Source organism: Microchirus variegatus, assembly GCF_963457635.1.
Source record: "Microchirus variegatus genome assembly, chromosome: 2".
NCBI lineage: Eukaryota > Metazoa > Chordata > Actinopteri > Pleuronectiformes > Soleidae > Microchirus > Microchirus variegatus.
The window spans coordinates 10,225,228-10,369,406 of NC_139803.1; the positions used below are offsets into that span (position 1 = coordinate 10,225,228).

At 41.4% G+C, this 144,179-nt stretch overlaps 3 protein-coding genes across 3 annotated transcripts; all 3 read right to left on the reverse strand.

Moving 5' to 3' along the window:
• Positions 1-13,002: 13,002 nt before the first annotated feature.
• alcama (activated leukocyte cell adhesion molecule a) lies at positions 13,003-99,105 on the reverse strand. The gene is made up of 16 exons (XM_083910462.1): positions 98,862-99,105; positions 51,054-51,160; positions 47,970-48,189; positions 46,593-46,657; positions 42,059-42,146; positions 41,030-41,200; positions 33,854-33,978; positions 32,839-32,971; positions 27,238-27,350; positions 26,361-26,484; positions 25,662-25,783; positions 22,660-22,789; positions 20,562-20,588; positions 17,146-17,260; positions 16,598-16,717; positions 13,003-15,448 (listed from the first exon to the last, which is right to left on the reverse strand). The coding sequence occupies exons 1-15, from the start codon at positions 98,917-98,919 to the stop codon at positions 16,633-16,635; spliced, it is 1,683 nt and encodes a 560-aa protein (XP_083766588.1). The 5' UTR covers positions 98,920-99,105; the 3' UTR covers positions 13,003-15,448; positions 16,598-16,632.
• Positions 99,106-113,273: 14,168 nt separating this feature from the next.
• On the reverse strand, positions 113,274-117,107 carry LOC310944716 (zona pellucida-like domain-containing protein 1; the record flags this gene model as incomplete). The annotated part of the gene is made up of 10 exons (XM_083910524.1): positions 113,274-113,398; positions 113,493-113,513; positions 114,520-114,640; positions 114,739-114,904; positions 114,988-115,068; positions 115,186-115,283; positions 115,570-115,642; positions 115,975-116,159; positions 116,250-116,467; positions 116,909-117,107. 10 exons carry the CDS (start codon positions 117,105-117,107, stop codon positions 113,274-113,276), a joined length of 1,287 nt encoding a protein of 428 aa, XP_083766650.1.
• Positions 117,108-123,621: 6,514 nt separating this feature from the next.
• zpld1a (zona pellucida-like domain containing 1a) lies at positions 123,622-133,718 on the reverse strand (the record flags this gene model as incomplete). Its single annotated transcript, XM_083910525.1, has 10 exons — positions 123,622-123,800; positions 125,997-126,026; positions 126,352-126,454; positions 127,361-127,532; positions 127,636-127,716; positions 129,833-129,930; positions 130,347-130,419; positions 131,682-131,863; positions 133,248-133,468; positions 133,613-133,718. 10 exons carry the CDS (start codon positions 133,716-133,718, stop codon positions 123,622-123,624), a joined length of 1,245 nt encoding a protein of 414 aa, XP_083766651.1.
• Positions 133,719-144,179: the final 10,461 nt, after the last annotated feature.

The following is a 144,179-nucleotide window of genomic DNA, read 5'->3' on the forward strand; positions in this document are numbered from 1 at the left end:
AATAGCCGTGGATTTAGAGCATTTAATTGTTTCAAGGAAAGCACTTCCTGCTTTGCAAGATATTCGCGTTGATTGTAGAAATGTACCAAAGCGACTTGAGTAAAACCCCCACCCTGCCCCTGCTGCTACTGCTCTTTTCAACATCCCCTCCCTAAGCTGTGGACTTTCCTCTGAAGGGCTTATCAACGAATTTCCATCTCATTTCAGCCTTTCACATGCTCATGCAGTTCCATGGGTTCATTTGAACATACAGCCAGTAGGGGGAGCCAGACTCCACCGTTTCCTTTCCCTCCACAGTCGTCTTCTTTGTCAAAGGGTTGTCTCCTCGTTCTTCTTTGCCTTGTGTGTGTATGTGTGTGTGTGTGTGTGTGTGAGTGTGTGTGTGTGTGTGTGTGTGTGTGTTGCCCATTAGAGAATCCTCCAGTGTTTGCACAGAGTCTGGCTGACTCGTAGGTCTTAACAAGGTCTGGTGTGTTGAGAGCAGTTAGACAGAGCCAGAGGATGCCTTATTGATTCACTCGTTTCCCCCGGACCTTGAGAAAACTGCACGACAGCTCCAGAGGAGCGTTCTTGTTAGACTTTGTATCTTATTTTTTGACACGAGGTGTGAAGCCAAAAAAAACATGTGGAGGAGGAGGAGTGTTTTGTTTGTGTTCACAGAGCAGGGGATGAATCAGCAGAGGCCTTTTTTTTTTTTTTTTTTTTTAATTACATCCTTCATCTGAGGATGGCGAGCCTATGAATGTATTTGTTCTGCATGAGCGAGCTATACCTCTGTACTCTTGCGAGCTCCTCTGAGGTTCAGCCTTACCCTAAAGCAGTTAAGTGGTTTAAATAGTTCAGAAATTGTTGAAAGTGTTCAGTTCCTCCTCAGTTGCCAGTTGACGATGGTGCCTGCATTTCCGGGTTGCATATTCTGGTTGTCAGCTGTCAATCATATTCATATTTGCTGTGGTTTAATGAGATTTCAAAGTTGACATTATGGAGAATAGCTGAAACTAGCGTTTTAGGCCATTACATCTTCAGGAAAATTCAAATTCTTCTTGCATCCTGCAGACTTGCTCTCCTGTATCTCACTGCTACTTCATCCTCGGCTTCACTTTTCAAACCCAGAAGACCGGGCTCGTACAGCCTGTGATTTTATTTCTGGGATTTAAATGACAGCGAGCCCCAGCTCTGAGAGAATCGTGCTCAGGAGACGTCACGCTCCGGCCTCCTGTCTCTGCTTCGATTACATCAGTACGCATCATCTGCTGAGAGTGGCCACTGTGTTTTGAGGACTCACTCCCCGGGTCTGATGTGCACAGGGGAAGTCACTTAAAAATGACGCTGCAATTCTTTTTATTTATGCAAAAAAATCCTTATGTAAACAACAGTAGAGCTGAAGAGACTCGGTGCAGAGCCAGAGCGGCAATGAAGCCTCGCACATGCACCTTCATATCATCTTAATGGAGACGTCTCACCTATGCATCTACTGGATGTGGTTAAACGGGGGGAATGGACTGCTTTCATGGAGCTTTTATAGTTTTAACGACTACTCGAAGCACTTCTCATTACGGCTAAGATTCACACACATACACACACACACACATATCCATGCAGCACTTGTATATCTACTCCTTTTTGTCTATTACTCTCACATCCCGTTCAGACACCGCCGTCAGGAGCAATTTGGAGTTCAGTGTGTTGCTAGTGATGCTTGTGGAATAGAGAAATCAGGAATCAAACCAGTGACCTTCTGATTAGTGAACAACTTGGACTTTCTTCTGAACTACAAGGTTTTTTTTTGTGTGTCACTGCTTTATTTTTAAAAGCTTTTCGGGAGGCAGTGCATCTGCTTTTATTATCCGTTACTTTCATATTTCTCTTTTATTCGCGACTAGATGTTATTCTTACTTACTTTTTTGGTCGTGATAAAGTGGGGAATAAGGTAGCAACAAGGTCTTAAAAGAATATTTTTAGGTTGTGTGTGAAGTTATTGTTGTTTGAGTTTACCGACACATCAGTCAGCACGGTGTTGAGAAAACAGCCCGAGACACGGATGGTCTCTCTCTGAGAAAACTAAAAAATATTTCCTAAAGAATAATGTTGAGGTTACGAGGTCACGTAGAAAATCAAAGCACACGGCAGCTTTTAATCCACTCAGTAAGTTTGAACGTGTCATTTTGGGTCTTGAATGTTTTGAAATCGTTCTTTTAAATTTTAGCAAACACAGCAGCAGCAGCAGGGTCAACTTTTCGACTGCCTTTTTTCCCAAAAGGAGAAGATTTTTTTTTTTTTTTTAATCAGATGAGCTTTTTGTGAAGCGGCCAAAAATTGTTTCTCATTGTTGCCATGTTTTCACTGCACCAAGGTTCTAATAGTTAGGGATTTTTCAATAGTTTCTACTTTTTGTTTTTGTAATTAGTTCCGTTTTATTTCGTTTTTAGAGCGGGTTTGCTAGTTTTTATTGGTTTATTTTTAAGTTTGTATTACTTTTTGCCAGGTGCAAGGTCATAATAATAAGTATTGTGTCTCAAATACAACCTTAAACAAGGCAATCGGAAATGGTAGACTTCACCTCATTCATGTAACAAGGCTCTGGCAGCCTCTGTTGGTCATATTGGCAAGTGCAAGTGCGGAAGCACAGACAGACAGAGCCACTTCACTCTCTGTGGGGTGAAGTGAAAATTTTACAGATGAAAACTAAGCACATTTTGCGACAATTTAGTTAGTTTTAGTTAACGAAAGCCTTTTTTCAATCTTTGCTTTCGTTATTTCGTGAGTCAACTATAATAACCTTGCTCAGGGAGCTGTACACTCTTAGAAATAAGGGTTCTTGGTCGCACTAATGGTTCCAGTAAGAACCATTTTGATCCAGAGAACCCTTTAAAACCCTTTTCCTGAATAAAGGGTTTTAAAAGGGTTCTTGGTGGAACCCTCCAAAAGGGTTATACTGAGCACTTTTATTTCTAAGAGTGTATGTAAGACACTGACTGATGTGTCAGTATACCTTGTACTCGTTCCCTCTTTCTTCCCTGACATTAACACGTATAATATAACGTGATGTTTTTCCGCAACAAACAAAGAAATCAGAGGTTACAGCAGCGTTAAGTAAGGAGGCGATTTCTTACTTAAACTTTAAACTATATCATCCCAACTGCTGTGTGTCAGGGCTGTTTATTTTCTATAGTGACAGGTGATTCAGCCGACCGAAACCGTGAGACTGTGCAGCATCTGGAGCTGTGCTTTTCCTTTTTTGTTGTTGTTGTTTTCCAAAATGAACAAACAAAGTAGAATCAGAGTGGACCTGCTCTCTGTTCGCTCTCTCCTGTGCCGTGACTTAGTCCAAAGCAGGGCCAGAGAAGGAGCTGAATAAACATACAGGAAGGAGGAAACACACACACAGCACTGACCCATTTCCACCTCCACGCACTCACTTTCTCCCGCCCGAAGGCGCTCGTCAGCTATCAAAATATATTTGGAAGATGTGTTGTCGTCTCTCTTCGGAGGGCGGCTTTAAACTGTTGATTGATTCCAGTCCCTGGTGTTTGCGTTTTCCTCGCGGCGCAGATAACAGTGTTTCTGGTCAAATATTGAATCGTCTGGCTGCCCCGAGATGGAAATGAAAAGGGTTCATTTGGGACATGTTTGATAATACAGCGTGAGGAGGTGGTGGTGTTAGTGGTGGTGGTGATGATGATCCCAGGTCTAATAACGCAGCTCACTGACTCCCACTTTTTCCCACGTTTGAGTGTTTTATGTGCAAGTGTGAACTGGAACATGAAAGCTTTGTTTACCTGTGTGGTGCACTCGTGTGTGTGTGTGGGGGAATCTAAGCTCTCATCATTACTGTGTGTGTTTTATATGAGGCTCTCTTGTCCCCTATTTCCCATTTTACTCTTACTTTCTCTGTGTGTGTGTGTGTGTGTGTGTGTGCTATGTTAACATCGGCGATGTGCTTCAGAGAGCCATACCATGTGGAGGCCATTAGTGGATGTGCTGTTAAAGGGTGTGGAACGCAGCATGAATTGTTTTTGTGCTCTGATTATTTTAGTGCATAGACTGTACATCTATATATATATGTGTGTGTGTGTGTGTGTATATATCATTTTCTATTGCAGCAAGCAATTGAGACCATCAGCTCTTCATGAAAATGTTTATTCATGATAATAACTTCAGTTTACCATTTAAATTAATATATATGTATATATATACATACATATATATGTGTATATATGTATGTATATATATGTATATGAATATATATATGTGTGTATATATATATATATACATACATGTATATGTACACATATATATGTATGTATATATATATATATATATATATATATAATGTCTGTGTATATGTACACTACCGTTCAAAAGTTTGGGGTCACCTATCCAATTTTTATGTTTAAAAGTCACACTTTTATTCATCAAAAAAAGCTGCAAAATGAATAGAAAATATAGTTAAGACACTGACAAGATTAGAAATAATTATTTCTTTTCAAACTTTCATCAAAGAACCAGCAAAACTCTTTTCATCTTATGCATCATCATTGCATAAAAGGGTTTTCAAGGGTTTTCCAATCATCCAATAGCCTTCTGGCACAATGTACCATTAGAACACTGGAAATTGGCCTCTATATACACCTATGTACATATTCCATTAAAAACCAGACTTTTACAGCTAGAATAGTCGTTTACCACGTTATATATATCAGTATTACTGATTAATTTAATTTCATATATTATATTCATCGAAAAAAAAGTGCTTTTCCTTAAAAAATAAGGAAATTTCTAAGTGAGCCCAAGCTTTTGAACGGAAGTGTATATGTATACAGTCTGTGTTTTAATGATGTGGTCAGTGTGACAGAAAAACATCACAGCGGCTTCTCGTGAGACACATCGCGCCACGCCTTCACCCCACTTGTCATCTCTTTCCTCGGCAGCACTTTAAACGGGGGAGCTGCGGGTTTTTAAACATGTACATGTACATATATGTTAATATTAGGGCTCTCACGACAAAGTCCAGACAGAGTCGGTGATAATGAGCAAAGCTGTGTACGAGGAGGAGGAGGAGGAGGAGGTAAATCCATGCCTCTTTAATCTCTTGTTGCCACCGTTTCCAGAATTGCACCATGCATTTATGCAGCACAGCCTTAAAAAGTATGTCAGCCAAACACAAACACACACACACACACATGCGTAAATGTATCACAAAGCACTTGGATAATGCCGAGTCATCAGCGAAGCAGCTTTATCTCCTTCTCCTGAAAATGGTGGACTTGATTTACATTCACTCATGCATTGTTTATATTGTGGTGGTGCTTTTTGTACCAGGAAAAGTGTTTTCTTGCTTGTCAGAAACTATTCTGCCAGACTGCTCTCTTCTCTTCTTTCCTTTTCCCCCCCAGATGAAAGCAAGCATTGTCTGATTTCTGTTTCCTGCAGACTGACCTGCCACACACATAGGAAGAGATGGGCTTAAGATGTGAACACCCAGTGGTGTTTCCCCGTCTCCTCTCCCGCGCTTTAACGTGAATCTTACTCGTTGCACTGGTTATTTCGTTCCTTTCATTTATTCAAACTTGAATAACGAACGCTCTGATTTGTCTGTTTCCATTGGACTCCCTGTGTTCCGGGGGGGGTTAAGTGGCCTTAGGTTGCAAAAAGGGCAGTTTTTAATTCTCTAAATGCATAATTATTTGTAGTCATGTGCTCTAGTGACAAAAAAAAGTGTAATATGTAAAGCATAAAGTAACGTGCAATTAATTTATAGATTGTTTTTTTTCCTAGTCTTGATGATGCATTTTCATGGACAAGTAAATAAAATGTCACAATATCTTTGTTTTATGTAATGTTTTTGTGTGTTTATGTGCCTGCTGCTTGTACAGTAGAGGGGGGGGGTTTATTCCTAGGACGGAACTATGTGCCGTATATATTTTCTGAGCTGATTTTAAAGATTTATGTCCAACAGGTTTGTGGCTGAACGTCACAGTGCAGGGAGAGGATTGACAGGCGGACACATTGCTGGTTTTTGCTTCATGGAGTTAGTATATAAGGTGCCATTTTCTAGAATAAACCCTGATGTTCTTTTGCTGTACACGCCGAGTCCAGCCCACAGCAGTGATGACCCAAATCATACAATTAAAAAGACGTTTTTAGACACTGAAATAGTAGAAAACATTGGAACATTTGAACACCTAGGCTTCATGATGAGTATATCCAGATTTCCTGTTTACGAGTTGCCATTTACACAACAGGTAGCCACAACTACACATGGTACACTGGTCACCATGGTAAGAAAGTGGGTATATTTTGGACAGCATCGCAGACAGGAAGTTGTCTAAAAGTAATGCAGATTCTGTCTCTGTACATAAAACTTTTAGTGTCACACAGCTCGGCAAACTTGAGTCTGTTCCAGTGGATGCAGACCATGGCGTCAGTCGATCAAAAAAAAAACGCTGGCATGGTTTTTCACGTCGTCGTTATGTGAGGAAAAGTTTAATTTGGAGTTGGAAAAAAACAGCAGGCCATTTTCAAAATAAGAGTCAGGTCAATAAGGCAGGGATGAAATCTTCAAACACTGACAAATGAGTCATTATTAAGTTTTAATTTAAAAAATAAATAAATAGGTTTTGAAAAACATATTAATATTATTAATATAATAATACTTATAACAATAATAATAATAATAACACCATTAATATTGTTATTATTATAATAATTCGTAATATATATAATATATAATAATAATATTATTATATTAAATATATTATTATCGTAAAAAACAAAATACATTTAAAAAAAAGATATCATTTATGTATTTTATAATACAGGCAGAAACATGAATGAACACATGGAGTTTAAGTTGGGGAAATGTGAATATTGTTGTAGGTACAGCATGTAAATGAAGACACTGAGTGAGTGATTGGTGACACACAGCACACCTGCTCATCATCATCATCATCATCATTCTCACACAGGTGTTTTTCATCAGCTGATCACCAGCTTCTTCTCTCTCTCTTCCTCCAGTCAGCGTCATTTCATACGGCGCTGTTACTTCGAACGAGCCGCAAACCGAGGGAGAAAAAAAAAGACAGCTGAAACTGTCTGGAACTTCCACTGCGTGACGTCAGACCTACCACTGTAATCATGTTGGTCGCGTGCAGCAGCTCCTGCATAAAAATCAGCAAGTCACGTTTTTCCACATATGCAGTTACCGCATATGACCACTAGGACACACCAAAGCACCTTTCTCATGCCTCAAACCATTATTATTTTTAAAAGATTGATTTAAATGAAAATAAATATAATTGTCCAAAGATGGAGGGTTCGACCTGGTCCAGATTGATGACCTGTTCAGAATGGTGAGTAACTTTGATCTTAAATGTGAATTATATCATCATTTTGACATATTTATATAGTTTTTATATTAGTATTATTATTATTATAATAGTAGTTGGCTCAATGTTACCAAGCTGTGACTTATTGCTTAATTCTGGCTTAATGTTTGCATATTTGCTAAATTTCAGCCTTCGCTCATTGTTGGAAAGATTTGTTTGTTTGTTTGTTTGTTTTGACAGTTTTGTCGACATCATGGCCTGAGGTGCAAAACACAAATGCAAATCAGAAACACAAATGCAAATCAAAAACACAAACACAAATCAAAAACACAAACGCAAATAAAAAACGCAAACACAAAAGCAGAAAACACAAAAACATTAACTCAAAACAGAAACGCAAATTACACAACAGAAACACAAAAGCAGAAAACACGAAAAACATTAACTCACAACGCAAACACAAATCACACAAAAGGAGAAAACACAAAAACATTAACTCACTGTTTCTGTTTTGGGTTAATGTTTTTGTGTTTTTTGATTTTCGTTTGTGTTTGTGTTTTTGATTTGTGTTGTGTTTTGTGATTTGCGTTCGTGTTTTGCACCTCCGGGCCACCGTAATATCACAATACAAACGTCTTCTTTTTTGTTTAAAGGAACAAACTTCTGTTCTCGGAGACCTGTCCAGCTTCACAAAGACCATTTAAAAGAAGACAAAAAGGTGAGTGACACTTTGGAGTTTTTATTTTACAGGTTGATCTTCATGAAGATCTTCAAAGAGTAGGTGTCATGTGTTTTTTAAATTCTGGGTGGGCCGCTGTGTCCCCATCGCTATTTTTTTTACTTGGCCGCCGTGCCTTTATCTATCTGTTCTATCCATAACTGCTCATATGTCCATGTGTCAAATAGCTGAAGTGATATTGTCCACTTTTTTTGGGGCGGTCTGACTGTTTAAGGTGTTAATGCGGTGCTTTATCTTTGTGGAACTGCTGAGCAAGTGACTCGGAAGAATGAGGTGTTGTTGGAAGAATGCAGTGGATTTAAGGTCGTTTGGCAGCTTCGTCTTTGAAAGATCAGGTTGTTGAATGGTTTGTGTGTGTGTGTGTGAGATGTCTGGATTGATTGTTGAGATGCACTGAGAATAGGATTCCGCTGAGCACTTCATATTGAAGAAGACATGTTGTGAAGATGCCAAGTCCTCAAAAAAAATTGCACCAACATTTCCTTTTATAGCTCTATCTACAAAGGAAGTCCATATTCTTCTTCTTTGGGTGGGGCTAGAGTCGGGGAATAAACCATCTAAATCCTTTTAGACCTTTAAATGTGAAGGTCATTATTGTCTAAACCTCTGGGGGAAACCATGTGAAAGATTGCACGCTCTTTGCATGACCCAACAGAATCAATGTTTGAGCTCGGTTTCTGAATCAGTCAGGATTCGATGAGCTGGTTCTTCCTCACGCGACAGAACAAGGTAAATGGAGTCGATTCATAAGATGGCAAGGCCCTTTTGTACTTTGGCATACCGTGACAGTGCCGTTTCCAAAATGAGACAAAGATCCATCTGTGACTCAGTTAATCATGGTATCCATTCATCTTCCTCCAAAGCAAACAGTTGGAATCAACGTGAAACATTTTGGTCAAATTCGGTGAAGTAATTTTCAGCCGTCTGCTTTGTCGATAGTCGAGTGCCACATTTTTGCTAAACACATGACAAGCTCTGAGCTGTGAAACATCTGCGTCTTGCAGATGTTACGATGGCAGTCGGTGTGTTGTCAGGCTGCAGGGAGGGAAAATGAGATTCGAGGACGAGGAAAGTGGAAATGTTTTCATGCTTAACAAAACGAGGGTTGATGCAGAAACTTTATGGCTACGAGGCAGTGTTTTTGTCTGGGCACCTGGGAGATTTGCAGTTTTTGCAAAGAAACCTTGGTGTCTTGATGTTGAATTGTGTTTGGAACAAACCGTCTGTGTCGAACAGGAAAGGTGGGTAGAGATTGTCGAGGGCGAGGTGAGCGACTCCTTCTACGATGACGCCCTTTTGCCACCATGCCCAACAGGACATGGATCCAGCTCTTTACCACATAAAGCAGGGGTTTCAAACTCATTTTTCACTGAGGGCCAGATCAGCATAATGGTCACCCTCAAAGGGCCAGATGCAACTGTCATACAGAATAAATGTAACTAAATGTAACCAAATATAATGTAAACTAAAGGTAACTACTCTATTGCTAAATAACTTTCTGTATTTATTACTTATTCAATTATTTAACTTAACTTAACACAGACCAATTAATCACTCACGGGCCGCATAAAATGACGTGGCGGGCCACATCTGGCCCCTGGGCCATGAGTTTTAAAGCGAGAGATTCATCCAACCCAGTACCCACTGACCCAGAACCACACATCACAAAACACTGTTGACTACTTTCCGCCTGTAATTGAGATAGAAAAGATGTATTTATTGCCCTGTTTATGTAAAAAAAAACCCAGTGAATTTCTGCTCGTCACACAGTAAAATAGGACTAATTCCAAACACCGCTGTGTGCAATCAGCAGCTGAAAACCTGTGTTTGTTTCAGAAGAGAGGGAGTGAATAAGCAGGTTTAATTCTTTTGTTGTTACTGTAAATCGATATAAAAAGATGTAGAAAAACGTGAAGTGTCTCTGGACAATACGCAGTAATTCTATAAAGGGTAAAGATCTGCTCTTGAGATACGGATTTATTTGAAAAAGAAGAAACTCGAAACGCTGTCTTTTGTCATGCTCCGTCCGTGTTGGTGTTTTGTAGTTGTGCAGTTGTGTGTTCTTCCTGAGTGAGACGTGTTGCCAGTGTTGTGGATGAGTGATGTGTTTTTGTCTGCGAGGAAAGGTTTTGGAGGTGAGATGAATTTATAAAGCTGATGTCGGTAAGACGTGTGTGTGTGTGTGACGATTTTTGAGCTTCGGTATCGACCGATGCGACGCAATACAGTCTGACTGAATACTGTTTGACCACAGGCTGAAATAGGATGCTTGGACGAAAAAAATAATTTATTTTATACTTTACCGAAACTTCTCGTCACATATTTTATTGGGCTTTTATCGAGAGTGTTTTGACATGTGACGTCTGCTGGTTTGGAAATGGTTTCTGAAGTCCTGAAAAAGGAAGACATCCAGCAAACTGTTAAACCACAAGCTGAAAGTTTTTCTTTCATACAGTGGAGGAGGATGTTCACTTAACCTGGACCAACTTGTCCGAATTGCGATGTAAATGCCTGGAGACTGCTGCTCTGCTGCAAACCAATGACCCTGCGGGGACAAATAAAGTATCTGTCCATCCATCACTTTCTGAACCGTCCAGTGATTGGTTTACGTCTCCAATCACGAGCCAGATTTCCCCCAAGGCTGGAAACTCCGAGTCCAGAGGAGGAGCAGAAGTCCAGGTCCCCTCGCAGATGAATTGATTTACATTTGGCTGAAAGGTAAATTATTGATCGATAATGACAAATGTTACCCCGAGCTTAAACGCTTGTGTATGCACTGCTCCTACCTGCATGGATAGACAGATGCATAGATTGACCTTTCATTGCTCCCCTTTAGTTTTCAGTTCATATTTAGAGATTTTTGTGGGGGGAAAAAAAACGCAGCACAACACGAGCTGAATTTCCCAAAATACCTTAACCAACCACTGCTGTTCTCCCCGAATACCAGGACTGGATCTCCCTCTCCTGCACTGACGCCGCCATATTTTATTTATTCATGGCATCATTAAGGATTTGTCCCACAACACATTATTAGCTGAGGCAAATGCCTTGGACAGCTTGTTTGGTTTGAAATGCCAAAACCAAAGGGTTGAAGGAGGAAACGATTTATTTTCTCCCCTACAAGGAGTGAAACCAGAATCATCCAGAGACTGTCTGATCAAAAATATCCAACCCCCCCCCTGGGGGCTGCTGAGTTTCCACGTCTATATTTTTACTCGGCATCTTAAGCATCACATGCAAAAGATTGCAAGGACTTGGGCACCGCGCTCCCTTGAGAAATCAGCGAGTCTGAGGAAGCAGGAACAACAGCGATGTCACTTATATCCTCCTACACCAGTTTCAGTTGTCCTCCTATACAGTAGTAGCTCGCGTCGCCCACGGCTGGCACGGCCCCCGTTTGGCACATTCTCATCACGCACAGCAGGACGCCCGCTAATTAGCCCACAGAAGAGATTACGCCACCGTGTACCATCAGAACGGTGTTTCTGCTGTGTCATTTGTTTTTAAGTTATTGTTGTGGTTTGAGGCCAGCAAAAAAAAGAAAAGGTGGAGACGGATCACTGGACTTTAAAGATGTCTCAGATGGACCATAGTCGTGGCTTGAGTGTGCTAAACTCTTTCATAATGACGACTCAGCTGGATTCTTGGATGGCAAGGAGTCACTGTGGTGTTCCTGCTGTGATGTGGTTAAAAATGTAGTTTGGTTACTACAACTGCAGGAGTGAAATCACTTTATGTCTTTGGACGTAAATCTTTAATGAGTAAATGTGTGGAGATGCCACATAGTGAGAAAGAAGACCCGGGTTCCCGATCCGGTTGGAACAAGGGCCTCTGTGCATGGAGTTTGCATGTTCTGGGCAAATTGGACAATTGACCAGGGTTATTATGGTTGACAAATCTAAGTCTAAAACTAGCAGTGAAAAAATCATCTAGTTAAAGGTGCCATATGTAAGAATGTGGCCAAAAACAGTTACTAGATTCAAATTCAAAATACAGAGGTCTTTTAGGTTTCGTTTTCTGACGTAACTGGCAACCCGTGGTTGCTTGGCAGCTGAGACTCTACTGACTGCAATGACTGGTAGCCAGCGGTAGGTGGCGCTACATGCCAAAACATGATTTCAAAACATAAACATGATTTGCAGTCTGCAAAAAATAAATATATGCAAATATTTTGGCTGTACTGTTGTTGTTGGTGACTTCAGTTTGTTATATGAACATTATTCCTGAGTCTCTGTGACATATTAGGAGGATGTTATGGCCAGTTGCTTTAGATGTATTACATTGTGATTGTCTGAAATGAGTCAATTCCTCAAAATAACTAAAAACTTTCAAAACTATCACAACTTTGCCATTGACGGTAGCTGCGAGTGTGAGAGTGAATGGTTGTTTTATCCTATATCGGCTGGGATTGGCACCAGCGTCCCCTGTGACCCTCATGTGGAGAATAACGCAGTAGAAGATGAATGCATGGATGGATGATTGAAGTAGCAAGACACAAACTTTGGCGGTTCCTGTGTGCAGCAGTAGCAAGAAGTTGGTAGGTGCCGTGATAATGTGCAGCCCTATATGAAAAACACACACTATTTACTCCATTGTTTTTCGATATGAAATATCACAGTTCATTTGTGCCGTAAATCGAGTCATCATTCCTCCATGAAAAACTCATCTCGGCGGCCGACGTTAACAACGTAGTGAACGCAAAAGGGCTTATCGTGGAACAGCATAAATGCATATGGTGTTGTTTTCTGTCACAGCTGTGCAATCAGTTTGAAAATCATTATAAAAACGTCCAAGAAGATGTCTATTTCTGCTCCACCCCCAGCAAGGAGCTGGAGCCATTGTCATGACAACCATGTTCAGTTATAAAGGCTATTTATTGGCAAAAACTTGGATGTAACACATTTAGTTTTTTTCTCAAAATGTACACTTTATTGTCAACAACAGTACAAAAAACAAAAGTGTGTATTTACAACACTGCTATGGCCTTCTCATCTTACCCTCTTTGGTTTCACTGCTGACCTGATCGTTTGAGAAACAAAAGGCAATGAAGTGGAGGGGCGGAGGGGGGGGGGGAACAAAAAAAGATTGACTTGATGCATAAAAATGTTGACCCACTGCTTTTCATGTCATTGAGTTTTGCAACAATCTCCCATTCAAATGCTGGGGGCGTGGACGTGTGCTACATTGGTTCTACTTTAACTACCGTTCAAAAGTTTGGGCTCACTTAGAAATGTCCTTATTTTTGAAGGAAAAGCACTTTCTTTTTCAATGAATATAACATTAAATGAATCAGAAATACACTCTATACATTGTTAATGTGGTAAACGACTATTCTAGCTGTAAACGTATGGTTTTTAATGGAATATGTACATAGTATATGTGTATAGAGGCCCATTTCCAGTGTTCTAATGGTACATTGTGTTTGCTGATTGATTAGAAAACCCTTGTGCAATGATGTTCGCACAGCTGAAAACAGTCTTGACTATATTTTCTATTCATTTTGCAACTCCTTTCATGAATAAAAGTGTGAGTTTTAATGGAAAACACAAAAAAAATTGTATAGGTGACCCCAAACTTTTGAACGGTAGTGTAGTATTTCCAAAAAAGTCTAAGTGAATGGTATGTCCCATGTGTTCACTCAAGGTTTTTCACCAGATTATAACTAATCCACTCGTGTTCTCAACAGAATATAAATAGTTGAATATGGAGAATTTGCACTAAGCTTTAATGCCTAAATGTATCAACTAAACAAACTCTTTTTTAACGAGATTCTTGATATTGTCAACTGTTTCTTTGGTCACCGGGATGTCGCTTTGTACAATGAACCACAGCAGATCGACGTAAACCCAGGGAGCCGACCATCTTTTATGCACCTCGTCTCATCTGCCTGTTGCTCTGTCTTCAGTTTGGGTTATCCTTCGCGCCACTGAGCTAAACAAAATGACCTGGTAACGACGACATTACAGCAGAGAATGAGCCGAGATACTGTGCACGTGCACGTTCGCGCGCGCGCTCACACCGCTCTCCGACTACACCGCAGTGTCTTTAGCAAAAAACTTGATGCCTTTCACGGAGGCTTAGGAAAAAACTAAGAAAAACTAAAAAATCATTGTGCACGCTGCAGCACAACCATTCTGGTTAGGTTACATGCAGAATATAAATACACCAAAAAAGAAAACACAAAAGAGAAAACAAATACAACAGAACATTCAGACCTGGCATCAGTAAAGCTCTTTCAAAACAACAACAATGTGAAAAAATAAGAGGTGTCAGCCTGGACATGATGGCACACGGAACACAGGTGAAGACGACGATGTAGTGTGTTAAACAAAATCACAGCATGAACTAACAAAATAATAATAATAATAATAATAATAATAATAATAATATAAAAAAAGAAAGATAAGGCAGAGCAGAAGCTGTACTTTTCTGATGACTTATTGCCTTTTTTTTTTCTTACATTTTGCCTTTTCAGATAAAAATTATTCACAACATGGCTGAATTAAAACTCCCTCTTGAGACCCAACAGAGAGTGAAAAGAGCTGAAGAGGGGAAAACTACTGTCAGTAAATTAAAATACAAAAAAAACAACTAATTAGCGGCTGGGTGTGTCACAATGCTCCACTGGCTGGTGTCCAATTTGCTTTCACACTCATGATTTTGTTTCTTTTGGATCACCGTTTACATCCACTCCCTTATTTACTATTATGACTGTAACTCCTTGTTGTTGTGGGATCTGTGAGTTAAATATCCAGTTTCCAGTGTTTAAAACCCAGTGACCATAAGTCAGGAGGTGGAGATGTTTGAGGTTATTTTCTGAAAAGTTAATGGACCATTTCTTCGGGGGGGGGGGGGGGGATATACTGTACAGCAGTGAAGTGTCGTCTCCTCTCAGCACAGCCATAGGCTTTTTTTTTTTACCACACACAGCGCACAAAGAATTAAAAGGAGAAAACTAAAAATAAACATTGGCATGCTCAGCCAGGGCACACACATTTTTCTGATTTTTGTTATACAGGCCTTTAAAAAGTGTACAATTTACATTCTTTGAAGAGGAAGAGGAAGAGGAAGGGAGGGAGGGGGGGGAAACTTAAGTGGCAAAACCAAAAACCCACCACACAGCCTCACAGAATAGTTTTCAACAAAAGAGGGGGGGAGAGCATTCACCAGGAACACGGAGGAAACAAAATGACACAGTAACACGAGGCAGCCTCGACGCGGACTTCAAACAGCGAGGTGGGACAGCAGGCTCTGAGCAGGACGTCGGTGGAAAAAAAAAAAAGAACGACTCGGACCGTTGCTGCGTATGTGGAGCCGGATGAAGCACATCAGCAGCCAACTGGGAGTCTGTAGTTTGATGTCGCGAGACTGCTTCCAACTGCTTCCTCCCCCCAGAGAAACACACAGATTAAAAAAAAAAAAACACACATATTTTAACACCCACACATAAAACACAATCTCAAAGGCACTTTATTATCTCTCGTTTTCCTTAGTATCAGGGTGCTCCTTTTAATAAAAGTAACACCCTTCTGACAAATACTGTGACTGATTTGTATCTAACGATTATTTTTATAATCTGTCGATTATTTTCACAATTAATCGAGTTATCGGTTAAAAATGTTGATATAAGAACCTAAAACGGTCAGAAATCTTGTTTTAATCATGATAAATGCCTCAAACCTATTTATTTAGTAATAAGGAATCCATTAGATCCATTATTGCTGGATGGCTGGTTGCTACTATTTTAGCTTGGGCTACACTACAGAGAGCTAATGCTATGCTGATAGTTTTTGATTGTGTTTCGAGTAAAGCAGCTGTGGTAACAATAAACCAGTTATGTTTAGATTATCAGGAAAGTGGTGAGATGTTGGAGCTTCTGGAGTGAGAATGAAGATGCTAAAACGATCAGAAATCTTGATTTAATCGTGAAAAAACTGATTAATCGATTATCAAAATAGATGACGATTAATTTAGTCATCAATTGATGGCTCTACGCCAAATAGTCCGGACACCGTTTGTGACAATAGCCAAAAATCGCAGAAAAAACGAGACATCGACATCTGCCACTGTATGAGTACAATTCTGTGTCATACACTGATATGACTATGACTAACAAGTGTATTGATATGCACTTAATTTATGTTTGTATGGTTGCATATCACAGGAAATTGTACAACGACACTTAAACCGCCGCAGGAATGGCGGCTTGGTTACTTCCAATTCTTTTGGCACATTCACCGACATGATGCATATTTACAGCACTGAGCACTGCGATGTGTCGTCCGGCCCTAGAGGACACCCTTGTCTTGCACAACTCAAAAGTGCAGCAGAGGCTGATGGTGGAATTTCGTTCGTTACACGAGCACATAAACCAAGACAATAAGGCCTCGCTTATAAAAGAGATTTTAACGTCAATGTGACTTCCCTGTTAAAGTTTAAATAAAACGCTATGACGCATTATTAAAGTTCAGCCCAGGGGCATTTCTGCGATCAGCTCAGCCTTTTGTGTGTAAATGTGAACACTTCTTACCTCTTTGGTCCCACATAGTGCAGCCGGGGCACTCTTTAAGCGGTGTGATTGTTCTCCTCTAGTTTCTTGCTCTCCTCAGATGTTCCCACCTCCTTCTCGCCAGTCTTCCAGCTGCCTTGTCTGTAGTGAATACAGAATTGAGTTGGATTTAATTCTGCTGCAGAGTGACTTTCTTGCCCTCCTCCAGGAAGCTCAGTCAGGAGCCCCCACAGCAGGCCACAGGCTGCACACTCACACACTCTCATTGGACTTGTGCTCCATCTCCCTCTGGAAACCTCTTTGCCTTGAGAGTTCATCCAACTTGCTGCTTCGGCATGTGTCGACATTTTCATGCAGACAGGAGTGAATGTTGAATATTATCAGAAGTGCGGCGGCTGTAACCCTTGACCACCCACCTGCTCGTTCTTATTCTCAACTCATTGTCCAGGGATGAGATTCTGCCCTGTTTTTAATGCTGGCAGCAGCAGCAGCAGCATCAGCATCAGCAACACAGTCAGTCGAGACTGAAACATAAAATGCAAATGTGCACCACTAGTGCATCGCTATACCTTGAATTCTTCATGTAGAACCAGTAGATGAGTCCCACGACTGCCGCAGCTATGAGGAGCCCGACCACGACGCCCACGATGAGCTTGGCCTGGTCGTCCGAGTCCTCTGAAGCGCCTGTGAACAGAAAGCTCCGTTGAGCATCATCTATTTTGCTCTATTTTTAAAATATTTTTTATAAATAACCTACACTTATTTTCATAATCTGTTGATATTTTCAAGATTAATCAGTAATATATAATAATAAGTAATTGTTTGGTCCATAAAATGTCTTCAAACGTTTAAAAATATTGATATAAGAAGCTAAAATGATCAGAAATCTTGTTTTAATCATGATAAAAGCTTCAAACGTATTTATTTAGTCATTAGGAATCCATTATATCCATTATTGCTGGGTGTCTGGTAGCTACTATTTTAGCTTGGGGTACACTACAGAGAGCGAATGCTATGCTGATAGTTTGTGGTAGTTGTGATAACAATGAACCAGTTTATCAGGAAAGTGGTGAGCTTCTGGAGTGAGAATGTCAAGCTGAATATGTTGCCATTTTTTGCTTTAGATCCCTCTTTATGTGTTATGAAATTAGTTTACCACTATGGGATGTTGCAGCCGTCTTGATCTATTTATTGATTTATTGTGCGTGTGCTTAAAAATGACGTCATTATTCTCCTCATGCATTTGTTTCAGTCCGATAGTTTCCTCATATTTTCTATAAAATCGCTTTCCTAAAGTCATTATAGTTGACTAAACTCTGATTATTTGAGCTCATGTTCATCATTACAGATCAGATGTGATCACACATGCGCCCATGGAGCCGGGTGATCAAACAACGGGGGGAAAAAAATGTGTTTAAGCACACACTGATCTTTTGCCTTTCATTTTCTTTTGACTTTTTTTGATGATGGGGAAAAGGCCGTAAAAAGTTCTGGGCCATAAAAATGCATCGCTTGGGTGCATAAAACATAGCACAGAAGTCAGACCTGATTATGGGTTAGCTCAGTGAGTTTTGAAAAAAAAATAGATTTTTGCATTTAAAGGTGGATTTGAGGCTGCTGTTTATCTTGGGTGCCGCTCCCTACTGTGCTGTGAGTGACCTGGGTCACTGTCGCTGTCACCACACCGGTGGTGTGAGGAGAGAAAAGTGGGGGAGGGAGTTTCTCTGATCCACAGGTTGTAAAAGATTAAACTGTCTGTGTTAAAACAGCACTGCAGTGTGTAACATCAAATCTTGTATTGTTTCAGGAGCTTTATCTTTTTAGGGTCGTGCAACTCCCATTCTGACATTATACTCTTTGATCAAATCACTTTTCTCTCCTTTTTCAGCCTGCCACACTATATAATTATACACACAGTGTTCTTTCTTCTTTCGGCTGCTCCCAATTAGGGTTTGCTGCAGCAGATTTACGCCTAAAGAACGGGCTGAAATAACATCAAAACCCCTGTATTTCCCCCTCTCCATACCCGCGTTGCTGACTCTACATAGTGTCACGTAGGGGAGCACAGGCTGCCCGCACCGGCCGTTGTTGAAGGATTTGCCCCATGAGTTTTTGATTATACTGGTGAATTGTGCCGCGCCGAGTCCAAATTTGTCCAAAGTGGCCCCGGAGATAATCCCAGTCTAATCTGTCAAACGCTTCCTCAGCATCTAATGGTAGCACTGAGCAGGGGAATCTACACGACCCCGCTGTGTGAATGATATGCAACAGGCGACACACATCATCATCATCAGCAGCAGCAGTGGTGGCTACATGGGGTTTTGTGTCATCAGGCTTTTTAAGACCTGTGGGGTAAATTCTGCAGACAGCTTTTATAGAGCGTTGTTTATATACGATACGTTTTTCTTTTTTCTTTTTTTTTACATTAGCTCAAATGTCTACTTCTCCTGCTCTCCTTTTTCATGCACCGTGTGTTTCCACCTTTGGCCTCCAAAAGCCATTTAGCCTTCACTGTAGACTACCAATGAATAAATAAGATGCCTCCTCTGGTGCACTACCCCTATCACAAGCTAATGTCTTTCCCCATCTCATTCCTTTCCAAACATTATTCTTGTTCTTTCTGTTGCCCAGCTTGTTTACGTGTATATATTTTTTTTTGTGCATAATTGAGAATATGATTTTTCTTTTGTCCGCACCGTGGTTTAAAATGATTTGGTTCACTTTGGGGGATCCTGTCCTGCCTCCTGCCTTCATCGAGTTATCAGATTTGAGAGGATATTATTTCCTCTGTGGCTACCTCTGTAAATATGATCACACAGCGAGTATTTATCGTCCCTTATTGTTCATTATAACATTGTTTAGACAGCTCTGGATGCAACAGACCACACAGGGCTTTGCGAAACACCATTTCTGTTTCAAAGGACCAAATTATTAGGGCCCGAGCATGTTGTCTGACGTTGCGCCCCTTTTTGAGCGGGTTAACGTGCATAAAAACTCTTGAAATTTGGCAAAGAGGTTGGGACGGTGGAAAACGCGACATATGGCATAAGGCACAAAGACATTCGTAGCCCCAGGGCTCTATAGCAACCCCAGAAGTCGGATCAAGGTCAGACAAAAGTCGGATCATATCTAAATTTTAGATTTTGTCCATCGTGTCTAAGTTGCACATAGTTGCTCCGATTTTAACCAAACTTGGTAAACTTTTTGCTCTTACGATTCCAAACAAATTTCTAATTTACTCCCATTAGCTCCGCCCACCAAGTAGTCAGCCATGTTGGAAAAACTGTGATGACCTGAAACTTTAAGAGTGAGGTCAGAGAACTGCTGCACTCTTGCGTTGGACACAAATGTCTATCATGACTGCGTGAAGTCCGAGTTATTATTTTTTTAATAGTTTTGAACTAGTTTAGATGTCGTGATGTGTTCATTGTCACTATATTTGCTTGTGTGTTGGTGAGAGAGGAAAAAAGTTAAAGAAGAGTTGAGCATGCCGTGCCTCCATTAAAATTAGATTTTAATTAGGTCGTGATCAGTGATCACCTCCCACCGTGGTTTGAATGATTGGATCTGATGAGGCATTAGCATATCTGGATGTGTTCACACCTGAAGGGATAGCGGAACACTTGTGGTTGTATCAGTCTGCAGGGATGTTAATTTCAGCTCTGAATAAAACCAATATGTAGTTTAATTGCTTCCACTTCAGCGACACATGGACAGGGTTATATATGACTGGTGTGTTTTCATCCTTTATCAAAACCATCTCAAGTTCTTTGAAAACAATCAAGCGCTCTAATGTGGTCCTAATCTAGATGTAAAAGCCTGGATGAAAGTGAATGATCAGACACCGAACTGTCTGCATTTGAAGCGAGTCATTATGTGAAGTGATGAGTGTTTACCGAGTGAGTATATTCAGATTAATGGATGACATGAACAAAGAAAGTTGAGAAAAATAAAAGGATAAAGGCAAAGGAAAACAAAAACTTACCCTTCTCTTCCTTCTCCTCCATAAAAACTGAAATCAAACATAAATTAATTAGAACTGAAATAAAGCCAAACAAAAGAAAAATGAAGCCAAAGAAATAAAATGTATGTGTCAAACTAAAAACTGTGCACTGATTCTGCCAGGTGCAGCATCACATGACATTAGATGATGGGGGGGGGGGGTTTCTCCACTGAAAGACAGCAGAAAACAAGTCTGAAAGCAACAATTTACTATGCTGTTAGAACATCATGCCAGAATGGCTCTTTAACTGTGAGACAGAAAAACGGGAATTAGTGTAGGTGAAGGGGAGACAAAATAACAGAGACATAAATAAAGAATGAGCATAAACAGAAATGGCACAGCACGTATGTTTGCATGAAATGAAAGGATGCCGGTGTTTTAGCCTTGGACAGCGCTGCTGCTCTTTCATTATACGCTGCTTTTGTTGTGTTTCTCTGTTCCGGTCTCTGGGGTGGGACCTGGTGTAAGAAATTCGGGGTCGACGTTCTGCAGCAGCAGGTTGATTTCAACAAATGACTGCTGTTAATTATAGGTTTACATGTTTGTGCTCACAGTACTTCAAAAAGAATGAAAACTCTTGACAGCCGATCACGCAGCGTGCACCACAGTGGCCTACTTCTGTGTTTGAGTGCATGTCAAATTAAAGTGCAAACATGTCGTGTGTGTGTGAAGGTTCTCAATCATCGAGGTCATCGAACCCTCGACTCACTCATTAGATATAAAAGCAGCTTTCTTAAGAAGGGTAAGGATGTGCTTTTATAGTCGTTCCATCCTAAATGCATGAAAGTATTATATAGTGCCACTTCATATTGATCTCTCATTGACATGTTTTTATCCTGATAAACCATTGAAGAACAAAATCAAAGCCCCGAACTCACCGGTATGCAGCCGGCGCCGCATTTCACAGAGTGCTTTAATTACAGAAGTCTATTATTGTGTCGTCTAATTGTTATAATGCCAATATATTCCAGCGAATGGAGGAAACAAACAGCACTGCATTCCCTGTAAACCTCTACAATCGGGAACTTACTTTACTCCATGTGCATAAAACTTTTGCTCTAACCGTTCTGTCGGAGCTTTCAAATAAAATAAAATAAAATAAAACACTGCTGCCATGATGCCAGAAAAAAGAAGTCAAATCACGACTGATTTTTACTGCCGAAATGTTTTATATTATGGATCAACTCAGTCTTAAATAAAGCTGCAAACTGTGATCTAAAAGTTGTCATTCATAACCAGAAAGGAAACAATATGTGACATATTAATGCCTTCCAAGTAATTTGTTTTCCTCTGTTTGTTTGTCTTAAATGTCACGCCTCCTCACTGAAACTACATTCTCTTATTAGTCGGGAACATGTCCTTCTTCTCGGCTCATATTCACTCAATTAAAGCTACTCTCTGCAATTAGTTGCTAAAAGACATTTTGTCTTATTAGCCCAATTCTCCTTCTTCTTCTTCTTCCCGGGCAACTTTTATTTACCGATTTCTATCCAGATGTGAAGAGAAATTCAGCAAATACCATAAAACCCCCGTTTGGAAAACAAATTATAGACTCCAGAGCTTTACCTTTTATCTCATCTTTGAATATAAAGAATGACTCGCACAAAATTAACCTGGATTGCCCTTAATTGCAGGAAGCGCTCCGGAGTTGTTGTTTTTTTTTTTTTTTTTACTCCTTTAGATGTTTAATGAAATGTCTCTGGCTCTGGCATCAGAATTGAAGTGGTACATGAATAGTCATTATTAAAGAGAGAGCGGGAGAGAGAGAGAGAGTGAGGCTCCGGTAATTAAGCTGCAGCTGTGGAGTCGCAAACCAGCCGCAATCATCACAACGCCACGACTTGTTTGTGGAGCTGCAGAATAAACTGACGTGCAGATGGTCAGCGTTCCTCGGAGAAAGAGGCTGGTGCACAATATACTCGTCTCTCAGTGTCGTCCATAATAATTAAACAACAGAGCACAGTGAAGTGAAAAGGCGTCGTTTTCTGTTATTCTGATCAGTTATTATATTACACGCGACACGTTCAATATTGCACCTCTTTCATTTCCCCACAATTAAGAAAATAAAGCTTCGACTTACCAGAGGAGACATTGATGGTCATGACATCATAGCCCAGCTTGTTGCTGACACTGCAGCTCACAGTCAGGTTCAACTTTGGCACCACTGTGATTTTGTGGGTGGCCTTGCCGTTGATGTAGGAGGTGTCCTCCTGCAGGCACAGCGACAAAAAGACTTTCAGAGAGAGACATTTGAAAGAAACATCATGCACACAGCGGCCCTCTTTAGCGGTGCACACATTATCGGTGTTTTTGATTCTAGTGCATGGGCGAGCGCCGGGATGCTAGAAAGAAACATAATGGGGAGGAAAATACTGCAAAAATGTCAACATCAGGCGCGGAGAGCTGAACCCTGCCGATGTGCTGCGAGTGTCTGACGGGAGGGGAAAAAAGAAAAAAAGAAAAGCTTGTGAATGCACAAGTAAACACAGAATATCTCCCAACCAAGCTGCATTCAACAGAGAAATTGAGTTTTTTTAACAGCATTATGTGAGTACACAGAGAAGCTCTCGCTAATTATTACGCAATCAGTTTTTATTAGAGGGAAACATGTTCTACACCGACGCTGAATGAGAGGCTGGCTAATTGAAAACAGGCTTTTAGGGAACATGTTTCCCCAAATGGCAACCCGCTCGACCAAAACCAGACTTTTAAAATAAATAATAACACATCAGTGTGACTGAAAGTGTATTAAATCACACTCGGATAATGTGGTAGGAAGTTAAAGGTGAATTATGTAATAAATTTAAAGCAACTGGCCATAAAATCCTCCTAATATGTCGCAGAGACTCAGGAATAATGTTCATATAACAAACTGAACTCTCCAACAACAACAGTACAGCCAAAATATTTGCATTAAATTTTTTTTTTTGCAGACTGCAAATCAGGTTTATGTTTTGAAATCATGTTTTGGCATGTGGCGCCACCTACCGCCGTCTACCAATCATTGCAGTCAGTAGAGTCTCTGCTGCCGAGCAACCACGGGTTGCCAGTTACGTCAGAAAACGAAACCTAAAAGACCTTAGTATTTTGAATTTGAATGTTGTAAACGTTTTCGGCCACATTCTTACATATGGCACCTTTAAATGTTTATTCAACATAAAAATGGACTCAAACAGGCTTTGACTTGAAAAAAAAAACAGAACAAGTTAACAGGCAGGAAAACATGGCTGACGCATATTTGAAGTGACAAGGAGCAATTCACGCTCTGTCAACTTAAGAGAATTTAATATTAAAAGTTAACGAATGGGAGACAGACGGTGAGTGGAGTTGGACGTGCAACCAACGAGCTGCCAGCTGCAGCTTTGGTTTGTGATGTAACAGGTCAAATGGAAAACGCCTCATTCTAATAAGCTGAAAGGGGACGTCTCACCACTTGTTGTGTGGAGGAGGCAGAAGCACCCTTCATTCAATAAATCAATCCCTGCTGCCTGCTTGTATACTGGGACAATTAAATGGCGTAGTAGCTCAACTTAACTGTGCATGAAAGCATTCGGACTTGAAGCTTCAGGTTTAGTATTTTTATCCGACACCAGAAGTAAGCGATCATATCAAAAAGAGCACATACCACTTCACATCCACTTACATCTGCAACCTGGAAACCCATTGAATGACACCCGTCACCTATCGAGCACACAGTGTCCATGGCTTCTGCACACTCTGTGCTTTGTCGTCTATTTGACTCTGAACGGGGCAATAATTTACAGAAAAAGACATCGTGTCGCACTGGAGAAGACCTCAAACTCGTGACTGGCACCATAAAATGTTTATGTGCTTACTTTCAAAGCAGTGGTGTCGCCCCCTAATGGCAATTGAGAAGCAGCAAGAGACTCTCTATTTTTATAAAGAGTCATTTCCATGGTGTATTCTTTCTAAATAAATCCCAGTGCCTTTGTAGAACACTGTGTTTGATCTCCTTTCATAGAAGAGAAACATTTTAAAATGCTCTTCGTTCTTAATTCTTTGGATTCTTGTTGCTAAATATTGAACTAAAGTGGGACGACGTCGATACTCATTCAGACTGATCTTCAACTTCAAAACCTCGTAACGAGCTCTGAAGACTTTGGAGTCCAGGTTGCTTTTTTAAGAGCAAGTTTTAATGTTAATCTCTGACTTTGCTGCTATCGTGACAAAAGTCTCCCTTGTAAAAAAAGAGATCCTTGATCTCAGTGGAACTAACCTGGCTAAATACAGGCTCAAAAAAATGTTGGGATTATCTGAAAGGACAGTATGCGACTACATGGAGCCTTTACTGCTAAAGCTTCCAATTATTCTAACTGGGAATTATGAGCCTGTTGCTGCACGTATTTCCTTTAACGGAGTAATTAAGTCGAGCAGAGAAGAAGAAGAAGAAGAAACAATCGTTCCCTGTACGTGCAGCACAGCGTCTGTGCAGCACTGAGATGGGTAAACAAATGAGTGAAAGCCTCTCTTTACTTTAATTGCAGGAACTTAGCAAGTTCCTGACATGATCCTCAAAGAACACTTTAATCACAGCACACTGTGCTGCAGCAGCCACTTTCTCCTCCACAAGACCCAACACATCACTGCTGTCTTCACACACACACACTCCACTCCTCTCCTCTGTGGTTATGAATGCATTTCCCTTACCTGAACCTTAACCGTCTCAAATATTTATTTATATACATGACCTTGAATCAGATTCAGAGAATCCGTCGAGTCGAGCAGGAACAAAGATATCAAGAGCAAAACAGCGAAAAATGCAACAACAAAAAAAACCCCTCAGTATCATTGAAAAGAAACTGTACTGCTGCGCTTATACTGAATGCAGTCCAGGCACGAAGTACCTGAACAATGACGGTCATGTTCTAATTAAAGCTTTTAAAGATGAACAGATACCAGGGATTATTTGGCCTCTCTGTCAGAGAGGGCCAAAGTGATGAGAGCGTGTATCTGTCGGAAAACTCTCTGAGCCTAACCCAAAAAAACACCCAAAAACGTCTCAACCCATTGTGAGTCTTTTCAGCTTAAAATGTGTGCTTGTAATCACAGAAATTCACTTACGTGCGTGACGTTGATGCTCCATTGGAAGCTGGGCTCTGGAACTCCCTCAGCCTCGCAGGTCAGAACTTTGTGTTTGCCGTCGACGGCGCGGCGTTTGCTCAGACCCGTGATCACAGGCTTCCCTGGTGCAAACAGAAGAGGATACGTATAATGACGTTAGCCATTCATTAGCTATCATAATAGGTTGATGAGATAATACTTTTATTCTTTTATTTAGTCTCTAACTGTACTTCCCCTTGTTTGGGGAAGTACAAGGATGGATTGATGCTCAATGACAGGACTCTGAATCTATGGTTTAATGGCAATAATTCATATTCAGAATTCAAACCATGATCACTGACGACGTCGTTAGCGAGGCTTAATATGATGTTGCTGTTGTTGTTGTTGTTGTTCTCGGCTAATTCTTAGAGGTTCCGTAAAGGTTGAGCGACGATCTTTGAGAAGATTGTTATTTAATGAAACAATTAAGCTTTTTCGAGTCGCGCACAGACTCTATTGCGATAGTGAGGAACGATCATAATTAACAGATGTAGAAAACAGAAGGAGAATTTGTCTGCGTGCGCTAAATGATCGAAGACAGAGGAGGAAATAGAATCTGTGCTTTGGACAAGTAAATAAAAAGTGATCTTTCTGGGACAGCTGTTTTGGCACACTTGGTCTAATTCTGATTTTATTATTATTATTGTGACACTTTCTTACCCTCAACGACCAGTTCAAAGCTCTGGCGTCGTGTGATGCCCGTCATGGAGACCTCACAGAGGTAGACTCCCGCGTCGGCGTAGGTCAGCTTGCCGAACACTGGCTCCTTCACGGGCTTTCCATTCTGAAACACACACACACACAAAGACTCACAAATGTCAGCAACACACACATTTCCATTTAAACCCACACTATCACTTAACTTCCACATATCCAGATGCTCTCACAGCTGCCCCACACCAAGGACATTTCATAGATGTCACTCTAATCTCGTCCCCTCTCCTTTTATGAGCCCACTTCTTCAGGTTCTGTCATAACAAACACTATGTATAAATGTCCGAATTACAATAAACACACAGACTCTTATCTGCACAAGTGTGTTATTCTATTGCTGCGGCAGCGTTCCATACCTGAGAAGAATCTACAAATGCTTTATATATCTACTTAATATGTCGCGGATTTTTCTACATCTTTGTTTGGTGAAACTTTTGCGTTGCCCTCCAGGAACACTTGTAATCCACCATCTCGTCCATAAATGTGGCAAACTGAATGTAGTACAGGGTTGAGCCCTCTGCCAGACTCACAGTGTGTGAATAAATGGTTTCTCGCTATCAGCTGAGCTCCTGAGGGCTTGACGGGGGAAAAACAAATAATCAGCGTCTGACCACTATTCACAGCAGTGGATTTTTCGCCGTCAGCTTTTATTACCGGCTGAAGAGAAGACGTGGCGAGGCTCTGGAAACACGCTGTTCAGGTTCAGACCTCATATTAACCGAGCGAGTCAATCTCAGCCGTTCCAAGTTGCAAACGCAACCGAACGCATCCACTCGGAGGGACGGATCGTTGCAATCGATAACCCAGCCGCCGTTATTATTACCTTTGTCCATGACACCTTAGCATCCCCCGAGGTGCTCTTCTCCATCGTCACGGGCAAGTTCTCCCCGACTCTCTTCACGACCTTCCCAGTGGGACGCAGAGTCAGGTCCAGGTCTGAGGAAAACAAGACAGAACTCATTTTAGTTACAGGACGTTTCCAGTTTCCTTTGCTGAATCAAACCTGGAAGTAGCAATATACTTATTAGCCATGAGGGGGCGAAAACACGGCTGGGAAAATAACCCTCATTTACAATTTCCATGATAGGGTTATGGTCCGAATTGGTTTTTCAGGTCTCCTTTAATGGGCATGTGACATCTGCTTTGTGGCTTTTTGTCCCATTTTGAGGAAAATAGATGATGAAGTACAGCCGATATGAGTGGACACCAGCGTGATTATCACTCTGTACACTCTTAGAAATAAAAGTGCTAAGTAGAACCATATAAGGTTCTTCTGCTTGTCCTCATATGAGAACCCTTTTTGGCTCCAGGTAGAACCTTTTTTATAAAGGTCCTTTTGGAGAGTTCCACCAATAACCCTTTTTAAAACCCTTTATTCAGGAACAGGGTTTTAAAGGGTTCTCTGGATCAAATGGTTCTTACTGGAACCATTAGTGTTACCAAGAACCCTTGAAAAACCCTTTCTTTGGGAATGAAACCCCAGCCCTTGTAGAAGAACACTTTTGGAACCCTTATTTAAGAGTGTAGAGCCTTGCTGCAGGACAATGTCCGACGATGTCTGGTTATGCAACCGTAACATGGTGCTGGAAGCTTTAAAGTGGCAGTCCAGACTCTTACAATTGTACAATATCATGTCACAGTGAAGTCGAGTTGACTTCCATCCTCTTGGTATCGCATGATTTTATCCCGTGTAGGGACCGGTTAAGATTCTGACGGTGCGATTAAACTTGATGCAAAATATCACAATATACCACAATATTGTGATTACAGCCCTAAAATGTTGTCATGTCATCAAAATCACAGCGGCTCATGTTTGTGGTTTTGGTTCCTTCAGTTCCCATTGAAACCAATTATCGCCCTTACCTGACAAAAACATGTTTCAGTGAGCTGAGAGTGACCGTGACCGCGTTATGTTTATGTGAAAATGAGATGGAAGACCCACTTCACCTTCAGGCACAGAGACGATTGTTCCGCTACTCGTCGAACGCCGCGCGGCGTCCCATTTATACTGCCGCTTCTTATTGGAACTGCAAAGGTGCCATAAACGTGAAGGGGACTCGTTCAGTGCTAATGTCACAAGGTCCACTTTCAGACATTATTGTCATTTCTTTTCGCTCAGGGCTCAGCTTTTGTGGCAACTTTCTGAATACATATAAATGAGTTCCTTTTGAAAACACGTCTGCAAACAAGCCAACCCTGTGACATCTGAAAATATGAATACAATTTTTTATTCTTCTAATAGCACGGCTCAACTGTTCAGAAGGACAAAAAGGCTCTCGGCTTGAAGATAACTCCTCCTGTGAACTTGCTCGGTAGATCATTCACCGTTAGGTATAGACTTTACATACTGTATGGTATATTGCTGCAATAGCTGGTGACGTTATGGACCTTTTCTCTTTCTTATCAACAAATCTCATGTCTGTACATTTACACTAACGTTCAAAAGCTTGGGGTCACTTAGAAATGTCCTTATTTTTGAAGGAAAAGCACTTTGTTTCAATGAATATAACATTAAATGAATCAGAAATACACTCTATACATTGTTGCTGCAAACGTCTGGTTTTTAATGGAATATGTACATAGGTGTATAGAGGCCCATTTCCAGTGTTCTAATGGTACATTGCATTTGCTAATCGTGTTAGAAGGCTATTGGATGATTAGAAAACCCTTGAAGACCCTTGTGCAATTAACTCTTTTGATGGAAAACACAAAAACATTGTATAGGTGACCCCAAACTTTTGAACACGAGTGTATCTCCTAATATGTGGCACAAAATTGCTGTTAATTGCACGACCTTCAACATCTATAACCTCAACGCAACCTTGAGCTCTACAAACGCGTTGTTCCACGTGAGGAAAGGGAGCAGTCGAGGCCAAATCCAGAAAGTTCTTTTTGTAACGAGATGAGACATTTTGGGGTTTGTCACTGGTCTTCTCCAGTCACTGGCTAGTTTATATATCCCACCCCAGTAATTCTTCCTTCCAGTTCAATCTCCACTCCCTCGGCTCCACTGAGGAATTCTTCTCCTTATGGAGATGGAACATTTATTACCACCAACCAAAGGGGTCAGACCCAGCACTCTCTAATCTGCAGAAGTCTGTCAGGATGAATCAGGCTGATAAAAAGATCCTTTCCCCGGGTGTGTTATAAAAGACCCAAGGTGTGATGTGGTGGCCAAATGCAGACTATAATATGGAGCCTATACATAATACTAACATGAAGGTTCTGGCATTCGTTCCTTTTATTACTGATTCATTGTGCCGGCAAGGCTTCTCCAAATGCCATCACGGACTCCTTCCCTTTCAATGTGAAGACTCTTTAACCTTTATTAACAAAATCCCTAGGATTAGAATGAATGTTCCTCCTGCTGTGCAGAGTCCTTATTGTATGCCTGTGAAATGTCTGAAAGAGGTCGTATGTCCATGCATTCTCCACATAATTAACACCAAATTAGCACGGATGGAGTAAACATAGTCGTTGACGTCCTGAATAATTTAAAGTGCGTCGTTTCTCTCCCAAGAGTTTTTGAGCTCCAAGTTCTCGCAAAACAATTGACTGGCTTTTAAAAAAAACAGGAACAAGCTGCGTGTGACATTTCAGTTGGGCTTAGGCCAAACCACAGAGACAGCTCTCCTTAACGTGATGAATGATCTGCTCGTTACCCCCCGATGCTGGAAAATCTTCACTTTTAGTTCTATTAGAACCAAGTGTTGAGTTCAACTGTGCTGCAGGAACATTTCATACACTGTGGCGGTGTTTTTAACACATTCTTATTACAAAAGTATACCTGCAATTCACAGCTATTCTTGGTCATGACAACCTCTTTTTCACTCTATCTGGATATGCTTTTTTTTGTTGACACCTCACATTTAGGCTGGAAAAAAAACCTTTGAAAATGACCACACCCTAAATAAACACATGGACACTGTTTAAATACTGTCTTTTTCTCTTAAAAAACTATTTTTCCACTGTAAGAACTACAGACTTCTTACCAAAGCCACTAAAAAGAGCACATTATTCCCAAATAAGTCTCTCTTCATTGACTTCAAGTAACATTAAGGTGTTTTAGTGTTGACCTGGTGTGGACTTGCACTGAAGTACATCTCGGATCCTCTGACGACACCGAGTATGTTCCAGGTCAAGGCCTTTTCTGTCCTCCGTATGCGACTTGCATCACATTTTTAATCGACATTATTTACTGTGTCCTTCTCACAAACAATGCGCTACTTTTTTTTGCAGAGTCATTCCAAGACCACAAAATGAAATCAAAGCAATCCAAATGATGACTTACTTTCATTCCATGCACGTGGAAAATGACAAACGGCACAAAAAGGCCTTTGTGAAATCTGAATGAATTTCTCTGACACAAAATTTAGGATCCACGCGATAAATTGGTGGCACTGTTTCAGTTGTAATGCGTTGCGAGTTCATGCCAAATAATTAGAGTAAGTAGATTAATAAAAAAAGTCTGTCAAAGTGGCTGCTGTTGGTGGTTTGCAGGTCGGTGTATTCAGGTGAGATTAGCCTTTGTGCTGAGCTGGATTTGGAAGTGTGAGCGTCCATTCAGTGCAGAGAAATATAGGTTAGCAAACATGCTGTGTTGTGTGCATCACATATACAGCACAACCCAGTAAATGTCTTCTTTTTTTTATAGGATATGTCGCCACAAATTATGACAAAAGCTGCACGACTATTATTGTGAAGAACAGGTTCAAAGGTAAAGGAGGCGCAAGACGACTTTCATGTCTCTCAAGGTTCCTGTTTGGTCAGTCGTAAAAAAAAATAAAAAATAAAGAAACAACAGGAGCAGAGGCGCCAGTAAGTACACAGTCAGTGCTGTGTACTTATAACAAGAGTTATTTTTTCCATTGTTTTGGATATGGAATAATGCAGTCCCTCTGTGCTGTAAACAGAGGAGTGAACTTACAGTGGACCTACTGTATATAAATGTTAATGGTGTTGTTTTCCCGTCACAGTCGGTACATTTACATGCACAGTTTAATCGAGCGATGTCTGTCGTCTGACTGAGTCAGGCAACTTGCAGAGTCTTGAGTATACGTCGAACTCTGCCTCCGTAAATGTCGCTGCTCTCTATTTCGAACACAAAGTGGCCTGAAAATCTGCCGATATCGATTTTGTGCTGATAATATAGTGCACCAGTTGTTCATACATCTAAATTAGGGATGCACCGAAGTGAAAATTGTTGGGCGAAACCACTTCTCCGTATCCAACGCAGCCTGGATCATTTCTCTCTGCGCTGTTTTATCCCCACATCTAAATAAGGATCTTTATGACTAAGTTTCACTTTTGTGCAAAGAAACTTTCCAGCATTTAATAGGCGCTGTTCCACTGTGTGCTCACATCTTGTTGGAGCCGTTTTATTGGTGTTCCAAACTGATCTTGGACAGACTCTAAGCGGCAATCGACAGGCGAATACACAACGTTGTGTTTTGGTTGTTTTGTTTCTGTGATAAAAGTCTTTTTTCATATCATTTTTCTTTTCAGTAGAATAAGTCTGGAAAACATAATGCACTGCAGTAATATACAGCTACTATGTCACTTTATACGTATATGGCACAGGTTTTGCAGGTAGCTGTGGTGTAAAATAGAAAAACCCCATTATAAATAGAGAGGGTTAATGTTTAGCTATAGTTGTCAGAGAATATTTAAGTCAGTGCCGGCCAGCGAGCCAGAGCTCAAGCTACTTTCCTACTCTGTGACGACGAGTTCCCTCGAGACACAAACAAACACACAGTCACAAAAATATCTTAACAATTTCCAATTTAGAGACCTATTGTTTTTCTTCCCTCAGTCACAAACTCAATTTAAAAGTTGGTAGGTGAAAAAAAAACAAAAAAAAACAACAACACCATTCTCTTTCTTAAGCTGTGTGAAATGCAATGAAACTGCAATGCAGGACATAGAGGAGGGAGAAAAAGTGTCAGGCTTGTTTTTTATGACAATCATAGCACCCATTTGAACTGAGGACTCAGAAACATTCACCTGGGAAGCAAGAAGTAATTGCTTGAGGGAGTGCTGGGTGAATGGAAGGAGGGAAAACAACTTAGCTTTTGCCTGGGATTCTTTCCCGCCCAAAAAACCTTGTCATTTTTGCTCTCTGTCGATGTCAGAATATTTCTAATTAGTCCTCCTCTCTGGCTGCCATGACTCCCTGTCAGGCTGCGCTCTCAGAGTTTGGAGAGTTGACATGACTCCTCTCTAGGACTTCATTTGCACTGAATGAAAATGCCTTGCGAGAAGAAAGAAATTTCAATCAAGGTGGATGGAACACGGGGCCCGGGGTAGAGGAGCGGCTGTTTGACCGGCTCCAGGCGGAGGGAAGAAAGACAAAGTGAGGACAACAGTGTGTGAGGCTTCTGCAGCGTTTGTGGTGCAGTCCACACATGTGTCACGGTGTACTCACAGCCAACAGCGATGCTCTGGGAGGCTTCCAGTTTCTCGTTGTCAGACAGGGAGCATTTGTATTCACCTGCAGCCTCTCTACTGATGGATGCCAAAGTGTAGGTGTCCGAATTTTTCACCAGCATTTTCTGGCCCTGATGGAGAGAGTGAGAAAGAGGACAGGAAGGGAGGGGGGGGAGCGTGGACAAGTGAGAGGGTGCTATTAGTGTCTGTCATTGTAATATCATATCAGGAAATGAGGAGGAAGCAGGACGACAGGAGACGTTCCCTAAAAGAGGTCCACTCAATTATTGGAAATGATATATGTTCTCCTCAAATCAGATTCAAAAGGCTTTTGGAAAAAAAAACCCCAGAGCAAATTAGGTTTTTTCTTCTCCTTCATGTCAGTCCACAATCTGGACTGTGGACCTGGCATTCACTTATTGCCATTCTGCTCCATCTACACTTACACCTCATATTGAGAACTTTATATATTTCACATTGATATGAAATTATGGAATATGACTCGCAATTAATGAACACATTTAGTGTTTCCACTGAGCGAGTAGCCTATGCTGTAAAAAGATAAAAAGATAAATAAATAATGAAATGCATTATTCCCACTCCATAACATGGCTCCATTGAAAAATAAATGCCTTAATGCGCCCCTTAATTAATGAATGGAAATCTGAAAACAAGAGATATGTGCTATATATAGCACAATGTGAGGCTCTTGGCGAAAGTGCACACAAAGGGCTTATTCTAAGGCTATGAAATCATTCACACAGTGAGTCATCAAAGCTTTTCTTTCTGATATATTCCATGATTCTTGCAATTTATGTATTATTTGTTGTGTTTTGCTCAGGACTCGCTCGTAAAAATAAAAAAAAGAGAGATCAAAATCCCAACGGGGACAAATAAAAGCTAAAAATAATAGTAATAATGTGTGTGTGTGGGGGGGGGGGGGGGTGAAACAATAGAGTGAGAAACTTTCCGTTTGAAGCCGTTCGATCTCTGCTCTTTGAGGAATGACTCACCTTGATGTGGAAGAAGAAGGACATGGGTGGAGGGTTTCCGTCCGCGTGGCACTTCAGTGTCACGTTGTCTCCTTCCACGATGGGCTTCTTGGACATAATTTGGAGGCTCACTTTCTCCGATGGGTCTGATGGGGGGAAAAAGGGAGTAGGGAATAAAGAGTAGCATGAGTATCAAAGGTTCTCAAGATACTTTCTCCTTCTATCCACACAATGGATCAATTCAACGATCCAGCAACTGCAAATACGTACAGACGTGATTACACTGGAATAAAAAGTTTCTGCCCTTCCAGAGTTCAATAATGAACTGCTCATTGTCGCCGTGTGCGCGGTTTCCAAAGCTCAAACCCTTGAAAATGAAAGTATGCATCGCAGAGGGATTACCTTCAAATTAAAATGTGAAATAAAATGAATAAACTACCTCCCACAGAAAGTTACTCTGTGGCATCAGCTACAGCTTCAAGCCCTACAGCATGGGACCACTTTGGTAACCCCTAACCCATCCACGTGATAAACTTTACTTCTCCACAAGATCATGCAACTAAAAATGAGCTAAATTATTATCCACCATTATGCTGTAAATTCATGTTTAATCCGTATGTCAGGATAATGTCCTCAAACTAAAGATATTCACATTTACAGAGACTCATTTAGTGACAAAAACAACCCTTTTTTATATCTTATTGACGTGTATTGTGTTATTGTTGTAATATACATTATACTAACTATATTGTCATTGTTTCTTTTTTTTTATTATATCTGTGTTCTGCTGCAAACCGAATGACCCCTGGTGGGGCAATGAAGCGCTGAACTCGTCTGAACTGGATCTATTGCAGTTTCCGCTTATTTGAGAGACACTGGTGTCTGCTCATGAGGAGCAACTTGATTTTTGGGGAGATAATAGAACCATTATCCTTTTTACACACACATTTTAAAATGGCAAAGGTTAAAAACAAGAACGTTTGAAACGGCAGCTTGATTAAATATCTCACAGCCACACGAGCAGACGCGTTGGTCTTGACTGCCTTTCGCTCGCCGTGAAATTACCGCTGGAGTTTGTTCTAATCAGAGCAGTTTGCATCATTTAAACTACTTATCAAGGTTTCCACGTGTGAGTTACAAGAGCTGCCATTGTTCGGCAATCAGTCGGCCATTGAGCGCGTTCCCATTCACGTCGTTCATTTCGGCACAGCCTTTAATGACATTAATCAGAAAGAAGCTGGAGGAGCCTAATTCTTATCTTGATTCACATTGTAGTCAGTGATGAATAATTTATCGGGACGTCTGCCTGGACGCGTTTTTTTACATTTGTACCATCCAGACATTCAGCTGCTGCTCGCTACGGGTGCATGTTGACAGTGAGTGATCTAGTTTGTCTTCATTGTCTTTCCCAAGGACATGCAAATTATGGGATGTTGGCAACTTTGTAGCCCCATAAATAATAGAAAAGGAAGGTGTCTTCTGCCGCTGAGCATTTTGTGAAACTGTAAATATAAATTCCAACTGCCAGGGAAAAGGCTGTTAAATTAAGTTAGTTATTTAAGGCATAGTTTTGACTTTGGCCAGTCTGCTGAGGTCTGTGTGGGTGGACTCTTACCCAACACTGCACACACAGAATGCACAAAGTATGGAGGACTTTACGCCATGTCCACTCTATTGTAATAAAACTATATATGTATGTTTGGTGGTGCACTCATAGCTAACTGGTGTGAGGTGTAACGGTAATAAAAACAGGCGTATCGTTTCGGTTGCGGAACGAAATTTGGTATTTCGCTGGCACCGTTAGGGATGGCAGGCGGTGTCCATACAGCATATCACATGCTTCACTATGCACGGACTGAAAATGTGTGTTTGGGAGAACAATATTTGTTACACAGTATGTCTTTGAAATAACAAATCGGACTAATATCGGTATCAGTACTCGGATTTGTGAGATCAGTATCGGAAACAAAAGCTGTCAATCTCACTGCTACACATTAAGTACATATTTATATACTTACTGCAAATGCCTACATCTTATGTATTTGTTTTCCAAATGACGACCAAATAAAGACTTAACTACAGCTCATCATCATACATTAATGAAGAGTTACAAAACGCCACATTATCTGCTCATTACACTCATGTTACGGCCTTCGTGTGTTCTCTCACCCATCAATCATCTGCCCTGTGCTATGACCTGAGGGTCCAGAGCAAAACACAAAAATGCTGAATGGGACAATCATGGAATGACTTTAACAAAGAGTCCTGTGCTGCAGTTGCTGTTGGCGAGGTTTGGGAAGAGCTGCACGAACGTTGATGCACAGAAACACTACATCAAGGAGTATATGCAGTGTGAATATGCTCATTGAGTTAGCGGCGCTCCATCTGTCAAGCTGCATTGTGTATTGTTATGACAGGCTTTCAGGCATCTGGGACAGATGACTATTGACTGACTGTGACATGGTCATTTTTTATTATTTCCTATGCAAATGTGTGGAATGTGTGGTACACAGTATACATTATCTATCTATCTATCTATCTATCTATCTATCTATCTATCTATCTATCTATCTATCTATCTATCTATCTATCTATCTATCTATCTATCTATCTATCTATCTATCTATCTATCTATCTATCGTTCTATCTATCTATCGTTCTATCTATCTATCGTTCTATATATCGCTCTATTGACCGTTAATATATTACTCTATATATCGCTCTGTCTATTGCTGTATCGTTATATATAGTGCTCTATCTATCGTTATACATATTTCGCTATCGTTATATATATATATATATATATCGCTCTATCATTATATATATCGCCCTATCTATCGTTATTTATATCGCTCTATCTATCACTCTATCGTTGTATATATATCGCTCTATTGACCGTTATATATCGCTCTATCGTTATATATATAGTGCTCGATCTATCGTTATACAGATTTCGCTGTCGTTATATATATCGCTCTATCGTAATATATATATTGCTCTATCTATCATTATATATATCGCCCTATCTATCGTCATGTATATCGCCCCATCTATCACTCTACTGTTGTATATATATCGCTCTATCTATCATTATATATCGCTCTGTGTCGCTCTATCATTATATATAGTGCTCTATCTATCGTTATACATATTTCGCTGTCGTTATATATATATCGCTCTATCTATCACTCTATCGTTATGTATCGCTCTATCTATCGTTATATATCGCTCTATCTGTCACTCTACTGTTATATATATCACTCTTTCATTATTTATATATATCACTCTATCGTTATATATATCACTCTATCTATTGCTTTACCGTTCTATTGTTATATGCATATCTCTCTTTCTATAAATATATCTATCACTTTATCGATATATATCACTCTATATATTGCTCTATCGTTATACATATGTATCGATCTATCTATCGTTATATCACTCTGTTGTTCTATCATTATATATCACTCTATCTCTCTTTCGTTCTATATATATCGCTCTATCTATCTATCTATCTATCTATCTATCTATCTATCTATCTATCTATCTATCTATCTATCTATCTATCTATCTATCTATCTATCTATCTATCTATCTATCTATCTATCTAAATATTAATATATTTATTTATTGCTGCTTTTGTGTGAAATATCTTCATATTTTCAGTTTATGCACAGATGAAGTGATGACAGAGGAGAAAACACAGACTCAGATATAAACTGGATCTCTCATTAAAAAGTAAAATACTACTTTTGCTGGAAAGAAGGCTACAAAATAATAATCTGTGGTGAGATATGGTAACCAGGTGGTTGCTGCCGTTTCCTCACGACAAAATAACCTCTTTGCAAAAGTATGAACAAACAAACTTTGACTCTCTTTCCCACGCCTATGCGCATTTTGGAGATTAGTGGTGCAGATGGTGAGGTGCTGAGTTTAAGGCAGGATATAGATCTACTGTATCATAAACAGTAAAACTACCATATGTCATTTGTGCTTGTGAGGCAAAACTGTCCAATAAGCACCCGTCAATTTGAGAATATATAACATCATCGTAAAAAATCATTACAGAGCTGCAGAACTGAATGATTAATTATTTCAAAAAAAGAATCATCCGACTATTGTGCATGCATCACCTGCACCTCAGAGTGAAGTGCTGCTGTGTCACAGCACAATACTGTGGTGAATTTACAGTACTAACATACAGTCCTAATGATTCATTTTGAATTGCCACTAGAGAAGCTGCATCTTCCCAGTCATTCCAGGGTCTCATGATTTATAATTAGCTGATTTAGTATGCTTGTTTCTCCACTTAAATACATACATATTTGTGGTTGCGATATTGCGGTAAATTGCAATTACTTTGGTCAGGATAATGATCCACTTTAGAGTCAGACCAGCTGCACTTCTTGGCCACGATTCACCATGAAAAATGATTGATCAGCAGCTCCATGTATATGTATCTCCATTCATGAGGTGCTTTGCATAATCCATTTCTGATTTGAATGTCAGTGTGCCGAGAGCAGGATATATCTGACGCATGTATGTGTTCAAGTGGACTGTGATTTATAAAGGAATCATCGCCTTCAGGTGTAAAAGGGCATATTTCTTTGTATGTATACTCTTCTGAATGAGAGCCAAGGTCTGCATGGCACAGTAGAGAGCAGCCTGTGTGTGTTTTCCAGGTGATTTAATGAAGGTACAGACAGTGAACAGCTGTGTGCTGTGCTGTGGCTTTTCACAGAGGTTGCAGGGATTCCATGTATTCAAGGACACACTTTTAATGTAACATATGGAAACGTACTGTGTATTATCTGTAAGACTGGAGTGCCCGACTTCCCCTTCTTTTTCTCTTCCACATTTAGGTTTATTTTCTGTGTTGACCTTGAGTGTCAAATGTGAAATTCTTTCGATTTTAAGCATAGAATTTGTTATTCAGACGCTCTGAGGCTGCAGGCCGTCATTTGCTGAAATGACAAGATCAGTGAGTGCAAAATTGACCCCTCCATCGATCGGCTGCACCTCCGCCCAGGCCAATCAGCCACGGCAGGTTCATGTCTGACCCATCCCACCCGGTTCACAGACTCTTTGAACTTGCTCCCTCAGGCAAAAACACTGAGATCCATAAAAACCCTCACAAGCCCAGCCAGCGCTAGTGTTTACACACACACACACACACACACACACACACACACACACACACACACACACACACACACACACACACACACACACACACACACACACACACACACACACACACACACACACAGTATCCATTACATCATCAAAGGTTAAAGAGTCAGGTGAAGGATGTGCAAACAGAGCTACTGTACACATGTACGTCAACAAGCTGATCATGCAAAGACACCTGAGAGGAATATTTACGAGACATTTTGTAGATCTAATTTCCATGTTGTGTTTGTATAAAGGACTCTTCAGATCGGATCATCTTTTCATGATATCCATGCGTGTTCGTCCTATGTGGCTCTTTCGTATTTTTTGGTCTTGTGAATCCACACAAGATGAACAGTATCTGTTTGCATAAAACCATTCGCATGAGGAAGCATTTGTCCTCTGTAAGGACGGGCAAACAGTCAGTGGTGAAAAATTTAGGTTTAGAATATATAAATATTAATACCCAACTCCTACCCTACTGTGCATATATTAATAGAAATTGCGTAAAAAGTAAATATATCACGTTGTGAGACCAAAAAATGCAATTTGGTGCTGAATTTTCCATTTCCATATTGCTCCTTTATCACCTATATGCTGCGTATACGTGTATATATCAGCAGTGGCACATGTGCCAGGGACAAACTTTCACACACCCTATCAGCAGACTCGGAATCATTATCACTGTGTGAACACGACAGGCCACAGTTTACGTGAAAGGTAACATTGGAGTCGTGACGCTTCATTAGGGAACGAGGCCGTGTACAAGTTGTCAGGATGAAGTGCAGCGTGTGCAGCACATCCTCAAGTTTCTTTCCCCAATTGCTGGAAAAGTGAAGGGAGGGTTATCTCTGTAACATTTCCCCATGGAATTATGGAACAACTATGTTTGTTTTGGCTGCCATGTACAGTAATGTCAGCTGCAATAACAACATGTCACGTTAATTAATTGCTACCCGTGTGTGTGCAGTGAAATGATGGAAACCGACTATGGCGAGAAAATCTTACATGACCATGCTCTACCTTCTGTTTTATTCACCTCATCAGGTTGATCACTTGTTGCACTGCTCACCTGTGATGCTCTGCTCTTGTTCCACTCGGGTTACAATAACAGCTAAAGCCTGCCTGCACACACTCAGAATTTTTAAATCTATTCACACACTATAGAATCCAGTCAAGACGCAGGACCACACATTGCGTCTCCACTTTATTCAAACGATTTCAGGGAGGAAATTCTATTCTATTCTAAATATATTAAGCGTTATAATCAACCTAATAATTAACCTGACACAGTGTAAGATAATCTAGCCAGATAATCTGTTTAAATTAGGCTAAAATCAGCCACCCACGATTGTCCAAAGGGCCAGATTGGGACCGAAATTGGGCCAGTGGTCCTCGAATGTGGGGGCAGGTTTAAAGGTGCCATATGTAAGAATGTGGCCAAAAACAGTTACTACATTCTAATTCTAAATACTGAGGTCTTTTATGTTTCATTTTCTGACGTAACTGGCAACCCGTGGTTGCTCGGCAGCTGAGACTCTACTGACTGCAATGATTGGTAGACGGCAGTAGGTGGCGCCATATGCCAAAACATGATTTCAAAACATAAACATGATTTGCAATCTGCAGAATATTTTTTTAATGCAAATATTTTGTCTGTACTGTTGTTGTTGGTGAGTTCAGTTTGTTATATGAACATTATTCCTGAGTCTCTGTGACTTATTAGGAGGATTTTATGGCCAGTTGCTTTAGATTTATTCCATAATGCACCTTTAAGCTAATGGGTGAGTCTGAAATTTAGTATTTCACTTTGTCATCTACAGTGTAGAACCCAAAATACTAAATAATAATAAAAAAAAAACTAAGCTGCACTCAGAAAGAACCTCTGGACCAATAGTTATTTAAGATGGTCTGATGCACTTCTAGCCTGTATATTTTGAACTCTAACTTTGAACTCCCCCGAGTTCAAATGGATATGCAAATTTCAGAAAAAAGTAAGCGACCTCAAACCATTTGACTCACAATGAATGGGCAGAGGCTCCAGATCGTCGTGCTCGGTGGCCAGCTCGTGCTCAGACATGCAGGAGAACACGGCGCCGACGTCGTCCTTGGTGGCGACGTACTGGAGCGTGGAGGAGGTGGTGGAGAGGCCTGTGGCTGGATCCAGCCTCGTGCTGGGGGTGATCACAACAGCTGCAGAGAGGGAAGGAGACGGGTTAACAACACACACACACAGACAAAAACAAATAGACAGCTTCCACAGTATGTGCACAAACAATTGTTCAGCTGAAAAAAACCAGGTGGGTCACAAACCACAAACAAGTCTCCTGATCAGGATTCAACACAGCCTCCTATATATAGAGCAGCAGGCGTCTGAATTGGAGTGGCTTTCTTCTTCCCTCGCTGGATGCTTCTGTAATAACTTTGTCTATTTTCTATAGATCTGGGTAATCAAAGCAAACATGATAAACAAAATCATGCTGTCTTCTGCCTGCTGCTGCTGCTCTGCTCCTCCTCTCTGTAGCAGAAGCACTGCAGTGAGACCCACACGTCTACATCTACCTGCAGCATTTAAATCCTTCCAGGTTTCAGCTTTCTGAGCTTACGAGCCACAGATTTACAATTATTAGCCATGATAACTGATTCTATACATGGTTAGTGTCTGGGTGAAGTTAGCTGGCCTGGTTACTTGCAGACATACACAGCTTTTTAAAGAATCTATGCATAAATCTGATCACAAGTGGTTACAGGAGAATCATGTGATCAGGTCTTTCAGGGCAGATGCTGTAGCAGGCCTGACACTTAGGTGATACACTACGATGCAGCATCATATTACTACATCCCTTCACGACAACTCAACAACGGTGAATAATGCAGTTTTATTTTCTATTGCCTGCCTCGGGTAAATAAAAGCACAAATACAGATTTAATTTTCACTTTCCCCTTGCACAGCACACAAACACTGGCTCCTCTCCAGAGGATTTTTTTTTTTCCTGTACGACACGGTGTGACTGCCGGATAGTTTCTAGGTGCGTCAGCAAACAGCGTTACCTTTTCCATCAGCCACCAGGGGCTGGCTGTTCTTTTTCCACGTGACTTTAGCGGCCGGGTTGGCATCTGTCGCAACACATGTTCCCACCTGAGAGACAGAGAAAAGGGGAAAAGGTTTTTTTTTTTAGAATGGGATAAAGATGCAGGACGACATGATCCTGTTTGTTATTTATTAGATGAACGATATGAATTCATGCACTTAACCTGAATTAATAATGCAATCATTTTCACTACATCAATATAACATCAGCATGTCGTTTCAGTGGGGGAGGGGCAAAGTAAACACGCACAAAATTAATTGTGGAAGCAACTCCAGCACAAAAACCTCGACCAGCTGCTGCTGCACTGCAAAAACTAACATCAATGGAGCGTTCTTTTGTTGTATAACGCGATTCCTGCGTTCCAACATTAACGGGAGAATGTTGGACATTTACCAGCAAAGACAAACAACTTTCTCATTCAGGAATGAATAACTTTTTTGTGTGTGTCTCCGGCACACACTGTATCCCTGTTTGGTTACTGTATCTTCAGGACTGAAGGTCAGCAGAGCAGATATGCGGTGTGTGAACTAGATAGGGAGAGAGTCACAAGAACATTCCTGCTCTGCCAAAGCATGTGCTTTCATAACCTGTGCTGCTACACACACACCCACACACACACACACAAAAATGACACGTTTCAAGAAGTGCAATAGTGATATACAGTGGCATCAGAATCACAGAATGTGACTGTGTGGAACCCATATCTCACAACAGGACACGGGAATGTCAGGCCTCTGGGTGATAAACAGCCCACAGGATAATTTAATCCCAACTCTTCATGAATACAAAAACCCCCCCAGCTCACTTGGGTCACGGTCTGGTTAAACCTGAATGCAGCATATGATGCATAATTAGGGCCCGAGCGCGAATGTGCCAGGTCCAACAGCTCCTGGCACGAAGTGTGAGGAACCTATTGTTCCTGTTGAGATTATTATTTTTCTCCTGCCGTTGCGCTCATTTTTGAGGAGGTTAACATGCAAAAAAAAACTCTATAAATCTGGCACGGAGAAAAAATGCGATATTTGTAGCGCCCCCAGAAGTCGGGTCATGATCAGACAAAAGTCATGGAATCAGGATGAAATTTAGTGATTGTGTAAGGCTTACTCCAAAGTTTCTTAAAGGTGCCACATGTAAGAATGTGGCCAAAAACGATTACTACAATCAAATTCAAAATACAGAGGTCTATTAGGTTTCATTTTTTGACGTATCTGGCAACCCGTGGTTGCTCTGCAGCCGAGACTCTACTGACTGCAATGATTGGTAGACGGCAGTAGGTGGCGCCACATGCCAAAACATGATTTCAAAACATAAACATGATTTGCAGTCTGCAAAATATTTTTTTAATGCAAATATTTTGTCTGTACTGTTGTTGTTTGTGAGTTCATTTTGTTATATGAACATTATTCCTGAGTCTCTGTGACATATTAGGAGGATTTTATGGCCAGTTGCTTTAGATTTATTACATAATGCACCTTAAAGTATTTGTTTTGGTAATTTTTGACACAAAAGAAAGTGGCCAAAATTGTGATAAATACAACATTTTGGATTGTCTAAGTCGCACATAGTTGTTCCGATTTCAACCAAACTCGGTTCACTTGTTGCTCTCATGTTTCCAAACAAATGTCTAATGTAGTTCCATTAGCTCCATCCACCCAGAAGTCGGCCATTTTGGAAAAACTAAAATGGCTCGTCTACGCATTTCGACGAACTCATCCGAGCACGTTTGACCTAGTCGCGTCAAACTCCGTACATATGTTCTAGACAAAGTTAATGATGAAAGGTTGTTAAAGGATTTTCTCTATATCAAAAGGCGTGGCCTCAGCGCTCCGATAAATATGACGTAAAAATGGCAGGAAAACTACTTTACAATTCCACTTGCCACCGATTCTGCAAATATTTCCAAAAAAAAGCCCTGTTGATAAAAGATTGAACAGTAACGCTTGAGTGCTTTCTCTTTGAAACAGGCACATGTGTTAGTGACACCTGCGACAGATAAAAGCTTTGGAAAACAAAGAGACTTCAGGGGGTGATAAGGCGGAGAGGATCAGTCGCTTAATCAGAGCTTATGACCCCGTGATGCTCCTGGACGTCATCGAACTGGGTCTTTTGTTGTTGTTCTGATTTGATCCGAAAGTCCAAGAGAATGATCTTATTCCAGGCTCATATCAAGACGATAAAAAGCTGTTGCCGACGTCACTTCAGTCATTCACAGCTATTTAAAAGTGGGGTTAGGGTCAGGGTAAATAGGCTTTTGTTTTGCACACAAGCAAATCTGGAGCTGATTCATATCAGCCTTTGGTTTCTTGTTTCATAAGTACCTGACATTAATGCTCCGCTTCAGCTCATTTCGTTTTTTCTATTAAAATTTGAATTGTGCGAGCAGATGGAAACCGTTGCCTCTGCTCTTCTTTTTCTGCATCTTCCACCTTTCTACTTTAATTTGGAATTCTACTTGAGTATCAAGCATCCGTGCCCTCCACCATCCTTTTTTTCTGTGCAGGTTATCAAAACTAGAATCCCTCTCTAGAATCCAACGCAACCTTTTTTTCTTTTCTTTCTTTCTTGCTCGTACTCCCCTCGTCTCTGCCTGTCTGCATGTCTGTCTCCTCACAATACAAAATGCCCAAAGCTGTTCAATAGCACCTGGATTTTTTTAGCTTGGAATATCAATAGAGGCAGCACAGCTCATTTGATCCATAATAAATGTGTGTATGCTGCATGTGGTGGAAGGAATGTGCATTGCCTGCTAGAGCGAGGAGACGGATGGCCGCTGTGAATCTGCTGCCCACATCTTTTCCCCCCCAAAAAAATTCAACAGATACTAGAGTGAATGTGAGCTGGTGTGTGTGTGTGTGTGTTAAGAGAATTAAAACAGACGTAGAGACGTTCTTGCAGGAGTCAGGTGTTTAACTATGAATGCACGCTCAGATTTGAAGCAAACACACGCTGTCACAGTCTGGAAATATGTTGTGGTTTCTTCGTGGAGATATTTTCGGTTGAAAGCATTTTTTTTTATGGCGACCATAAGACACATTTTCATGCCGAGCTCAGTCATCTATCACCGCAGCCATCGTTCACCGAAGCTGAATCATAATCATGGGGCCCCAGTGGAAAATTAACAGCAGAAGCACTGATGGAGTGTGTGTGCGTGTGCGTGTACATGGGTCCGAACCCAAGACCGATGCTGTAAATGTAAGCAGCAGTGAGTTTGCATTTGTAATTTGCAATGTAATTGTTTTTGTCAGCCCATGTGTATATATAAAAATATAACAATGAAATGAAAAGAGAAGCAGCGGTTGCTCTGATTCCTTAAATAATGATTTAATTGCGCTCAGTTTTGACTCTTACTTCTGTCATCTGTTGGCGAGTTTCCACTAGCTTGGCACGGCACGGTTATTTTTGCGTTTCTACTAGCGATAGTACCTGGAACCTGGTACATTTTAGGCACGAGTGAGCCTAGAAGGCACGGCACGGCACGGCACGCGTTTCCACAAGCATAATACCTGGTACAAGATACTCTTTTTAGGACCCGCTTCCAAGCGAGCTGAGTCAACCCTATGCCAGACTGCCGGCCTCTGATTGGTCAGAGTGCCATCTCAGGAAGAGACGTCCGACGCAAGAATCGAGCCAAATAATGCCGAACTGTAGATCAGTTAAAAAAGACTTAGCGATCCTAAAAACGTGGCTTAATCTCCAACAATTACCAGAGAAATGTCTAAAATCTCTATATTTAACAAAGCAGTCTGGTGTATTTAAACCGCATCACAAACCCTGCCGCTGTATTTCAGTGTCAGACTTAGAGTCTTAAACCGTGCCGAGGTGAGCTGGGGGCTTAAGTGTGTATCAACAGTCATTTCCACCACACAAAAGAAGCAGTGACAGTGCAACATCCGGGAAACTTATATTAACTTTATGGCAGCAGTATCAATGGCTTTACAAATGTGTGCAATAATAAAGAATCAATACCATTACAGCCCCTATACATTGCACTATATGTTATCCCTTTTTTCAACATGGCGAGGCCTCAAACATCCTCCCACTAATTATGCATCTCTGAAAAGTTTGCTAATCGATTTCTACTCGGCCAACATCGAGTGGCAGTTGAACACAAGGTGGTTGTGAAATCTTGCGTAAAACTCTTTTTTTGTGACTAATTATTCCTTTTTCCATCGTCCACTCTCGTTGTCCTCAAAAGCCACAGGCGACTGGAGTTTAAATTATACATTATTTTCTGGTGTTGTAGCTACAACAGAAATTTACAAGATCAATCAAACGGACAAAAAGCAGTTCCCAGAGAGGATAAATATTTATATTCAATGCATAGCACTACAGAGCTTCCTTTCTGTTTAAGGAAAAAATGACTAAAGCCCACACACACACACACACACACACACACACACACACACACACACACACACACACACACAGATCATGTTTGTGTTTCAGTCCACTCGTAGGGCACACGACAACGTAAAGGCTGCAGTGAATCTTACCGTCGTTGCCTTGTCTCGCTGCAGCACTTCAGCTGTGTCCATAATCCTCACTGACGACGGTTTCTCTGCAAACACGAGAGAGGGGAGAGATGCAGCGATAAGAATCACAAAAGATGGAGGAATTTTTTTTTTTTTACCAACGCTACCATATTTTAAACACATCCACAGACCTGAGGGGCAAAGTGACAACAGACACACAAATAGATAATAAAGCCCATTCCATTCTAAACTCTTGGTGGCAAACTTGTTGGGCTGTTAATATTCACACTGGAGGACATCATTCCAACCTGCTCCTCTGTTAACTACATTACTTTCTCTGAGGCCTATTGAGCTATTCTCTTCATGTCCCATTTCACGCATGGCTTTGCAATACCCATTAGCAACTGATACATGGCCAGTTTTTGGGGAGTGAGATTTCTGATTTAGAATCGTGTTTATTAAAGAACAGAAAAACACAGGGGATTACTGTGTATTAAAGTTATTAAACAGTAAACTGGGTAGATTGGCATCTGCATGCCAATGTGAACCTTATAGTTTTTTAAATAATGTGGAAAAATGTCATTGAATTTGGCTGATTAGTCAGTGTTAATAATTTTCTGTGACTTTTTGACATCAAAATAGATTTGGACTTGACAGCATTCACAAGAGGATTAAATAATTAACCCCACAATAGCTGCCAGAGCCAATACACTGTATGTATGTGTGTGTAAATCCTTTCACAAAAGCCTGATTCATATATATATATCTTTTTATGGAATGGTTTTTGGGTGTTTTTTTGCTTCCGTTATGGATTATTTGGTACTTTGGCACATGCTGTATTTATCTGTCGAACTCTGTATCATAATAATATTTATAATATGGTGGAAAAATAGTCCCTCTCTAACACGAATCAACAAAACAACAATGCATCTATTATCACACGGTGGCAGCCACAGCAAACGCTTTACACTTGGACGACACAAAAGAATACATTTACGTGGGTCACTGAATGCATTCCAGAGCTGCACCTCCAAATCCAACAAACTGTAGATCCCGCAGAAGGGATGCAATTTACCAGGGTCTTTGAATGCATCTCATTCACTGCCCCTCTCATAGCAGGAGTTGCAGTTTAGAATATTTGACAACGAATAACCCTGTCAAATATTCAATATATATACTTTTTTTTGCTTGAAATTTCCATCACTATTTGCTGGAGGATGAAAATATGATAGTTTCAAAACTACATTTTTGTGACAAGTGCCGGAAGCAGTGTGGTCAAAATTGGTTGGTCGTCATTCTGAACTTTTTTTGGGTACATAAGTTAATTGCTTTTTTTTACCAGCAAAAACCCAGACATCTCATGTTTTAAATGGCAATGAGCAAGAAAGACAATCTTACTGTGGACGGCAACAGTACTGCGGTATTCCATGAGGTTGCTCTCTGACACTACCATGCAGGTGAAGGTCTTCTGGTCTTTGAGAGAGGCCTTGGTGATGAGCAGGCTGTACTTGTCGTCGATGCTGATCCGCCCGGCGTAATCGTCTGTGGCCTGAACTGTGGGCTGGTCGTTCCGGGCCTGTTTGACCAACAGATCGCCGGCAGTGCCGTCAGCTTTCTCCTGCAGCAGGAGAACACGCAGGGAGGGAAATAAATGTTTAGCGATTCTGCAAATGCATGCATCACCCACTTCTTATTTCTCTAAACAGATGTTCATCACATTCTCGCTGTATTAACTTGAATTAATTTCGGGTTTTTGAACGGAGTAGGAAAAATCCTCAAGCATGCTAAAATATTAATTATCTTCTGGAGCCTGTCAATCACACTGGGGACACATTGATGCACAATTCAAGACGAGGCATCTCCCTGTAATTTTTCAGCAACAGCACTGATAAAAAAGAACGAGAGCTTGACAGGAAATTGTCTCATAGTTTCATACGTCTCCCTCCTTCTTCCTCCCTCCTCCCCACTCTAAGGTCACGTCTACACAGTCGGCTGATTATGGCAATGATGCTGCTGCAGGTGCATCTGCAAAGTGATATACATTACATTCCCGCTCAGACTACAGAATAGCAAGCGTCGGTCTTAAGCGCGCGGCTGCTGGAGGGAAATTAATGAATAATTAAAAAAACACCTCTGCACCTCGGGAGTCTGCATATCATTTTTACATTTTTGATCAAAAACAGACAGCGCATCCTCTGAGTTCTGAAGAACAGCTTCAGACCACAATGTGACAGCTTTGAACACCAGTCGACTAACAATGAGAACTCCTGAATATCTTAAGAAGTAGCTTTTCTCTTTATTTTTACAAATATATTACAAGTATTCTTCTTCTTTTAATTAATATATTACTTTTACTATGTTGTATTTCGTCTAGGAAAAGCCAGACCATTCAGCTTGGCAACACAAAGATATTATCTTTGAAATATGACAAAGCGAAACAGTAAATAAGAAGCTGGGTCTTGTGTTTGATATTGTGCTGATGCCATAAATTACATTTCTGAATGGCAGGATTTGCCAAAAGCCTTTTTAGTTTTTAAGAGAACCGACACCAATCTTGTTGTTGTTGTTGTTCTGATGGATATCTTTGCTGACTGCGTCGAGACTCACTATTAACACTGACCGTTTCAAAAGCAGCCTTTTTCTTCTTTTTTTTAAGTCGCGATGACCTACAAAACTTTCCACATAAGAAAAAAACTACTCTCATAACGCCTGAAAACGTGCCTGTAATTGCACATGTCTATTTCCCACAGTGTGTGAGCACACATTCCTGAGTGGAACCCGCAGCCATAAAACAGAGCTGTGCGTTAAAGACGTTATCGCCCTAACGAGCAGCTCATCTACGAGGGCCATTCCATGAGAAACAGTTCAATTGGGCGTCACTTTAATGCATCCCCGTGTCTCTGCTGCACAGCGCATCGGACAGAGATTGAAAACTTTAATTTACCTGCAGAGAGGGAAAAAAAGGGCAAATGTGTTGGCTCTTGTCTTGGTTCAGTTCTTTAAAGATGGACTTGATATGGAGGCCACATAGTGTGTTGTTTTTTTCTCCCCCCCCCCTAAGATGGTGATAGTGATGCGTTATTCATGTGCAAATTTTGATATGCGTGGCAGTGAGTGGCTGTGCTTTTGATGACAGATCTGCTCTTCTTTCTCCAAGATCTGTGTATTATTTATTTTTGCTCTGTATATACTGTTATTATTTTGTGCATACTTTAGTGGCAGTAGAAGTTGTGTATATTGAGTAGAGAAGTACTGCTGTGTTGAGCAAATAGTGACATTGCGCTGGAGTCGGATTCAGTAGCGAGTCCGTTATTGAATTTTTGAGAAGCCATCAGAAAACGCTGAACCCTGAATAATAAAATATACCGTGTTCAAATTGGGTTGTTGAAAAGACGAGCACATTTGGACTTTTCACTGTCATGACCTCTTAACTGTACGTTTTCTAAAAGCTCCCAGTTCACGATGTTCTGGACGCAGCTGCATGGTCATGGTCGTGGTAGAAAGTAATTTAAAGTGTCCAGCTGAAGGTGAAACTCTGGTTTTACTTCCAAATAAAGTTTTTTTTTTTACTCCTCCTCCTGATAAGTTAATACTTTGAGTGCGTTTAAATGCACACACAAAAAAATTACTGGCAATAAACCGTTTAAGATACATGTCTCTAAGAATCAGATTAGATCAGATTATTGACAGAAACCTAGGTGTGTTACACAGGTTTTTCAAAAACCGATAACGGCAATAAACCAATTTTATTCCGTTTACATGAGCACTTGAATAACCAGATAACTACAAAACCCTGATAATATTCAGTTTTTTACTGTGCATGGAAACGCACTCATAGTTTCATGCTGGTTTTGGTCACGCATGTTTAGCGTTTAGGCTAGCATTTTGTTTTAAAATGCACGGTTGATTTAAAAGATTAAAAAAACACCGCACAGTGAAAATGACTTAGATTCTTCACAAGCGGACAACATTTTTTTCCTTCTTGCTGTGAACCTTTGCATTTCAGTTCCTCGTTTCTCAACCCACGGGTTTAAAAATACAAAACCTGCAGACTAAAAGTCTTAAGTCTTCGTCTTCCTATCAAATAAAAACATTAAAACGTTCGCAATGACAAAAGAATAACACCACTATGTTCGTATACTCCTCTCCTTTGGTAAAACGTCTGTGTGTCGGCTGTGGAAAATGTGCAAACTCTTTACAGATATAATTGTGGCAGTGTTTCCACAACCATTCATCCCACACGTTTTTAAATGCACTTGCCACTTATCCTGCCACCACGCAACCTACTGTGGTTACTCGGTAACAGTGTTATCTAAGGTGGCTTTGTGTTCCGTTTGTTAAAAGACTTGTTTGAAATATGGCCTGTTATTATATCAAAAATAAAGGGTTTTATTTTTAAATGCACCAAAATCCCCTCAGGCATACCACCACCACCACCACCACCAAGCCCCAAAACCCAGTGCACCACGCCAAACTACTTACATATTTCCACTTAATGAACATCAGATCATCGGGTGCAGAAGCTCCTTGGTTGCACGGTATAACGATGGTCTCTCCGTACAAAGCAGTCACACTGCTTGTCGCCCGCACTGCAAGACAAAAGACAGATATTCATAAAAAATGTGTTGTTGCTGTACAAAGAAAACAACAACAACAACAGGTGAACTGGCACAAACAGTCAGGTACAGTGTTGGAGGCTCTCTGGAGTGCAGCAGAGGAAACCTTGCAAGAACAATAAAAAAAAAGAAAACACTTTTATGTCATGAACACTTGCTCTGAAGTCTTTGATCAGCGGTGATGGGCAGAGAGAACACAAGAAAGAAAGCTAAAAATATGATCGTGGGCTTTTCAGACACTTTGTAAGGAGACTGTGGTTTGGCTGCGCGGCTCCTCCCGACTATAAGTGTTTCAAATGGATGGGTGTGAACACGAGTGAATCAAGCTCCACCACGCTACGTTGTCACTCCAAATTTTCAGCAGCCACATTTCAAACGTGCCTCCCATTAAAGTTTGAAGACAGGAGGTGGAAAGACGGGGTCGGGGGGTGGGGCCTGGGCAGGTCAAGCTCAAGCCGCAAAAACCACTTCCTCTGTCCACTAACGTGAGAAAGCACTGCAGTGAGAGAGGGTTGCTATGGTGGCACAGGCCAGTCATGTGAGACGTGGGTGGGAAGAGGGTGGAAGAAAAGGAGTTGAGGGAAGATGGATGGACGGGGGGGTGGGGGGGAGGACACGGAGGTCTTCACGCTCCAAATCTTCTTCTTCTTTGAGCTTTTCTCCGAACAGGTCGGACGAGAGGCGTTTCAGATTCTGGACATTCCAGAGCGATGAGGACACACGAAAGTGCAGCGGGCGCTTATTTCTGAAGCCAAGACCTCAGGCTGGACTTTTCATATCATATATATGTATCCACTGCTCTGAGCTATGTTTTAATGATATCACAGCAACACACAACAAGGATCAGTTTCCACTGCATTGCTTTAAAAGTATGTTACGTGGGGGGACACTAAAACAATCTCTATTCATCTAATAATTAACTAGAGCTGAAACAATTACTCAATTAAACAATTATTCATGGATTAATCAATTATTAATCACTATTTTCAGAATCAATTCGTCAGTTTGAAGCTTTTTTCATGATTAAAACAAGTTCTCTGATTGTTTCAGCTTCTTAAATGTGAATATTTTCTTCGTTTCTTTGCTCCATAAAACAAAGAAATCATTAAATGTGAATCATTTTGGCTTGTGGACAAAAACAAGAACATTGGAGAACATCAAAATATATGAAAACCTGACAATACATGCCAAATTTAAAGTAGTGTTCTTTTATTTTAAACTGTGTCATGTCTAACAAAATGAAAGGAAAGCATCATGAGGGAACCATATAAAAATGCACCAAAAATTTAGAATTTGGGAACAAAAAATGTCTTAAAAAAAAAAATAATGAAGATGAAAACTTGGTTTTATGTATTTGCTCAGATGAAAACCACCCATCAATGGTGTTCTAGTGTTAACCACTAGCAATTATTACATATACAAATATAGACAGTGGTCCGGTATTGATGTTTTTTAGGATGTAAAAAGTCTGAGAGACGAGAACTGATTGTGAAAAATAATTTGTGAAGACAAGATAATGAAAAAAAACAAATGTGTTGACGCGAGGCTCCATCTTTATCACACAAAAGTACTTTTTTTGTAATCCCAGTGCTGTTTAGAAGGACACATTGTGCAGAATAATCCTCACACTTGGCTTCATTAATCAGTCGTTAAACCACTTCGACTGTTTGACGTCTGTCAGCCCCCACAGGAGCGGGAAAATATGACCTTCATATCAGCAAAAACCTCCGCTCTATTCTTCCCTTCCTTTTGACAATAATGAGGAACGGCGGCAGCTGTGACTTTTGCGTTGCTGTTTATTAACAAACAAAAGCACGTCGACAAAACAACGACGACGACTTTCATCGATTTCTTCTGTATTTTTCGAGAAAGTCACAAACAAAGACTGCGCTTTCTAACGAACTCGACGTGTTTTACAGTTCTGATGAGAAAGTTGCACGTTTTCTGTGGTAATGACGTACGCGGGGAAGTCGCATGGGACTCGACTAAATTTATATCATCTCTGAACACACAGCAACAGTAACGGTGAAGTAAACAAACTGACAGTCTGAACTCCAGCGAGAAGGATAATTGTGGAGAGTCTGTGAGCCTGGAAACTACAGAGTGTGACGAACAAAAGTGTTGGAAGGAAGAAAAAAAAAGATAACTCTAATTTCAGGAGTGATGATGAGTGGGTTCTGTGCCTTTGCCTCACATTACGGCTTTTTTGCATTTAATCAAAGGTGTCAGTGTTAGTGACCTACAGATGGTACAAAGGAGGAGTGGTGAAAAGTGTCAGGGAAATGGCTGACACCTTTCTATTCAACAGTATGACATCAGCCACAGAGCGAGAAAGACAGAATATGAAGTTTATAAAGGCACAACAACCTGTTTAGATGCAGCCTTACTTCTTATTTTTTTATTAGAAATCAATCACTGTGGCTAAACCTGAAGAAAAATGGCCAGAAAATGACCCAAAATGAAGAACATTATATTCAAGTCAACCCTAATTACTCTGCTGAATCTTACATTAAAGCAAACATTAGCGATCCTAAGTCCTTTCCATTAACCTCAAACTTGGCAGATTTCAAAATGTCCATGAAGGAAATGGGTTTTCATGTGAAATAGGTGAAATTGAGAATGAGTCACCATTTCTCCCACCCCCCCCTCCATTGTTCACATTATGCTGAGTTGAGAAACGCCTTTGTGGAAATAAATGTCTTCAAAATAGAGAAATGTTCTCTAACGATGACAGATCGTAATGGCTGATTAAGTCTAATATCCATAATTTGGCTCCGTGTGTGTCTTAATCCTGGAAAATACGTCAAGGAGGTTTATTTGTTTAAGACTATTTGTAATTTATGTTCTACCCCGGGCTTTGCTGGTCTATATTTCTAAATAATGGCGTCTCGTAAGCCTAATTTGGCCGGGGCATGTTTTGTACGCATGGGACAACAACAGAAGATAACGAATGAATCATGTAGTAAACACAAACACGTGGACCAAGGGTTCGAATGAAGGCAATTAACCAACACGCCCAGATAACGTGAGCTACATTTGCATGTAGAACGGCCCATTTGTACTCTACACAAGAGACAGAGACGGGTGGAGCCGGTGAACACCACGAGAAGTCAGGGGGGGCATAATGGAGTCCAATCAGTCAGGAAAACGACAAAGAAGCAACCCAGAGTCGCAGTGAAACAACTGTAAAACACGCTGCCAGAGCTCAGAAAACACAGAGCGACTGCCAGGCGCTGGGCTGTTTGACTCGAGGGGCTCTGCGGCGAAGCAAGTTGTCAAAAGTCACAGTCGACAAAAAAAAGGAAATACTCGAAATCCCACTCGTTGTCAATCTCTCTCATCGGCATGAAGTTTCAGTCTATTTCGGATCAAACGCAATAAAAATAACCCTTTTTAACAGTCGCTATTTTGATTCCTGCCATTCTGTACTTGGCGCTCCTTACTAGAGTTCTGTAAACGACGTCCGTACCAATGCACGGAGGTATGTGACGGAAATAATGTTTGGGGCGGACGCAAACGGACGAAAATGGAGTATAAATTGGCCATAATGCAGACAAATTGAAAGAGGATGTCTCTCCTCCGAGCAGAGCACTTCACACCTCATTCAATCAATCAATTACCCACTCGTGCTTGTACACTGGGAGGGAACGACTTATTCTGTGTATGGTAATTCACTGAATGACCCTTTAATGAACAGGAGACACCATGTGGTTTAACACGTCATAGGTTCTCGTGCAGCAGCAGTAAATCTGCTCCTGTGCTTCCACAGCGTGTTTGTGAAACTCACTCCCTTCATCTATCTTTATTTCTAAAACCCTGTCAGGGTCACGAGCTGCTTATTGCCTTTCCTCCTCCGGGCATAATTGTTAACCGTACCTACGAGGAGAAGACAACAGTGTTTGTCTATTTTATCTCCCCAAAGTGCGAGCTATAAGTCATCCAGTATCTGTGATATCACCCTCAACAAAAGAGCAGGCTCTGTCTGGAAGCCAGCCCACGACCACAGTGCATTGTTCAAACAGGTGGGGGAAGGAGGCAGGAGCACATTAGCCTGGGCTTGATTAAGAGCCTGGTGGAGGATAATGCACAGCACAACACTGTGAGTGCTGTGGTTCTTCCTCCCTTTATTGGGTTTTAAATTGTCTTTTTTTAACCAACTGCTTTGTGCACCGCCGACATAAAGCATTTACATAATCATATGCGTCCAATTGGAATGCGTCCTGTAATGCTAACTAAACAAGTGAATTCATTTCAAAGAACTCAATTAAAAGTTTTTTGTTTTTTTTGGTCAGTCTATAGTTTAATTAGAATTCCAGGGCTAATTATGTATGAGTGAAGTTTATATGCTGCACTACAACAATTTTACTGTTAATCTCTGCAGCTAATTAATGATTCTACAGGAAGCGTTTTTATTAGATCTCATATCATGTATAATGCTGCTGGAGATAAGGGGCTGTGGTGATTGGAGAAGGTGCAGTCTTTTACTGCTACGTTAATTTTTCACTCACATCTTCATCTCCTCTGCCTGAGACTTCACTCTCCTTCAAGACGGTAAATCTGTGAGCTGCCATCTTGTGTCTGTATTAGTGCTTTGCTGTCAGGTTGATTGGAAAGCCACTTCTCGCTGACTTTTCCCCGCTATGCTCGGTAACCACCCTTCCAAAACATTAACCTGCAAACCCCCCCTCTGTCCCGAGGCGTGTATTTTGTTTGCTCTGGCAGCTCAAACACAACTGTGCTTATCTCACGATTATCTAGCAGCAGAACAATGTGTTCCTGGGGAGATGAAACCAGACCTCTGTGTGGTCTCCCCGCCATTCAGCCGGCATCACAACAAAAGCACCTAATCCCATTCTCCAAACTCCTTTTCAATATGTTTTTCCCCTCAAGTTTTTCAACGAGTTGAAGTTTGTGCAGCGGTAATTCTTTTTCACATCTCCTCAGACGACTCCGTGTTATCACACTGTAAAGACGATGTTGACAGGGAGAGCAAGGCGACTCTAGATTTTACATAAAATTGAAGTCAACAAAGTTTGGAAGTATTTCAACAGCTTGATGCAAATGAAGTGATCTCTTCTCAACTCTAGCTGTAGAACAATCTTTGCACAACAATATGTGCTTTTAACCGTCGCCGACAGGATTTGGCACGCGTATTTCTCATTACCGCAACTCCTAGACCGTTTGTGATATCATCTGTCCAGGGTGTGACCCCCGATGTTTTGCCATGTGTCAGTTGAGATTGGCAGGATAAAGCAGGAGAAGAAAGATGGAGTTTCGCCAGCGTGTCTCACGCTTGTGACGTCAGCTTCCCAGCACCGTTATTCCTTAACGTTTGAATAACTGCCAGATATCTAAAGTGAAAGTTAGAAGCACTCACTCATTGTACATTTTTCTGACAATATTACAGCCATAAAATCAATATAAATCCAGGCAGCCTCATTATCTTGGCGGTTAATGTCCGTTCTACTCGATTTATTTGGCAAACACCTGCTCACGCTGCAAAGAAACCTTAAAAAAGATCTTTCATTTCTTTGTCTGAAACTGAAATTTGGGATCCCCAAATTTACTATTAAACCGACCTGCAGATCAACCTCAACAACCAACTATTTATCCTGCGTCCCTGCCTCCTGCAGCTTTAATGCGCGTCCATATATTATATTATATTCACAAAGTCATAAAAATGCCCTTTAATGTGATATGCAAATTTCCTCTGGTCTGAACTAAACCTCCAGCAGCAGCAGCAGCAGCCGTGGAAAAATTAGGTCATAAAATTATTCTCACTATACAGAAATCTGAAGTTTTGGTCGGATTAAACTAAAAAAAAAAAACATTTATTAGCATTTCACAAAACGTCCCCGCTACAGGAAGCGCTGTGTTAAAGCCTGGGGACAAGTTTTGTCACTGAGCAGACAAAGACTGAACAAAGCCCACCAGGGGAAACCCACATATATGAATTTTAGAGCCTTAAGTCTTATTTTTCATACAGTAATTCCTCCTTGTCAACGTTGTCAAGTCAAACTACGCGCAAGTCTAACATTATCTACATCCAGACGATGTGGATTGTATCGTGCCAAACTGGAGCGGCTCACGGCACGTCACAGTGAAACGTGTTTCCTTATGTCGAGCACATCCGCCCAAATCCGACGGAAATTCCCATTACATTGTGCCACCTTGTCCCCGGGCACCTCCCTCCTGAAAAAACCCAGGAAGCATGGTGGATTTAATGCCAAGTGACAACATAAAGCACCCATAAACTTGCAAGAGTGTCCCTTGTCACCTTCAGTGCCGCAGGCGTGCGTGCGCGCGCGTGCATACCTGCATGTGTTTGCGTTCAGTGGATGTGAGATCTAACTAAAATATATCCTTGCACAGCATTGAGTTGGTTGAGTCGGATCAAAATGACAGTAAACGTAGATCATCATTTTTTAAAAAGCACGTCAGTACCAGTGGCTGCAGAGGTGATGGATGGAGTTTTTACTTCACATATTATTACAGCGAACAGAGAAACTTATCATTAAAAGTTTTTAAGAAAGAAAAGTGGTCCTTTTATACGATACTTTATCCTTAGATTACTTTTACTCATGCATTAATGTAAAAGGCAGGATTTAGCCGTTCACTTTTTACAGTTTTTCAGGTTACACGTTTCACGTCTGTGTTTTCCAAGAGAAAGTGATCGTACAGAACATCTGCTCCGTTCTGCATTGTTTCTCAATAACGGTGATCGGCAAATGCACACAGATTGGTGACCATTATTCTAATTGCCACGGTGAGCTGTGAACAAGGCAGCTGCATCACAAGCAAATATATATACATTCTGCTGCAGCCACCGCTCTACGGAGATCAGTTTGTCACGTGGGCTGCGCTAAATGTGGAATAAATGAATGAAATATGAATGCATTAGTGAGCCGCATGGTCATGGATGTATGAGTGGAATTCATTACGCTTAACTCTCTGTGGACAGAGGATGCAAAAAGGAGGAGAAGAAGAAGCCCTACATTTTTTCGAAAATCCACTTCATGACTGGAAAGCCATCAATAAATAAGTATGTGTAGAAATGATAACAAAAAAAATGTGGTGAATCACGCCTGGAAATGCTCGCTCTAGCAGGCTACACTGCAAACAATGCAAGTGATACATCCCATCCCCTCATGTCTGCCCTATAGTCATAGCTCCGAGCTAAAAACACATGAAAACACTGGTAAAAGCGAGCGAGAAGGAGACAGCGAAGGGAGGTTTGCTCATGTTTCCTGCAAGATTGCGAGGGCTACAGATACCAGATTCTCTTTTATCCCCCCCCCCCCCCCCCCCCCACAGATAAGTTTATGTATCAGCAAAGTGAAGTGGATTTCAACAAATACGATAAAAATTGTTTAAGAAGCAAATCACGGTGAAAGGTTACGGGCGACATGATGCAACTTTGTCAACAGTAGCAAACCGAGAGCGTTGTCTCGCTCACAGACGCTGGAAAACAGCTGCAAAAAAAAAAAAAAAAGATGTTATAGACATGAAAGTAAAGCAGTGTGACATTAGGTATGTGAAACTTCCCACACAGATCCACACACACACATTTCTGGCAACAGAGGGGAACAACGGCGTGCACACATTAAAAAAAAAAAAACTCAGCCTCATTTATCAACCCGTCCAAATTCTGTGTCTGAGCATTCATGTATAAAATGCCACCATGGTCATTTTTTTCCCCCTCTTGTTTCGGCGACCTTGTGGACAGCTGGAGAAACATTTGCAAGTCTGCTGTCGCTCTGATATCTGAAATGTTAGAGGGTAAGCGTCCACTCAGGCGCGGAGTTGATTAACATGCACGCATTAGCATAACAACACGTCCACTCGTCTCGACTCGGGAGCATAATGGGAGCAGCTTGACATTGTTGTGATCACTGCGATAGGTGGACAGCTCTCCTCATGCAGATAAGTGCAGTTTATATAAATGCTGCGTTTTGTGCCGGATGGTGTAGAATTACAGCTGGGGCCCCGTTACGTTCCCAAGGGAAGGAATGTGTGACACAAAAATCTGCCACTGTGCAAAATGTAGTAAGACGTCTGTGCCAAAGCAGCTTTATAATGGGTGATGATAGAGATCATGGTCCTCACACTGGCAGACGGCGCGATGTTCGTTTTCCATTTGAACATGTGCACGCCATCAGCAGTTAAAATGAAACACAAAGTTTGGATTATATTGGCTTGTAATAAGCAAGAAAAAAAAAAAAAAAAAAAAGGTGATCGACCACTTTCCCCGCCAGTGCCAGTTGACAAGTTCACCGTCCTGTTTTCTTTTTCGGGGGCACGACGAGTTCAATGTCACAAGTGCTCTGGAAAAGTGGGGAAGGGTTAGCGCAGAGCACAGAGCAGCCTCCATTTTTTTTTCCATTTTTATATCTTTATTTTACTTCTGTCTCTTCTTTACCAACAGAGCGGGATGTATTTATTTGTGGCTACATTGACAGTTACCGTGTCCGGAAAAATGAAAACGTCAATATTTTATCCACCACTACCGATCAAACGTAGCAGTCAGTCAGTATTCTTGACCAGATGAAATGCAGTGTTCCTTTGTCCCAGGGAAGACAAAAGCCTGCTGTTTAGTCCAGTGACAGTGAAGCTTGAAATATAAATGAACTACACTGAACTAAATCTGTTCCAACATTTTAATGGTCTGTTGTACTGGTGACATGTTAATTTATACGAATAATGTATTTCATGATTACAGTGCACTATATAAGACTTAAGTTTCCGAATTGGACGATATTTCTCATGCATTCTGCACCATGCAACTTGCTGGCTTGTGAATTGGAGTCTTAATAGTCTTCACAACATACTACAAAGTCAGTAGCAAAGGGATTACCCTGCACTTCTTGCTTAGGAGGTCAACACTCAACAGGTCAATTGACCAATATTCGTGTCGTGTAATTTGTATAATGATAATACCCCCCCCCCCCCCCCCCCGCGAGTTGGAATAAATCAATTTGTGTCTTTCCAGGTAATAACTCCTCCAACAGCAGAACAGTTCTGTGTAAAGCATTGAATAAATAATAAAAAAAAAAGACTTAAATTAGCACAAGCCGCTGTAGCAACGAGGCAAAGGCCTTGAGAAGATGAAACTTAATCAACAGTAAGAATCTCACAGGACACAGAGATGATATAAATTCTAATGTCCCAGAACTAAATTGCCCAATTACTGATCATATATTAGCAAACCCTGCTCGACCCAGCTCAAATCATATGAGTGAGAGTCAGACTCTGGGTTGTCTCTGGCTGTGTGTGTGTGTATGGGGGGGGGGGATGTGTGTGTGTGTGTGTGTGTGTGTGTGTGTGTGTGTGTGTGAGTGTTGCATATCTGCATGAGTCATCATGAGGGTTTCTGCCAAAAGCGAGCGATCAAAGGTTCACTGAAAGTCAGACTTTAGGTTTGGCTATAAATGGCAGCTCGGGCTGAGGAGGAAGCCGCGGTCGCACTGTATGTTGACACTGTGTGTGTCAGCGGTGCATGCAGGGAGGAGGGGATGTTTATACTTCACCCCCACACTGTCTGTCACCAGATACGTACAACAGACTCAGCCGCACCCCCCACCTCCTCCTCCTCCTCCTCCGACAGGCCTCGGACCTGCCTCTACACTGTTAACACGTGTCCCCACTCTGAGCGATGGCACTGCTGCTGCTGTACAGAGCAACAATGCATAAAACACTGGACTGGTAACTGGTAGAGTGTTGTTAACTCCACAGAGATATAATACTGCTACACTTCCAACAAACAGTTTTTTATGCTCAAGATATCGTCATTAATTTGTCCCTGGGATTACGATAAAAACCTCCAGAATCACTATCTATGTAACAACAATAAAAATATCTGATTTATACCGATTGCCTTCTGAACTGCGTTCATGTAAACAGTTTGTAAAAGTATGACCTTAACTTCGACATAACCTGGATCAATGCAACATTTAAATACCTTGTCCTGATTTTCATGTATGAAATTTGATTTTTTTTTGGTGTACTTTTTGCCTTGTAGCAGCCTTGAAAGCAATTATGTCTTTTCAGTACATGAACAAAACAACATTCAGGCCCCTAAATTCTAATCCAGGCATTTAGTTCACCCCCTTTTAATTGCAAGCATAAATGTAATGATGCAATAATATCGGTGATAACGACAAGTTAGAAGTGTAAATAATGATGTAGTGGTAAAAACAGGACAGATGGACGACGCCACCGTCCTTTAATTGTCCTTTGCTTTAGTGTGAAATGTATAACTTTTTTTTTATTAACTACGATCATCCACTCTGTTTTAGTGCCACGGACGATTCAGCTGCCGCAGTAACATGCACAATAAGCTTAAGGTTTTACTGGCAAAAGTTCACCACAATGTTTTCCGATCATCACAATGCAGCATCGAGTTGACATGGACCGACCCTGCTTTAGATAATGCACACACTTTAAAGGCGGGTGCATTACACCTGTGGTCTGCAGCGTTATGTGATTTTCATAAGTGCTTCGTGTTTTATGTGCAAAAAAGTTGCGTTGGAACGGCTTTCGTCGGTTCGCCGTCATTTCACCAGAGGTTATCGTGATATTTTACTCGTGTTGAGCCATACTGTTCTCATTCCGAGAGCGTCATGTGCTTACAGATGCACGGGACGTCGCTCCGAGTCGCTCATGGCAGAGTCCATTGACGCTGAAACATCACTGTGATCAAGCCGGTACTCTGCAGCCACTGACAAGGAAAATATATTATTTATAATAATTTAGGATGTATTATTAGTCGTGGAAATGCTGACGATATTAATAAAATAAAAGTCTGTCTGCGAGCCAGCAGTGAATATCCACTAAAGCCCAGCCTTATTCTCAGTCCTATCCCGGTCCCTAACCCGAAACTCATCGCCTCGAGGCGCCGTCGGTGGGTTTACATTGGAGTCCGTCGTAAGCCCGGTGCGTCTCTTTCAGACACGGAGGTCCACCCTTCGAGATAAGAACGCGCTGAGTTGAGCCAGAACAGGTTTTGAGTGTATCAAAGAAGAGATTGATTGTCTTAAATCAGTGTCTCAGCCATCGCACGTCCATGCCTTAAATCAATACGGCCCAATTAGACATAGCCCTGAGAGAGTTTTCTCATGGAACTAATGAAATCCTCCAGTGTGGAATCATTAGCACCACTCACAGACCCTCTTTAAAGCACTATTTCGAGTGAGTATGCTGTAACGTTGGCTTGTAATGTATGTCGGGATCACATTATTTTCCCCATGCATTATTTATGTTATGACTGTATAAGTCGATGTCTGCCAGGTAGCTGCTGATGCAAAGTGCAGTTGACGTGTACTGTGTATTGTCTATAGGCAGACGTCATCAAACTAAATGATATCCCTTCTTCTCCACTTTGTTTCAACGCAAAATTGATGTTAAAAGAGATAAAAAAGGTCCAAATCTACTTGAATGTGCGATGTTAGGGTCGGAGTGTTCCGCACAGCAGATTAGAACATGTAAATAATGCCTCTGTGCTGTGAGTTTTCCGAGGGGAGAACAATTCAGCTCCACTGGTTCTGCACCCTCGACCCCATCAACACAGTGGGGAAAATAAGCGGTTGGCACTTCCACCAGTCACACATAATGGTCCGCACCTGGTGGAGATGCAGCCATGCAGATCCCTTTTGCCAAAAATATAAATGAAAGCTGTAATCTTATTTCGGGAGATGTAATTGAAAACAAGCCAGTGTGCCAGGGCCAGGAAGTGTAAGTGAGCAGATGGTAATTAGCTCCAGTATGATCCGCGGATCAGATTAAGGCCAAGCTCCAGCACATTAGTGAGGAGACAGTTTGATCCTGCAGTTTACATTTTAATTTGAGCTTTTCTGGCGCACATACAACTAACACTGAATGAAGACGGCCTCCCTCGCCCCCCACCTCCTCAAAAATAAATCACTATTTTAGCATTCTACTTTCAACTGCTTTTAGTAATTCGAATTCATGTCCAATGTGGGAAGACTCGGCGTTGCATATTAATAGGATTCCGTGCAAGAGATCATGAGATGAATTACTCTTACCAAGGTCAAACATAAGCAAGTTGAATGAAAAACTCTTCATTCATGAGTGTCATGATGATTTCAAAATAAATCTGAATATAAAATAAAAAAAAGCACATTTTTTTGATAATCCCATTTCTCATTCCAATTTCCAACTTTTTGCTTGAGCTGTGTGCAGAAGCCCCTCTGAGAGATTCTCTGGTAATACATGAGGGATTTGAGCTAAGTTACAGTTTAATGACGGATACAGTGTCAGCACTTAAAGACAATGCTTTACCATCTGCGGGGTCCCTCACCCCCACTGTAACACAATCTGTCTGAATGCCTCTGGAGTCCTAAAGCCAAGCTGTCAGGGTCAGGGTCTCTGACAGTAGTCCAGTGGCTCGCTCACACTTACCAGATAATTTGTCACCAGCTCTAATAGCAATCAAGAGTCCATATGCACGCCAACACAAATGTCAATATCTGCCAGCAGCGCCATCTGTATCAATCTAAGGTCAAGCAAAAGGGAATTCTTTTAAGTGGGTAGCTTGAACTAGTGTCGGTGTATGTACCTCCAACACAGTTTCACATTTCCAACCCTCATTTATTTTGAATGCCTCATATGATTTACCAAAGAGTCCATTCTGAATTACTGGCAGATGGGACATGGACTGTTGAGGACCTCATGAAGATAAACACGAAAGATGATAAATCAGAAAAATTCACAAAAAAATAAACCAGTTTGATGCTATTTGAATGTTCTAAACTCAAGTGCATGTCAGCTAATGAAAATAATGCAGGGTTTGCAGTGTGTTGCTCATGAGATGCATTCAAAGACCCTGGTAAAAAAAAATCTTTAAAACTCCTGGTGGATCTACAGGATGTTGAGCTTCAAGATACATTCAAGAAATATGTGTTACAGCACCAATTTTGCGCTGATTTCTCACATGTGCGACTAGTTTTGGGATCAGGTTTCAGAATTTCAGCTTAACCATCGCCCCCAATAGCCAGCTCTTTAAGGTGCATTATGAAATAAATCTAAAGCAACTGGCCATAAAACCCTCCTAATATGTCACAGGGACTCAGGAATAAAGTTCATATAACAAATTGAACTCACCAACAACAACAGTACAGACAAAATATTTGCATTAAAAAAATATATTTTGCAGACTGCAAATCATGTTTATGTTTTGAAATCATGTTTTGGCATGTGGCTAAAAGACCTAAAAGACCTAAAAGACCTCGGTATTTTGAATTTGAATGTAGTAACCGTTTTTGGCCACATTCTTACATATGGCACCTTTAATTAGCAATCGAATGCTCGGATGAAAACCGAACCTACTTTTGTGCATCGTTTAGGTGCACATGAGCTTTGGCTTTTCATCGCATGTGACTTACCATAATAGGCTAGTCTCAGTTTCCTCATGCACTCGTCTTCTTTAGTTTTGCTATGGTCAGTTTTAACGTCACCATGGATTGTCTGCACATGCTGCAGGTAGGACACTCAGATTGGTATGAATGGGAAAGTGGGCATGCAGCTTATGGCGAGTGTAAACAACTCTGTTGACATGGATGTAAATACATATATACATATAAAATCACTGAACAGTAAACAGGAAAACAAGCCCTCAGTGGACTGTCGCCTTTTAGTTTCGACCAACGTATTTAATACTTCAGAGATGTAGGCAATAAGTTGCGATAAAGAAATATGCGCATCAATACACGTGTCAATATCTGCCAGCAGCACCGTCCGCATCGATCTAAGGGCAAGCTAAAGGGAATACATTAAACTTATGTCAGTGTTTACCTTCTACACAGTCTCACATTACTTACCCTCATTTCTGTTACCATCTGACTTAATAAAAGGCTAAATTCTGACTGGCTGATGGGGTGAACGTTGTCGTTTTGTTTTGTTTTTTTCCGTAAAAGGACAGTTGGTCCCGAGCATCTTTGGGAAATCAGCGTGTAACTGTAGATAATATCAATGTCGAGAGGCCACATAAGCGTTGTGTTTTCACCTCTACGTTGACCTTCAGTAAACAGGAAGACAGAATAAATGGTCACAGCAAAGTGCAGCCTAATAGTCTACTCAGACATTTAGAAAGAAAGTTATATATTATATAAATACGAGCTGTCAAGGCAACCAGCAGCAGCACACAGTTTCTGGATTTCAGCATATTTAATATTTCACAGTAGGTTTGCAAATGTGTCTATTCCAGTCTATCTGGAATACACAGATTTTTCTTAACCTATATGAACAGGTTAATAATCAATGCTCGATTAGACTTTTTCCTCAGATTAAATTTTAAATGTCACATCAGCTGCGCGACATTCACGCACTGTTAGGGATTCATTAATCCCTAACATTAAAAAAAAAAAAAAATAACCACCTAATAAAGCAATGAAGCGCTCGGTTGAAAAAGTCACATTTCGGGCAGAGCGTATAACTCACTCCTTTCTGTCCGGCTCAAGTCTTTTGCTGTGTCTCCACCCACTTTTCACACGTTCTATCCGAACATAAAATAAAGGCAATAAAAAAAAGTCAGGCTGCAAAAATACTTTAACTGGAACACAAAGATATTAACTTGGCATTTAAGAAGAGAAGTTTCAGCTGTGTTTTATGTCCTTGAAGAGTAGTGGTGCATAAGGACAAGAAGGAGCTTCACTGTCCTTCACCCTGCTATTATAGATTAAAGGTGCATTATGTAATAAATCTAAATCAACTGGCCATAAAATCCTCCTAATATGTCGCAGAGACTCAGGAGTAATGTTCATATAACAAACTGAACTCACCAACAACAACAGTACAGACAAAATATTTGCATTAAAAAAATATTTTGCAGACTGCAAATCATGTTTACGTTTTGAAATCATGTTTTGGCATATGGCGCCACCTACCGCCGTATACCAATCATTGCAGTCAGTAGAGTCTCAGCTGCTGAGCAACCACGGGTTGCCAGTTATTTCAGAAAATGAAACCTAAAAGACCTCGGTATTTTGAATTTGAATGTAGTAACCGTTTTTGGCCACATTCTTACATATGGCGCCTTTAATGAAGTTGTCCAATCCCAGCTGACATCGGGCAAAAAAGAGTGTCCACTTAACTAAATCTGGATGTTTTTGGACACGGAGAAACCTGGACCTTCTTGCTATGAGGCAACAGTGGAAAATGGAAATATTCATATTCAGGTGCATCACGTTTTCACAAGTCTTTAATATCCGTTCACACACTGCTCGGGCTGAAACAATTACTTGATTAATTGATTATTATTCAATTACGAGATAAATCGTCAACTATTTTGATCATCCATTAATCAGTTTGAGCGTTTTTAAGGAATTAAAACAAGTTTTCTGAATCCCCAGCTTCTAAAATGTGAATCTTTTCTGGTTTCTTTGCTCCATGTCACAAATAAATGATTAAAACGGAATAATTTTTGGTTTGCAGACAAAGAGAACATCATCATTTCTTGGTTTGAGGTTCAGTGTCTTGCTCAAGGACACATCAACATGCCGACTTATGGACCTCTCTCTCTTTCTCTCATCAACACAAAAATAGACAATGAGTTCACACTTTTTTGTGTTTTTTCTGTTAAGCAGAAAGAATTTCATGTGCTGGCTGGAGGTTTTCAAATAAAAAAGCACGTCATGTTTGTTGCAATCACAGAGAAGTTACTTTTCATCGATGATGGCCTTTGATCCGTCGCTGAGTGGGAGCTGCAAAAACCACCGTCTTGAAACCTGTCCCACTCACCACACACACACACACACACACACACTGAGCATCAAGAAGCAGTCAGCCTAATCACAGCTTTTGTTACGGTCCAAACATGCGTGCAGGAGGTTTGAACACAAATGAGCGAGCCCTCAGATGTTCCCGAAAGCCATAAACCCCCCCCCCCCCCCCCCCCGTAAATCCTCCACAGCTGAGGGTATTTTTCAAAGATGAGGCTTAAGGTTCTCATGTGGATATTCAACAACTCCTGGAAGCGGAGTTATATATATATATATATTTATATATGTGTGTTACCAGTTTTAATAATTTTACGAAGATAAATGAAGGTGCCATCTCCTTTTCACTGGGAACAACTGGAGAAGCAGGCGCACGACCTCTGCTCCAACACTTCCAATAAAAACCTTTGTTCTTATTATTTTTTAATTAGCAGAGTGCAGCACATGCATAAGAGCTGCCCGTGGGCTAGACTCACTTAGGTTTGTTCAGTGCCACCATCATCGCCCCCCCCCCCACCGTACTCATCCATTTGTCCTCTGCCCTTACTTGTCTCACATCTTCTTCATTTCACACACACAGTGAGTGAGTTCACCGCATTCCAGCACGAGCTGTAAAAGTGGAAACCGCTCACTGGTTTGGACATGTTGCACCTGTAAAAACCAACAGCTAAAGCTTTTAAACACCGTGGCTGCATACCAGGACACACGCTAAATGAAAAATGAAGGCCAAACTGATCCCGTTTTGATGCGCCGGCGTTAGCAGGGGGAAATATTAAAGACATAACTTTAGCAGCCGAACAAAGAGGAGTGGGGGGGACACACAGAGTCGGTTGTCTGAACTTTGTTTACATTTGCATTATTCAAACCTGCGCTTGTGCCGCCACTACAGCAAGAAACCCACCTTTTTTGGCAGGAGACGGCTCGGGTTTTTATAACACGAAGGAGCTGAAAGTCAGCAGGACTTCTCATAGATATCTGGAGCTGAAAAAGAACAAGGCCGGTGACCTGCGGTGTGAAGGTCAGAGCAGGTCTGCTGAGTCCCAGAGGATTCATCTCCCTGTGACACTTTAAATTACTACCTGTGTCCATCAGTGACGCCACAGAAGAAAAAAACCACGCCAGCTTTATTTAGGTCGGACATCTGCTTTGGCTTCAACACATGCACATGTAAAGTTATCCAAACAATGTCGTATAGCTTCTAAAATGGAAACAGGGTCCAGGACTGCTACTGTTAGTGTCATTAAGGACAGTTAAACTCAAGTCATCTCAAAAGGCACATACTTAATTTACTGCGCATTCCAATTCTCACTTGAGAGATTCTGATTCAGCGGTAGACCTCACATACTGTAAGACTGGGCTTTAGCGAGTGTGCACATCTGCGCCGATCCAACACGACTGTATATCTCCGGAGTATTTACTTTCACCCACATAAAACTAGAACGTTCTATCCTCGCAAATCCTCACGTGTTTTACTGTTCCATTCTGAGAAGTCCCTCGGTTAAACTCATGTGAAAAGATACAGACTAAATGTGATTTAATTTTTAATATTTTAACAGCTATTTGACGCTGGTTTATCCAACTTTTTGGATGAAACTTTGCCATGATTACATTGATCCTCTATCATTTTTTCAGGCATAAACTCCAGATAATTACCAGAGAATGGTGAGGGGTTGGCGTCTGGCAGGAGGCGAAACACTAGTCCATTAATTCACTGTAGAGTTATTGAGAGTTCCTCTCCTGCTGCGTTCTCACGTGTGAGATTAAACTCGGGGAGAACTTCTATCAACATTTACGTCTGAAAACAGAACGCGTTATTGTCTCTGCCACTGGGATGGCAGCTTAGACGACTTGATTTACAGCACAAAAAGAGCAGCTTTAATCCATATCCAAGACAATAAGGAGAATGGAATTCACCTGGTGTCGATTATGATTTTCACACAGGGGGTACTGCTGCTTCGGCTGCTTATGACAAAAAAAACACAACACAACACCGGCTCCCAGACAGAGTACAAGTGTCCTTACTGTCTTCTCGCTAAAGAAAGCAATTGTTGTTTATTGATTCGTCTTCCTTTTCAGTTACGACAGTCAAACCAGACGATAAAAAAGAAGTTATATGCCCCTCGTTCTCCGCATGCGTTTGTTTTCCACGGGGATTAAACCCCAGCCAGGCCATAAAGCGATGATAATCATCACGTTCATACAGGGTTATTAGCAGACAGCTGTTCAAACACATTAATGATGTAGGGTACACACAGCTTCCGCTGAAATGAAATGAAGAAAAATAAATGCTATATCTCTAAATCTGAATCAGATTTTATGAATGTTTGCCGACAACACGTTCACTATAGGCTGAACGATTCATCAACATTCACAATTTTGACTGAAGGATCTGCACAAATATCGCACAGTAATCATTTTAAATATGTTTTTCCAATGAAGATGAGAATAATTATGTAAAAAAATTCCTATTGCAATTCCTTTCAAAATAATGCGTGTGTGCGTCTAATGAAGACAAACATTTACCTCCACCTTATTCTTGTTTACACTCATTTACATACTGTAATTATTAATGAATTATGGGAAAAGGGCAACCCTTAAAACTGTGGCGCTGAAATGAAAGTCTTGACTTGATGCATCATTTAAAAGTAACATAGTGCATTTACAGTTAGTTATATTTTGTATAAATGTGTGAATGCATGAGTATAAACTGTACACATTTCCTATCCGTTTAGCTTCAGGCGAGTTAGTGTCAGAATTATTCCGACTGCATCAGCATTCACCTGTCATTCTACATTCAGAGCTGCAATTTATTCAGGGGGGAAAATATCAAGCATTGCTGGCTAATCAATTCACATATTAATCAGTTTGTACTTTATGCCGTGAAGTTAAACAGAATTAACTTCCCTCGAGCGTTCCTTACTGATTGCAGACGTGTGGCGTTCATTTATACAACGTCGCGACTGAGCCCTACGGAAGATGAAAGACAAACATTTTGGGGGACGAAAAACAGCTTTAAAATAAACTATAACACCAACAAAGTGATTAGAGGAAAAGAGGGGAATGACCACCTCACACCAGCAAATGATGAAAATGATATCCAATTAAATTAGTTGAGGTTGGAGGAAAGAATTCCATCACAAACATATTGATGCAGTGCTACTAAAGTGTTTCGCTGAAATTAGCCTCTTTCCAATTACTCCCCTTCACAGGTTCACTCAATTCTACCCCACTGTTGAAATTATAAGGCAGGGGGGAAAAAAGAGCAGACAAACCTCTTAATGAATGGAAAAGAGAACACAGGGCCAGAGCAACCTAAACAGAGCCCTGTGGGCATTTTCATCCGTCTACTGTGCGAGAGCGAGGTGCACTTTAAAATCAGACTTGCAGTGTGATATATTACCCACACAGATTAGAACAACAAGGCCTTGGAGGGTTAGCGGTGGGAGGGCAACTTTGAGAGGGTGGGTGGATTATTGCGATAATGGAGGTAGAGATTCGCTGGCTTTCACCGGTCATGAATGGCTTCCTCCCTTTTTGTATTATTCATTCCGTCCGTCTTTGACAAAGCATCGGTGGCTCGTTATTGTGAGCAAGCTCCCTTTTTTTTTAACCTGGTTATTATGTATCATTATTGACCAGAATAATAAGCAGTTGTTAAGTTTGCTGCTAAGTGCAACAGCACCTACTTCACACACACACACACATACACACACACTCAGCTTCCATTTCACAAGTTAAGGTAACGTTCCGCTTCACAGGAGATGAGATAAAAGACACAGTTCACACAGCCTATAATCACTGCTCCATCTTTTGGCACTGACTCTTGACTTTTGGCCATATATATAGTGTTCCACAGTGAATGAAAAAGGGGCTGGGACCAGGAAAACAACGCATTTGTTCTATTTTGTCGTTCAGAAATGGTCTGTATCGGACTAATATCGGTAGATAGTGGAGTTTGTGATATCGGTGTCGTTCCATCCCTACGTCTATGTTTTGATGACTAGTAAAGAAGTATAAAGCAAACATGATTGAACCCCGTCATCCCATTAATCTTCATAAAACCAGGACGTATCTGGACTTCCATTCAGGAGAGAAAATACTCCAAGCAGCCCATAGAAGCTGTAAAGTCAGGAGCTGTTTTTGCGATCGGCCGTGCAGATTTGTGTGGCAATAAACAACACATTTCTCGGGAAAGCAGGAGGAGGAGGAGGAGGAGGAAAGCATCTGCACTTTTTTTTGGGTTTTTTTTTGCCTTCGTGTTCTAAAGGAAATTAAAGATGCATTGCCAGCTGAAATGTTGCTAAATCCAAGCACAAACACCGCTGAGATGGAATCGCGTTGCGTGAAACTCATTCACCGTGCACCTCCACTAACGATGAATGATGAGATACTGTCTTCGGAAATCTGCCGGCCGGTCGCTCAAAGCAGGCGCAACAATTAAATATGACCCCCTTTACAGTGTGACGCTGACCCTAAGTCACGCCAGAGAATGTTACTACTGTACATAACACACACACCATCACACTTCATTACACTCCCCATGACAGAAGTTCATAAATTCATGACCTCAGTCACTGGCGGAGCTTGCAAAACATACAATGAAACGTGTTTACCAGATAACGCTAATGCACATTGCAATTCATTACACATCTATCAAACCGACAGTTCACTGCTCATTTACATTTGATTTTAAGTTACATTTCCCTTGCTGTTAAATGAGGCCGTGCCTTTGATGATAATCTTTAACTTCAGTTTCCTTCTAATATGGAAATGGATCTTTGTATTATCAGAATGCTCGAGGCAGAGCTGTGAACTGATTACCACCTGGTGGTGAGTTGAGATCAGATGGTGGAGTAAGTCATTCGGACAGACCTGATAAACCCCCCCCGACTTGTCTGTTGCGGCCTTGGAACTCTTGGCGGAGAGTGTTGCGAGCAAGGTCGACTCCCATTTCCTGCACATCCTGCAGAGGAGGTTAGGGACACTGAGCCTGAGTAAGCCAAGTGGAGAGAAGCCACGTTGGGTTAGGTCAGAGGGATCATATCAGTGCCTTTTCATTCTGGCAACCAAAGGGAGCGATAGTAGATGGTGTGCAGCGAGGTCGGTCACCGAGGTGAAGGAGGAGGAATGGTTCTTGATCTTCCACTGTATCGTATTATATTAGCCTCTGGCAGCAACAGTCAATAACCTTCAAGGCACATCCAACTGGTAGAAGACCGGAACTGGAGGAGCAAACATTCATGTAATGAATCAGCGACAAAAGGCAACAGCCGAATGAAAGCAATGAAAGAAATGCTTATGTCGGTCTGCAGAGAACACTCTGTCTAATGGCATGGATGTCAATGGAATAAAGAAGAAAGTTCACTTTCCACCAGTCAATGGGATTTGCATCCAGTGGCTGTTGTTGTTGAGGACATTTTTTCTTTTTACTTGTACTTCAGCTTTGTTAGATGCACTTTAAAAGAGTTGCTCCCCAAATATGCAAATCAGGTACAGCTACATTTATTTCCCTTCCTACTTCTTCTGCTAACACGAAACCCCCTCTACTGGTGTCAGACTTAAGGCCACATTATACTTCTCCGACTGCGTAATGCGTTATCCGACTGCGTAACCACAGAGACCACTCGAGCCTTCATACTTCTCCGTCGGGGTGACGGATATGCACTGCAATTTCCCGCCCGATCAGTAGGGGTCGCCACGCAAGGTTGTTGTGCTTCTGGCTACAGTTTGTTGTACTGACTGTTGTTGTTGTTGTTGTTGTTGTTGCAACTGAATAACATTGAAACGGTGGCCGTTTCTCACTTTTCTGTGTCACGGAACGCAGTTTTAAGATAATTTGAGACGAGAAATTGGCCATTTAGAGTCAAAACATGTGGTTTGTTTATTAAGATATGACTTATTTATAGTTTGGCATCGACGTTGTCGGCGGTGATCAGCTCTGCCTCTGTGTACGCTCTGTGCGCACTGTGAGCCGGCACAGAGCAGCTTTGCTCGGCCTGTCCTGAGGACCAATCGCAGCCCGTGCCGTCTCCGTTGTCCTTTTGACGGAGTGACGGACACACAAATATTTTGTGCAGCTGACGACAACGCAGAGGGCTCTGCGTAAACTACGTAGAGCACTTTACGCAGGAGTATAAATTGGGCTTTAATTGCACAGCATGTGAGGTCTGGAGAAGTGACGAGCAAACAAAACAGAAGTGACAGTGTCTGTAAATCTATGAATACATTTGAAATGAAAAAATTCTCATCCGCAATTAACCGAGAATTGGTTAATCGTTAACATCCCCACCCAGAACATGCTGGGTAGACTAATCTTCTCATGCCGAAACAGGCACCCCGGAGGATCTGGAAAGTATCGCTGGACCAACTTTGCTTAATCAGCTCCCACTGTGATAAAATGCTTGATAAGCAGTGGCAGATGAATGCGTGTATGAATGCCAGATGATATCCTGAGAGGACGACTTCTACCCAGCGCTAGTAAAAGCCCTGGAAGATGACAATGGAACATAATCCACTTTGATACTCCCCAATATAGCTCCAAGTTCCACCCTCACACACTGCTCCTTTATAACAGAAAGGGACAGAGGGGTAACAATAGAAAGGGTGAGTGAGCGTCATTTTACAATTATGATGCCACATGTTGCATGTGAACGCTGCCAGATGACGAGCCTGCCAAACGGCCCTGAGGATACAATACACAACCTGTGTCGCAGCAATGAATGTGCTAAAAAAAACAAATATTTACACAGAAACTGGCAAGAAAAAAAACACGGTAAAACCTGCAATTATGTTTCCTACTTTCATAAAAATAGCAACATATACAGTGAGTACATTTCCCTGTAGGGTTAAACTAGAACAACCATTCACACACACGGGGGTGTCTTGTGCAGTCTGGCACTTTATCTGGACTCTGACTGGGCACAGTGTTGTTTCAGAATAGCTGCACCACCTGCAGTTCTCGTGAAAGATTCTCTCAACACTGCAGGTGTTACAGCACAGCACTATCAATGCTCCACAGCCTCTCTTTACCCTTCCCCTCCATCCCCCTGTTCCAGTCCACCATCCTTCCTCATCTCTCCTGTCCATTTCCAACCAAGTTTTAAAAGGGATGAATAAGTGCTTTGATCCAGCCCTAATCCCCCTGCCTTGCTGCTTGAGAACTTTACAGTTGGGAGCAAATTGACTGACAGTTCATAATCCCTTTCTTTTGCATGCACCGGCAGCACACACACACGAGCACCTCCGTGCATGACTTCATGTCCTCACCTGCCATTAAACAAAATAATAATAAAAAAAAAAGTTCTGCAGAAGAATAAGCCTTTTCTTCTGGTGTGGGTTTTGGAGGCAGCTGGACAGCAAGACAATGTGGAGAAGGGAGCGATAAGGCAGAGCTCTCTATGTGTGTGTGTGTGTGTGTGCTTTTGCTACTGGAAAGTAGACCTGACTCACACAGACACAAACTGTGCTGTGTTAGCACTCCCCTGGGCCCACCTAGATAACATTATCTTGGCACACATAACAGGATATGAATACACTCACACGTATACACACACACATACACAAATTTCCCAATTCCTCAGTTCAGACGTCTGTGTGTGTGTGTGAGGTAAGAGAGAGTGCAAGAGGAGAGGAGCTGCCGTCTTGTCTCGATACATCAAAAGTGCGATATTTGAGCGACTGTCGGTTAATACGTCGTCTTACATCGCGCAAGTTTGACGATGGCCATGTCCGACACTTCGGAAACGGAGCAACAGTGCAGTTCAGCAGCTCTTCACACCGTTTCAGCTGAAGCACCGCGGTCTGACACGGAGCAGGGAAAAAACAAGTGAATGCGAATGGAAAATTGTGCCTCATTGTGAATTCTGCAAATTATAGTGTGTGAGCACAGAGGACAGAAGCTGCCCACAGTTCTATTTGATTACGTTCTGATCTCGCCTGCACAAATACGGCAGCTATGTTAACGAAATCTCCTGAATGCAGAGCAGACAATGCAGCGTCTGCATAGACGTTAGACTATATGCCATTTGGTGTGATGAGCACAAACAGAAATCCAAGAGAGGACGTGGCCTTGACTCGATGCTGCATTCAGGCAGTCTGTGTGGCCCAAAAAAAAAAGCACACTACAAATAAACATACCCCAACATAGCATGATTCCAACTAATGGAACAACAGGACTAGAGGCCAGGGATGCTTCACATTCACTCCTCCATTCCCTTCATTCCCACAAACACCTGTCACTGCCAAGAAAATAAATGAATAACACATGTCCACGTTGCCAGAGACAACAAAACATGGATTACCCTTGGTCAGAATGTTGTACATCCCATTCTAACACAAGCATCAGGCTTTACCTAATATAAATGTATTTATATATTGATTTATGGTATTGTTCTGCTGCAGTTTAAAAAAGAAAAAGTACTTTTCTCGACAATTTTCAGCTTTTACTTTTTAAACCCAGCCGTCTGCATGAATATTTTTCTCTTAAAGATTAAATTCCCATCTGTAAAGGTCAAACATAGTTTTTTACTGTAACTACAACATCGGGTTAGCTTTGAAAAATGACTAAATTCATAATCTAAAGTGCACAAAATCATGATATAGGGACTTACAGGATATAATATGTATGTAGTAATGCCAACACAGTGTAATATTACAAAACAATATATCATTTTTAGCAATTACATGCCGCTTGAATCCGACAAAAACACTCTGAAAATGTATATTCATTATCTGGTCGACTTTCCATCATATGATTTGTTTTCCACAAGTTAATGTTGATACATTTTTACTTCAGCTCAAGTAAATATTTACACCAGGAGTTTGACATTAGTTTCACAAAAATTACTTTTCCCTTCCTTGATCAGGAAATTGCGGCACTATTTTTTCCTCTCCTGCTGTTCCCACCGCCCCCATAGCCTGGGGAAAGAAGCAATGGCATGAGCAGGAGGAGGGGGGGAACAACTATTTTTTTGCCTGAGCAAATATGCGATGGTGTAGTTTAATGATAAAAGCAGGACTTCGGTGATGCAAAGAAAAGCCGTGTATGCACGCGCAGACACTCTGCTGGAAGATAAAACGTGGAACAGGTGGCTCAGAGCAAACCGGCTCCTTTTCTCTGTGAGTCCAAATGGAGAGGATGAGGTCAAGGAGGTCAAACAAACTCATCCCACCGGCTCTAAAGTGCCACTGTTGGCAGGGGGCGGGGGGGGGGGGCGGCTGAGTGGAGTGGTGGTGGGGGGGTTAAATGGTGGAGTAGGAAGTTGGAGGACTGACTCGTCTTTACAGCTGCTTTTGTCATTACCTTTACAAGGGAAAAGAAAAAAAGCTCCCTTATTATTCTCATGCAGCTGCAGAGGAATGCAAAGCACCGAGGTCTGAGCTTGAGTTAGCAATTTGTATTTCAGACATGACACAGATAAAGAAGAGATTGATTAAGGGGACGGCCGTGTGTTTAACCAGAGGCCAATTTGACAAAAAAAAAAAAAAGCAATTGACCCATGTAAATAATGGTGGGATGTCCTAAAGAGAGGAAATAGCTCAGCGTCACTTAAAAACCCTGAAACTCTACATTTAGCGGGGGCTGATAAAGCCGAGGCGCAGTAGGAATTAAAGTGTCAAGTGACTCGGGCATGTGAGAATTGAAAGCCACTAACAATATTTAAGGCTTTAATATTCAAACGGCGTGTAACAGCTTTATTATACGAGACGCCAGATGCTTGATCTCAGTATCTACAACCCCGCACTCTAAAGATAACTTTCCTCGTTGCAGAACGTCTAAAAACAAATAAAGCACAAACAGACAACTTCACAGACTCTTTTTTTTTTTTTTAACTGCTTGTCAAGTTACGCAAACAAATGCTTTTTTAGAACAAAGACAAAGTTGGCCTGATATGATTTCTCACATGTAAGCTCTTACTTCGGCTCTTGTCACTTCATTTAGAGTTGCAACTAACTCAACACTTCATTTGGCAATTTCTTATTCTGCCAGAGCAAAGGAAGCCAGGAAATATTCCCAATCATTAATTAAAAGAATATTGAGGGAAGTTAAAAAAACAGATGATCTATTGTAAAATAGTTGCCAATTCATTCCGTAATAATGACTATTTCTGCCTGTTGCCGTGCTGATTTCATTTGCTAATGTTTGCCTTCCGTTCTTCATTGAAAACAAACATTTTCAGACTCTGTTACAAAGACTCGTCTATGGCTCATTCAGCCTCTCTCCGCAGTGATGATTTTATCCATGAGACCCGACTCAATGTGGAAGTGATTGTGCCAGCGCTGACGTGGCTCCTGATGCTCACAGGGCTCACTGTTCGTAAATCACATGAAATATGCATGTCATTGGCCACAGATTTGAAACTCTGAGCCCTCTGGGGAGGGGGGGGAAAAAACTTGTTTCCTGACAGAACAAAGAGAACAACACCTTATTATGATGCTGTCTTGGGAAACCTTGGCTGCTCTTTTCCCTTTGCTGCTTTCATGGCACCATGTGTGACGCTGCTTTAGTCCCAAGGTAAAAAAAAACACACGTCCTTCATATAAACTCAGCTGCAGCGTGGCCTCTGCCTGGCCCTGGATGCGGTGCCCTGTAGTGGGAGTAAAAGATGGAAAGGCTCGTCCCCTTGAGACTTGAGCCTAATTCGTTCTATATGGGAAAATGCTCTCTGCTGCTTCAGCAGGCTGCCGGCACCAGCATGTCTGGAGACATCATTACGCTCGTCAACGGAGATGGACACAAACATCAGGCCCCTGTTTGTTCAAGATAAATAAATCGGAGGTGCATTTCATTACTTGCAAACTTCATAATTGGCGTAAAAAACAACGGCCACTGTGCACATTTGTTGTTTTTCCAGTCTGAGAGACGAGTAATTAGAAGAAATTTTTGACCTTCGGTATAAACGTCCTGTCATTACGTTAGTGGGCATGCATGAGTCCTGCACTTGCCTGTTGTGGAAAGTGAAAAGCACAAGTGCCTACTAAGCAGAAGTCCATTAGCACAAACAGTCAACCCCGTGGCAGCTCTCCATGTTTATCAGAGTGGATATTAATGGACACAGCCTGTCAAGTGATATTCTCCAGTAAAAGCTTAAAAACACGTCCATCAGCGGCTAAACGCTCCGCTGCTCCTCGCCGGGCTGATACGGAGGAAAGAGACATTAAGCAGAGCTGCGAATTGTCGCTTATCATGATTGAGTCGGCGCGTGTTTATCTAGAAACGACAAATTCGACCATGATCAGAATCCCAATAAGTCAATCTCCGCCTTATCTCTTATCTATGCAGATTTAAATAGATTAAGATGTTATCTCGGGCCCAACGCCACGGAAAAGATCTTGTTAGAGAGTCGAACGCATAGAAAAACACTTTGTGAAAGCCAGATCTAAAGCTACTGCGGGGTTTGAACTTTCCTCTGAACTCCTCCCTGTGTTTTCATTACAGATTTTTACTGACTCTGATTTCACCAGCGCCCACTTTAGCAATCGCGCGGCCTGCTCTGCCTCAACTGAAATGACAAGAAGGGAGTGGGAGTTTTTTTTTATCACCTGGTTTTAAATAACAAGCTAAAAACTATGGGTGACCTCATGCTGAGTCCCATCCACCATGACTCCAGCTTCAGTTTCAGTTGAGGGGGGAGTAGTAGTGTCTTCCATCCTGTGAGGTCAACTCAGATTTAAGATTTAAGATGTAAATACTACGATTTTTAGGACATTTTCTCATGATTTTGAGGGAATCTTAAGTCAGAAAAGTGACACAAGAAAACAAGCTGATTGTTGAGTCTCATCACCGCGCTGTTAAATACTGACTACTGAATACTTTAGGCCTGCAACTAGTGATTATTTTATCATAACTGATGAATCTTTCCATTATCCTGGAAATTATGATTTCATTGTTACACAGAGCAAAGAAACCAGAATTATTTGTTTCAGTCACACTTATCATTACTCACATGACTCATTGTGATGACTGGACTGTAAAATATACAGCCTAGAAGCGACCTTTCCACAGAAGAGGAAGTGTCCTTAAGTAGAGCAGAGACTAGAGTGCCCTCTTTCTCTTTTCACTGATTGGTTCAAAATCTTCCTTCAAAGCTCACATTTCTACGAAGCTGTAAACCGAGCTGAAATGAAGTGCAGTGAGTCAACCTCTCTATCTCTCGCTGAGATCACTTGATTTACAGTACAATAAAAAGGTTATTATGGCGTTATTAATCAATGATGCTCAAATAGGTTGCCTAGCCCAGCTTTAACCATATGTGGAATTTAAGGATTAATCTCAAGAATGAAGTTAAAAGTAAATCAGATCAGGTTTTGTCGCTGTGTTTCAGCTCTGCGTGACTCACACGACCTCATTACACAAGTCCACCATCGACCAGGTCAAATAACGCGGGAACAAAGGCCCAAACAATGGAGCCTGAAGCAACAGACGGGGGGGAAAAGGCTTGAAGCTATGTCTAAGATGGACGACAGTGATGAGTAGAATTACACAAACTGTACAACAGGAATGCAGCAGAGTGTGTTTTTCAGGTTTGAGTCTCGGGATGGAAACAACAGGAAATCAGCAGCTCTGCTGACAGTAATCTGTTCTGCTGGAGAAGATGCATCCTCAAGGTGATGGCACCAATTTATATAATGCCAACAGCAGATTAAGGGGGAAATGAATAATTTACTGTGGGAACGCTTTGACAGACGAGTGATTTAAGGGCTCTGTGCCGGCTGTTAATGAAAGACTGTTTCAGGCAGATGTGAGATGTGATGTTTGCGTTTGGTTCTGTGCAGAGAACAATCGAGTAAGAATAAGACAAGAGCCGCAGGTGACAGAGGGGGGGTCTAATGCCAGCAGAGCTCTCAAACACTCTGCTAACGACACAACATTACGATTTCATGATTCACACTTTACAACCACTGTGCTCTGGAGTCATTAAAACGGCACTTTTCTTTATCCACAACAATACAAAAAGAACTATTGTTGTCGTGTAAGAAGTCAAGTGTGTGAGTGAGCCGTGTCACAATGTGCACACACACACAGAGTTTGTCAAAGACAAAAGGTACAAACAAGAAGAAGGTATGTGTGGACAAGCGTGAAGGTCGTCTCCTTTTCATCGGCGGTATCTACATCACCAGGTGAAGACAGACGGCGTGCGTGTAAAGCAGCTCGCCGCTGACATACGCGGAGGTTCATGACACGAGCCGACTGACAAACGCCTGTTTGTTCAGACGTCAACTGAACGCTTTAAAAGCTGAATGTGAAACCTTTCATCAATTCTTTTTTTCTATAGAAAGTTCTGTGAAATATTTCACAGTAGACATCTGGTGCCTTCTGTTGAAAAGACGTCATGTATCTTCTACCTATATTTCTTGCGTTAGATCATCATCTAATAATTTATCGATTCATCAATTTCGGGAGGGTTTTTTGGTCCATAAAATGTCAGAAAGCATTAAAAGATGTGAATCTGTGGTTCTGAAATCTTAGAAAGGCAATGTTTTTAACTTTCTTAAGTTAAACTTAAGTTATTTTGTCAACAATAAGGCTGCAACTAACAATTATTTTCATAATCAAGTTATTGTTTGGTTCAGAAAATGTCAGAAAATGTTGATCGGTGTTTCTCAAACCTAGAAAGGACGATGTTCTTGAATGTCTCGTTTTGTTGTCTTGTCCAAAGACCATATACCATAAAAAGTAGGTACCATATAAGGTTCTTCGGCTTGTCCTCATAGGAGAACCCTTTTTTGGCTCCTGGTAGAATCTTTTTATAAAGGTTCCACCAGGAACCCTTTTAAAACCCTTTATTCAGGAAAGGGGTTTTTAAGGGTTCTCTGGATCAAAATGGTTCTTACTGGAACCATTAGTGTTACCAAGAACCCTTGGAAAAACCCTTTCTTCAGGAAAGGGTTTTTCAGAAGCAAATGGTTCCAGGTTGAAGGACCCTTTTGGAACCCTTATTTCTAAGAGTGTAGAGCAAAGAAACCAGAATATATTCACATTTAAGAAGCTGAAAAATCAGAAAACTTGCTCTAATTCCTTAAAAAAAACCTTTATATAGTATATAGCAAAATAGAGAAAATATGAACATTTAATAAGTAGTGTTTCCGTACTGTGCCGACATGCATTGGCAGCAAAATCTGTCTCCACGTTCCCAAAATGCTTTGCTCGTGCTGTAAAAACCGTCACTTTTATCGAGTTACCACATACAGAGAGCGCTAAGCCTTGTTCTAATTGTTAAGTGTGTATCGTCAGTCAGACACCGGAGGTGAGGTGTATTCATCCTCGTCTTCTGTCTGACAAAAACTGGTTGGAATTTCGCCCTCGAGCAACCAGCCGCGATTGTGTTACTGTCATCGGCCCCTGAACATCTCTGCAAGTTGTAACTTGACCAAAAAAAAAACAACACAACAGTATTTGAAATGTCTGCGTGAAAAGAACACGATGTCGTACACCCCATGACCCCGTTATTCAATACAAGCTTGTCTTTCTTTCAGGTTTGCAACACAAGAGTCTGAATGTATGTCAAATGTGTATATATATATATATATATCACTTCAAACCGAGATGATTCAGCTCCCCCAGACTGACTATTTATTTATTTTGTACAAGATTAAGTGAATTCAGTGCGCTTCAAAAAAAAAGTCAACAAGCCTATCGTGGCATCATCATGGAGTCTCGACTGCACCAAAGCGTCTCTCTTCAAAGCTGCATGTCACAGTTCAAGCTTTTGAGAGTGAAGGAGAGGTAGAGAGGGGGAACAAAGCTGAAGAGCTTCAACTTATCTATCCTGTATTTTGGGGCTCGTTTGCAGTTTCTTTCCCCCTCTTTCTGGAGATGGAAGCAATCTTTTGGAAACATTATTAGCAGTTGTGTCACAATCCTCGCCGTGCCACTGGCATCAGCAGCTCTGGAAAAAAAAATATTCACATAAAAGTGAAGATGATGTGAAAAGATAAAATTGTCAGCGCTGCAGTGCAACTGACAGGTATCAGCTAAGCTCATATGGATTATTAATGAATCAAAACAAACTCCCCAACCTCATGTCTTACATATGTGGGTGTGGCTAATCTGGACTGCGATGGAAAAAAGATCTCTTCGAGCCAAGCTCATGTTGACAGAATCTGTTTTCTGCACATAAGGTGATGAGTGAACCCTTCGTAAGCAAAGCCACACAGGTCTCTGTTGTCCGAGGAGAGACAGCTGCAGCGAAATGAACCGAGCGGTCACGCCGCTCTCAAAGGGAAGACGCGTTTACTCGGCTAACACGGAACGAGACGGGGAAGCGGAGAGCCATGAAAGGCCAAATACGAGCCGAAGCAGAAGCAGGGACACGGTCTTAGAGGAGGGAGAGAGCGCGGGGCTGCGGGATGAGCCAATTCCTCAGTGGCCTCAGGTTCCTTTATTAACCGCTGTATATGTCAGGAGGAGACACAGGAACAGCACCTTTGCACTGTCGTCGTGTGGGCAGCCTCACAAATGAGGAAAGAGGCGCATTCTCTAAGTCTTGCAGCCTTTTCTTTACCTGCTGCGACAACCTATAGTTACCCGGTATGTGTGTGTGTGTGTGCGTGTCATGTAAAAATGCTGTTATGGGAAGTCACAGAGGCAGTTTTTGAGTGTTCAGACAGGTGTTTATGTTTGTCTGTCTGCTCGTCACTCCATAGGTTTCCGTGCACAAGTGAAGGAGAACTATGGTGTTTAATTGGACGGCTGTCCTTGCCCCAGTACGCACGAGTCAAAAATTGATTTATTGAAAGAATAAATGGCCTTTTTTCACCTTATTGACCTCATATATCACATTAAGTGGTGGTTAATAGCAAATAGACCACTATTCCCTGGCTTTCTGCCATTTATCCACTTTAAAATATGAAATTCCATACTTTATTTTGCCATATTTTTCTAAATTTTAGACTTTTAATTCTGTGCACCATCTTATGGGCCAGTTTCGGTCCAGTTGAATCAGTTGATTATTCGACTCCCGGTTACCATTCAAGTCAGTGAGTATGATTTCGGGGAAACATTCTGACTATAACAGCATCACAACTGTCATAAAAAGTCCAGTCACTGAACTCCACCAGCTCAGAATGAAAGGTGATCTCCAAGACACGTGAGTTTCAACCTGTGACTAAGATCCACAGAACATCTGTGTGTTCTTTGGTCTCACAGTGCTGCCGTTACTGTGGTAGAGAGTCATAATGACTCAATGACGGCAGCGCTGAGAGTCAGATTTACAACCTAAGGCAATGGCCTCGCCCCTTATTACTTTATACCAAAACATGATTCACTTTCAAATAATAGTTGTGACAATAACAGATAGATAATACAAACAATAACATGCTTCAACAATCGAAGAAATGACATTCTGTTGATGTACTGACGTGACTGAAGAGCGGATTTAAATTAGAGCGCAGATTCTTTGACACGGAGACAAAGAAAAAGTCTTGTGTTATCGTTTTTTCCACAAATTGAATTCCATCACGACCATTAGAGCAGCCAAGAACAACACCTAGGCATCGCTGTTAAAAGTAACACTAAAAACATTTATAGAATCCACACATGTTGTGCAGGAGCCGCCGTTGCCAAACACAGCAGTGGCAGCTCGCTTGCCCAGAATTCAGCACTACTGAGCACTTACAAATGCAACAACTGAATAAATAAACTCATAGGTCAGAACATCAGCATGATGACAGGCATCGCAGCCTCACTGGATGCTCCCCATCACAAGATGCTCACTTCTGTAATTGTGTGGCCACAGCAGCATGCAGTAAAGCGGCACCACCGGTTTCACTATCAGCCTTTTATGACTGTGTGTTTGTTCTCTGTGTCGCGTTACTAAGAAGAAATAAATGCGGTGTACATCCCAAAAGTATCCCTTGCAACAGGAATCTCTCCCTCTCTCCCTCTCTCTCTCTCTCTGTGTGTGCTTTCTTATCAGTGGTAAACACATTTGTAGTGGCTCTCAGCAACAGCGCTAAAAGGTACATAAAGAGAAGCAGAAATGTCAGGGTGTCTGAGTCATGAGCTGATCCTGGTGCACTGCTGTGGAGACCAAAGACGCCAGTTCACGATGAAATACCTGAGTGCTGGACCATCCTGAGAGACAGCCTGGTGGTGGTGGTGGCTGTTTTCTCTGGAAGGTCCCTAGGAGATCACCTTGGTATTTCCTCAATAAGACCAAAAGGACAAAGCCTCAACTGGTTCCCATCTACGTTTAAAATTAAACCTTAATACCCCCAGCCCTCAGAGGAGAACACTGAACTGCAGCGGGTCTGTTTTCGCTTAATCCTTTCACTGCTGCAGGAAAAAAGTCAAACTACAACTTTACATTAAGACTTCTTCTGGTCTCGGCCGTGATTCGTGTGTAAAGGCGAGATGTGAAAGCCCCTGTGATCTGATAGATATGAACTTCAAGAGGAAAAAGATACCAAAGAACAACATCCACGTGACCTCAAAGTCCACAACTATCTTAGGCCAGATGTGAAGTGCTATGAAAAGCTCATGTACTTACATCGTACTACGGCCGACACATGTTTTGAATTATTCTAATTCAGCAGCAATAAAGGAAAAATCCACAAGCTGTGCCTTTAGGACTGTTCCTCAATACAGTGCATAAGCTTGTTATGTATAATCATAGAAAAACGATGAGTAAGGGGAGCTGGAAATTATGTTAATAGAACTGAAGAGTCTTGTCCCCCCTCCAGATGTCTGATATCTCCTCGCCAAGTCTTAGCTCGAGCTAAATTTGGAAATAACGAGTAATTCAGTGTGTACACTGATGTCTGAAACACTATCTGGTCTCCACCACTGCTCCCTGTAAGCTCACTGCTAATGATTACTAACACACACTCCCACAGGCGTCACACTCACAGTGTATATATGTTTTTGTCTGCATGTCTCTCTCTCTCTCTCTCTCTCTCTCTCTCTCTCGCTCGGATTGGTGGATTTCTCAGACTCTGACAGAAACTGTCAAGACAATGGCATCCGAAAAAAAAGTCCATCTCTTCTCCGTCTTTCTGACTGATACTTGAACTTAGGAGTCCGTGACAATATTTGTCGGGAACGCTATAGAGCGCTGTTTACCGGGATCACATACCACAGTGTGTGTGTGTGCCGTCGAGGACCAAAGCACAGTATTTTATTATCTCTCCATTTATGGTTTTTTTAAAAAAAAAAAAAATACAATCACACATTTATAGGTGTTTTTGTGAAGAACTCGATTGTATTGTGAAGCTGATACGTGCTGTGGTGCTTACCCATAAGTCAATAGTGTGGTAAATATACTCTACTTTAAGAGAATGCATTGAATAACTTTGGTTTGCATGAAAAACAAAGATAAACTCATTGATTAACAGACAGAATTATGACATTTAGCCACAGTCTGTGTAAAGTCGAGGACCAAAGCACAGTATGTCATTATTTCTCCATTTATAGTTTTTTTAAAAACCCCAAAATAGAAGTGACAATCACACATTTATAGGTGTTTTTCTGAAGAACTCGATGTATTGTAAAGCTGTTACGTGCTGTGGTGCTTACCCATAAGTCAATAGTATGGAAAATATACTCTACTTTAAGAGAATGCATTGAATAACTTTTAGCCACAGTGTAAAAAACACGAGCCTAGCCCCCCCCCCCCCGACGACCGTCAACATGTACCAGTCCTCTCCAAACCCTCCTGAAGCCCTGACCGCTGTGGAGTCCTGACATTCTTTGGACATCGTTCACATTGAGGGGGGCTTTGAAAACAAATATGCTGCTCAGAACATTCTCCTGAGTCATATGTCACTACAACGTCTGAGTGAGCCCTTGCAAGAATGCAGCTCCTCTTGATTTAAATCTGCCTCCTGCATGTGTGACCTAAGCACCACCACCACCACCACAACTCCCCCCCATCTGGCAGTGTTTCCTGTCCAACTCAGGAACTCCTGCTGCGTTTGTTATATCGTGAACAGTCAACGCGTCTAGATCAGAAAAACGTGAGTAAAAGTGGGGCTTTTACTCTGAAAAACAGATCCACTCTGAGGCGCTGACCACCACACGGTGTGTCCTCCAAATACCACAATGACACTCGCCGTGAGTAACTGTCTCCGCTTTAACAACCGTGGAGTAACGAGGAGCTGAGGCGCGTCCCAGCGGAGCCATTTATCCATGTGTCATGCTCACATTAATGCGAAGGAAATCTTTTTCATCGCTCTTCAATGATGCATTCATATCAATATTAATGCTCTCCAAAACAGTAATGCCGCACTTCAAGGCAGAAATGTGGTTAAATGTCCTTAAGATGTTTTTTTTTTATTATTATTATTTGGATCTCCTGCAGATCAGGGATGAGAGTGGGCCGTGCATCGCCTGTCCCACGGAGCTGAAACCCGAGCAGCTCGACAGCATCATGTGCAGCATCATGTTGTACCACCAACTGGTACACAAGCACAGAGGTGGCTGTCAGATTAAAAACCAAAAGCCTGGGCTTCAGGCTGTATAAGGTTTAGGATTACCAACAGAAACAGCATGCTGCAGGGATAACAGCAAAAAAAAAAACGCACCCGCAAGATTGTAAAGGAAGGAGGGAGTCGTGCAGACTGCAAATTTAGTGTTATGGATCAGGAATTCGCCCAAAAAGTTACATTTTCAGTATTAGCGAGCTTTGAATTTTAATCTTTCTCGCTGATATTTTTCGTCAATGTGTGTGATTTGGTATGAAAAATGCATCAGTTCTCGCTGCGACGACAGATTTCCCCGAGTTCAATATCTCGCCGCTGCAATGAGCTCGGGATTGTTTACGACGGGGCGAGAGTAATTTGAAAACGGTCAGAAAAACAAACAAAAGCTTTAATGGCAAAGCCTTTTCACTGAGCCGGATCCTCTGACACTTTGTCTGGTCAGGTTGCCGTTGATATACTTCTATGTCAGAGCCACAATAAACCAGAGAGCCCATTAACACAAGATGAATCTAGGCTTTCCTCCCATTACAGCCCAAGGTCAGGCCTTTCACATCCTCCTGCTTTAAATTCACATCTCTCCTCCCTCGCACTGCTGCAGGCAAATGTTAGAAAGCTTTGTGCATCTAAATGTTTCCATTCCGCCGCCGTTCCCAAACGGCTCCACGACGCGCAGAGCTCGCGTTCCCTTGTGAAAGTGTTTATTTCGAAGGTCTTTTGGAAACGAGGACGCGTGTTCATGTAGCCGAACCCCCTCGTCTCATCCGACGCTCGCCACGCCGCGAATCAAGGTCCATTTATCAGCGATGTCGTAGTGACACGACCACCAGTGGGGGCGATTTACCGCTCTCTGGAAGAACATGACAGAGAATTTCCAATGTTGTTCCCTTGGCCTACTTGCTGTCAGTGTTTTCACTTTCCTTTATCTAAAGGTTTTTTGTTTTTTTTTAGGAATTCCACATTTCTAAGATGTGTCTTGCTTTTGTACGAACAGAGAGACCTTGTAAAATAAAAACAACAACAACACTGTCCTCCACACACAAATTAAAGTTTCAAATCCGAACCTGGGCTGCACCTAAATCCCCGCACAGCATTTTCAAACGACGAAGTCAGAATTTGAAGAAGCATGTCTTGGGCGTTGAATATGCTGATTAAGAGGTTGCAGAATTGGTATCTTAAGCTGACATTCAAATCCTCACTGGCTTATTCTAATCACTCTGCAGAGAGTGAAGCATGTTGGCTGTTAATTAACAACAGATCCATTATTTTGATGTTTACTGTACAGAGGAACTGATATTACGATTCAATTCGTGCTAAAAAAAAGCATGTTTTCTTTGCAGCCAGTGACTTTCTGTTGCATTCTAAATACAAAACAATGCTGTTTTGTTTGTCCCACATTTGCCCTTTTTGCAGTGTGCGTTTCCATTCTGGATGTTGCCCTTAATCACAATGCAGATTATTGGATTACTTTGCAATTATTCGTAACACAAAGTGTGGCAAAGTCGACCGCTGTTGTGCTTTCATGGAGCGATAGGAGCCCTTTTAGCGGGGCAAAGCACAAGATGAATGCTCGCTTTGTGAAGCCACTGAGACACACCAATTAAAAAGTAGCAAAGAATGTCAACATGACCCAATTTTCCTGCCTCTTCTGGTGCCCCTGTTGTCAGCCACCGCTCTCAAACAGCAAGACACCCACTCCACGTCGTCGTGGTTGTACAGTATTAGCCCAAAAAAAAACCCAGCCCCTGTGCCCTCTTGCCCCCTCAGGATGCCGCTGGTGCCCCCACCTTCACACACACTGTAACTCAATCCTGTGGTCCGTTGCGGGGAAATGCTTCACTGTCACATCCATTTGCTTTTAAGGCGATCACAACAGGTCTTGTGTGTTGTGCAGAAATGAAAGATTGTGAAGTAAAGTCTGGAGGAAGTCCGAGAGAGCAGTTGTGACAAATCGAATTATCGTGAATAGAGTGACCGTGCTGTTCTCTCTCTGTTTGAAATCCACTTGTTTTGATCCGCTCAGAAACAGATGGAGGAGATTCTGCCTGATTAAGAATACAATCTCTGATATGGATTATATATATAATATGGACTTATTATGAAGCAGCTAATGGCTGATTCTTATTTAGGTGTTTTGTGTGCGCGAATGTGCATATTTTCATTTTTAGCTCAAGGGAGACGAGCTGACCTGCACCTCTCAGGAATGCAGGTCAAACAACGAGTCAAATGCTCGTGTCTCATATATCAGACCTGCTCATGTTCGTACACATATGAGAGTCAGTGTTTAGCTTTTTAGAAAAACCTGATGCACACTTTCTTGGCGAGATAAATGTGCATCATTGACTTTTTAACAGTCTCCAGCAGGTAGCCAGGCCTCTGTTGTTATACTGCACCGTTGAGGTGATGTGATCATTATTGTCCTGTTCCAGTTTGGGTTTCGGAGACAGGACTGCGTTCATCCATTTTATGTTCAGTGGATAAATAGCTTTTTAAGTGGTGTCAGGGCAGGCTATTTAATCCAGAGGAGCAAGCGTGATGATTTAGGGATCAACGCTGAACTATTTTCGATGCAAAGTCTCACAAATGCTCACATCCTCAACGCTATTTCATCCACGAGGTCGAAATGTAGTCAAAGGGATATAAAAGCCTCCACAGAGGACAAGGCCATGGAATGGTTCTCCTTCAGCTGAGTTGTAACGGGGCTTTTTTTCTCCTCCATGGTTCCTTTTAAAGATCTCTCAACTGCATCCGGATACTGGCATGTATGGCTGATGCTTATAGGAGTCTAAATCCAGTTATAATTGGTTTGTGTCTGTTGATTTCTTTTATATTTTGAGTCCTAACAGGGTCCCAAGAGGGTTTTCTCACCATGCACTTCGACAACAGCCCGGGCTTTTAATAAGAGTCTCAGAGAGTCTGTGTGGTTTAAAGCTGAAGATGGCTGGAAAAATAGTTGATTGTTGAGTTTGCGCTCTGTCCTGAGCTCCTCGCTTCCATTGAGCACGGGAAGACTCTCATTTCATGAATTATATAATTATATTATTCAATCTCTCCATCTCTGAATGTCACTGATACATCATTTTATAGTGATAATAGTCCAACTGTCTTTTAGCACGCTTCCTCAGAGGTCATGTTTTGTCCACAAACCAAAGTCTATGTATTAAAAAAAAAAAAAAAGTGACAAATTGAGTAATAATAATTTAACAGTTGATTCCGAACTGAATTTTCAGTCCTTGTCCAGACCCACGTTCATGTCTGTAAATAGCTTTTAGAAATGCCTCAGATAAGGGGAGTGGAGTCTTGTGTGTCAGCTCATGAGGTCATGGCTCTATTCAGTGCAGGATATGAGCCAAACTTCATCATGTCTGAGCTCTGGGGCGAGGTGGCTGACGGAGAAAGAAACATCCTTTTCTCGTCACGTGCCGGCTCGTGTATTCAGCGGCTACAAAGTGAGCAGCATATTGCAAAATACATTTATTCTATCTTTTATTTAGAACTTATCTAACAGCGCTGCTCAGTGGCGCTCTCAGCACGCCGTGGCAAGGACTTCTGGGTAAGAATAACCTCTTATCTACATAAATAATAGTCTTTCTGAGCACAGCGTGCTCCTTTCAAATGAAACTTATCCAGTGGTGGCCCTAAACACACACACACACAGACTTACTATTCCTCTTAGGACACTGCATTTTAACATTAACCGAACCGAATCTTAGCCCGACACTTAAAACTTAAGGTTCTGCCTCACTTGGACCACTGGACATATTTGAAACGGCTATTCTTGTTCGGACACTGCATTGATTTCCATTCATTCTGACAGACTAACCTCAGACTGCTGCTCCTGACAAAATCAATGCTTATATGCCAGGAAATGTCCTTAAGACACAAAACGGTAACACATTAATGAGCTTTTCTTTTGCCGCCAATGGAAAATAGAACAAACTTCATAATAGAACTTTGTTGTTCATTTGATTTCACACATATACCATAGGGTTTGTGTGTCGCGGGGGAATAAGAAAGTGAATATATCTGCGGTCATTGATCAAAGTCTAATGGGAGGTCCCCATCTCTGCTCATCTCACAACTTAAATGACTCCATTACCAGGAGCAGACTGTTTCCCCGAAGGTGAGCGTCGCCATCTCAGATTTTAATTATCTTTAAAACCCTCGTTTGATTACTGCGCCGGGAAAGAAAAAACACAAACTCTTCCCAGCATCACAGGGAAGTTTGCTCCAGTGTTGCTTCAGATGCAGGCACGGTAACACCTGGGACTTCATAAAATACTACATATAATTGATATAATAACAATAATCGTAATGATGGCAGTGATTCAGTGCGTGTATTATATTCCCATTAATATTTGTATTAGCATTTTCAGCATTTTAATACCGTAATAATCCATGATAATGACTTTTTTCATACCGATTCATCCCTAATGAGAGTATAATCCACAGCTGAGGTCAGAAAAAATGTGTCTTCATGCTCATTTAGTTGGATTTTGTGCTCGGCTACACTAACTCCCCCCCAATCAACCTGTGACTCTCTGTACTTCTCTTTTCTCGCTCGTTCCTCCTCGTTCCTTCTCGGCAAGGTGGTCTTGATCAAATTTGAATTTTTTTTTCCTGCACATTAAACAAAGCCACTGCTGCTGCTGCTGCTGCTGCTGCTGCTGCACCACTGAAGGGATTTGGGCAAACAGAGCGTTTAACTTCTCATTTCGACACAGTCACGCTTCCCTGGAACTGTCAAACGACTTTTCACCATGACATCATTACAAGATGGGAACAACCTGACGCCGTTCACCACAGGAGGAAGAGTGCTACAGTGAGTCACATCCGTGTGAGTGACTAGTTGTGGGTTTACCCATGAGCTCATTCACTTTCACTTCTGGCAGCTTCTTCTTTTGGTTTAGTTACTGTTGCTGCTGTAAGTAAGGTACTTTTTTAGTCGATAGGCGAAGGAGGAGTTTGCTGAAAAAGCGGGGGGAAGTCCATTGCACTGACCAACGCACACAGCCTGATGTGAGGCTCCAGCATTAGATATGCTTCTCACCTTGACAAAGGGGAAAGGGAGGGACTTCTCATACGCATTTAACATGGTCCGTTTCATTAGCTTCTCTTTGCTCGGTGCAGCAGATTGTGTATCTTTGTTGAAGGTGCACTTTGTGAGTGTGTGTGTGTGTGTGTAAGAAGAATTATCTGCTGTCTAAACTATGTGCACACACAAAAGGGAACATTAACTATGTAACAGTGCACATTCTGTGCAAGGAAAACATTTTTCTGGAATAGTTTCACAATGTGTCTTGTCTAAGCAACCCATTTCTCAATTATTTTGAAGTAAGAGCTTTTTACTTACTTACTAAATTAATTGCCAGCTTTTTTTTTTTATATATAATTAATAAACGGGTTTATTTCAGTTTCTTGAATGTGAAGCTTTTCTTGTTTCCTTTGCTCTAGTGTGCATGGACGTTTTTTTACACAATTTTTTTTACCACTCAAGGACATGACAGCCACTTGATAATTAAGAAAATAATAGACAGTTCTGAGAATAATTAGAAGTGGCAGCAGGACAGACCTGGTAATCAAATCTGTCCTGAGTGTGACATGTTGTGTTTTCTATATGGACAGGATGTTGATGCTCTGAGGGAGACCAGGCCGCCTGGGTTTATATTGATTTTATATCGCTTCTGACACTTTCTTAAGATGACTTTCACTTTCGATATCTGGCAGTTATTCAACCGTTTGCTTGAGAATGTTATCTGTGATTGAACAGTTGTTCCACTGACGTCCTGATGTTCTACCGTAATGACAAGTATATAAGCGCAAAGTTCTATTTCTCTGCTCCCGGTATCCATCCATCCATCCATCCATCCGTCTTCTACAGATTTATCCTTCACATAAGGGTCACGTGGGGTGCTGTGCCAATCTCGGATGACATAGTACATAGTTTTGGGATTTTCTCGATGTCACAAACGGTCTAGGAGTTACGGTAATGAGACGTACACAGGCACACATGATCCTCCACATGAGGTTAGTGCCAGCGACCGACGGGGTACACCCTCTATACAGGTTGCCAGTCCATCACAGAGCCAACACATAGACAAACAAATGTCCACTCTCACACAATAAAGCCCAATTTATACTTCTGCGTAAAGTGCTCTGCGTAGGTTACGCAGAGACTTTGCATCGACGCAGAGCCTGTCGAAGAGCCTCTGCGTCGTCTCCGACTGCACGAAATATTTTTAAAGTGTCCGTCACTACGTCAAGGGACAACGGAGACGGCAAGAGCTGCGATTGGTCCTCAGGACAGGCCGAGCTAAGCTGCTCTGTGCCGGCTCACAGTGAGCACCGAGCGTCCACAGACGAGGAGCTGATCCCCGCCGATAACGCTGCTGCCAAACTATAAATACGTCATATCTTAACACACACAGCACATGTTTAGACTCTAAATGGCCAATTTCTCGCCTCAAATTATCTTAAAACTGCGTTCCGTCACACAGAAAAGTGCGAAACGGCTACTGTTTCAACAACAACAGTCTTTCTCTCTTGACGCCATTGCTCACTGTAGCCTGAAGCAGAACAACCTTGCGCAGCGACCCCTTCTGATCGGGCGGGAAATTGCATCGCATGTCCGTCACCACGACGCAGAGTGTACAAAGGCTCGAGGCGTCTCCGTGGTGACGCAGACGGATAACGCATACGCAGTCGGAGAAGTATAATGTGGCCTTAAGAATGTCCAATTAACCTGGGCATGTTTTGGACTGGAGGGAGAATGCAAACTCAAACTCAGAAATGGCCTTCTACACAGCTGTGTCGGCCTCAAATGGGTATTTGAGTATTCCTCTATGATTCCTCTATGGTGAAGTTTACTCTCACCAGCTCTTCCGAGTGTCTTGACATCTTTAAAGTATCAATTTGTGTTTCACTTCCAGACGGTAATGAGCTGCATGCACAAACACCTTGATCACATATGAATTTCTTTTGCCACTGTGTGTGAGAGAGAGAGGACGAGTTGTCAAACACATCGTCATTTCAGCCCCGAGTGCCGCCTCGGGGATTCTTTATTTATTCATTCAACGGTATGTTTGCGTTTGCATTTACATGCCAATGTAATGGGGGGGGGGGGGGGGACAACAACAGAATTAATTAAACTGAGCCCCATTCGTTTGTGTGGAGGAATGAACTGGTAATCCAGCTGAAGAAAGAAAAGCAGTTAAGTGCAGGATTGAATCACTGTATTCGCCCTGGTGCAGAGTTAATACAGCTACAACCACAGCCACACTTCAACACCAACATTTATTTCCAGCATCTCTCCTGAGTGCTGATAATATCATGATGACATCCTGAGCTCTCTCTGCTCTTTATGATGTCATCGCCGCCGGAGGAAAAAAACCTTGATTCTCTCAGATGTCACCTTTTTTTTTTTTTCTTTAAGAATTTCTATAAAACATGTGATGTATCAGTCACAGTTTTGAAATGATTTCCCCAGCAGCTCATGAGAGAAGGACTTTCCCCCGTAACCTATTGAAGGAACCATATAAACCTTTGAGCCCTTTCACATGACAATAGCAAGTTATGGGCTGCTGTGGTGGGCCGATGTGCCCTGAGGAGCAGGAGGAGCTAAGGGAGGCTTTCTGAATAAGCAATGAAAATAAAACGATCTGACAGAACGATTTAGGTGGAGCTTCAAACAGACTGTGACCTTTCAGAAAATTAGCAACCGGGGTGGTTTGGATGGAGCCCCCAGCCCCACCTACAACCACCACAGAAAACCATCAAGATATTTTCCCTCCAGTTTTACATGTCAAGGCAGATACAGATCACTTTTCAAAACACCCTGTCCCCCCAAACAAAGACCAATCTGAAGTGGCACTGCATACCACTCCCATGATCTTGTCTGGCTGTGCTGACTTGAAGCAGTAATGACCCCCCCACCCCCTTCTTCTGTCTCCATGGCCAGGGTCATTGTGTTTTCAGGTTGAATGGTTGTTTTGAACAGTTTGGATTTGCAGGACTGCAATTCATTTGAAGAGACATGGATGTCAACTGTGGCTTACTGGTTGGTGGCAGGATGGTGAAAATGCAACAAATACAATCCTCTACAAATCTCTAGCCTTATCAAACTTCTAGAAACAAGAAGGAAGTCGAGGAAGGAAGCTCTGTTGACATTCGCTGCTTGAGTCGAGAGCAATATTTGCAGCTCAAATACATTGTTTTATAGAACCACTTGTTCTTGTCCCAGTACACAAGCAAAAGCAGGCTACTATCAGTTGATTGGTGGTGATGTGCCCCCTTTTCAGCTTCCTATATTAGGCATTTTCAGGTTTTCCTATACTGGCCAGAAATATTCCAAGTCTTCCATCTATAACCTTTAAAATATTTTTATTCTTTGAGCTGGCAGAGCTTTACCTCGCGTCTCCTTGTCAGTCCTAAAAATGTACCTGCCATGTTTTTGTCATGTTTTTCCTCTCTGTTGTCTTCTTCTTCTTCTTCTTCTTCTTCTGTGTACCGGCTTCCTGTATTATTTCCACGTCAAATCCAGAAGGGAGTGAGTGTGGAGCATGTGTCGAGCACCCAGTTTAGATCCAGTTTAATGTATGCAGTATTTATTCTATCGATGCTCACAAAGACAGGTTGGTTAGAAACAGGTACAGATGACTTATGACGGAAAAAAGAACTACGATTAAAGAGAGGAGAGTTTTAATGATCTATTATCCACAACTGAAGGCATTGGGTCCATTACAAATCGCAATCCATGGCAAATACTCTACTAGAATGAATTATAATCCGTGCTCTAAAAGGATCTAAAGGATGGAGGTTCAGTAATGGGGACATTTGTGCTTCAAATGTAAAAATAGGACATTTAAATAATGCATCTTAAACAAGATGGACAGCCATGACGCCACTGGGAGGATAAACAGTATTTCTGGCAATGCACCAATTTCAATGTGTAGTCGATTATTAACTGGTTGTTATCAGATATCTGGCAGGTAGCAGGCAGCTCTCTCTCCCTCCCTTTAGATTTAGACGCTCTTCCCTACTGTACCAGGATCTAGGTCAAAAGCAGATAATATCAAACCTTAAAGTTACATTTTATTCAAAGTTAACTTTTATGAGCCTCCCCTTTGTTGCATGGAATGAGTTTCTGGCCTATGACACCAGTAATACCATAAAAGAGGGAAAACCTGGCCTGCAGCAGGAACTTAATCCGAGTCTAGTACGAGCTTTGAGTTACACATGTGCTCCGGCACTGAAGGTTGCTGTCAATGATCTTTCTGAAAAGCACAAACGTATCAGAATGCATCTCTTGCTGCTCAGTTTTAACCAAGATAAAGCAGAAAAAAAACACGGCTTTTGAGTCGAGGAAGAAAGTGCAGAAGGCCCTCCTTCTCATCATGATGGGGAAAAACTTGTTATGCCACTGTGTTGAGATTCTTTGTGTTCTTCAAACAATGGCGGCTGAGATTGAACGGGTGAACGGTTACTTTTTTTTTACACTTCATCTCTGTGTGCAACCGCTGAACCAACAGTGACACGAGGATAAGTCTCATGTGCTGAGAGACACAGTGTTTGCTTCCACATGGAGCCGCTGCTTATTATTTCAAACAATGGTCGACTAAGTGGTTAGGATGCAAACCACATGGGCAATATGCCTTCAGCAGCTGGCCAAAGGTTCAACTCCCAGTCGGGCGGACCTTTACTGCCTGTCTCTTCCATCTCTCTAACCTTGTTTCCTGTCTAGTCCACACTGTCTCCATCCAAACAAATTGAAAAAATAACAAAAAACCCTGCAGTAAACAAGCAATCTCGGGAGAGCGAGTTTGCTGCAATCTGTGTCTTTGTAATGGGAAGATTACAGGTCATACAAATCATACTTCTCGACACAATCCATCCTTCACCGCTCTCGCGATTCATGAGGATGGAATATAATGCGCCAAGCGGACCAATCACAGCTGTTAAGCTCTGCCTCGCTACGACGTGCAGATACATTTCCGCTGAGGTGCAGGTCGCGCAGAGACCAACGCACACTGTCGGGCGAACGTGGAACCATAAATCAGGCTTCAACATGTGGCTTTTGTCTGCACAGTGAATGGAAACAATCTGCGTTCACTTCTGATTCAAATTAGGTTTTTATCATCCCCTGCTTTCCTGCTCCCATCAGCAGTGATGGAAACATGACACCTGGGTGAACGCTCAGGACTTTTATTTACATATTAGAAATAACAAATGCCCGTGTTAGTTCAGATAAACCAGGCTTTTAATGATACTGTTTCTAGTTTAACTGAAATTGTGCTAAATCGAACTCCGATAGTAAAGTCAGGGATGGACCTTTCACAGAAGCTCGCGTACCACTGTTAGTACACGTACCACTGACGCTCTGATACGTGCTTCAAAACCAGAACTAAAATTCCATAGAACCACTGCTTCAAAAACTTGCTTTGGTGACCGGTAAAACTTTTCAATAGACATCAAATGCATCAAAGAGCCACAGTGCCACTTATCAATAACATCAAAGGCACATGATACCACATTATATACCACAATATATTTATTATCCTGTATTAGTCAAATGAACTAAATCTAAACTAAATTGACTCAATACTGGCTCCTACAGGTGTAACTTCACACTTACTAGTCCTTCTACTGACAATACAAATGAGTCAACTGCCTTGTTTTTGGCAGGTTTAGCTGTGATCCCATAAATCTACATATCCGCATTGATCATGGTGTAAAAGAGGTGTTTTTGTGTGCTGACTTTATATCCGAAAGAAGAATTTCAAGTGCTTAACCGGGACCACATTTGCTGTTATTGATAGTGACTTCTCCGAACTGTTAACCTGTACATACCCTCAACAGCCCCCTGACTTTGCTTTATCCCCCCTCATATTAGTGCTAGCGGCCCCCGAAAAGCCTTCTGTAGCATCAAAACCCCCTAAATCTGAAAGTCCCTTTGAAAGCAGGGGCCCCCCTGCTTTGATGTGAGGACGGCCACAGATCAGGGGCTGGAAACCAACTTCTGCTGCTATCAACACGCCGCCGCCACTGCTGCTGCAATCTGTATGTCGCTATGTGGAGAATAAGGGGGGGGGGTTTATTCGCTTTGAATCAAATATGTGGCCAAATAAATAAATAAGTGATACGAAACAGGCGCGCGGCGTCCTCCTGCAGAGTCACTGATCCAGAGACAGAGCAGACAGCATCAAGTGACGGTGATGGAACCCACCCACCCACCCCCCTTCCTGTCAAACCACACACACACACTGAGATAGATCCACAAGTGAGACAGGCTGCCTGTCCTCCAGCCGCCCTGACGAAGACCAGCCCTCAAATGACTGGAGGTGACCAGTGACACAGACGCAACAGAGATAACAAAAAACAACCAAAAAAAAACATTTAGTCTGTCTATAAATTACCCAAGACGATAGTGAGCTGAGTGGCTGAGCTGCTGATATAAAAAGCCTTTCACCCCCCCACTCACAACCCACCACCCCCCAGACCTCAGAAAGTAACACAGGGTTTATTTAAATATTGAGCTTCTTAACGAAAGCACGGCTCTGTAATGAGATGCTGTGTTTATAAACACAGGAACAAGGAGTTATACACGTAGAACATGTCGAAACCTCAACGGGGGGGTGGGGGGTGGGTGGTGGTAAGACGATCCTGTGACTGGAATGACAAAAGTCATTAGACTTTGTATTTCTGGCTTCCTCTCTGTGGTCCATTCAAACACACACACACACATATATATATATATATATATATATATATAGGGCGAGAGAGAGGCACACACATACACATACACAAACACACAAACAGAGGCTTGGATTACCAGAGAATTTAAACAACCACATCCCTAATTACAAACAAATGATCTGATAGCAGTGACCATTATTTTACCCTCAGGGTGCCAGGAAGAGAAGAAGAAGGGAGAAGGGAGGGGGGTGCATTATTTGTTTAGGCAGGGAGCTGGCTTTATTAAAAGCAAGTGCAAGAACACATCATATACAAGGGGACATTTAGCCAACATTAAAAGGTGATACACATTACTATATAGAGGCTACTGTATCACAATGAAGTCAATATTTAGTAATAAGGTCAATACATGACTTATAACTATGCTATGGATTAACATTCATGGGAATAATAGAGTCTGACTGTGAATATTGTGTAGACATTATTTTTTATTTGCATTAATATTATTATTTTTATTATTATTATTATTATTATTATTATTATTATAAAGTAAGGGGTTGAGTATTTCCGCAGCTTCAGGCACATGACTACGTGACTGCGAGTAATTATCATGATTATAACACGGTCATGAAGCAAGAGCGGGAAGTTCAGGTGTGAGGTGCGTCACCCTGCAGGTATTCAAACTGAGCGTGTTTGTTACAGAACAGAAGCTTCACACCTTTTCCGCGATTTACGACTTTTACGCACAGATACAGTAAAAAGGTGACTTCCTGGAATAAACAGATACAGATACAGATGCAGTACAGTGTGAAGAGAGCGCACGCAGCTGCGCTTACCTTGGACGAGTGTTCCAGCGCTCATGAGAGCCAGCAACAGGAAAACAGCCGCAGTCATCCTGGTTTAGAAAAAAAAAAAAAAAAAAAGTCGCTCAGGAGAGAGTGAGGAGCGTCTACGGACAAGAGAGGCGCAGTGGAGCCGCTGAGAGTGAGCTGTGCGCGGTGTGTAGCCGGAGGATACGTCGCTGTGGTGGGTGGTGGAGCGGGTGGAAAGTCCAAAACGTAGCCGGAGAGCGCGCTCAGTTTGTGCCTCTTTGAGTGTGTGAGAGAAAATGAGTGTGTGTGTGTGAGAAAGAGAGAGAGGGAGGGAGGAAGAGAGGGAGGGAGCGCAGGTGACACACACAGAGAGAGAGAAACAGGAGGAGGAGGAGGCAACGCTGGGGCTTTTTTCCGCCTTTGGTGCTTTAAGGTGCTGTCGGAAATCTGGCCACTCCCGTACCCCCATTTTGTCCACATAACCAATGAATTATTACCATAAATGATCATTTCAACTTCAACAATTGACAGATAGATAAAAAAAAACAGTTGTAGATTCAACATGTTTATAATTAAATATGACACAAACACATTTCATCCGACATTATGTGTCAATCCAATCTTTTTCTTTCTCCAGAATGAAGAATATGTGTTTTCAATAATGGGGTAAATGGAATAATTGTTTATATTCCATCCTGAGGTCCGCATGCAATACCTCCGTGGGCCACCAGTGGGCCGTAGCCCACACTTTGGGAACATGCACTAAGGCAGAGTTATTTGAGTTAATTATTTCTTTGCATTTTTTATTATTTTATTTTATGTACTTATGATAACAATAACAACAACACAAATATATATATATATATATATATATATATTATTATTTTTTTAATTAGACCCTACAGTATTTCAGATACAGGCCTCTACCAAACGGTTGAGACATCTGTTCATAATAAACCTGGTTTGCATAATTCCTAAAGTACAACATTCAGAACAAGTGACATTAAGTGTTAGTGAGTTCAGCTTGATGCAGTTTTCAATGAGATACAGTGACTTAAAGTGTGGTCAACCAAATGGTTGAGTTGTACCTTAAAGGGTTAACATTCAGAACACTAATAATGTCAATATAATAAAAGTAAAAGAGGAAACAAAGTGATAAAACAAACAAAAATCTAACTAAAAACCTGAAGCTAAACGTCTGTAAAAGAAGTAATGGATGATGTTATTACCACTATTAACTCAATATTTTTAGAAGGGGTTTTAATCATACACTGAATATGCATAACATATTTAATCAGGGAGGTCGTTCCAAAGTCAAGGGGCCCCAATCGCAACTTTCTGCTTTGACTTTGGGACACACAGAAGGATCTAACGTCAGAGGATCTAACGCTGGCTCAAATAGAGTCGATCTTCTTCATGATGTGGCACAAGAACCGGAGCCGTACGAGCTTTAAACTGTGATCAGTAAAAATTTTTAAAGTAAACGCCAAAGTCCACAAGGAGCCAGAGCGGAGAGAAGTCCGGATTGAGGGAGCAATGGCAGCGACGCCATCTGTTCAAACCAGAAAGAAAGACAAAACTCCACTGCAGTAACTCATCAACCATTCATATCACTGTGGGAACTTAGCAGAGCCTTAACTGCTGACTGACAGAGGAAACTGAGCTGATGCATAATGCAGACTGTGAACATGCATGGTCACAGCAACTCCACGCCACTGCATGCTTCTTTTATCAACTCGATTTCCGTGCTTCAGTGTAAATGACAGGCGATAACTTAGCGCTCTGGTCAGTTTGTTCAATTAAAACTCTCAGTGTAGCTTAAAAAAATTATATAAATAACAATTGTTCTATTGTACAAGTGCTGCATTTACAGTCCAGCCAAGATGAGCCCTTTTCTGTAAATAGTTTGTGATATATCCTGTTTTGAATGAATCAGTTTGGCCCAGGTCTTATTATTGAATCTTCAATCGACTCTCCATTATCACAGATTGCTCTATTTGGAAGCTCCATCAATTTGAAGATAATTATTCCCTTTTAAATTTTATTTTCTGCAGAGCAAAAAAAAAAAAAAACACTTTATATTTTTTGTTCACCTTCCCCTCGATGCCTGCTTGCAGATATAATGCTTGCTCATTTTGCCAAGTCAAAATAAATGTAATTCAGCTGGCACTGAATGGCCTTCAATTACAGTTATTGTTGGGAGGTAATTCTACGCAGAAAAGGTCAGAGTTGTGCATCACCCTTAGCTTTTTACTGTCTCTTAAGTCCAGTTGTTCTTTAAAGAGAAGCATCCATGACCTTAAATCTAAAACTCCCAAATTATACAATCACTGGAGGAGTGAGTGCCTCTATTTCTTTTTTTTTTTTTAATTTACATCGTATAAAGAGTCGTCATTTAAAAGAGAACAGTGGTTAAACCTCCACACAGCAGTGGTCCACTAACCTGATGTGCCAGATGGTTTGTTCCACAGCACCATCTGTGGGGGGAGGGGGGGTGGGGGTTTGGTTTGGAAAAGAAACTTGGCAGGTGATCGCATGAACCATCTGTCCATCACTGTCCACAGGTCACTCATGCAAACTAAAGACACCTGAACGTCTCCTTTGGACTGTTTCTGATGTCATCTGCTCTCCTGTGTCAGGATGTAATTGCTATAGCGATGGAACAGAGGGGTAACATGACATGGATCTATCTATCTATCTATCTATCTATCTATCTATCTATCTATCTATCTATCTATCTATCTATCTATCTATCTATCTATCTATTATACTATCTATCATACTATCTATCATACTATCTATCGTACTATCGTACTATCTATAGTTCTGTCTATCTATCTATCGTTGCATCATTCTATCTATCTATCTATCTATCTATCTATCTATCTATCTATCTATCTATCTATCTATCTATCTATCTATCTATCTATCTATCTATCTATCTATCTATCTATCTATCCTACCGTTACATTGTTCTATCTATCTATGAGTTGTGTATCAGTCTCTCTATCATTATATCTATCTATATATTGTTCTATTTATTGTTCTATCTGACTATTTTTCTGTAAAAGTATTCAAAAAGTGAGTAGTCATGGTTGAGCCACAGTGGCTCACTGGTAGGGCGAGTTGTCTTTCAACTGGAAGGTTGTGGGTCCAATTCCAGGCCCTGCTATCGTCTATATATGTGTCCTTAAGCAAGACACTTAATCCCACGTTGTTGTGTGTGAATGGTTATGAAAGATGTGAGAATCTTCTGATTTGATGCGGTGATAACGAGTAGCAAAGACAGTTAGAGGAAATGTAGTTTGTCGTAACATTTTGTGCTATTGTTTAGGAACAAATCGGCCAACTTATAGAATAAGCAGTAAAATCGTCATCGTCAGTGCTCCGGGACATCTTTTGTATATTGTATCCTACGCCGTTAGTTACATATTTATTTTTACTCTTCTGGTACAGCACACTCCACTCAATCACTAAATCATTCATGGGTACATGCACCTTCCATGAGGTTTTTCCACTTCAGACTGCAGCTACCGAGGATGGTGTTGTTCCGTCGCAGCTGTGTTTGTTTCCTCCACAATGTGGAGAACACTGTGTTGTTTACTGTAATAATTGACTTCCATAATTGGTCTTTTTTTTTTTTACCATAGAGAAGCCAAGTGTCATTGTTTTTTTTGCTCAGTGAGACTTCAGCAGCTAACAGAATGTGTCTAATGTTACAGACTGAAGGACACAGAGTCATAGTTTTGAGCTTCTCTGGAAACCAACATTCCTGCGAGCTGTTACCAACAGATACAGTAACAACAGGCAGGTCAGAAAACATCAGAGAATTAAATATAAAAAAGCGCGTTGAAGGCAGAAAATACAACATTAAAACCCCACATTAAACCAAGGGGATCAGGGCTTTCTGGTAAAAGTAATCCCCCCACCCAGCTGGCTTTGATTTGAAACGCTCACACACACACACACACACACACACAACATATGTAAAAGTGCACGAAGCCTGAAGCTGTGCATTAGCTGCTGGCACAGACACGTTGTCTTGTGTGAAGGACAAGGCTGTTGCCATTCAATATTCCTTATTATGAACAAATCCCATGACAAGATTAAAACAAACACACGTCAGTCTGTCTCATAATTCAATACGCTCCCATCTTCCTGCGGCTTTCGGCTTTGAGCCCATTCATTCTTGATAGAAATGCAGGAGCTGAGTGGGTTTTCAAAAAAAAGGTGTAACACTGGTGTTTTATTTAAAACGAGACAAAGGTTGCATCGCACAGACGGATTCTGTTTCTAACACACACACACACACACACACAAATAGTTGGCTGAGAGAGATGGGTGGATGAGCCTCAGCATGCATGAAAAAACAACAGGTTTCATGAATGCCTTTTCCTGCCGCGTGGTGAATGATGATGTGCAGAGTTGTGTGGTTGAACCAGTCTGCCCTTATGTATGAAGAAGCGCTGAGTGCAGAGTCAACTCAGGTGTGCAGGAGAGTTGGTGCCAAACGAGGGAACAGGAAACCACACCCAGTTAGCACATGCAGATAAAACAGAAGTAATAAATATAGTGCATTATCACCTGTTCACATGTATTAGGCCTCTCTCCTTATAGCCCCTTTTCCATCTATGGTCCCAGCTCGCCTCGGCATGGCAAAGCATAGTTTAGCTGCAGATAATGAATGAATATCATTGTTTTATCTCATCCCTAATCTTTATTTATTGAGCAGTTATCATAAAAATAACCACAACAACTGCTGAATATGAAAGTGCTCAGTCACTACATGCTCCGACTTTAATAACCAAGTTATAATTAAATCAACACATTTTTTGTTTTTTTCAAGGAAGCTGATGCAGCGTTCCTTATGAAGTATGTAAATGTTGTTGTGCCCATAGACCTGTTTGTATGAAATGAGGACCCGATGGACGCCTTTCTAAATGCGCGAGCTGTCCTTGAGCTTTGTTTCACCCCTCTATCTTCGCCTTGACTCCTCTGAACAACGTAGCAACATTTCTCTCTTTTTTTTCCCAAGTAAAGGATCAGATTGTGTGTGGTTGAAGAGATAAAGCGTGGTAACCAAACGCTTTATCTGTTCCAGATGGAATTCCTGCACAAGGACATTAGCCCGGCCCTTTGTTTACTAGTATTAACCAAGACCACTTGGTGCTGCAGTTTGGAATGCACACAATTCCCCTCGCTTTTTACTTTTTACTTCTGCTCCATATTCTTTTTGACACGTCGCCCTGCAGAAGTGGAGATAGCCAACAAGAACCCAAATGCAGACGCGCAGCTGTGACCTAATTCAGGGTTCTGATCCTGGATCTGCTGTGAAACTGGCCCAAATGAAATTACGATCTCACACTCAACTCGGCTATTTATATCAATAAATATTTTCTGAACCAAAATGACTTTACTTAATTGCACGTCTGAGGGACGCGCACATGAAATTACAGTGTTTTCAAACCTCTTGCTCTTTTGGGCGAAATGAGGAAATGAGCGTGATGAAACCATTTCCTGGTTTTGCATATGATTAGGTTTGAGCACCGTGAGTAACCCGTGGTTAGGTTTAGTCACAATGTCAGGATAAGGTTCATGAGTCCTCAGCCGGTCTGCTGCTTGATGGAATCTTCCCATGTTTGGTCTCTGGTGCTGTCCTCTCCTCCGCTGCTGCTGCTGAACTCCACCAATGAGAACATTTTGCCTAAAATACTTGTGAACTTCATCGCTATTTGGTCACATGTCAAAAACAAATGCAATCTGAAAGGAGAAATGCATTCCTTACATTACTACTCTTACATAAACGCAACCCAGCTGTGTGAGAAAGGAGTATTTTTAGAGACAGAGTTGCTGCGAATACAGTTTTCAGAAGAGTTCTTTGTGTGTCTGTAAGATTGCAAAGTTTGGCTTGTTCCCTAAACTCTGTGCCTTGACCTTTGACCTGTTCTCAGACAGTGTGACTGACCACAGCTGTTGCCAGTGACTCATTGAGGAGTGACAGCGTGACAGCGTGGACTGGAAGTGAAGCAGCTAAAGCAGTCAGTTGTCACTCAAGTCATTATTTACATTCTGCCTTTCCTGCTGTTATGAGTTAAAAAATACGGACAGCAACCAGGAAAAACAGCCTCAGACGGACAGACAGACCGCATCTGGCTTACAGATTACCTGACACTTACATAATCAGTCAGCAGGTAATCTGAAAGTGAGGAGCTGACAACAGTCTGACAGTAAATCATAAAGAAAACTGACTAATGAGCAAACGAAGAGGAGGAGGCAGGCGGCTGACAACAAAGGCAGTCAGGTGATCAGCAGCAGCACAGGAGAGAAGCTCACTGAGGACACCCAGTGGACAGGTGTGGTCACAACAGAGAAGCATCTGATTCCCCCCCCCCCCCCCCCTCCTCATCCATCTCCATTCCTGCCTGAGCTTCACCAGGGATTGTGAATGTCCATGATTTCATGGAGGGTATTTTAGGCCGCAAAGTTCTGCTTTACTAGCAGGAATAATCAGAGCACAATTAAAGTTCAAAAGAGAAAGAAAATTGAAACGGCTGATTTTAAATGAAAAGCAAATGTTAAGTGGCGTTAACTAACTTAACTAAAATTAAATTAACTGAATTTATAAAAGATGAAATAGACGACAAATAATCACACATGAAACCCAGGGGAATGGGAAATGAAAAAGTACCAATTTATCTTTAAATATTTGAATTATGAGCAAAATACAGGAGAGAAGTCACCCGATAACTTTCTGAGTCCAGTGAATTATGTCGCACAGCAGGGGTATCCTCCACTGTTTTCAGACGCTTTATGGATTGAGATTAAACTATGACTCCCTGTTAATTCAAATTGCTGTGATTTGATTTACTCTGCACGAGTGAAACAGGGAGGGACTGAAAAATCAATGGGACTTATTGATACAAAAACTCACTCTGTTTACAAAACAAAAACACAGTGTTATAGAAGTATGTGTTCTTACAGACAACACTTGAATAATACATAAAAGAAAATACAATTAAAACAATAATAGTTGCAGCTCGATGAGGAAAAACTCTTCTCTAAGTCTTAATGAGATGATTTTAATCACCAAGTTTTCTCCTTGAAGACGTTATATATTTTAGACTTTAGGCCTCTGTTAATTAAATTAAAGAGCATGGTGGTGGGTGGCATAGCAGAATAATTAACAAGTCAATGGATAATGAGTATGTTGTGTTTTGACAGATTATATAAAACCCTCCAAGAGGGAACAATTGATTAAAGTGCCTCCTGCTGGTTTGTCAAAGGCATTACCATAAATGGACAAAATAGTCTTGGAAACAAGGTTTGATTTTGTACCACAAGCGAGTTCAAGATGGAGAGGTTTAAGTGATAATCTAATAATGGAGTGCTTATTTGATCATTTACGTGTGCGGAAGTCTGTGTAAACACGACACGGAACACACGAGGTGTGTACTCGCGTCTGAAAAAAACAAAAACTGCTGCTGCCCACTTCTGCTCGCTGGCAAGTTCAAAGTCCCAGTGATCCTCCTGTCATCTGTTCAGAAACAACAGCCGGAGCGAACTCCTCTGCCTCTCAGTAACTGAGCGTCTCGCTGACGGAGGCTCTCTTTGAATCCGCTGGTGCAGTTTTCAGCACAAGTGAAAAGGAAATTCCATCCTATTATTTTCAGGCAGCGTCAAACAAAGCTTGTCATGCAGATGAAAGTCGCAAGACAAAGACGGAGCGTACACACGCACTCGGTTGGCGAAAGTTTAAAACAAAAACAAGCGCAACTTGAATCAAATTGAAGTAGAATGGGAGGAAACTTAAGACTGTGTTACCTTTTTTTCCCCCTCTGGCTCTGTGGTGGAGATTCATGATGCTACTTGGACACGTCGTCATTGATGAGTTCATAAGGTGTTTGGGATCTTTGAACATCAAACACCTTATGAACCCTGGTGACTCAGCTGGAGACGAGAAAACAAATCCAGAATTCTGGAAATACTGTACTTTACTACGTTTGAAATGGCATCTGTTTATACGGTAAATGTTTGCCTGAATTTAAAATATAAAATATGATACATTCAAGCATCGGAAACTTTAGCAGTGAATGTTGAGGACAGGTGAATGATGAGGACAGGTGACTGTTGAGGACAGGTGAATGTTGAGAACAGGTGAATGATGAGGACAGTTGAATGATGTAGACAGGTGAATGTTGAGGACAGGTGAATGATGAGGACAGGTGAATGTTGAGGACGGGTGAATGATGAGGACAGGTGAATATTGAGGACAGGTGAATGATGAGAACAGGTGAATGTTGAGGACAGGTGAATGATGAGGACAGGTGAATGACGAGGACAGGTGAATGTTGAGGACAGGTGAATGAATGATGACAGGTGAATGATGAGGACAGGTGAATGTTGAGGACATGAATGAAGAGGACAGGTGAACAATGAGGACGGGTGAATGTTGAGGACAGGTGAAGGATGAGGACAGGTGAATGATGAGGTGAATGATGAGGACAGGTGAACGATGAGGACAGGTGAGCGATGAGGACAGGTGAATGTTGAGGACAGGTGAGCGGTGAGGGCAGGTGAATGGTGGTTGCAGGTGAATGATAAGGACAGGTAAATGATGAGGTGAACGATGAGGACAGGTGAACGATGAGGACAGGTGAACGATGAGGACAGTTGAGCGATGAGGACAGGAGAATGTTTTTTATGACTCAAACTTTATTGATTTTTAATTCTTATAACATACAGTAGGACTGTAAGGAAAAGAGAAAATAAATTAAAATAAATAATAACAAAAAAACAAAAAACACAACAACAACAACAAAAAATAAATATAAACACACCTTCTAGAAACTAAACTAGACAGTCCATGACAAGAAGAAATTAAACCAAGAGTGACGTGTTGAGCAGTCTTTCCAAAAGATTACAGAGGACAGGTGAACAGTGAGGGCAGGTGAATGATGGTTGCAGGTGAATGATAAGGACAGGTGAATGATGAGGACAGGTGAACAAAAAGGACAGGTGAATGATGAGGACAGGTGAAGGATGAGGACAGGTGAATGATAAAGACAGGTGAATGATGGTTACAGGTGAATGATTAGGACAGGTGAATGACGAGGACAGGTGAACAAAAAGGACAGGTGAATGATGAGGACAGGTGAAGGATGAGGACAGGTGAATGATAAAGACAGGTGAATGATGGTTACAGGTGAATGATTAGGACAGGTGAATGACGAGGTGAACGATAAGGACAGGAGAAGGATGAGGACAGGTGAAGGATGAGAACAGGTGAACGTTGAGGACAGGTGAATGATGAAGACAGGTGAATGACTAGGTGAACGATAAGGACAGGTGAGCGATGAGGACAGGAAAGCGATGAGGACAGGTGAATGTTGAGGACAGGTGAACGGTGAGGGCAGGTGAATGATAAGGACAAGTGATTGATGAGGACAGGTGAACTATGAGGACAACAAAAAACACAACAACAACAAAAAATAAATATAAACACACCTTCTAGAAACTAAACTAGACAGTCCATGACAAGAAGAAATTAAACCAAGAGTGACGTGTTGAGCAGTCTTTCCAAAAGATTACAGAGGACAGGTGAACAGTGAGGGCAGGTGAATGATGGTTGCAGGTGAATGATAAGGACAGGTGAATGATGAGGACAGGTGAACAAAAAGGACAGGTGAATGATGAGGACAGGTGAAGGATGAGGACAGGTGAATGATAAAGACAGGTGAATGATGGTTACAGGTGAATGATTAGGACAGGTGAATGACGAGGACAGGTGAACAAAAAGGACAGGTGAATGATGAGGACAGGTGAAGGATGAGGACAGGTGAATGATAAAGACAGGTGAATGATGGTTACAGGTGAATGATTAGGACAGGTGAATGACGAGGTGAACGATAAGGACAGGAGAAGGATGAGGACAGGTGAAGGATGAGAACAGGTGAACGTTGAGGACAGGTGAATGATGAAGACAGGTGAATGACTAGGTGAACGATAAGGACAGGTGAGCGATGAGGACAGGAAAGCGATGAGGACAGGTGAATGTTGAGGACAGGTGAACGGTGAGGGCAGGTGAATGATAAGGACAAGTGATTGATGAGGACAGGTGAACTATGAGGACAACATTGAATTGGTGTTAATTGAGGTGCCTGAATGAGTGAGAAAGTGAAAGCATGTGTGACTTTTGCTCTTGTAACGTTTAGACAATTTACTTGTACTTAAGTAAAAAGGTAAATTATAATTTTTTAGGGCTGTCAAAATTAAAATTAATTATTAACGCAGGATGATTAATTTGTTGAATTAACGCCTTAATTTTTTTAACGCATTAACGCACTTTCATCGCGTTACGAGTAGACGTGCAGTTTATGAACAGGCAAGGCGGCGGGCAACTGCTTGGGGCCCCGAGCCGATAGGGGGGCTCCCGACACTTGGAGCCTAAATGCATCAGTGACCAGCTGCACCCCCGTCTCCCTTAAACAACAACGGTTGATTGGCAATGACTAACGCTAACTTGTAGAAGCAGTGCTTCTCCTGCTGTGGGTTTAGTTCCCCCAAGAAAACTATTTAACTTCTATACTTTATATTTTGTTTATAATGTGAGTTATTAACAGTGCAATGTATAGTTTTTTGTTTTTTTTAAGTTATTTACATCATTTTATTTTTTCTATTTATTTATATTGTCTTATAATGTGGTTTTTTTTACAATGTAATGTTTATTTTTTACTAGGTTTGTATAGGTTTTTACAAGTTATTTACAGTATTTTATTGTTCTTTACATTTATATTTTCACATACTTTATTTATCTCTCCGTTCCTACAACAATATAAAGAGAAAATGTGAATTTTTTTGGCATATTTACGAATGGTAATTAATCGTGATTAATCGTGATTAATCCACAGCTACCCTGTGATTAATCTGATTAAACATTTTAATCTTTTGACAGCCCTATAATTTTTATAAGTTAAGAATTTGCATGTCAGTGTGTGTATCCTTTTCCATCTATTTTTCTTCCTCTTTTCCCTCTCTTTAGAAAGCCTTGTATATTTTTGGTGGACAGTATAGGACAGTCATGTATAAGCACTTTGCTTCTCTCTGTGTTGACTGTGTTGATCATTCTCAGATGCCGTCTTCTCTGCTGTAGCTGGTTATGTGACTTACTTTCTGAAGCAGCGTTCTGACCCGCTCTCATTATTATCACCAAACTGCTGTTTGCTTGATGCATTTGGTCCCTGCCTCCATTCTGTGTTAAAAAGAAAAAGTCCAGAAATTGCCGCGTGTGATCTCACATCAACACTTTGAGAAACAATTGAAGCCGTCTGTCTGACTGTCATGTCACGGTCACATCGCTTTGGATCACATTCTTTCATCATCCTGATGGTTGATGTCGGCCTCATCGGTGGACTCCACTGATCTTTCCGCATCAGTGGCAGCATCAGCAGCAGCAGCAGCTTAATGAAAACACTGCGGCGCTCCTGTCGTTCAAAACTCTCCCAATTAGTATAAACGCTGGTGATTGTTCTGCACATGATGATGATGAGCGATCACACGACGACAAAACACAGCTGAAGCAGAAGTAAGCCAGCCCGGTCAGGGGGAAACGTGGCAGGGGAAGTGCATTCAGAAATCACAGAATTTCAGTGTTTTGTGGGGGCGGACATTTTGTCTTGAGGAGTGACAGGACAATGTGGGATCAGAGATTTACCAAGAAGGCTGTATTTTTAGCCCCCTTTTTTCCCTGTTCCTACGCGAGCAGCACAAGGACAGATTTGGGGATGTATTGATTTTGGTGGTGATCTGAAAGGCGTCTGTATTCAGACATTTGTGTGTGTTGGCACCGTGGGAAACTGCCTACCCTCTGAGCGCTTATTCTACTGTTTTGTTTTAATTTATTTTCAATAATTGTTTGTCGAGCTGAAACAATTACTCGATTAATCGATTACTACACTATTTAGAAAATTGATGAATCAACACTTCAGATTAGGGAACATATTGAGGTGTTTATTAACATATATAAGTAGCATAACTAGCCTTTTATTAGTAATCATTAAGCACGTATTAACACCTTATTCTACATGAATTAAGATTTTTCCTACATAAGTTGTTAATACGAGCTTAATATTTACTAATAAAGGGCTAGTATGCTACTTATATGCATGATAAGTAATAAGTAGTTAATGGTGAATATGTGTTCACTCATCTAAAGTGATTCCAAAACAAGATTTATGATTGTTTCAAGCTTCTTTAATGTGAATATTTCCTTGTTTCTTTGCTCCTGATAACAAAGAAATCGTTCAAATTAAATTTTCAATTCAAAGACATTCGAGAACATCATCATAACTAGGTCTGACAAACACTGATCGGCGACGTTTTAGACCGACCGATTAATTGATTAATCGTCAAAATAATGGTTAGTTATTGCAGTTCTAATTATTTGCATGTTTTTTATAGTGAGTGTAGAGGTGACACGGCGACTACAAAGCTGAAAACAACATGCTATGTGCTTAAATGCCAGCTTACAAAGCTGTGCTTGTATTGGCTTTACATTAAAATTGTTTAAATAAATCTTATGGCCATAATTTAGACACCTGGAGCTCAACTGTGACACAACACTCAGATATTAATCACTCAACAGGTCAAACACAGTACACGATAGCACACTTGGGTTTTCTATTACAGCAAAGTGATAGTAAACCATAGTTGAGCATCTTGACCTGTTGTTGGAGGTCCTAACTCGTGTTGTGCCGTGTGCCTTTTCCTGGTTGCCTGCTGCTATGCTCTGTTGAACTTTTATCACTGCTGCTGCAGCAACATCATTCTAACTTTGCAGCTGCACATGTTGGCCCTGGTAGATTTTGGACTTTTAAATTGCCTTTGTACCAGAAATCCTCTCATTCTATACCAAAAAAAAACTGAAAATAAATATCGCACGAGGCACGGAGGCATGTTACAGTATCTCCTCTGCAGCTGGTTGCTCAGTTGCCTGGAATAATACAAAAGAACTAAAAGCAGGGATTATTTTTCTTGGACCAACAATGAGGTGTAATCTTCAATAGGTACAGTATATTAAGGTTGTTTGAGGTTTTTCGGTGAGGCGGAACTTTGCCGGGCTCCAAACCCCGGTCAAAGTCAAAACCGCTGCTCCAGATTCCACGAAACAGAGATGTGGAGAGATCCGTTTGCTCCCGGACTTTCCCACCTCTTTTGTTTAACTTTAACTTCCACTTTTGACAGAGCGGTATTCAGTTTCATTGTAATATTGTGTTTGTGATGTTTTTTTCCAAGTTCAAGTTCAAGAGCAACCGGTGTAGACAGAGAGTGACTGAGTCTGGTTTCAGTGATGTCATGTGAACCTCCATTGTGGTCCTATGTCCTCATCGGGGTCACGGGCAAGTAGAAGACATAACAAATTCCAATGTGACACGAACCAAACACTACATTAATCCCCTGTTTACATTCATTCCCACATCACAGCCTATTATCCCGTCCCATAATCCCTTTCCTTAACCACTCGTCATGTCCCCTAACCTTAACACCCCTGGAGGTTGACGACGACGGAAGGACAAACACAGACGATGTATGGATGTATAGATAATGAAGATTTTGTCATAAAAAAGCACTTTCCCTTAAAAAAAATCACATGGAAAAAGATGCAGAGATGGAGTCAGAGAGCTATAGAAAGTGGAGATACATTCTCCTGCAGTGAGGTTGTTCCATGGATAATGTAGGCTACAGTAGTTTCAATCATTTAATGTACACTACCGTCATCCCATGCTTTATGAATTTACATTTCAAAGAGCTTTCTTTTGCATTTTGAGGGGTCAAGTGTGGTAACTCAGGTCTGGTGCAGAGTTTGTGTTTGTTTTTTACCATTGTCATTAGATAATGCATTAAAAAAGCTAATTTCTGTCAATGGAAGAAGATGCAGGGATGGGGTCAGAGAGCATTAGAAAGTGGAGATACTTTGTGTTTGGGTGAGGTTGGCGAGGATGAAGTAAAATGTTGTAAAACAAAAACACACACACACAGAAAGTGACTTGATTGATAACTTCTTTTTATTCGTTGTTTCGTGTCAACACACCTGCCGTCATGTTTACTCCTTAACTTCCTCTGTAAACAATCATCCCACAGTGGCGTCTCTCAAAACTCGTCTGATTATTTCAGGTCTTGTGGTTGTGATTAAACTGATTTTGACTGACTTTTTCTACCCTCTCTAGAAATCAGAAATGCAGAAGCACTTTAACTTATTATATGATGCAGCATTCTACTAAAACAAAGCATCTCTTTGTTCAGAGGTTCATGCGCGCCGCTCTTAAATATAGACGATTCTACTCAGTACATTTCTAATAAAACAGCAGCCCCACGTTCTGTGAATGCTCCTTTATCTGTGATGTGATGCCCGGGGATTAGTTTCTTAGTTCTTTCCGTTTATTAGTGTCTGAGCCGCCTGTAGAAGACGACAGCCGCACCCACAGCCGCGACCACCACCACCGCGAGGATGCCTACCGCCACTCCGAGTCCCACCGTGGAGCCTGAGCTGGAGTGGGCACTGGACACTGGTGACAAATACAAACATGGCATTTTTAATGTACTTTTTAACTGAGGAACAAACAACATTTAATTATTTCGGTACATTAATAAATAACTTACCTTCATTCATCGGTATCAGTGCTGGAAGAAAAAGGAAAATAGCTTTTATTAAGTGGACCTTTAGTCGTCTAACCCTAACACTTGTAAACTAATCATTATACTGATGGTTAACTAATTAGTAATTAACAAACTCTTCTGGTTACTAAGGCCAGTGTCCATGAGCGGAAAGGGTGCATGAACAGGGAATGATGATTAAAAGTTAATGATTAATTAATAATCACTTCATCATTAAGAGTGTTACCCAGAGTTGCACTCATAGCTTCGGAGGCAATGATGCTGCGAGTCACGATGAAGAAAAATCCAGTGACGGATGTTATTCTGCAGATCGTTTACATTTAAAGATGTAAATACTTGCTTTTGCAGACGGTGTATTTCCTCGTTGCTGCATTATTACCACTACTTCTACTGTATTTCATATTTAAGCTGTGGTCGGCAGAGAATGCGACTGAATTTTATGATTTGAGACCTTGTTGTGAGACACCGAAGTGATATTTTTCTTTGTGCTTTACGCGGACTTTCAGTGTCCGAATGTGGAGAGTTTGCGGTTTTGATGGAAGGTCCGTTCGTGGGTTAAATGGGAAATTGCAACTCGGATGCTTATCTTCTTCACTAAAGTGCTGCCTTTTTATTGTGTTATGGCACTTTTCCATCATACAGCTCTAGCTCTACTAGTATCGACTCGGGCATGTCGTTTTCCACTATGGTGCCTCCTCCGCGGGGTCAAAACTGCTGCGACTGAATCATTAGAATTAATTAGTCAGCACCTCCATGATTCGGCTCACGATCGCCGGCTTTCGGCAGTGCTGTCGCTAAATAGTGAGATTTTAGACATTTCCTAGCTAAATGTCGGAGATTAACGAGATTAAGTGTAACCGATCTGCAGTTTGGCATTGTTCGGTTTGACTCCTGTGTCGGACGGCTCGCTCGTGACTCTTCCAGTTGATGTCGCATTTTAGTATCGGCTCAGCTCGCTTGGACCCTCGTCAGAGCAGGTGTACACAAAAGTACCAGGTAAAAAACAACTTACGGTCCTCATTTTTGGTGACAATGGGGAAGTTCGAGGATAAGGTGGTCGCCTCTGAAACATCACTGGCAGAAACGTCACTGGCAGAAACGTCCCTTCTCCTCCTTTCGCTAGCAGCACATTTCTGTAAATGAGGGAGAAAAAAACAGATGCAACTACTAACAAACAAAGTTCCCACAAAAACTATTTTTTTTTTTTTTCAATTAGTGAACCTCCACTCACAAAAACATCGCAGCTGGTGATCGAGCAGAGTCGTGTGATACAGTGGATGTAATAAGTGGACACCGTCTCGTTCTGCTGCTCGATGAACCTGAAGGCCTTGAAGGAGAAGCGCGAACTGTGACTGTCGCCGTTCTCAATCATTGAGGTCATGCGGTCCTGATTGCACCTGTTTGATATCAAGGAAATCGAGTTGAACCAACGAGGCAGGGGTGGCCCGTTGCCTTTAGAATCTGCGTCTATGAGACTTACGAGACAAAGAAGTTGAAGATTGAGGAGTTTGCTGGGTAAGGAGAGACAGAAGCGTAGCATTGGTCCAGGTGGACGTTGTACCTGGTGGGAGAAGGAAGAATGGTGAGGTTGAGAGACTTTTACACTGAAGACCACTCACTTCATGTCCCTGGAGTGCTAACATCTGAGAATCCACAGATCTAAGAAGTCTGCACTTACTGAGCAGTCAGGTTGGACGCTTTAACTTCTACGAAAATCTCCGTCCTTAGGTCTAATCCATTGCTTGGTATGACGAGAGGATTTAGGTAGTCGAAGTCCTGTCAACAAACATGCAGAGTTGGTCATGATGGTGTTTTTGCACATTATGAAGTCGTATAGAGCTGAGAACAGTTACAGTTCTAAGCTGTTAAATCTAGACATTGCCATTGAGATTTTTCTGACTGGACGTGGACTTTTCAGCATCATTTCCTTGAATGTTCATAGTTTTCTCCCAGTGTTTTCCAGCTTGTTATCTGTCCCAACCCTGCACCCAGTTAATCTAACACCACATATATCTTAAGGACACAACATTTGTGTCAGGACCAGCCCCTCATTTCAACTTACACTGTAGAGTTTCATGTCCAAGGTGCTGATGAAGCTGCCATTCTTGCCCGTCAATGCAATAGAAGATGATGACCTTCATGGGATGTGAGACAAAATGAGGGTGTGTGAGTCTGACTGCATCTCATGTACACCAGTAAATAACTTTAGCTTCACTTGCAGTGTGAAAATGTCATCGTTTTGAGAGAAACTGTGATCGCGACAGTTACGTATCGCTGAGTCCGTGAATTCATTTCCTTTTAACCCGTGCTCACAGACGGAAAAGGGCATCTATGCTTTTGTCTGAGTGAAATGCCACACCATTCGATAAAATATGAGAGCGTGACATTCATCCGATTGTCTCAACAAACCCATGTACAGTTATGGACAGGGAACATCTCTACAAACAGAAGAAGAGCGAGATCTTACACGTCCACCTGGGTGTTGTTGACGAAATACTCCAGAGGGTAAGCACAGGAATAGTAATACTTGAGCTCAGCATTGTAGGTGACCATTCCCGTGGTTGGATCGAAAGACAGCACGAGACCACTGACATTAACCGTCTGCATGTTGGAGATGTCAGACAAGATCCCTGTTCCAGGTGCACTGGTGGTCTGGAGGCAAACGCATAACGCAGAGTCAAACAGAGAGAAAGAGAGACGGTGTTTTTAAAGAATTTCAGTCCTCTTCCAACTTCTACTAACCCAGAACTTGCTGCCGCAAGCGTTGGTCTTGTTGAGTGCGAAGCTGAACCTGACAACAGGCGGGGAGGCTGACTCATCCAGCGTTCCCTTACACTCTGGCTTGTCCACATTGTTGAGAAAGAGCAGGGATTCGTTGTAGCCAGTGTAGATAACGGGGCAGACGATGATAGCCAGGCTAATCGAGGATGTCCCACATATAACTGAAATGTCATCGTACACTAAGAGAAAGAGAGAGAGAGAGAGAGGGAGATGCACATTACCAAGCTTTCTAAACAAACTGTCACATGGACTCTTACTCGGCCGCAAACCTAATTTCACGTCTGTCAGGAGACAGAAAATCCTGGAAGCAAAAAGGTGCCGTTTTGATACCAACAGTGAAAGCTCTAAATGTAATCATGTATTTTGAAAAGCACGTATTTTGACATCCGATAAGAAGAGAACAAACACAGCTACATACTGTACCTGGACGTCGAAAATTACTTGTGCATAATAACGTTTGACTTTTTGCCACCATGGACACCAAGACGAGAAAACCGAGAAGTTTCATTTTAGCCTTTCTTTTTGTGGACATTCCTGCAACAGAAACATTTAAATATGCTTTAAACTAAGCACACACATCTTTAATGACTCTTTAAAAAACAACAACAACAAAAAAGCACCCACCTTTGTGTCACTGCTGATGTCCCCCTTCTCCTGCTTGTCTCCAGCGTGGGACAATGTGTGGAGCTGGAGATTCTTAAATACAGCTGTGGCTCTGTCACGTGATTGGACAGAAACAAGGTCAGTGTCGTTTGGTGTATCCACCTTAACTTTATTGAATGGGAGCCTGTCTTTTGTACGGGGGCTTCCATGGACCATACCTTAAGGTACAATGTCCATGGACGTCACTGTACTAAAGCATTAATGAAACCCTACACAGCAAGACTCATTATGAGCGACCGCAAACAAAGGCCGTGCTCCTTTTCTTCAAAATATAGATTCCCTTAGAATGCTAACATGAGACTTTATGAAGTAAGTGTTAAATCCCTGGAGATCACACCTAATACTTTGATGCCCTTTTCTTTGGTGAGAGTTCTTGCATTCATAATAAAAGCAATATCCTTTAGCGTGACCCAGAGATGATCCTCCGACGTTATCCCAGTGTCCTGAAGAATATTGCGCAGAGCAGCTGTGTTTAGATTTATCTTCTGGAGGTCTATGTTGTGCTTCATCAGGGACACAATGCAGCCTGTGATTTAAAATGCTTCCTCTTGCTTCATGCCACTGTGTGTGTTTTTTTTTTTAACGCAGCTGTGATGGATGCACCGACACTGTCGCAAAAAAAATAACCCCAGATTATGTCTGTTTTTGACACATTTTGTGACGTAAATGAAATCCTCCACACAGGGAGGAGAGGTGTGTGACAAAGTGAGATTTCGACGTGATGCGCGTGCCACAAGCTCAGAGTCAGATCACATCTGATTGATCCGTGCTGCGAGCAACACAGATCGACTACATTCTCTTTCTGCAAAAAGGAACAAATCCTGAGAAGAAGAACCACTTTAAATGGCTGCATCACTGAAGAGAGTTTCAAACTCTGCAGGACTGTTAGGATTTTCTTTCATAATAATAAAAAAAAAAAAAGAGTTGCTGATGTGACCGAAAGATAAGTTTACTCTTCAGAACGCTGTCTACCCAAACCAGAAAACAGCAGTTCAAAGACGAGTGCAGTGTCTGGAATTTGATTTAAACTGCTTTTTTTTCACTGAATAACTTCTGAGCTAAGTTATGAGTAACATTAAGGACAGACTGGAGGTGGTGGGAGGAACTATGGCGTCTGTGTTGTGTCTCGAAAGCGCAGCACTGTATACAAATCTATCAAAACCGTAGACATACGCTCCCAAAGGTGAAGCCAAAACATCCGTATCTCTGTATCTGGATGCAGAATCTGTCAAATCTGACAAAACAAAGTCAAACACAGAAACGCAGAATATATTTTTCAGTGCACACAGTCATGATATAGTGACATCACATCACAGCCGATTGTTACAAAAATACATTTGGTGCAGTTTCTAGGTATTTGTTTTTCGTACATATGGAGCATTTTACTCTTATTAAACCTTGTATGAGGTCATCATTAAAGCCCTATCCCTTACCCTAAAATTGTGACATGATTATGATATGTGAGGTCCTACTGAACGTCTAGGTTTTTTTTTTTAGCTGTAGGATCCACTTGTGAAACTTCTGGTCACCACTTTTTTTTTAACCTTATTCAAGGAAGTCCTGGCCAAGACGGGCAGCAGCAAATACGATAAAAACCCTCAACAGTTACAAATGTACGCAGTTAAAACACGGGCAGAAAACAAATTGTAGTATTCGTAGTAGGAATGGTTGGGGCCAGTTATGTTGGTACTATTCCTAATGGAATCACACCAAAATATGTACCATACCGTACTAAACACGTCTTATTCAGCCATCTTACTTTACTAGCGCTATGTGCTTCCGCCTCGCCTACATCATGACGTCATGACGTAAAATGCGTGGAGCTGATAGACTTAATCAGCCTTGTGTGGAGTCATTTAGCAGTGGTTCGATTTGTACGATAAAAACACAGTTATCTGTATTTTCTTTGGTTCTTACTTGCCTGTTAACGCCTGCTAACGTGTGTTTTTTTTTTTAAGTCAAACCACGTCCTTTTGCTCGCGAACATAAAATGCAAAATCCTCCAACATCGACGGGATCTAAACGTCGTGCAACAGCTGCAGCTTGCTCGCTCTCAGTCTGCAGGTGTCAGGATTAGCGGGCCCCCGACAAACAGAGAAAGCAGAGGACGGAGTCGCTGATTGGAGGCCGCCAGTCGTTCATATGCAGATCACTTGTGGTTTGCTGCTCCTGTTCTCCTGGCATGTGCTGTTTACTAATGGCTGCAGGACAGTGGACGGCCACTGTCGCACTATCACGCTCCCCGATGCATATGCAAATGTGATGTCGCTGGGCCTCGTTTACAAAAACCAATGATGTAAATGTATAATCCTTCCTGTCTTTAATGACAATGCAGCCTCATAAATAAAGGAATATTTATTCCTTGCCGGATCCCGTTCTTCTTACAAATGTATCTTTGATTATGGGATAGGTGAGCTCTAAGCAAGGGAGTTTTAAGTGCTTTGAGTGGCTTTTAATAAGGGAAAAGTGCTGCATAGTTATATTTACAGTGTGTCAAGTTAGACACATAATACATGAGCGTTTAGCTTTGGATTATACCACTTCATAAGCCCTAAAATAACTGTCTTTTTTAATTCTGCTGGAGGAGATAACAGTCCTCTTTTCTTTGGTGTTTCCAGGGGAGCGAGGGATGAAAGGTGTCTCCACAGTTGGCATCTATGTGCCGTAGAGCGCGGAGAGTGTTAAGGATTTTGCTGTGTGTTGTTGGTTAATCTGCTGGAAAAGTCACTCAAGACGATCAATCATTCATTATCTTAAGGACACAAAGGCTGCTCAGTGTGTCTCCTCACTTTTTCACTTTGTATAAATAGAAACGTCGAGACATTTATCAGGATTATCGTAGCAGCACTTTTTCTTAGGGATATTTTTTGATATAGTGTTTGTATTACACTGAAGATCATTTTTGCATCGCACACTTTATGACCTCCTGTCGTGAGGTTTTGAGACAGAATTCACACTGAACAGGTGACTGATAGCACGATATCTTTCATCCACACGTGTGACAAGTGACCCAGAGAATGATGGGTGTAATAACTTGGCTTAATGGGCAGAATTTGTGCCGAAAATGACACGTGTAACAGGTAACGGACGCCGTTTATGTCAGGTACAGAATGTGACAAAGAATCTTTTGAGAATTAAGTCGTAATATTATTTTATCGTTATTTAATTGGTTTATCGAGGATTGAAACTGGACTCAAGGCAGAAGAAGATGTTTTTTTGGTACAGATTTGATATTTAATGTACTAATTGGTATTCATGGATGTGGTCCAAGGCTACTGCAACGCCCTGCTGACAGGCCTCCCGACCTGCGGTGTGAAACCACGACAGATGGTCCAGAGCATGGCGCCGTGTCTGGTCTTCACTGTTCCTACTTAGTGGAGTTCTTTCCAAGACTAATTCTATGTCGCTTTGGATAAAAGCATCTGCTAAATCCTTAAATGTAAATGGGGGGTGCCAAGTGGAGTTTGGACCTGGCTGCTTTTCATTGTGAGCTCTCTGTGGATGTGTCTGGAGTCAGGTGAGGGGTTGATTATTAGATGTGAATATGCAGAACTTTAGGGACCAGAAGCCTTCCAGTATCTATTTTCACTTTCACCAACCAAGTGACAGCAGAGGCTAATTCAGCAGTTGGGAACATGACCTGAAACCACATCCAACATGCACAAAGGGGACAGCTGGTTAAAAAAAAAAAGGAATTAAAAAACAACCCCAAAAAGACCATAGAGAGAAATGTACGAGGTCAGTTGCGTCACATTATCTTTAAGTCTTATGTTTTTATCCATAGATTTTACGGAGGATGATGGATTTCATCACTGGATGAACAGAGACTGATCTCACTGGTGAAGCTGTTTAATCTGTACATTCTGCATCCCTGAAAAAAGTGAGGTAAAGATGTCAGTTTTTTGGTTCACCGCTGCAGCGTTAGACACTTTTGAGGCCGCCGGTTCTGCGACTTTGACAAATCTGATCGACACAATGACGTGGCGTTTGAGACTCGCTCGCCGCATCAGCTATTCTGTCCGCCAGGCCTCAGACGGTCCTTAATGTTGCAGATTTATTCTGTGACTCGGAGTTAAAAGGCAGTTTAAATTAAATATCAGACATGGTTCTTCACTTTGAACAGCCGTCTTCCTATGCAGCTCGTCGGTGTTCTGAAGTGTCAACTTGTTTTTTAGGACACATGGCAACTCTTTAGTTTATAAGAGCAAAACAGGATGTTTCCCCAAAGTACAAATCTATCCCCTTCAGAACTCAGTGATTCAACCATTCACTCTCTAAGTTTTTGGAGAGTGGAAGGATGTCGGAGAACCCGGAGAAACCCCCCACGCACAAGGCTCGAACCTGGGTCTTCTTGCTGCAAAGGCAAAAGCGCTGTGGCCCATATTTCTATCATCTTTGTTTTGTTCGATAAGTTTCACATTTCTAAAATTCGTAGAACCCCTTTGAAGCAACCCAGAGTTCAGTCATATTAAATCATACTTAATAAAGAGGATCCTCTCATCCTGTCTCACGGAGAAGCTTGATATACCAAAGGTGTACACAATCTGGGTGGAGATGGGTTACCTAATACGCGATAAAGAGAAGATGTTTTTAAAAAAACAGAATCTAAAACCAATGTTCCCATGGGCATACTGTGCACTAAAGTTCATCAAAAAAAACAACAACATGAGGCTGTTAATGAATGAACGTCAGGGTGTGGACACCTGAAAGACCTATTAAAAAAATAACCTTATAATTTGCCATGATACATGTGTGACTTGACCTGTAGACGTGAACTTAATCAGCTCTGATGTCACATTTAACCCATCCTGGGTAAACTAGAGCTGTTATTATTATTATTATAGAACTATTATTTTCACAGTAGAGTAGTCGTTTGGCCCATAAAATGTCAGAAAACATGTTTGTCAAACCTGGAAATGATGATGATGTTTCTCCAATGTCTTGTTTTTGTCCACAAAACAAAAATGATTCCATTGTTTTATGATTTCTTTGTTACTTAGAGCAAAGAAACCAGAAAATATTCCCATTTAAGAAGCTGAAAGAATCAGAAATCTTGTTTTAATCATGAAAAAAAGCTTCAAATGATTCATCGATTATCAAAATAGTTGGCGATTAAGTTAGTAATCGCTTAAACCAAACCAAACCACCAAGACTTTAAGTTATTGGTTCTCAAAGTGCGGCCCGGGGGCCAATGGCGGCCCGCAGAGACATTTGTGGCGGCCCGCAATGAATTACAGTTGATAGTTTTAATCCAGGAGGTGCTAAGCTTGTTAAATGTTTATTGGACATTACTGGATACAGACCAATAAGTGTAAACAAAAATACTAGGTATTTACCTGGTTTCTATATGGTGAATTTTTAGTGTATTATTGGGTTATAAGCTGGTAATAAGTAGGTAGCTACAGTTACCCCCAATTACTAGCTATTACCCAGTAAATATATGGTAACAGAAATGTGTTACTTGGTATTAACCTGTAATTAGAAGGTAAGAACAATGGTCAAAATACTGGATAATTACCCAGTAAATTATAAAGCATTATTATATTAATGCTTAAATTACATTATATTAATGCTTATATTACTTAACGCTAAACTGTAGAACTGCAATCTGGTCATTAAAATTATTACAAATGGGATTTCTTTCTGTTCTTTTCCTTTTTTTTCCTTTGGCGGCCCTCAGTCCAATGTCGGGTTCCTAAATTGGCCCTCAGGTATCAAAACTTTGAGAATCCCTGCTTTAAGGCATTAGTCAGCAAATAATATCCACTTTATTATACTTTCTGTATAAATGCATATTGTAGATTTAATTGGACACGACCACATTCAATGGATGTTCGTGAAACACCGGTTTATGAATGAGATTTATTCAGACATGAATAATATTTTCCTTTACTTCAAACTGTCCAGACAGATATCAGAAGGTATGTCCAGCACAATGTGAATCAAGTGATCTAAGGAAGAACTAAAATTCTTCTTTTAAAAAGAAAAAGAAAAAAAAAAGTATTTTGTATTCTGCTTCAATGGAACAGTGACACTGAAAAATATTCCAAAGAATTTGTACCATTTATTTGCGCTGCTGTTAATGTGCAAAGGCCTTCTGGGATAGATGATACACACAAGTACATGCTGAATACAAACACACCGTCCTGAACTTAACAATGTTAATAAATTAAAATCTCAATGATGCTATTATTATTATTATTATTATTACTATTATATCAATACACTAGATGATTTATTCAGCGGTGAAAGCAGAAACAGTCGACCCTGAGGCTTTCTGTTTGCTCACTTCAGTCTCTTCCCAACAGTTTTTTTCAGTTTCAGAAAAAAAAGCACCCTTTTACTCCAAATTATACACCGTGGTAACAATACACTGTGAGCTGTGTAACGGATCCTTTACCTGCAACTGAAAAATGCACAGCTGAGGTATTGATTTAAGTGAAGTGCGCCCACTATGTGGGTTAAAGCTGCACGACAGATGATCACCTGCAGGTTGCCGCGTGGTTCAAACACAATTATCATATGAAAAGTCCTGCTTTACTGCTACACGACATATATATATGTACCGATCTATGAACATTTATCTACATTTAAAAATGACTACATGCACACGTCACATGCGTAGTTTCCCCTCCTCGCGTTGGAGTTTTCTGGAGTGAGTTCAGGTTGTTCAGCTGAAGGCTGCGTTACGAGCTCCAGACAACGTGCTGACCACGGACGGGGATTTGCCTTTGAGGAGGGTGAGCGAGAAGACGAAGAAGCAGACGCTCATGACCCCCAAGATGATCACTCCTGAGATGAGGGCGCCGGTCACCGTGTTCATCTGAAACTCTGGAGCTTTCAGCAAGGCTGCAACAACAGCACAAGCACAAAAAAGGAACAATCAATTCCTGTTCATGAATTGCTCACCTCAGAATACAAAATCGCCCATATGGAAAAACACCCCGCGAGGACTGAATATTGCCGCTGTTTCATTGTTTGACGGCTGGATTTTCTTGTTCCTGAGAAAAAAGTGCACACGCTGGGAGGTCACAGTTGGATTTTATAGAGAAAGACAAAAACGTTTGAGCCATCTGTGCGGGAATTAAACAGCTTGAGTGTTCAGCAAAAGAGAAAGGGAAAGTAGAAATTCATCCTAACAGCAGATAACAATTTCTTCGCTGTTATTAGAGACAAAATATGGACACTGTGCGAGGAGACATACTGCATTTCATCATTGCTTTCCAACTGAAGTGCCTCAAATGGCTTTCAAAAGGAGCATATTTTCTCCAAGATTACACTGAATTTCTTCTTCTTTTTTTTTGTCCAACAATAGAGACAAGAGGAGTGTTTGAGGCCAAATTTGGACCAGTAGGACGAGGAGCTGGTGGGGAGGGGGGGGGTGGACATCAAGTAGCAGGACACAATTGAAGACAGATTCGACACTCAGCCTTGGAAGAGTTCTTACGGGGTTACGGTGACATTGTGATGTGTTTTTATGGACAGGATGTGGAGTGGTGCTGCCGTGAAGAGAGGGTGCTTTGTGCCCAAAGTGGACACTTTAAATTCACCGTAGGTGTGAGTGTGAGAGTGAATGCTTTTTTGCCTCTATATTAGCGCATTTCCATTCGCGCGAAACGACTCGCCTCGGCACAGCACAGCACGGTGCTTTTATTTTGCTTTTCCATTAGCGATAGTACCTTGTTTTTAGTACCTGTTCATGCGAAGTTACCACCGAGCTGAGCCGATATTGTACGTGATGTCGTAAGACTACTGATTGTTCAGAACTGTAAATCACTTAATAAGACTTAAAAATTAAGCCTCATGTTGTTAATCTCCAACAATTACTAAGGAGATGTCTCAAATCTCCACTGTGCTGCGGTCATGGATGAAGAACTGAACACATCTTTATAATGAACTGATTCTAATGCCGCAGTTACAGTGAAAACAACTGATTTACATGTCACTAGTCACTAGTTATAAACAAAGTCATGGCAGTTTCATGCAGTCGTGCTGTGGTGACTCCGCCCACGTTGAAGAGCTGAGGCGAGTCGGTACTGTATAGTGGAAAAACGGCATATGTGTCCCTGTGATGGACTGGCGATCTGTCCATGGTGTGACCCTGCCTTTTGCCCTGTGTCAGCTGGGATTAGCACCAGCGACCCTCATGTGGAGGATAAAGCAGGAGAAGATGGGATGGATTTTTGTGCCCAAATCTAATCTCAGGAATTGTTTTCATCTCCCAAACATCCTCATTTACACCTCGTGGTTATGCAAGTCTGCAGACGTGTGCATAAGTAATGCACTTTTTTTGTTTCATAAAACTCATTCCTTACAAGTGTAATTGAAAATGCGGCTCAGTCGTCAGACACTAAATTGTAGCACACATTCGTTTCTACATTTGAAATAAGGGGAAAAAAACCATTGCCTGCAGAATGCATTGCCCTCTCTTGTGCAAAGAATAAAAGCAATCAGCTGCTCTTGCCCTCTGTGCCAATTAGCTTCTGGGGGAGTTTCCAACTGTCTCTCCATTCAAATAATTTAGGGGGTGTTACGCAGCACAATTACATTTAGAATAGCACAGGCTGAGAGAAAAATGGCACTTGGTGCAACTCCTGCAAGGCACTGACTTTTGCAGGATAATTAGACGACTGCACGAGGCATTCTCCTTCATCATGGTGTTTTTTTTTGTGCGTAATGCTCCCCCTTTCACGTCTTTGAAAGGCAATAAAACATGGAACAGCATGGATAGCCCTGATATGTGGAAGTATTTTATATCAGCGTGTTGTTTAGTGTTGATCATGGGAAAACAAGTCTGTTTTTAAGGAGCACCTGTGTCGCCAAACTTGACGAAAAATCACCGTAATCAAAGCGTTGGTTTTCTCTGCAGCTCAAAAACACGCAGAGGTTAACTCTAAATTAAGAGTAGGTGTGAATCACTACCAATTATTGCTTTCGTCCTGCACATGAGGGTCATGCGGGGCGACAGGGAAACATATAATATAATAAGGATACTAATAATAAAACTGAAAAAGCAAAAACACTTGTAACAACAGAGCGTCTTACCATGCTGAGAGTTGTTGGTCGGCGTTTCGTCTGTGAACAAAAAGGCAAAAGGGCTGCGTTTAAGTAATATATATATATATTGTGTACTTAATTGTCTAACGGTGTGTGTTGTTGATGAATCAACAGGATGCCTTCAGGCACCCGTCTGATTATCTGGGTCATTAGCCAACAAAACTCAGTGTCAGATATCCAGTTTGACACACTCAGGTACTTTTTAATGTCAGTTGGAAATGACAGTATATTTATTATATATTTACTGTATAAGAGGAGAGGGTTCTTAGTCGTGGAGGAACAGCGGTTGCTGGGAAACTCTGAGGAGGAGGTAGAATTGAGGGAGTGTGTTATCAGCACATACCAAAGCGAGTGATGATGGGCCCAGCAGTCAGGACAGCGTTTCCAGATGCTGCGTTTGACTCTTTCCCCTCTGAGACGTCTCTCTTTTTCCTGCTGCCACAGATCTGTGTAAAAAAAAAAATTGTCAGAGGGAGCAACTTTCCCTCCGTGACCACGCATTCATGATACTCATGACACGGATATGTGACCCCAAACATCCCTACCATTCCAGAGTCAGTCTATCCAAGACTTTCTTGGTTAATGTGTTAAGTGAAACATGAAAAACGCTCCATTATTCCGCTGATTTGAATCATTATTGACACTGTTGCATTTATTGTTCGTCTTACGCCATAAATTATTCAAATTTAATGATTCATAAGACAGAGACGAGAAAAGAGCACAATCGCTTCACAGAGAATACGGAGTGAAGATACTGTATAAATTTACAGCTGTGTGGAAGAATGATCAGGGATTCAGACCTTCATTTATCTGATAAAATGTGTGATGCACTGCAACTAAAGACTGTTGTGATCAAACCTTCACCTCTTCATACATGTATAATGTAATCAATACCATTAGCTTCTCACCGATATATCTGACGACTGAATTTCGGGCGAACCCCACGTTGTCTCAGCCTTACATCACATTTTCAAAAATCCGCGAGGCTTACATATCTTATCCCTGCTGGATGAGCATAGAGCCGGCATCTCTGCCATCTCATATCAGCTCAGTTGAAACCAGAGCCAAAGCCAGGCGATGGTGAGACGACGCGATTTGACATATTGATTTGTTTGTCAAACGCTGCCTTTACAGGATGTAAGAACAAACACCTGCAGCGTCACAGACCTTGAGGGCCTTTGTGGAAGCCTTCTGAACCTCCTGAGAGAAAGTGGCATCGAGCTATTACTTTAAGACAGAAGTGAAACAATGGGAATTTTTAATGTAAGCGCTTAGAAAAAGGAGTTTTGTCAGTCTGTGTCATGTCAATCTGGTTTAGAGTTGCATTCTATCGTCTGAGGTTTGGTTCTCACTGGCATGAGCATGGGACAGTCGTCTGATCGACACAGCTTGGTGACACAGTGCAGGAACACCGTCGACATCTTCTGGTTCTTGTGCTTGACAAAGCGGAATACTTCAAAGGCAAAGCGGCCCATTTGGCTCTTCCCGTTCTCAAAGATGGTGGTCTGAGGGTCTTTGTTGCAGCTGGGAGGCGAGGAGTACAAAGGATGGTTGTTAGATGTGTGTGAGAGAGAGAGAGAATAAAAGCAAAAAACGAATCGCTGATGTGTTTGCAAGTGAGACTCACCTAAAGAAGAGATCATAGCGCATATCATCATTAGGGTTTCCAGAGGGCGTGGTGTAGCAGTACTCCATCAGAACGTTCCATCTATAGTTCACAATAGGAGCGAGTAAATCAAGAGTTTGTAATTTCTTAAATTGACCGAGCCTTTCTTTGTAGACGAAGATAAAGCATGAAACTGTGACTTGTAGAAAATTGGAATAGTTGGATTGGATACAATTATTCAAAAAAGTATTTTATCGTGTGTCTTTGAGGGAAACCATGGATTGAAGCTCCCAGGATTTGGGTTAAGTAGAACCATTATTAGGTTCTTCGGCTTGTCCTCATAGGAGAACCCTTCTTGGCTCCAGGTAGAACCTTTTTATAAAGATTCCACCAAGAACCTTTTATTCAGGAAAGGGGTTTTAAAGGGTTCTCTTGATCAAAATAGTTCTTACTGGAACCATTAGTGTTACCAAGAACCCTTGAAAAACCCTTTCTTTGGGAAAGGGTTTTTCAGCAGCAAATGGTTCCAGGTAGAACCTCAGCCCTTGTAGAAGGACCCGTTTGGAACCCTTATTTCTAAGAGTGTACAGAAAATTAGGGATTATCTATCCCAGCACATATATGAGTTGTTGATCCATTGCCTCCTCATCAGTGAGTTCAAATGTGTTATTTTATGACTCATGAATAAATCATGCACACTTATAAAACCAAAGGAGGCAGCAGCAGACCTGCAGTCCTCCTTACAAGGTAAAAATGCAGGAGCAGCAGCAGCAAGAGCGTGAGCACACTTCAAAACATCCGAACTATCAACTTAACAGCCACCGAGGTTGTTTATTCTGTAAATAAATGTTTCATATTGGTGCATAAATCGCCAAACAAACTTGCAAATTCCAATATGTCTGCAAAAAGGCTAATATTTTGATCAGGATTTAGTGATTTGAGATGTGCTGTGGTCGCAGTTCATGTGATTTCCGTGCTGTTTTGCTTTAAGAGACTTTATTTTTAAGAGATTTTCTAAGATCCAGTGGGGAAAACAAAAAAAAATGCCGCAAGAAAAAAAAACATCAAAACATGTTTACCCAAAGCGAGAACTGCAAAGCAAGATTAATGCGACCAGGATAATATCTGTTCTCTCTTCATTCTCAGCCTACCATACCTACACAGCTGCAGCTCAGCCGTTTGGGCCTCAGTACATTTTGTTTTTACTATTTAATGAATGTGTTGCTTAGATGTATTGTGGTGAAATGAAAGACAACACTTTTTTTCTTTGAACTGTAGCTCTGGCAGTGTCATGCTGGTTTGAAAAGATAATATATATATATTAAAAAAAGATAAATACTGTATCTACAAAAATGAACAAATAGTCCTGCTTTCAAAATTACAAATAAAACCGGTTTGTTTAATCAGATTACATTGATGATATATATGATTTAAAATCTCTCACAGAGGAGCTGGTTGTCTGCACTCTGCAATAATGACGTTCACTCGTATAAATCGTATAATAGAGAGAAAAGTGAAGTGATTTTCAACTCATAATGACGGCAGTTTCCAGCAATTACTCTCTATGTCTTGATCTGATCTTAACCATGACATTTCTCTGCACTAGATTTTTTGGTGTGAGGTGCGTTGCCATGGTAAGGTACCCTGGTAACCATAATAACCTTCAGATCCCAGTTAAAAACCTTAACTTTCCTCAAGTTTATATAAAGCCTCAGCCTTTCACATGGTTGAGCCCTGCCTGCCCTCTTTGTGTCATCATTAGCAAGAGCTGGATCTAAAACAGAAAAGGTCCTACAAAGGTGAACTGATGTCAATTCTTAGAATTGTTTTTGTTGTTGTTGTTGTTTATTAGTCTGGCTTCAGAGAAGAGGTTTAAAAGTGAATTTCATTTCATTTCCATGAGTAACTTGTTCTAAAGTTTAGGGGCAGCTACAGAAAAGGCCCCGAAGGGTTTTTAGTCGGGATTTTATCACATCTAAAAGCAGCCTGGGGCTCAGAGGATGGAGTTTGGAAGAAGAACAAGCTTAATAGCTTTAAAACCCAACAATAACATTTTAAAATCAATCCTAAAACAGGAACAGGAAGCCAGTGGACAGAGAGTGCAAAACAGGTGTGCAGGGTTCTGGATCATTAGATATACTAAAACATGGTGTATTTCTCTGCACATTATATGAAAAATATGATGAATAATGAATCGTCACATGATTTCAGCGTGTACCTCTTGTCCAGGTTAGAGGCTTTTACAGCCACGAACACGCGCGTCTTCAGGGTCAGACCAGCCATGGGAATGGACAGCTGCTGCACGTACGACGAGTCCTGAACACGAACCACAAAGCGTTTCAGCAAAGAGTAGAAAGGCAATAAAGGAAGTGTCCGTCAGGAAATAGTGAATCCACATATGTGCTCTTTGGCCCTTCCCAACAAGATTGATTGGTTCACTTTCACTTTCACAGTAGCACAGATGTATGTTTATCAGGTTCATAACGAACATTTTTAAATGAATTTAAGGTTAATTGGGCCTAATTCTCTCAAACTGCGGCACTAAATGTCATCTATTAACAGCTTTAGCTGCATGAAAAGGGTTTATGCACTCGTGATATCAGAAATCATTGAAAGAACAGATTTAAAAAGTGGTTAAAGATCAGCTTTACATTACATTATGCTGCACTAAGTACTGTATCTCTGTCTCCTGAAAAGACGTGATGTTTAATAGAGTGGGGTCGTGAACTCACATTGTACAGCAGGAGATTCAACGTGCTAATGAAGGTACCGTTGCTCTCCTTCACTGTGATCGCAGCCGCTGACCTTCAGAGAAGATGAGGAAAAACGTTTTGTTTCATTATTTCGAAACAACTCGGAAGCGTGTTCCAAGAGCGCAGCTGCAGCGTTTAATAATCTTCATCATCGTGTTCTGATCACAACACCGTGTAGCCTTGGAGCACAGCATGGGCTCTGAGAACGGACTTAAAATGTAGATTCAACTCCGTCATAATTTGGAGGTTTTGTTGTCTCTGAATGCAGAAATTCAGTATTTGTGTAAGTTTTTACACTTTTAATTAAATTTAAAATGCACATAGTCAGACCATGACCTTGTTCAGAGAGATCTGATTACAAATAGTCAGTATTTTTATCTGTATCAGTGTGTGCATGTGTGTGGACATCTCTGTAGTAGGTTGTTTTTGACTCAACCTCTCTCTGTGAGGACGTTTTGACATTGTGAAGACATTTTTGCATCTTTAAAGGGCTTTTTGTGGATTAAGACTTGGTTTAAGGGTTATTGTGAATGGTAGGTAAAATGTTCGGTAAATCAATACTCGCACATTAGGAAATAAAATAAATATTGCAGCAGTGGCTCTACAAACAAATCAACAAAGGGCTCTGAGAAGTGTAAAATACTTTGAGTTGACTTTGAACCTGCCAGTGAGTCAGAGGTTGAATGCCTCCTGATGACAGATTTGCATTCACACATGTACAGGAATGTGGCCACATGTGTCCCCCCACCTCCTGTGAATGTGGTTTGAATTACTGCAGATCTGAAGACACAATCAGGACGTGTGCACGTGCACAAATAACGTCGGTGCCGAACAGAATTTAGTTAAGTTATACTGCATTTTTCATAAATATCTGTCCATTTCCTGTTGTCAAAATGTCCCTTTCGGACTTTTATTTAACTGTCACCCACTCCATGTTACAGATCACTGCCCTCCAACTCAATTTCAAACCAAGTTAATTCCAATCTGTATCTGAAATCTGTATTTCTGCTCATGATGGCAGACAGTTTTATTTTCTGTAGCCTTTTTAACGACACCATCTGCTTCACCATGTCTGCTATAACTTCTGGGGCAAACACCCTATGGATTATCAGAGTGGAAGTACTGGGTACGGCTATTTAACCAGAGTGCTGTCTCTTTTTCATTTTATTGTGTGTATTTATCACATAATATGCATACTCTGCTGCCAAGATGCAGGGAAACCACAAAGACAGCAATTCCCTCAACATCGACAATCTAAGTTTTTGTAAAAATGTAAAAGAGGAGGATCGTGATATAGGAGGAAATGAGACTTACGTGGCCAGCTGTGTGTTGTTGACCAGGTATTCCAGTGGATAGCTGCAGCTGAACTTGTACTGCAGACCTGGCAGGTAACTGATGATGGTGGGGGGATCTGGCGTGTCGATGTACCCAGATATGTTCCCAATCTGCACCAGGGACATGTTCCCATAAGCGTTGGGTCCATGAGCTGTGGAGACCTGCAGTTTGGAACATGATGTGTGGTTAATGCTTCTCCCTGTGGCTCACTAACTGGGCACAGGAGTGAATACCGTCAGCCATACCTCTGAGCACACTAATGCCCCTCGCTAATCCCCCCCCCCCCCAACTCAGTCATTCCTTATCTGACAACAGACCCCTCCAGGAATAGTCCCATTCCGCGCAGCTCAATCACGGAGCAAAATATTGCTGAGAGACGGCTCACAGCAGAGACTCACTTTAAACTCCCCGTACACTGTTTTAAAGAATTGTTTGCTCGTCATCCTGACAGGGCCTCCAGGATCTCTTCGGCAGCGCCGTCACACAGATAACACGAGCTGGACTTCATTCCCATGCAGGAGAATAACACACACTTGTCAACATCAGAAGATGGATACGGAGGACGACACAGACAGCTGAGGTAGAAGTCACATTCTCCTACAAGCTGCTGGAAGCCTTTTTGCAACGGTTAACGTTTCATACTACATCTCCCTGACACTAAAATACACCAGATTTCACAGAAGGACTCATTTCTGTGTAGAAATGTTTGAACTAGACACCAATGAATCGACCAGGATTATAATACGGAACATTTTCTGAGTCCAAAAAAATCTGTCATCCTTGCCCTTTAAATCAGATCCACTCCTTAAGTCCACACTTCTAGAAAGTTCGTTCAAGGGTTTTTTTTTGAATATTATTGCCAAGAGACCAAGAAAAGGGACCAAAATGTCCTTGGCAGAGGTGAACATGTAAAGCTTCACCAGAGTAACTTACAATTATCCAAAAAGGAAAAAAAAAAGGAAGAAGAATCAGATCCCCAATTCCCCAGAGTCACAGATTTGCCTCCGACTGAAACTGGCCTCACTTTCAAGTGTCTGAAAGTGAATTTTACACGAGTAACTACATGCAATAAGTCTGTAAGAAAGCTGATTTTAGTGGAAATTGTCACTTTGTGAATCCATCTATACACAGATTTGAGCAAAGTAGATGAAATAAAGGATGTAGCAGATGAAAAAAAGTGACATAACTAGCAATATATCTGTAGATGTGTACCTTTCTGTATATAAATGTTTTAGTTTCTTCTTCTGCTGGTAATGTGGACTTATTTTTGAGTTTTTTATTAAAGCTAATAAGTAAAATATGATTCTTCATCATACAACCCTGCACTGTCTAGAGTATTTTTAAATGCGTATGATATATTATATCAATGTTATTTTCAATTTCACAATTAATAACAGACATTACAGAAAATGAGGAAAGCTGATAGGTGGTATAATAAGAATACTTTTTATAATAACAACAATATTAATAATAAAGTGTTTTTTTCCCCCAGTGAACAGTTAATATTGTGAATCAAAACCCTGCATCTCCATTTGTTCCGCTTACCACCAGGGAATTACCGCAGGACTCCAGCGACGCCAGGCTGATGCTGAAGATTACGACGGTGGGGAAGGTGTTGTTATTGATGAAGCCGCGGCAGTGGGCGTCTCCATGGCGACCGTTGAGGGCCAGGTCGGTGTCGGAGTAGCCGGAGAAGAGGACAGGACAGAAGTTGACTTTGAGGGTGATGGTCTGAACCCCACAGTACACGCTGATGTCTCTCTCTGCTGCAAAGCCACACAGAATTCATAAACTTTACATGAATTAGTTGTTAAAAGTTGATTTATGGACATTTTCTCTCGCCTTAATGTGACTATTTATACATACATTCTGACCAGTAACTCAGGAATATAATGATGTGAGTTTCTCACCGGGTAAGCGGTTGTGAAAGTTGCCGTCGCAGTTGAATCCATTAAATTGAGCTCCAGCTGATAAGGCCTTACTAAACAGTAAAAGAATCAAATGTATATGATCCATTTCAGCACCTGGAACAGAGTTTTACAGAAAGTAAAATATAAAATAAAATCCAGCAATTATTAAATTACTACCACCTCTAACATATTCTATGCCCAAGATTCCGGCTCTCCTGACAGTTCTGACTTCAAAGGAACACATTTCACGTGGAATCAAAGCAGACAAATGTCACATTGACTTATCTTTGAACACCTGCAGGTTTTGGCATCAAAGTTAAAGTAAATTATGCTGACTAATGTGTTGATAACAATGGTCATTCCACAAGGTATAATGGCATATCTTTGTGAGCACGTCTCATTGTCCCGGTAAGACCCCTTATCTCATCATAGATGTCAGTCACACAAGCACACACAAGAGTCACAGTCCTGAGGAAAATGACAAATTAAAGGAGTAGCAGCAGATGATGTTGTCCCCATAAACTTGATATAAAAAAAAAAAAGGTAAAAACTGCTCTTTAAAAGGTACATCCACTCACCCTGGTTCCTGGAAGCCAGCGAGTCAGCGGTTCTCCATAAGCTTGGGCCAGACGATGGAGTGGTCCACACAGCATCCCTGCCGGACAACTAGAAACAGGACTCAGGAGCAGGGGGGGAAAAAAGGGATCCCACACATAAGAGATTCATTATTTGAACATGTCAACAAAAAAGGGCTGTCCAGGGCGAACATGGGAAAGTCCATCAAATCTGAATGTGTTATACAAATCCTTTCACGGTCGCAGAAACATGAGCAGGTTTTGAAGTTTCCCACTCATATCCTTTCGGCCCAATCTGCCTCTGTCACTGCTCACAAATGGTTTGACGCTGCATGAGGTCCAATGGCGGTGGGGTGGGGGGCGAGCATGGGGAGCAGGGGAAATTATCTTTTCATCGCTCCAGTGGCCCCGGCCTGCTGACTGAGCCGTTCCTTTCTCCCTGGGCCGGTCGGGGGAGTGCAGAGCCAACCGAAACAGGGCCCTCGGCCACGGGAATCCACACTTTTCATGCTTTTTGTGTGTGTGTGTGTGTGTGTGTGTGTGTGTGTGTGTGTGTGTGTGTGTGTGTGTGTGTGTGTGTGTGTGTGTGTGTGTGTGTGTGCAGTCCTCAGTCAGCACAGCAGCAGGCAATCTGCTTGGTCGGAGCTGCGGGCTGCTGCAGGCTTCCTACTGTACCTGACCCCCCCGCCCCCCCCCCCCCAATCTGTGAGTCCTGCCACCGCAGAGATAAAACAAAGTTCACAGAGTTCCAAGGGAGTTCCAACCCCCTTGTCCTCGCTGCCACCATCCTCCAGCAGGCGACCCACGGTGTTTCTGCACAAGATGGAAAGTACAGTGCAGTGAAAGTTGTGATTAGGTGCAGCTAAAAACAAGGAAAAAAGAGCACAAATGTGCTTTCTGACCTTTTGAGAATCCGCCCACTTGCACTTCTCCTCGCCTCATTTTCCTTTGACTCGGGGCTTGATTCTCAGCAGTCTGTCCTGCAGTGTCACAGCTTGTCTTCAAACAACAACAATGCATTTTCTATTTTGCCTGAAGTCATTAGATCGCAGTGGATCAGGTGCCCTTACCTTCTTAATTTGAAGTGATCAAGAGTCCTAAATAGTCATCAGCAGTCCCAGATTAAAACACCTTCCTGAAGCTGCCTGGGCAGCAACTCTCTGCAGCTCTTCTCCTTCACTGCTCTGGTTTTCACTTCACTTGGAGAGTCTAGAAAGTTCAACACTGTGTCTTTTTTTATAAGGACTTTGCTAATCCACATAAATTGTAATGAGGAATAAGGCATGTCGGCCAAGAACCTGGAGATTCACCCGCACACTGATATCCATCTAGAGAGGCCCAGGCCCTCAATTACCCAGAACTCATTTCATCACTCTACTGTATATGCCTGATCGTTGGTCTTTATCAGATGGGGAGAACCTTGGTCCATAGAACACGGCGACCATGGAGGATAAAGATGTCGTTTTTTACCTTTTCATCACCCGGCCAGTGCCAGATGAATTAGCATTGTCAGGTCAAACACAGAGCACGGCTTCACGGAAAGGTTTACGAAGCCAAATCTGTGTGTGCTGCCTGTGTGTTAATGGCCACTTATGTTATAGGATAGCTCACATTTTTGCAGGGAAAGACTATATGCTGGTATCTTGTGCAGAACTTCCATGTTGAGTTCTGAACACAAAGGCATCAATATATTCTCCTGCAACAAAAGTGAATGGATGCATGCGAGGAAAAGTTTTCACATTGCATAGTTTAATTAAAACATACAGTACATCGAGTGGAACTAACTATTTTTCATTACTCAACCTAAATTCAACTGATTCCTCTTGAACTTTTCCCATTAGGGTTTACTCGAGCACACTGTATGCAGCTATACTCATGTATTATAGAACCTAACATGCAGGAATATGCAAAAGATTTTGATCTTGGATGGAATATTAGCTTATATTTCGCAGGGGGGAAATTGTCAGACATCACTGAAGCTGCTGCTGCTGCTGGTGCCTCTCTGGGACAGCATATCAAATTTTGACAAAAAAAAAAGGCATGAATTCCACTCCCTTCGCTCACTTCGCTGGTAGGAAACACAGCGTTATGAACCTGTTCTGATTCCATCTGTGTGTCATGGCAGCATGAATGCTAATATGCTCTTGAAAATAAGTTTTTATACTTAAGTTGTAATCTGGTGTTTCGCCGTAGAAATGTCACTGATACTAATCAGGGTCAGAAAAGGCTATAAGTACAGAAAACGATCCATCAGTTTGTCTGGCTGTCGCATAAAAAGTGCACATATATTCTTTCAATTTGGATTGTATTGATTTGGAATATCTTTATTGTTCCCGAGGGGCATTTTTGTTTACAACAGAACTACACAAAATGCAAAAAAAAAAAAACAGAAGATACAGTAAATGCCATGGTTCTCAAAATGTGGAACGTGTACCATGAGTGGTACGTAAGCTTCCTGTTGTACTGTATATACCAGAGTTTTAAATCACAAAATAATAATTGTAAATTTCAAGATAGATGGCGTCACCTTATCGCTCACTCTATCTAAATCTAATATCACTATACTAGTGTGTGAAGTATATTATGTAAGGAAGAGGAAGAGGATGATGAGAGAGCAAATTATCTTATTGGGAATAAATAATCCTGTGAGAAGTGGCTGAATTTGCTCGGCCTATTTACGCCGCTGTATTTTGACGGACAATATCTATTGATATCTATTTGATTTGACTTAAAGGTGCATTATGTAATAAATCTAAAGCAACTGGCCATAAAATCCTCCTAATATGTCACAGAGACTCAGGAATAATGTTCATATAACAAACTGAACTCACCAACAACAACAGTACAGCCAAAATATTTGCATTCAAAATAATATTTTGCAGACTGCAAATCTTGTTTATGTTTTGAAATCATGTTTTGGCATGTGGCGCCACCTACCGCCGTCTACCAATCATTGCAGTCAGTAGAGTCTCAGCTGCCGAGCAACCACGTGTTGCCAGTTATGTCAGAAAACAAAACCTAAAAGACCTCTGTATTTTGAATTTGAATGTAGTAACCGTTTTTGGCCACATTCTTACATATGGCACCTTTAAGTCCAATAGCCAAAGCCTTCTGAGTGGCTCTCGTTTGCAGGGTGAGTCTCGTCAGGAAGTAACAATTTGAATAGCCACAGGGGGGCTATACCACTTTAAAAAAAAAAGGGGAGTTAATGATCTCATCTGCTAGTTTCAGGTCTTCAGTATAGCACAAGATTGTTATTTATACTCCCATTTAGAGGAAAGCAGTCAATAAAACATGGCACATATGAGCGTGATTAACAGCTAGTATCATCCAATCAGTGACAGATGACCAAATAGCAAATCACAAGGCTTCAAAATAGTCGTTTTTTTGTAACCAGAAGACTGCGTTCACATTAAGGACTTGATGTCATTTCTCTAACGACGATGCTCCTATGGAGCATAATATACACATTGTGGCACAAAAACCATTAATTACAAGTTGCTGTTTTCACACTAACACCAGGCAAAAAAGTGGGCTGTAATTACTTTCCCTCTGAAGGTGACCTTCAGTCCGGGGTTAAGTACCAATATCTATCATCGTGATCCATTAAAAAGTCAAAGCATCTGCTGTGCACTCCTTCATTCATGGTTTTAGGGCACACAGCTGTGATGTTCTCCCCCATGTGAGTTATATGAGCCAGGTCAGAAGCCAGAGGTCTGTGTTTTTCATTCACAAAGTCTTGCTACACGTCTGCTCCGCTGCAGAGGTTCACGACATCTTCAGTTGATCCCAAACGCTAACGACTGTGGCTGCGCGACTTTCAAGCGTCCGCACGTGACCTCTGAACCCGGGACATGCAGTAGCATGCATTCTGCACAGCGGACACTAAAACAAATGATTGTGTTAGTCCAACTAAAACCAGACTTTTGAAATGCATGTAAACGTGTTAGTGTGACCGGAATTGTACTAAATTGAATTTCTCAAACACTCAGATAATGCAGCCGGGAGTCAAATTACTAATGCATGTATACAACCGGTCAGACTCGAGCTCTGCTGTGCATGCGACACAGTTCGCGACCCCTGGCTTTGACCTGGAAATAATAGAAGGAGCAGGTAAACAGGAAAGTAACCTAGAAATCTAGATTGGTGTGTTTTGTGAGCCAAACTTGTTTGTGATGTAATATGTCAACTGGGAAATAGGGGCCTTAAAGCACCTTTACACAGCATTAAGTCTTTGTGTCATGCATACTTTCCTTTAACAATGAAAAGCTTTTAAATGCAGAAAGAATGCAGAAAGTACCTGGTTGACTGAATACGCAGCAGGTACATTTAGTCCAAGGTGTTTTAAACCTTTTGACATAATTTATTCCGCTTGTGATTGAGGAGGTTGTTAATTACAAAATAAAAGTGAATTGTGTTGATAATAGCATTTCAAATAAAATCAAAATGCAAATCAGCCGTGAATATTCACTGCTGTTGCGCCAGTCTATATGTGCATTGTAAACGAGTCTTATTTTCCTTATTTTGCATTCAGATTTTACGACCGTGTATAAGTCGTCCACTGTAGCGTCACCGAACTGCACGTACGTTAAATCCCTTTGCACGTGCATGACACGGTGGGTGTGCAGCCGCAGCATCATTCAAATCCCTTTTATATACAGCAAGATTGTAAATGTCAGCCGGTCAAATGACCTCACTGTTGGTGGAAATATAGCATTTGAATGAGGTTGCAGAAGCACAATGAATCACTGCATTACAAAACTGTGCTATTTGCTTCAGTTTATGATAAAAACCAATGGTGACCTCTCTCTCTCGCTGAACAGAAGGAGAAGGAAAAAAAAGATCTGAGGATCCTTTATATGCGGTGAAATGAATCTAGACTGAGTGCCGTCACACTGAGCCCTCTTTATCAGTTTGAGTGGCACACAAATAATTTAGCGTCTTTGAGAAAATGAAAGGGCAGGTTTCTCGAGGCCTTTGTTGGCAAAAAAAAATGTCATCACTTGGCATGCATACAAGCAAGTCTTTGCATCATTCTTGGGGTCCCTCTGAGAGTATCCCTGTTTAAGCTCCTGCTCCTGGTTGACATAGCCATTATATACATGACAAATACATTATTCATGGAGGGTGCAATCTCTGCTTCTCGTGAGCAGCAGACCTGTTGCAGCAAAGCAAATCAGTAAAGCTACATTAAGCCTGTATATTGCTGAAACTATATTAAAGTCATCAGGAATTATACGTATTATTAGTACAAATTCTCTCTAAGCCGCTGTGTTTAATCAACATCACCCAACCTGCAATAGATAATAGTTTCCCTCAGTTATTGTCCCGCTGCTCAATTGTGGGAACTTAACAGGACTGTGTGCTAATGATCTCAGAGTGATGAAATAAACAGTCATGCATGCTCACATTTGCCAAAAGAGAAACAGAGATGAGACCCTTGGAAGCAGTTACAGAGAATTTCTCAGCAGCGCTCTTAGATAAACCTTTTGCATGAAGATGATCGACAAACTGGTGTTGAGTCGCATTTATTCTGAGGACTCCTGAATGAAGCTGAGTGATGGGACCACAGCAGTCTCTCTTCACAATGTGCAGGAAGTCGAGCCATAATTGCTCACCTTGACCACTAGATGTCCTCAGAGTTTCACCAATCAGGAAGGGAGCTGGGAGTACATGTGTAATCATAGACTACATGTTTTTAAATGCTGTCATTAACATCAGAAATCCTCTTAACTCAGCATTTAAGACTACAAAGCTTTACAGAGAGCTCTAACAGGTCCCACTGAAGAGGTTTAAAATACGAAACAGCCTGTGTAGACCCCATGTGATTAAAGATGGAGGTATCTTTGTTCCTCCTTTTGTTTTTTATTATCATGATAGCTTTAATAAGATAATAATAATTGCAGCTGCTATAAGATAAATAAGTCCACAATCCAAGAACATTCAGGTTGCGGATTAGATTATTTAGAGACTTTAAATCAATCATAAGTGTTAATGTCTCTATATGTTGGCCATGTACAGGATTGGTGCCCTGCCTCACCATGGTGACGACCTTGATGTCAGGGTAGACTAACTTCAGCTCCCCCTGTGACCCTCAAGAGGAGAAAGAGGTTGAAGAGACGCATAGATGAATAATAATGGAGTGGTGTAGTCTATGTGATTTTGGCCAGGATTTCGCTATAACCACTTAAAAATGGCCATTCAACTTATGAATTATACTCGTGTAATTTGTTTATGCAAATGGAGATGACTGTCGTTTTCATTAAAACACCAAATATAATCAAGTTCGTCATTTGTGTATACTCTTTTTTTTATAGGTTATTGTGCTGCTTTGAGTGTGTATATTTTTTGATGACAGTATCCCCACTACAGTAGACCACACTACACCACCGGAATCACCAAGTACTGCTTGTCCGAACTTCGCAGATCATAGGTTCAGTTCTTTTGAGGAACAGGACATTTTTAAAGTTCAACAGCCAACGTGAAGATCGAAAAGAGAACACCAAGAAATTCAGACTGTGATCACAAGGACAAGTAGCTCACTCTGTCGGCAGTAGTCTCGGATCACTGAGGTTGTGAGTTCAAACATTATGGCGAGCTCTTTGAGCGCAATGGTCAAAGTCAACAGTCAAAAGCTCGAAAAGAAGCCGATGAAGACAAGTTGCAGGTGGCTCACTGGACAAGAACGCTGTTGTGAAGACGGTGATATTGTAGGTTCAGTTCCTTTCAGGACCAGGACATTTTAAAGCACATCTTCCAAAGTGAAGATTGAAAGGAAACAAAGAAATATGAACAAAGGTGGCCTTGGTGGCGTGGAGGCTATGTTCCCGAACAGAACGTTGTGTCTGAACAGCAGATGACAGGTTCAGCTCCAGCACTCTGTGGTTGTTCACTGGAACTAAACCTAACATCTTGTTGACTCACGGGGCATCAAACCCAGGACAGTAAATAGGTGTTCGAATAACTGAAGCGAGAGTGTGGAGTTAGCTCAGCTGGTTGAAGAGCAGACTTCACAATGTTCAAGTCTTGAGGTTGAGAGTTCAATTCCCTTATACTGCAACATTTTAAGGTTCCACGTCCAAAGTGAACACTGAAAAGCACCAAGAGCTCCCAAATCTTACAGGGATGTGTGGTGTGGTGGATTTTTTCACAAACTCAAAGTTGTGCCATTCCGGTGGTGGCTGATTCGAGTCCACCTCGCAGTCCCAACAGATGTTAAGAGTTCAATTCCCTTATACTTTAACATTTAAGGTCCCACATCCAAAGTGAACACTGAAATGCACCAAAAGCTCCCAAACCTTACAGGTTGAGCAGCCATGAATGATGTAATATCACGTTTGTCCACCGGAGGGCGGTTTCAACAGTTGAGCAGCCGTGAATGACGTAATATCACGTTCGTCCACAGGAGGGCAGTTTCAAAAGTTGAGCAGCCATGAATCAAATCTTCCTCTACATGTAATATCACGTGTGTCCACCGGAGGGCAGCTTGGATAAATCCATTTGGAATCATCCACTTCCTGTTTGCCATTCAGAAGTTCCACACATGAGGAGCCAGCAGGAGCAGGAGGAGACAACCGGGAGGAGGACGAGGAGCAGCGGGGACAAACATGTGGTAACTGCTGCTTAAAAATGATCCTCACATTTCTTAGATGTTCTATTGACGCTCTGTTTACAACTGTTGTTAACATCCGACCTGAGTGATCTGATTACAGGTGTTCACATACCACCGGCTGCTGCTGCTGCTAATGCTGCTGCTAATGCTGCTGCTAATGCTGCTGCTAATGCTGCTGCTAATGCTAATGCGACGTCACTGCTCCACAGTAAACAAACACCTTTCATTTCATTTGTCTTCACATACAAATGATGTTGTTTTCTGTTTGTCACAGAAAGACAAAGAATCCAGGAAATGTTTGAAAAATGTTCATCAATTTTTCTCAAACCTGGAATTGATGATTCTCAAATGTCTTCTCTTTTTTTTTTTATCCACAAGCCAGTTTTAATTATTTCTTTGTTATAAGGAACAAAGAAAGCAGAACATGTTCAACATGTGTAATAAAATAAAACAATTACAGAACCAACAACAATTAATTGATTATTAAAGTAATTGCCAATTAATTTAGTAATAGTTTAATAATGCAGTAATCATTGCATCCCTACTTGTTTTATATATATTTTTAAAATCAGCAGAGACACCATGATACGATTTTTGAAAAATCATTTATTGCGTTATACTGACAATGCTAGTGAAAGTGAGCACTTGGCACCATCTAGTGGACTGAACTATTCATTTATTTTGTTAGTTTTAAATGCCAATCCACAAAAACTTTGACCTTTATATGTAACATCAGTGTGTGCAACCACAACAACATTAGCTGTACGTAAAGTTGCACTATCGTATGGATGTAGTTTTGTCACCTCTTTCAGGTTAGACACTGGAGACGAATCGGAGAGTTGCATTTACACTTCGGTTCAATATTGTCACAGTGTCTCCAACCACCTCCTGTCGTGGTTTGGCAAATCGGTTAACAATCTGGTTTCTTGGTTTGTGGACAAAACAAGACATTTTAGAACATCATAATTTTCCAGGTTTAAAAAAAAAACCTGATCAACATTTTATGGACCAAACCATGAATCCAGTATTTGTTTATGGAGCAGTAAAGTAGGATTCACCTGTGATTTCATCACCTCAGACGGACGTTAACTTGTCAACAGAGCCTCTGTTTAAATTGTCTGCATTGATTTCCATTGGGTGACTTTAGTGAAAACCACATTCACCTTTTGCTGCTTTTTCAGGCTGAAGCCAGTCCAAGTCAACAGCGGCAGTTGACTTGGACTGGCTTCAGCCTGAAAAAGCAGCAAACAGGCGAATGTGGTTTTCACTAAAGTCTCCTGTTAACCATGTAAAAATGATGTTCACACATTAATCACACAGAAGTCAAATTAATGTGCGGATGATTTTTAAGCAGCAGTTACTGGACACCTGGACACCTGGACCCCAACTGTCTGGTGGACTTTCCAGGGAGTGAACCCCTGTAATTTTTTATGGGTTTTTTAAAATGAATTTTGGGGAAAAATGTGTGAAATAAAATGCCATAACCCCCTCCTCTCATGTCATGTCTGTGGAAGTCCGGGGGGACACAAGCCCAGCCCCGTTCTCCTACCACCACACCACCACCAGTGAGTAATCTCTTGGGACTGCGAGGTGGAATCGAACCAGCCACCACCGGACTGCTACAACCTTACGGTTGTGAATGAAACCACTGCGCCACACATCCCTGAGAGATTTAGGAGCTCTTGGTGTTTTTCAGTGTTCACTTTGGATGTGGAACCTTAAATGTTGGATTATAAGGGAATTGAACCCATAATCTCACAATCATGATGACTGCTCCTTAACCAGTTGAGCTAACTCCACACTTTTTAATTTGTTTTTCGAACTCCTATTTAGTGTTTGCGGTTGAATACTGTATTCAAAAATCAGTCCATGCAAGATTCAAACCCATGCTCACAGGAACCAAGGGTTGAACCCATAACCTCAGCATCCTAACAACTGCTCATTAACCAGTTGAGCTAACTCCACACTAACTTTCATTTTTCGAACTCCTATTTACTCTTTTTGGTTGAATATTGTATTTAAAATTCAGTCCATGCAAGATTTGAACCCATGCTCACAGGAACCTCAGGAGCTTGAGTCATTCTCTTAGTCCCATGAGCTATTTGTCCTTCAGTGCCTTTTCTCAAAATTTGGAAGCCTTTGGAGCAGGAGGCCCTGGTTTGATTCCCACTCAGAACAAGAACCTGGTTATCCTCCCCATGTCAATCTGAAGTCTGGTTGTATGACCATCAACACTGTCTTTGCTTACACACACACACACACACACACACACACACACACACACACACACACACACACACACACACACACACACACACACACAAACTGTGGGGGAGTGTTGGTGTGGAGTGGGTGCATTGTGGGGGGCTAATACACAAAC

Coding starts and splice junctions, on each gene's coding strand:
- alcama (XM_083910462.1), bottom strand. CDS start 98,919: ATGACTGCGGCTGTTTTCCTGTTGCTGGCTCTCATGAGCGCTGGAACA. Junction 51,161..98,861: donor CGCTGGAACACTCGTCCAAG/GTAAGCGCAGCT, acceptor TTTGTCTTGCAG/TGCGGGCGACAAGCAGTGTG. Junction 26,485..27,237: donor CTAAGGTGTCATGGACAAAG/GTAATAATAACG, acceptor TGTGTGTTTCAG/AATGGAAAGCCCGTGAAGGA.